General features: G+C 34.7%; 7 protein-coding genes and 1 long non-coding RNA gene across 15 annotated transcripts; 7 read left to right on the plus strand and 1 right to left on the minus strand.

Annotated features, from left to right (window-relative positions):
* Window positions 1-18,875: 18,875 nt before the first annotated feature.
* Window positions 18,876-28,645, plus strand: LOC121261580 (ABC transporter C family member 14). The gene is made up of 12 exons (XM_041164013.1): window positions 18,876-19,041; window positions 19,955-22,132; window positions 22,440-22,760; window positions 23,113-23,199; window positions 23,327-23,941; window positions 24,048-24,212; window positions 24,582-24,876; window positions 25,415-25,629; window positions 26,270-26,575; window positions 26,898-26,961; window positions 27,050-27,289; window positions 28,247-28,645. The coding sequence occupies exons 2-12, from the start codon at window positions 20,030-20,032 to the stop codon at window positions 28,345-28,347; spliced, it is 4,512 nt and encodes a 1,503-aa protein (XP_041019947.1). The 5' UTR covers window positions 18,876-19,041; window positions 19,955-20,029; the 3' UTR covers window positions 28,348-28,645.
* A 372-nt stretch (window positions 28,646-29,017) lies between these two features.
* Window positions 29,018-32,454, plus strand: LOC121261582 (nucleolar protein 16-like). Of its 2 annotated transcripts, XM_041164016.1 has the most exons (4): window positions 29,018-29,136; window positions 29,786-30,150; window positions 31,828-31,949; window positions 32,141-32,454. In XM_041164016.1, the coding sequence occupies exons 2-4, from the start codon at window positions 29,814-29,816 to the stop codon at window positions 32,255-32,257; spliced, it is 576 nt and encodes a 191-aa protein (XP_041019950.1). In that variant the 5' UTR covers window positions 29,018-29,136; window positions 29,786-29,813; the 3' UTR covers window positions 32,258-32,454. The 2 variants fall into 2 exon arrangements, with proteins under 2 accessions (XP_041019950.1, XP_041019951.1); XM_041164017.1 differs by lacking the exon at window positions 29,018-29,136 and having other exon boundaries at window positions 29,770-30,150.
* A 480-nt stretch (window positions 32,455-32,934) lies between these two features.
* On the minus strand, window positions 32,935-36,296 carry LOC121261581 (probable E3 ubiquitin-protein ligase BAH1-like 1). 2 transcript variants are annotated; one of them, XM_041164015.1, is made up of 6 exons: window positions 35,900-36,296; window positions 34,597-34,793; window positions 34,239-34,493; window positions 33,613-33,750; window positions 33,286-33,344; window positions 32,935-33,184 (listed from the first exon to the last, which is right to left on the minus strand). In XM_041164015.1, the coding sequence occupies exons 1-6, from the start codon at window positions 36,069-36,071 to the stop codon at window positions 33,079-33,081; spliced, it is 927 nt and encodes a 308-aa protein (XP_041019949.1). In that variant the 5' UTR covers window positions 36,072-36,296; the 3' UTR covers window positions 32,935-33,078. The 2 variants fall into 2 exon arrangements, with proteins under 2 accessions (XP_041019949.1, XP_041019948.1); XM_041164014.1 differs by having other exon boundaries at window positions 34,597-34,841; window positions 35,900-36,295.
* A 10,987-nt stretch (window positions 36,297-47,283) lies between these two features.
* LOC121259861 (universal stress protein PHOS34-like) lies at window positions 47,284-61,583 on the plus strand. 3 transcript variants are annotated; one of them, XR_005939646.1, is made up of 6 exons: window positions 47,284-47,418; window positions 47,520-47,758; window positions 47,891-47,985; window positions 49,759-49,880; window positions 50,142-50,314; window positions 61,471-61,583. XR_005939646.1 is itself a non-coding variant. In XM_041161657.1 (4 exons), the coding sequence occupies exons 1-4, from the start codon at window positions 47,578-47,580 to the stop codon at window positions 50,227-50,229; spliced, it is 486 nt and encodes a 161-aa protein (XP_041017591.1). In that variant the 5' UTR covers window positions 47,425-47,577; the 3' UTR covers window positions 50,230-50,444. The 3 variants fall into 3 exon arrangements, 1 of the variants encoding a protein (XP_041017591.1); XR_005939645.1 differs by lacking the exon at window positions 47,284-47,418 and having other exon boundaries at window positions 47,425-47,758; XM_041161657.1 differs by lacking the exons at window positions 47,284-47,418; window positions 61,471-61,583 and having other exon boundaries at window positions 47,425-47,758; window positions 50,142-50,444.
* On the plus strand, window positions 59,346-61,583 carry LOC121259862 (universal stress protein PHOS34-like). The gene is made up of 5 exons (XM_041161658.1): window positions 59,346-59,507; window positions 59,608-59,846; window positions 59,977-60,071; window positions 60,872-60,993; window positions 61,289-61,583. Exons 2-5 carry the CDS (start codon window positions 59,666-59,668, stop codon window positions 61,374-61,376), a joined length of 486 nt encoding a protein of 161 aa, XP_041017592.1. The 5' UTR covers window positions 59,346-59,507; window positions 59,608-59,665; the 3' UTR covers window positions 61,377-61,583.
* A 13,536-nt stretch (window positions 61,584-75,119) lies between these two features.
* LOC121259860 (universal stress protein PHOS34-like) lies at window positions 75,120-77,170 on the plus strand. Of its 3 annotated transcripts, none has more exons than XM_041161653.1 (5): window positions 75,120-75,272; window positions 75,374-75,618; window positions 75,745-75,845; window positions 76,642-76,763; window positions 76,991-77,170. In XM_041161653.1, exons 2-5 carry the CDS (start codon window positions 75,438-75,440, stop codon window positions 77,076-77,078), a joined length of 492 nt encoding a protein of 163 aa, XP_041017587.1. In that variant the 5' UTR covers window positions 75,120-75,272; window positions 75,374-75,437; the 3' UTR covers window positions 77,079-77,170. The 3 variants fall into 3 exon arrangements, with proteins under 3 accessions (XP_041017587.1, XP_041017589.1, XP_041017588.1); XM_041161655.1 differs by having other exon boundaries at window positions 75,751-75,845; XM_041161654.1 differs by having other exon boundaries at window positions 75,170-75,267.
* Window positions 77,171-87,600: 10,430 nt separating this feature from the next.
* On the plus strand, window positions 87,601-91,020 carry LOC121260787 (APO protein 3, mitochondrial-like). 2 transcript variants are annotated; one of them, XM_041162805.1, is made up of 5 exons: window positions 87,601-87,842; window positions 88,561-88,960; window positions 89,658-90,088; window positions 90,389-90,847; window positions 90,946-91,020. In XM_041162805.1, the coding sequence occupies exons 2-4, from the start codon at window positions 88,587-88,589 to the stop codon at window positions 90,796-90,798; spliced, it is 1,215 nt and encodes a 404-aa protein (XP_041018739.1). In that variant the 5' UTR covers window positions 87,601-87,842; window positions 88,561-88,586; the 3' UTR covers window positions 90,799-90,847; window positions 90,946-91,020. The 2 variants fall into 2 exon arrangements, with proteins under 2 accessions (XP_041018739.1, XP_041018738.1); XM_041162804.1 differs by having other exon boundaries at window positions 90,389-91,020.
* Window positions 91,021-92,662: 1,642 nt separating this feature from the next.
* Window positions 92,663-92,866, plus strand: LOC121260607. Its single transcript, XR_005939752.1, has 2 exons — window positions 92,663-92,701; window positions 92,769-92,866. It is a non-coding gene; the product is annotated as an uncharacterized LOC121260607 (long non-coding RNA).
* The last annotated feature ends 11,915 nt before the right edge of the window (window positions 92,867-104,781 follow it).

Genomic DNA, 104,781 nt, shown 5'->3' on the forward strand with positions numbered 1-104,781 from the left:
ACTAAAAATATGATATTTGAAATTTAAAATAAAACTAACAAAATGAGCGTTATAAGTAAAATTATAAGTATATATAGCGCTATTTTTAAAAAATAAATAAATTTAAAACCCATATGAAAAAAATCTATATTTTATTCGTAGGCTCCACTTTTTCAGTGAAAGTACACCTGATTTTCTCATCTTATGACTGTATATAATACTATTCTTAGTATTCATATTATTGAAATTACTATCGTTGCCCATATCTTGAAAACCTTTAAATTAAGAGGAGTGATATTTCCATTTTTAAGTGATCAAAACATGATTACTATCTTTATTTTTGTTATGTGATCTTGATTAGATGAAGTTTGCCTTTTCCTTCGCTATATATGCACATCTAGGCCAACTGCATTGTTTTCTACTTGGAAATGATTTTGCAGTTATCATAGGCCATGATTCTGAAGTTATGTTATTACTTTTGAACAATTTGGATAATTAGTATTAGGAAAATGATTTACGCAACATTTTTTACAATTCTTTACATAACTATATTTTAAATGAGGGATATTTTTATAAAATATCTTGTAAAAGTAACATTATTTTACTAAAATACCCTCATGTTATAATATTATTGTGCAATGTGTTATACAATGTGCTGTGTGTATATCATTACTCATTTAACTCATCTTAAATCAATCATTGATGAAATTCACCACTTTTTCAATTTCCTATTAGAAAGTTAAATTTATCTTAACATACTTCATACACTTTAACCTAAAAAGTTAAATCCATCTTAATATAAAAAAGTTAAATTCATCCCAATATGACCCATAAAATACTACTATTTACAAATCAACTCAACTCATCTCAATATCCAAACATAGCCAGCCCTATTTGGATAGCGAGAGTATTTCATCTCATCTTATCTCATCATTACAATTTTTTCAAATTCTCACATAAAATATAATAAATAACTTAATTTTTTCAAACCTCAAAACAATAATAATATTAAAAAATAATATTTTAACAATATTTTATTCAACTTTCATTTAAAACCATCTCATCTCATCTCACTATCTAAACTGCACCTAATTTCCATCCACACGAGTATAATAAATGTTGCTCATTAATAATAATTATAAATTATTTTTTATTTTTAATTTGTTGACTTCGTTTGTCTCATTCAACCCAGCATATAAAGAAGCACAGTGTAAGCATTAAACCCCCATCATGGGCCAGCAAAACGAAAATCCAAACTTGGGCTGGGCTTAAAATGGCCGTGACGATGGCCTATTCCCGTGGCAAAGTTACTATTCCAAAATCCAGTTGTTTCGGTGACTGTGAGTGCTTAAAATAGGCAAAAGAATTTTCGAATCTCTTTCAAAACTTTGCATGAAAATGGACCATTTGGTTTTGGGAACTAACAAAGCTCATCATCTCCTTTCCGATTAATGTTTTCATTACCCCGATATGATTATATCAAGAACAAAAATGATAAAGATCCAACTATTACACAAATTTTACACAACTACTTCTTAAAATCTGATTTTTTTTTTTTTTAATATTTCTTTGATTTCTATTTTGATTTTGATGTGTTTGAATTAAAAAATAATAATAATATTACAAAGTTGTGAAATAGTTGTGAATTAGTAGGATGCTTGTAATGTTCACGGCAATATTTTATAAAAAAAAAAATTATTCTCATCAATTACTATTCACTATCTCATACCCCACACCCTATAAAAAAAAGTAAGTATGAGTATGGGAGTAAAGAGTGGTTGACCAGTATAATACTTCTTTCATAAATGGTTTATGCCCCTGCCCCTTTTTTCTTCTTCCTAACAGTCAATAAGTTAATAATTTCATATTTTGTTGAGTTTCTAAATTTCTCATCATAATTTTATACATTTGTACTTTTTTTTAAAAACATGATTATATAATTCTTCAATTTCTATGAAATATTTTTTAATGTTTATTTTGAATTTTTATTATTCTAATAACTTTTTTAAAAAATAATTTTATAATTCTTTATCGTTTTATTTTTTCCAAAATTATAGATTATTTTATTTTATTTTTTAAATTTCTTAATATTTTTTGCTAACATAGGATACTATTTGATGCACATCATATTTATAATTATTTATAATGCGCCAAAACTAACTATTGATATGGTTGAAAAAAGCTTCTAGCTTTGAGGCGAAATCCAAAAAATCCTATTTTCTCGTCTCATCAACTAACCCCCCCCCCCAAAAAAAACCCAAACTAGCGGAGTCTCCCTTCCTCCCTTCTTCTCTCTAATTTTTCTCTTAGTTTTTTTATTTTGTTAATTTTTTCGTTCATAATAAAGCGAAATGCAATTCTGTTATTCTTTGAAATCAAGCGACCACCACGCGCCCCACCACAAGATTCTCGAGGCGCCGATCCTTCAGACAGACGAAGAATTTTGTTGAACAGAACGGCACGTGAACCACACGCGTGGCCCAAAGTGTGCACGTGACATCCACGCGCCACTGCGAGGGAAGCTCTATTGCGGCCATGCGCGATTTTTCTGAGACTAGGACCATCGATTTTTTCAGACTTAACACTTCTATTGTTATTTCCTCTAATGTTGAAAATGCAAATCTAAAACTTTCCAAGCCATAATTCACTATTTTCTTATGTATCTTTTAGTTTTCTGTTATTTTATTTGTTTTAGGTTAAAAAAATACATAGTCTCTTGAATTTTTATCTATAGAGTATGTCATCTACTCTGTCTGACAGAGTGTGAGGTTGTTTAAATCTGTCTTAGGATAGAATGTAGGGTTTGTTAAATCTGTTTTAGGACAGAGTGTTGTATCTCAGATGGTTTGTCTATAGAGAGTTACAACAATGAACTAGACCATGTCAATCACAAAGAAATTTGTTTATTGGGAAGCCTTAAAAGTAGTAATTAGATTGTATTTTGTATATTTCAAGCCAAACGTGTAATGTCTAATTATGAATGAATAGAGTTGGTTGTATCAAAAATATATATATATATATCTATACCATATATAAGTGAGGATAGTCGTAAACAGTAGTTTTTGTCATCCTCCATGTTGCAATCTATATTTTGTGTGTTTTCTCTTTTTTGTCCTTTTATTTTATTGTTTTGTATCCGTTTAACTGGGGTATTTTAGTCATTTGATTTTCCATTTCCGAGATATATGTATTAGTTTTAACTCTCTCTCTCTCTCTGTGCCTTTTTTCCTTTCTGAAAAGTTCTCTCTTTTCGGTGCTGTTGGTTTGGGAATTTTACAATAGTTTGTTGGGTTTTTTTTTTTTTCGGATGCCATTCGTTTGGAGATTTTATATGGGTTTGCATGCTAAGGTACCGTTCGTTTGCGAATAAATAAATTTTTCTCTCCACATTTGCATGTTGTGGGTTTGCATGTTGTGGATTTTTTGCGAAAAAATTAACTTTTTTCTTCATATTTGCATGTTATGGATTTTTATGAAAAAAATATATTTTTTCTTGGGTTTGTTAGGCCTTTTTTTGGTATTGTTTGCTGTTTATTTTTTTGTGTTTTCCGTTTCATTGATGGTTTTTTCTCTGGCTTCTCTCTCTGGTTTTTTTTTTTTTTTTTTTTGCATTTTTTTCCCTCTTCGGTACTATTGATTTGGAGATTTTAAAATGGCTTGTTGGGTTTTTTTTTTGGTACCGTTCGTTTGGAGATTTTATATGGGTTTGCATGTTAGGCTATCGTTTGTTTACGAAGAAATAAACTTTTCTTTCCACATTTGCATATTGTGGGTTTTTGGTTTTTATTTTTATTTTTTGTGAAAAATTAACTTTTTTCTTCAGATTTGCATGCTGTGGGTTTGCATATTGTGGGTTTTTGTGAAAAAATATATTTTTTTCGTGGGTTTGTTAGGTTTTTTTTTTTTTTGCTGTTTATTTTTTCATGTTTTTCGTTTTATTAATGGTTTTTTTTCTCATTTCGTTTTCAATGTAAATGCATGTTGTGTGTCGGAGGTTTTTTTGGTTGTGTAGTTAGATGGAAGTCATTTTATGTTTGGTTATTTACTTTCCTTTTGTATGTTATTTGCTTGCATGTTGTGGTTTTTCTGACTTTTTCTGCACTACATGTAAATTTCTTGAGTTGTTGATTTCTTAAATTTTGATTCATTATGTTAGAACGCAAGATTTTTTTAGGTTTGACCTATTTAGTTTGAGGATTATATTTGTAGATTTTTTCATTTCTGTATAAATCTTTAGTAATTTATTATTATAATTTTATATTTTATTCTAGAAATATGCAGTTATTGATCTATCAAGATTTCTTCTTATTGATTTATTGTGCATTTTTTTGGGTACTGTTAGTTTGGTGATTTCACATGGATTTGTTGGATTTTATATTTATTACATGTAATAAATATATTTGTTGGATTTATATACATGTAATAAATCCATGTATATTTAGTACATGGATTTTATATTTCATTTGTTTGTTTGTGGAAGAAATACATGAGTTTTTTTCTTTTGCTATGTTGTGAAATATATGGTTTTGTTTCAAGTTTTAAAACTGATTTTTTTTTTTTTTATATGTAATCTATATATTGAACGAATATATATATTTTGTTTTAAAACTGATTTTTTTATATGTAATATATATATTGAACAAATGCAGAATATATATATTTTGTTTATTTTTGTTTTATTAAATTTTTGTCATTTTCATTTGATATTATGATGACTAACTGGTTTTGGACTTTTGGCTAACTGGTTTTGGCCTTTGATTTCAGGTTGGTATCCCCTCTTATAACCTTTTGTAATTTGTTTGCATTCTTTTATTATTTTTAATTGTGAATATATCTATTGTGTAACATTAACTTTTTATTTATTTTTTATAGAAGGTTTCTAACAATAGCATTCACATTAAAGTTTTACTTTAAGGTTTGTCTTTTTCAACTATTTCATTGTAACATGTGATTATTAATTTATCTATATCTATACTTCTATATACTTATTATATAAAATAAGCGTGGATAGCCGTGAACAGTAGTTTTTGTCATCCTCAGTGTTGAAGTCTATTTTTTGTGTGTTTTCTCCTTTTTGCCATTCTATTTTAACGTGTGCAAAGCATAGCTTGCAAAAATTGTGAATGTTTATGCAGTTCCTTTTTTTCTTTTTAAAAAATTCAATTTTTATTTTTATTTTTTTGACATGTATAAGCAAGAGTTTTATATTTTTTATATGATTTGCTGCTTAATGCTTGCTCTGGCCTTAACTTAAATTTTTTCTGCTTTTCATTCTCCTTGGGTTGCTTGTCTTATCCTAATTAATACTAAACTGGTATTATGTGGTGTGGTTGTTATAGTCAGCCAGCATTAAATGAGTTCTTGAAGCCTGCCCAAGGAGAGAGGTACTACAGCCCAAGTAGTCGTGGCAGCCTCATTTTGGGAGAATATTGCAACATAAACTTTCCAAAAAGATCGGATGATTGAGCTTGGTGCAAATATAGATCAACTCAAGCAATGGTATAAAAAATTCAATATCCTCTTAATAAATCCTGCAGAAAAGTACAGAACATGCATAATTATGTATTAAACTATGGTTCATATGTGATGTGTACTACTTTATTTTGAAAACTTATATCAAACATAGTTGACATTAGGCATGCATTGTACTTTATTTTGTAAACTTGTATCAAACTTTGTTTTTGTTTCTATGTATTAAATTATTTATTAATCAAATTTTCTTGTAAAAACCATACCATTCTTGTAAAAAAAAAGTTTCACCCAACTAGGCAAATGTCTTTTGGTGTGTATACTAATTTATATATATCTCTCTACGGGATAAACATCATTTGTACGTTTCATTACTACTAACGCGCGCGCGTGTGTATGTATATATATATATATATATATATATATATATATATATCCTCAATGGCGTGGCACATTCTTTTAAAAAGACTGATTTGAAACGTCACTGCTACTGCAAAAATTATTGAAAACTTTTAAACCCACATCTATCAATTTATAAAATGTCAAAATCACGGCCTTAATCAGTTATTAGCTCTAAGTAGGATGATTTTTTTTTTCTTTTTTGTTTATTTGAAGGAAAGCCTACTTTCATAGCGTCAGAACTTAGTTTTAGGAAAACTCTACTCAACCTCCGGTTCCCTCACCGCACTCCACACTCTTGACATGGCGTACCCGGTTCGTCTCCCATATCATGATTCATCGCCCACACCCCTCCCGAGCTGCCTTCAGACTCTCTCCCTCTTCTCCCTCACCCCGATGCCCTTACCTAGCCTCGCCCTTCGTTGCAGCACCCCTCAACCAGATCCCAGACTCATCTCTCTCACTTCTCACCCCGACACCCTCACCCTTCACTTCTCTCACTCCATTCAGTCTCGAACCCTAGAAGAATTCATCCTCACGAAGACCCATCTCCCTCACCCCATCCAGTCCCAATCTCATCACATCGATTCCTCCCTTTAGTGGCCTTTTTCTCTGTCTCTCTCACCGAGTCCTCTCTCTATCTACCGAATCCTTTCTCTATCTCTCTCACCGAGCCCTATCTCGTGTAAGGATCCCGTGCTAACCCTCGACTCCTCGATCCCTGTCTCTCGGTCTCAAACTCCGTTGCAAACTCCAGACATTGTAGAGAAACCTAGATCTACTACCTCACATCACGGTAGCACAGGTTAGTCGTTTTTTCTTTTGAAATTACACTGATTTCGGTAAGGTTTTTTTTTTTTTGGTAGATTTTGTCTAAGTTTCTTGCACTTATATACAGTGAGCATTTTCCTTAGCTCTTTGAGTTACACTGATTTGTGCTCATATAAACTGTGTTAAGAAATTTTTTTATATGGTCATTCTCATGTAATAGCCCGCTGATTCAAAATTACAGTGATTTGAAATTACATTGATTTCATTGGGAGGGGAAGATTTCAATAAGAAATATTTTCATATTCAAACTATTAGTTTGGAACTGGTATTTGTTGAAGTTGAGTAACCTGGGAACTGTACTCTGCATGTGTGGTCAAATTATGATTTTTGTTCTGGTTCAGATTGGTTGAAGAGGCTGAAAAATTGTTGTCTTAGTTTCAGACCATACTGAATGTAAGAATTCAAATTGGTTTTTGGTAGATACTGTTAGGTGATGGATTTAGAGAACTGGTTGCTACCTAGCTGGTGGTCTAGCAGTAAGTTAAGAATTTAAAATTTCAGAGAGATTAATTTGATAGGAGAAAAATAGGGTAATATAGGTTTTTAGAGTTGATAAAGGTCTAACACAAAGATTAAGTAGAGAAGCGAAGAAAGTCAAAATGGGTTTCTATTCAATGGCTGCATGAAGAGATATGTGAACAGAGTGCCTAATATTGTTAGTTTTGTATGGGAGAATGGGTCGAGCTGAGTTAGGCTAGTGTGAATAGTGGCTGAAGTTTTGAGTGAGATCTGGATGAAAAGTAAAATCTTTTGGGTGAAATTAGTTGCTGTTGGGTATTAGGATTGCAATTTATGCTTGGTTTAATATTGTATGATCCTCTTTATTATAGTTATGATAGAAAGTCAAGTAAAGATACTGTGTTACTGGTTTAGAACTTCAAGAGCCATAATTGATAAGTTTTTAAAATGCATGAATTCAGTCTGAGAAAGATATTGTGTTGCTTGTTACTTGTTTAAAACTTCATGAATTCATTAGTACGAAGGCTAATGGAATCACCAAGTTGTTGGTGTGGTCTGAAAGCACCACTAAAGATCTCCCACACCGGAAAAAATTATGGAATGAAATTTTATGCCTTTCCGAAGTACAACACGGTAATTAATTTGGTAATTAATTTTTCATATTTTTGTATTGCTTTTGAATGCATGTACGAAATTGTTATATTTGAAACTTGATACCCTTGAATTCTACGCAGGGAGAAACAAAGTGTAAATTCTTCCATACGGTAGAGGAAAAAATCCTGATAAGAGAGAATGCAATTCGAAGGCAGATCATAGAGAATAAGGGTGCATCTATATTGTTATGTTTGTAATAGTTTTTGATTGGTTCGTATTGGATCGTATCTCTTGTAATAATTTTTGATTGGTTCGGACTATAAAATGTATGGGGATAGTTTTATGTGTAAATAGATTTTTCGGATCGTCCCTTGTAATAGTTTTTGGGACTATAGTTTCTGTTTGAACCGAATGTGGAAATTTGTACTCGAGTATGTTCCCGAGAATTGAATGAGAATTTTTCATATTCAATTTTATTGTTTATTTCTCCTAGGGTCAAGGGACATCTTTTATCTCCTCTTTATACCTGTATATGATCTAATTGTTGGTTACAATCAAAAAGAAAAAGGAAAAAACATTAACACCATTCAAGAATCCTTGGATGCAATTTCCACAACCAAACTTGGAAGAAGAAGAATCCCTTGAACAAAAAACATAGAATGTAAATGTCAATTACCAATGACACTAGCCCTGTGCTATAGCCATAAAAGGAAAAAAAAAAAAAAGAGCAGAATCCAAGTAGGCAATGTTCCCACTATTACTTGAATCGGAGAAAATTTACATCCCTCTATTCTTAAAAGCAAAATAATGATCAAAATCTATAAAGTAGTTTCAATGTATTACAAACAACAAAATACCTCCTCTAGATACAATAAAAGATTACATTTCCAAAACTATATCAAAAAAATAGATTATCAAAGCCACATTATCAAAACAGATCTAGTGACACTCATCAACTGGAAACTCAAATTTCTCAACCAACACCATGTGTGGAGAAGCACATCATGTCCCCAATACACATAATGCACGCTCATACATGCATTTTAAAATCTAGTATGCTTTCAGCATCAATCCTCTGCACTGGAAAGCAGGCATTTTCACTTCCAGTATCATTTTGCTTGTTGAACCTCTATTATTTATACCTGCACCACCAAATGAACCAAAAAAAAAAAAAAAAACTCATAATCCCCACAAGTCCCTTCGAATAATAATCTTTAAAGCTCAGATAAGCACTTTAATACCTACCCTTCAGGCGACAGCTAGTATCAAACATGTGGTAACCTGCTATGAGTAGTTGAATCACATACAGTTTTTCAAGTCCAACTTTTTCAAGACCATGGCTAAGCAGTTGAATCACATACAATTTTATTTTATTTCATAAATCAGTTTTAAAATGGATAAAGTTAAATAATTTTGTTGCTCAAATGATGTTCCTTTGGCCAATATAAATCTTCCCATATTTTTCCTTTTCCATGAAGCACACCTACCACTCACAGCTTGTGTCTGCCACTAAAACTATATCCAATTAGATTTCAATAGCATAACTAATGAGTTGAGCCAGATCCAATAAAAATAAAAATAAAACATCAGGCTTGATCCACATCAGAACTTTATACATATATGCCCGCCAATAAAAGCAGAGCAATTGATCAAGATTCAATTGTAAAACCGACTTTGAAATTATGAGCAATGTTCACACGGAGATCAACTTTGGTTATTGATTAATATAGACCATTAATGCAACAAGTCAAATGTAAATTGTAGCTACTTGAGTAGTTTACAAAATGTTGCAATCTTAAAGAGTAGTTTCAGCCATTGTTGTGCGAGGAACATGCTGGTGTGTTCAAGATTTACCAATTTTGGTCCCACCCACCACACACATTTTCAAGAACGTTGTTTTGCACCTCTGCTAAAGGTCAAGGTTTCGGCTACTTTTGTGGTTTTCTCTGATCAAACTGATTAAACCACTATCTAAACCAAGGACTATATATGCATCAAATGGCTTGAAATGTGGGAAAATATTTGGACACTGCAAAAGTTCTTTACTACTCACAGCTTAACGTTAGCAATAGCCCAAATTATGATAAAATGTTCAAGCAACCTATTAATCAACAAGCTTTCAAAATCAAAATAAGGGCAAGCAAGGATCTTGTAGCGCCGTAGAATCACAACAAAATTCTCATAAAAAGACTTACTAATAAACTAAACTAGAAATTGCATATGATATCGGTAATTGTGGTCAATAAACCCCCCCCCCACAAAACGACTGGTTCTGTTCCCTCTGTGTTTTCCCCTTCCTTCCAGTCTCAGCCAATAAATCTCGCTCATTTCAAAGGAACAACTAGCTAGTTAGGGTTGTCAGGTGTATTTTGGTGATCTATGGTCCTATGTAGTAGGGATGCGGTTTGTTAGATTTTTTTTTTTTTTTAATCAGTAATCAAGGTATTTTATTCATAGTAGGCAAAGCCTAAGTACATAGTGAGTATACACGAGAAGTTTGTTAAAAAATATCAAAGACTAATGGAGAATATGTATAATGAAGTGGATAAGTTTTTGGAAAGTGATACACCTACAACTCTTGTACAACTAATTTCCAACCTATTTTACAATCAACCAATGCAAGCATGCCACTTCATCAAAAATGAATTTTAATTTTACAAAAGTATCCTCTATTTAATATAGAGTTATAAAATAGTTGTAAGTTGACCATTTTCCTAAATTTTGATTCAATAATTTTTTCTTATACTGGTATTTTAAGATTCAGTTCTGCTTAAAAACAATTAAATTGCATCTGAGATCTTTCATTGATGCTTTATCACCTTAGAGAACTGGTTCCATCTTTTATTTTGTGTTTTCCTCTTGCATAGTTTTCGTGTACAGTGGATGCATCTTTGCATTTATTAATAAACTCTCTATTACTTATCAAAAAAATTATATTCATTGTTTATTACAATTATATGTAGGGAAGCTAACAATAGTATGAAGAATGACATGCATAATAAAACCTTCAACTAAATTTGATACGTCTAACTTGACTAACACATCACATACAATAAAAGGCTACTTATCAAGTAGGAAGCTTTTTAAATTACATTGGCCAATAGATGCTTAAATTTCTATTAGGTTATCTGGGACCAAAAAAGAGGTCAAAAGTTTGAAGAAAAAATGTGAAGGAAGCGATGAAACAAAACAAAACTCAGAAGCCTATTCGTGTATGACCACCATGCTAAAGAAAATGTGAATGTTATCCAGATGTTGATCTTACCTATAAATAAGGCCTTCCTTGTAAAGCCTAACAGAAGCCTCAATCACAGCCTTTGATCTTTTCTCATCTATTGTAAAGCACTGAAAAGTAAGAAAAAGTAGTAGATCACAAACTGAGATCAAACAAACATCAAATCGGCTCATTTCAAATGTTATCAACAACCCAAAAATCAGTGGCAAACATACAACATCAACAACACAAAAACCCCACAAAACAGAGATCAAACAAAGATAAAATTGGCTCATTTCAGATGTTATCACAACCAAAAAATCAGTGGCATACATACAACATCAACAACCTAAAAATCTCACAAAACACAGATCAAACAACCAAAAGAGAAAAATAAAAACTATTTTCTTTAATTTCTTATCCTTCTAAGACGACATACGGTGGCTCTCGGCAGCTACAAGACCAAAGGTGGATTGAAGCCGTGCGTAAATGATGAAACTGGAGAAGCCATACGGAAATGATGAATCCAGGAGAGATTATTTGTTATACGGTACTAGAGTTGATGACTCAACACAATTTCGGAGTGATACAGGGTGGGTAGAGGGTGAGGCCAACGAAAGGACACGAGTTGTGGGAGTGGAGGAGAGAATGCGGGGGAAATCCTTCTAAAGAAGTGAAGAAGAATACGAAGAACACAAACGCGGGGAGAGGGGGAAATTGAAATGCCCTTATAGATGAAACGCACGTTTTCTTTTTTAAAAATAAAAAATAAAAATCCACGTCGGCTTAGAGTGTTGAGGTTGGGTGACAGTTGTTGGTGTTGTAGTATAACTCTAGTTTTAACTCTACATGCACGTGCTTGGAATTCTGATCTTCTACTTTCTTAACTATAAAATATTTGGCAGTTTGTGACAGTTGACAGCGGATAGCATGATAGGTACGTGTGTGATTCCAACATATCAAAACCATCGGGTGGAGGGTCTGCATTATTATCGGAGTTGGTGCCTGCGTTTGTTTTGCCTTTGGATGGGAATTCAACAACCTGTTTCCAACTTTGACCTACCACGCTTCAATCACTAGCCATGTCCATAATTATGTCGCTATTTTTGGGCATCATCTGATGTCACCAATGACGAATTGAGATATTTTCTTTCAATCCTACTTGGAATAATGAGATAAATGTTTATTTTTATAAATAAATTTTATAATAACAGTTATTTTAGAACAAAATTAAATATATTATATAAATTATAGTTTGATATACTTGATTTTCACTCTTTCATTCCATTTGAGATTGTACATTTTTATCGAGAGATGTTTGGCTGATCATGCTCGATTGGTTTGATTATATAAAATTAAATTATCTCATCTCATCTTATATAATTATTATAATTTTTTTCTAATTTTTATATAATATATAATAATTAATTTAACATTTTCAAATCTAAAAATAAAAATAATATTATAAAAATATTTTATTTAATTTTCAATAAAATATTTTATCTTATCTCATCTGAACTACAACGTAATTAAACGAGATGTTAGTCTTACTTTTTCTCAAATGATCTGTGTGGAAGGGAACGTATAGTCTCAGCCTGCAAATAATATTTTCCTTAAAAGTTCTTTATTTATATAAAATATCCATTCATCGAAAGGAAAGAACACATCCCATTATAAGCAAAGTATTCTAAATTCAAGAGGTTCGGATCCATAGATCAGGACTATTAACTTAGAAGGAATGTCCAAGAAAATCAGCTAGTAGGCCTTAAGAAAATTGAAAATATAAATAATATCACATTTATAGCATTATTTTTAGAAAAACAAAAATGGTAAGTGTATAGGGTTCACAGCTAGAAATTAGAATATGATTTTTTTTTATGAGTAATTATATTCTCACAATACATTTTATAATATATTTTACAACATATATTATAAAATAAAGATATTTTTACAAATTAATATTAATTTTATAAGATATTTTATAAAAATATTTTTTATTTAAAATATTATTATATAAAATATTGTGTAAAGTGTTCTTTATCATTTTTCTTCCTTGATTTGGAAAACCACTGGACACATTTGGTACGTAGAGGAAACGTGTGAGCATTCAAAAAATGATAGTGGAAACGTGTGAGGCCGGCTGGAAAGGTTCAGACTCCAGCACTTGTCACTGTCATCACGACATTGACACACTAATTGATAGAATAAATGATATCGACAGTCTGGGCAATTTTTGCGTACTTTTTAAAAAAAAATATATATATATAATTTATATAAATAATAATAATTTGCTTTTATAGTGAATCTCTTTGTTTTTTAATACACGAAATTTATACACTTTTATGATTATATTTAGTATTAGTTAATTGGCCGTACACATTTAAATAATGAAGGTAATTTACATTCCTCATATAATAGAATATAATAAATCTTATTTCTGCTAAATGAGTTAAAATGTAATATAAATTGAGACGGACAAAAAAGATGAAGGAGAATAACATAGGCTTTGAATGAGAGAGAACGAAATAAAATATATATGATAATTATTATGAAAATTAAATATTTTGATTTGATAATTATGAAAATTAAATTAAGATGACAATTAAATTAAATTATTAATTTTATATGATCTTTGTCGTCATATTCCATAATAAATAAATCTAAATTGAATCTGAATTAAAAGATGTTCCATTCAAATTTCAAGAACCCTCTCTCTCACTCTAAAAAAAAAAAAAAAAACCTCAAGATTTGAATTTCATTATCGAATGAGAACTTCTTCCCCCTCTCTCTTTCCCTATTTTCTCATTTCTCATTTATTCTCTTACTGCCACTAATAGATATTTCAGATTTGACTTTTGTGGTTGAAAATAGATAAACTTGTTACATTCACGCGACGTCAAAATCTACTAGAGTCGTTTCAAACTGTAATCCATCATTTTTAGTTATTGTTTTCCTTATTGTATAGTAAAAAAAAAAAAAAAAGTTTGTCTCTTGAACGGTTTGTCCTTAGAGGTTGAGTCTTCTATTTTTATAAAGGATGAGGTTGAGTCTCTAATTAGATAAAGTGTTATCTTTTAGATATTTGTTTGTAGAAAGTATCAGCAATAATAAAGTCTAAACCAGTTCAATAGTGTACTGGTAGATTTCTAAATGGTTGATATGAAGATATCCCTGCATGTATTTAGTCATAGATATAAATTTATCTTAATGAATGAATGAATGACGGCATTTTTCTTAAAAACAAAAATTTGAATTAACCATTACAGTTGTAACTAAACTTAAAAAATGAGATGCAACACCTCCTTATTGGGAAGAGATGTAGAACGTGTAAAAGTAAGTAAATTCATCTTCAAAACTATAGAGAGGATTATCTTCCCCTCAAGTTACAATTTCAACACCAACTTCCAACTTCCAAATTGAGTGAGCTGTTTAATTTCTTCAAATTGAAAACACAGAGACATAAAACATAAAGAAACATTATATATACACGCACCCCTGAAAACAAAGTGAGGGTGGACAATAGGAATTGTTCACTACTGTTTATAAAAAAAAAGGGTAAATAATGAGTCGGCACTCGGTAATAATGTTTTCTAATATTACTCAAATATAAATATTTTTTAATTTTAAATATTTAATTTTTTATCTAATAATTATTTAATTATTACAACTTTTTAAATTTTCAAATAAAACGTTAAAAACAAGATAATGTTTTCTCTATCATTTTCCAAAATTTAATAAAATATTTTAATTTAAATTATTTCACTATTATTCATAAAATTATCATAAACGTTATTTCATCTCGGCATCTACTAGATCACTATGCACCATACTCGCAATCGCATGAATAATTTTTTTTTTAACATAAAACAATTATAAAAGAAATAAATTTGAAAAAAAAAAAAAAAACCGCTCGTAAATTCGTAATGGGTGGCCCCTTGATAGGCGCTAGATACCAACTCTATAGTCTCTATTGGGAGATTGATCGAGGTGGCCCTCACGGATCTTGGGTGGCCCCCTAGTGGCTTATAATTATTCATTTTTTAGGTTTTTTTTTTTGTTTTATTTTCTAGAGTCTTTTAATTTTTTTTTCCTTACTATTTTTGCAAACTTTCATATTTTAAATGTTTTTTTTATTAAATTAGTTTATGAATTTTAATTTTACTTTTTTTTTGAAGTTTTTATTTCTTTTTTTTATCTTAGTTTATTTTCAGAATTTATATATTTATTTTATTATATAGTATTTATAGTATTTTATACTGAGTATGCAATTTTAAACCTTTCATAATATTAATTATATATTTATTACATGTGTCATTCTATAATTAGTCACTACATGACATACATTTTATCACTTTAGTATTTTTTTTTTGTTATTGATTCAATAAAATTTCGATAAAAAAAAAATTGTTGGTATATTGAATTCGTTTACATTTTTTAAAAAATTTTACCGGCTATATTTAGTTGCAATTAGTTGTAAAATGAATAGATATTAGATAATATGGAAAGGTTGGTGGAAAAGTCTAATATTTTTTCATTATAAGCAATATTGTCTATATACTGTTTAACGGGATGTATTCTATAAAAATTTAAAGCAAGACAAATATAGTATATATGCTTTTTATTTAAAATAAATTATAAGAAAATTAGGTACCGCTACTTAGAACTAACAATTTAGCCGAATAATGAGGAATTTTAAAAAATAAATCATTTTCGCTTCTTGAATTTCTTAAATTAAAAATCAGGTATAAAAATTTATTGTATAATATTTGTTACAATATTTTATATAATTATATTTTAAATTGAGAACATTTGTATAAAATAATCTCATTGTTATAAATTATTTTATAAAAATATTCTGATTAAAGGATTATGAAAAAAGAAAATGCTTATCCTACAAGTTATTGAATTTTATTTTATTTTATAACTTAATAGAGGTTTGGATAGTGAATTGAGATGATATGAGTTGAGATGAAAGTTTAAAGTTGAATAAAATATTATTATAATATTGTTTTTATTTTAAGATTTGAAAAAATTGAATTGTTTATTATATATTGTTTGGAAATTTAAAAACTTATAATTATTAGATGAGACGAGTTGAAATGTTTTTAGTATCCAAACAATGCCTTAATGGTTAAGAAAATATATTTTAATAAATTTGTAATTTAGTTTTTTTTTCAAAATTATGAAAATAGTTTAAAAAATGTTAAAAAAAAAAAAACACATTTGACACCATCTTACGACAAATTACAATGCAGGTAATCTTTCTCGATGAACCTGAGCTTTTATTTTTAAAAATAGAAAGTTAATGGTACATTTTTTGATGAGAAAAAATATTTAGGTTGCGTTTAGATGTTGAGTTGAGTAGTAGATGAAGTATGTGAGACTCATCTAAACTGAATTTAAAGTGTGGTTAAATGTTTATATGAGTTTAATATTTTTTTTACGATAAATTTAAAAAAGTTACGAGTCTTACGTATAAAAATATTTTATATTAAAAAAAATTGTAGACCTCATGTATAAGAAAATTTTAAATTTAGATGAGTTTAGTAATTTAACCATTAAATATTTAAATGTTAAATTTAACTTAAAATTAAACTAAATTTAGTTAAATTTAAACCGATTTGTATTCGCAACCCATCTCAACTCATCTCATTACTATTTATTATTATTCATCAACTTTAACTCATAAATCTCATTACTATTTATAATCCATCTCAATCCATTTTAATTTATCTCAACTCCTCTTCAAATACAAACAACACTGAGAAATCATGATGCTCGGGTTTACTCTGACAGTTGGACTGTGACGGACTAATTGCGAAAGATTTCTTTGTCCATAATCATTAATGATCCCAATTATTTCAACACATACGAAACGGGTCACACGGGGATCAGGGGATCACCCACACCCAACCATCTACTCCTCTCCCTTTGTTAATACGCACTTTTCGCCCTTTTTTTTTTTTTTTAATAACAATAAGTCTGAAATTTATATTAAAAAATTATTCTATTAATAATAATATTCACATTTTTAAAAAAAAAAAATACACGAGAAATTATATATTTTAAAACTGTAAATATTATTATCCTTGCATAAATTCTATATTAACAAAGAAATCATTTTAAAGAGACGGATATGCCATCGAAAGACTACGTGGATCCTCTTGTATTAAGTGTCATTATTATATATTTTAAGAGTAATGGATATTATAAAATTGATCTATATATTTTATTTATCTCTTTTCGAATTGGATAAAAAGTTTAGATAAACAAACCGTAAAAAATCTTAGTTTCAATATATATTACATTTCCTATTTTAGATTACAAAAATGTTTTAAGATAGGAAAATGCTAGTATGCTCTCTAGTTTTATCTCTTCATTTTGACTGCTCATATATTTAAATTTATTTTCACTTAATAGTTAAATAAGTGACTCATATTGGTGTATATTTTTTATTTTTAAAAATATTTAAAGATGTTTAAAAAATGTGAAAAAAAAAACAAAAAATTATAAAATTTATACTAATGGACATGCCCAATAGTCAAAGTTGAGCGGCACACTAACATTGCCCTTTTAAGATAATATTTATTCTATTAACTAGTATATGAGAGTTCAAAACACAAATCCCTCTTAAAAGATTTTTTTAAGTTGACAATAGATTTTTTTTTTTTTTTTAAATCTAAATTTTAAATCTTGAATAACTTCAACATTAAAAGTCCAGACCTTTTCTTCTAGTTTCCTTTTTCAATATACTAATATGAAATCATCAAGGCTATATTTGGACACTTAGAACTTTTCATCTCAAAACTTTTCTTCTAGTCTCATTTTTTATCTCAAATTTTTTTCGTAATTTCCTACTCAAGCATTATTTAAATACAAAACACTTTTCAAAATTTGAAATATTCAAAATTTTCATCTGATAATTACTTAAATATCATTATAACTTTTTCAAACTTCTAAATAAAATACAAAAAATAATATAATCTTTTCAAATTTTAAAATAAAAATAAGATTCAAATAAGATTTTAATTTTATAATAATTTTATTCAACTCTTTCAACATAATCAAATATGAAATAAGGTCAAAAGAAACTTTTACTTTCCTATGGTTTATACTATTTTTATATGAAAAATGATAATCATCTTTATAATCATATTTTTAATGGGGGTATTTTTATAAAAAAAATAATATCGTTTTATATAGAAATATTTTAATCTAAAATATAATAATTATATAAAAAGTTATAACAAAAATTGTACGTTTACTCTTTTTATATACTTTTAATTATCAAATTAAGTCTGAATAATGATACCATCCAATGATTTAGTAGACATTGTTGAAATATAAGCACATTCATTGTTTTTTTTTTTTAACTTAGGCCTAATTTGGGTAGTGAAAATATTCAGAATATTTCATTATTATTTATTTTATTATTATTATTATTTAATTAATTAATATTATTATTCATTATTATTTAATATTCTATCATATTATTTTTATTATTTGTAAAATATTTAAACGTACCTCGCTATTCAAACTAAACTTAACATGCAGTGTTGGTACTATAGAAAAACAAGGGCCCACGGTTTTGCCATTTTATCAATCAATGCATGGTCGTCGTTCTTTGATGTGTAAAACGACAACTGTTTACTCCATAGAAAACAATTGCATAAAATAACAAAAGCGCAACAGTACAAATGACATATTGTGCAGTACCACGCGCTCTGGGTTTTACCTCTTCGGTTTGGTTGATTGGACCGCTCAGCTGTTGCCACGTCGTCACTAACTAGCTCCCAACCCTTCCCAATTCCCACCTGTCTTATTATTGAACAGTATATGCACGCGCTGCGGCGGCAATTGAGTGGTAACCAAGTGTAAATTGTAATGAACGGCTTGGCATACGTTTTATCTGGAAAAAAAAAAAAAAAAAAAAACCATTTCTCCACGACTCTTCCGCAGAGCTCGCTGATTCTGGTCCAGGACTTTTCGTCTGCTGCCTTATCATTTATATATAGCCTGCCGTAAACAGAGACCAGCGATATTCTCTGCATCCCAAGGCTTGCCAAGATTTGCAGGAGCTAGAGCTGAGTTCCAAGGTATTCATTTTTTGGTCATTTCTGGTGCAGTAGTAGTAAGGCAGATGAGTTACTGTAGCATTCTGTAAACGGTCCTCTCGGTTTTGCATGCTCGGTTTTATGACTGTTTTCGGCCTTTTTCTGTTTACTGTTACTCCATAGTTGCTCTTCGTATGGTATCTTTTGTTTGTCCTAATAACGCTTGTAGTGTGTTTGGTGAGAACGTGATATGATGGGTCTTATTAATTAACAGTGGATGATCTCGAAGAAATTAATTTGATTTGCGAAGATAACGTGTTTATGGCAACAGGCCCTTTTCTCTACTATTTATGATAGTGCTATTTAGATCCTACCATATTTTACCACATTTGTTTCCTTTTCCTTTTTTTTCTTAAACCTTTGCTTCTGCAATTGGTATGTTTTGGCAAGTGCCAGTTTTGAGCACCCTTTTGTTCAATGAAGTTCTTGATGGGAGGGATGCGCTTGTCACTCCTTCATTTCTCGTTTGTTGTTCGATGTAGTTCATTTGCCTAGAAATAGCGAAAAGAAAAGAACACCCATTTGGTCTGGAAAATTGTATGCGACTTGGTTCTAGTAGACGTTAAGGCAGTACCTCTGAACTCTCACAGCCTCAGAGGGTTAGACACCCGGTGAGAAGTTCCCAAAGAGTTGGTATGTTTTAGAACGTTACCCTAACTTCTATAGCTATGTTTTTTGGCCTCGTAGATTTCAAGTTTATAAGATTAAGCCAATGGAAAAAGATGAATTTAATAATTTTATTTATTTCTACCATGTCCGTTAATTTCACACTTGTAATCTTACATTGCATCTTTGCCATCTGGGGGGTGATTTTTGTTTTAGTTTCGAAAGATCATGTTACAAGGTTTTGTCAATGTTCTCTAGGATCCTGATCCATTTTCTCTGTTCTTTTCAGGTAGCGAGAGGAAGCAGATTGACGGAAATCCTACGTGGAAGAGTGATTCTGTACTCTGCACTTGAAGTTTGAAACATGTCTTCTGAGGCTTGGATCACTTCTATCTCATGCTCAAGCCCTGTGATGCAATCCTCTGAGGACGACTCTATTTCAATCACACTCCATTGGCTAAAATTCATTTTCCTTTCCCCATGTCCTCAAAGAACTCTATTATCTTCTGTTGACCTCGTCTTCTTGCTCACCCTCTTGGTATTTGGAGTTCAAAAGCTCTATTCAAAGTTCACCTCCAACAGCCAAACCAGCTCTGACCTCCACAAGCCCCTCGTTAGAAACAACAGAGCTGCTCTAAGGACTACACTGTGGTTTAAGCTGTGTCTGATTGCTAGCGTTCTGTTAGCATTTTCTTACACAGTTATAAGCATTTTAACATTTAGTAGCAGCACCCAATTTCCTTGGAAACTAATTGATGGACTATTTTGGCTAGTCCAAGCCATAACTCATGCAGTAATCACAATCTTAATCATCCATGAAAAAATATTTCAAGCTGTTACTCATCCTCTATCACTTCGATTTTATTGGGTTGCAAATTTCATTGTTGCTGCCTTGTTTATGGCCTCTGGGTTTATGCGTTTAGTCTTTGTAGGAGAGCCACAGGACATCGATTTGACATTGGATGATGTAGTTTCTATAGTTTCTTTTCCGTTGTCCATAGTTCTTCTTTTTGCTGCTATTATAGGATCTACTGGGGTGACAGTGACGAGAGAAATTGAAACAGTTATGGATGTAGAAACTAAATCCTATGAACCGCTTTTGAGCCAATCAAATGTGACTGGATTTGCCTCAGCTTCTATAGTTTCCAGGGCCTTTTGGCTTTGGATGAACCCCCTGCTGAGTAAAGGCTACAAATCTCCTCTCAAGATTGAAGAAATCCCATCCCTTTCACCTGAACATAGAGCTGAAAGATTGGCAGTGGTCTTTGAATCAAGTTGGCCTAAACCACATGAAAAATCAAATCACCCGGTCCGAACCACATTGCTCCGGTGCTTCTGGAAGGAAATTGCCTTCACTGCCTCCCTTGCAATTGTGCGGCTCTGTGTCATGTATGTAGGGCCCATTCTTATACAAAGTTTCGTGGATTTCACCTCTGGGAAGAGAAGCTCCCCTTACGAAGGATACTACCTTGTATTGATTCTCCTTGCTGCAAAATTTGTTGAAGTTCTCTCGACTCACCAATTTAACTTCAATTCTCAGAAGCTTGGAATGCTCATTCGATCCACTCTTATCACTTCTTTGTACAAAAAGGGTCTGAGGTTGACAGGTTCTGCTCGGCAGGCTCATGGAGTTGGACAAATAGTGAATTACATGGCTGTTGATGCTCAGCAGCTGTCTGATATGATGCTACAGCTGCATTCCATATGGTTAGTGCCTTTGCAAGTTGCTGTGGCCTTGGTACTCCTGTACAACTACCTTGGCGCTTCGGTAATTACAGCAGTTTTTGGAATTCTTGGTGTTATGGTATTTATTATATTCGGTACTCGGAGGAATAACCGGTTCCAATTCAATGTGATGAGAAATCGCGATTCCAGAATGAAGGCAACAAATGAGATGCTTAATTACATGCGAGTAATCAAGTTCCAGGCATGGGAGGAACACTTCAATAAGAGAATTCAAGCTTTCCGTGAATCGGAGTTTGGATGGCTTTCCAAGTTCATGTACTCGATCTCTGGAAATATTGTTGTAATGTGGAGCACCCCGTTATTGATATCGACCCTCACATTTGCTACTGCAATTTTCTTAGGAGTTACACTTGATGCAGGGACAGTGTTCACAACAACTACAATATTCAAAATCTTGCAGGAACCAATTAGGACATTCCCACAATCGATGATCTCTCTTTCACAAGCAATGATATCACTTGGGAGGTTGGATAAGTACATGATGAGTAGGGAATTGATGAACGATTCGGTGGAGAGAGAGGAGGGATGTGATGGTAGAATTGCTGTGGAAGTTAAGGATGGGGTGTTTAGCTGGGATGATGAAAATGGAGAGGAAGCCTTGAAAAATATAAATTTGGAGATCAATAAAGCGGAGGTTACAGCTATTGTCGGGACTGTGGGATCTGGGAAGTCTTCTCTCCTAGCGTCAATTCTTGGTGAGATGCACAAAATATCAGGAAAGGTATCGATTCTAATGGAGGGTGTATGAGATTTTTCTTTTTTCCTTTGTCATGAATTTAGGTGCTGTGCGCATGTTTCATTGAGAAAGCCTTTCTGCTATTATATCTGCCCGTCTATGTTATGTTTATGCATTGTATGCTGTAAACATGATTTGAATTCTATGTTGGTTGGGATTAATCCAGTTTTTACTTGTATGTAGATACTTACATGGTAGAAGCATAATCAAACACAGCTAGTGAAAACTTTAAATTGGTAAATTGTTCTGATTTGTGAATCTCTGACCGACCTCTATGTCTTTGGTTAAATAGGTCAGGGTTTGCGGAACAACTGCCTATGTAGCTCAAACTTCATGGATTCAAAATGCCACCATTCAAGAGAACATCCTATTCGGTTTGCCACTGGACACAGAGAGATACAGGGAAGTCATCAGGGTTTGTTGCTTGGAAAAAGACATGGAAATGATGGAGTATGGAGATCAGACTGAGATTGGAGAGCGTGGAATCAATTTAAGTGGTGGCCAAAAGCAGCGAATACAACTTGCTCGGGCAGTATATCAGGATTGTGATATCTATCTTCTTGATGATGTCTTTAGCGCTGTTGATGCACATACTGGAACAGAAATATTCAAGGTCACATTGAATTTTACTTTCTTTCTAGTTTGGAATTTCTGTGTAAACTTAATTATTCTCGTTTTATTCCACAAACAACTGGACACAATAGTTTGTCATTTGAAGCAAAGTTAATGCAGTATAACTTTTGAGGTAGTATTATATTATGATAGATCTATGTTTAGTGCATATACTGCTGCCGCACGTTACTTTCTATAAACCAGACTGCTTGTTTTAAATGGTGTTTTCTGTAACATGCTACTTCTACTTCAGAAGCTACTGACTTGACTTACATTTAGATGGCTCTTTTGATCTCCTTAAGACCATGGTATCAGAATGTTTCTGACTGTTTTGTATTCATGCCTTTTCAAAGGAATGTGTGAGAGGAGCTCTCAAAGGCAAGACTATTCTGCTTGTAACCCACCAAGTTGATTTCTTGCATAACGTGGATCTTATCTTAGTAAGTGCAATTTTTTATCTGTTAAGTGTAATTATGACTTATTTTTTGCTGGTTGTTCAATTATTACTCACACAGTAACACACATCTGTTAGTGAGTTTGTTTCTCACTTTTGCTTTCTGATATCAGGTTATGAGAGATGGCATGGTAGTCCAATCGGGAAAGTACAATGATTTACTAGATTCTGGCATGGATTTCACAGCGCTTGTTGCTGCCCATGACACGTCCATGGAACTTGTTGAGGTGGGCACCACAATGCCTGGTGAAAATTCCCCCAAATTACCAAAATCAACTCAAACCTCAGCCAATGGCGAAAGCAAGTCTGTTGATCAGCCAAACTCTGATAAGGGGACATCCAAGCTCATCAAAGAGGAGGAGAGAGAAACTGGCAAAGTGAGCTTGCATGTTTATAAACTTTACTGCACTGAGGCTTTTGGGTGGTGGGGTGTGGCTGCAGTGCTGGTGATGTCTCTACTTTGGCAAGTATCTCTGATGGCGGGTGATTATTGGTTGGCATTCGAAACTTCAGAAGAGCGTGCTATGTCATTCAACCCTTCTTTGTTCATTTCCGTCTATGCAATTATTGCGGTTGTCTCGTTTGTGTTGATACTGATAAGGGCCTTTTCTGTTACATTTGTGGGGCTTAAGACAGCCCAAATTTTCTTTGTGCAAATTCTGCACAGTCTCTTGCATGCTCCCATGTCATTTTTTGACACTACACCTTCGGGAAGAATTCTAAGTCGGGTAAGAATTCTGAATAAGATGGTTTTTTTAGCGTTTGAGGTTTCATTTTTCATGTGAAGTTGTGTAGATTGATGAAGTTTTAATTTCTTATTTTTCCTTCCTGCAGGCGTCAACTGATCAGACGAACATTGACCTCTTCCTCCCCTTTTTTATGAGCTTAACAGTTTCCATGTACATCACAGTGATCAGCATCTTCATCATCACGTGCCAGTATTCTTGGCCCACGGTATTCTTATTGATTCCGCTTGCATGGCTGAATGTCTGGTATCGGGTATGGGCCCTCCTTGTATTGTGTTATTACGATTTGTTGCTGTTGCTATTGTAATCTCACATTAAAGCGACAAATTATTAAACATGTCATATGCCTCCATAGGTGGTCACCTAATAGAATTCCATTAGCCAGAAGGTTTAATGAGTGGTGAACCAGAGCCCAGGACATACATACTATTATTCGTTCTGAACAACTTTGAACCTTGGCATATCGATGCTTAATAGGGTCCCTTTATTTATACAAAGAAAAAGCAACTATATATTTGGTTGTTTTACAGCTAAAGTTTCAATAATAATCGGAACCCAACTTGTTTGAAAGAAATGAGATCATGTAAAGTGATGTTGATGATTTCCCTATCTTGTGGTTCAGGGGTACTATCTTGCATCATCACGTGAATTAACCCGCCTTGACTCTATCACAAAAGCACCTGTTATCCATCATTTCTCAGAAAGTATCTCTGGTGTTGTAACCATCCGCTCATTCAGGAAGCAGGAGGAGTTTTGTGGGGAGAATGTCAAGCGTGTTAATGCCAACTTACGTATGGATTTCCATAACAATGGATCCAATGAGTGGCTGGGTTTCCGTTTAGAACTGCTTGGGAGCTTCATCCTCTGCATTTCTACTATGTTCATGATCCTGCTACCTAGCAGTGTCATAAGGCCAGGTATGAGCATTAGCAATAATTAATGGTAATTTGATTATATGAGATGCCAGACATTTATACAAAGGATCAATCGCAAATGATTTGTCACTGCCTCTTGTTGTTTTTTTGGTTTTTGTTTTTGGTGAATAAGAATTTCCATATTCAATATCAAATGTATCAGATAATCTATGGCTTCTTAACATCATTTTGGGCTTTCCTTATGGGTTTTGGTAAACTCGGCTTTACAAAAGATTTGTCACTGTCTTGTTATTGGTAAATGAGAATTCTTGAATTCAATATCTTGAAATCTCTCATATGATCTATGGACTCTTAATATTCTTTTGGGTTTTGTTTATGGGTTTTGCTAAAATCAAGATTCACGATATGTGTAGTGTTTTCAATGTATGAGCTCTTCCAGTATATGAATGATATTGCGGCGTACCATAAAATCTATTTTTTTTTCCTTTCTTTATTCTAAGACCATCAAATTTTACACATTTAATGTACTGACATGACATTACAGAAAAGTTGACTCATTCATTTCCTCTAAATTATGCAGAAAATGTTGGTTTATCTCTTTCTTATGGATTGTCCCTAAACGCCGTGTTGTTTTGGGCCATATATATGAGCTGCTTCGTGGAAAACAGAATGGTGTCTGTTGAGAGAATAAAGCAATTCACCAATATTCCATCAGAAGCATCATGGGAAATCAAAGACCGTCTTCCTCCTCCAAACTGGCCCACCCATGGAAATATTGACCTCAAAGACTTGCGGGTAAGTGGCCTTCAAATATTTCTGTTCTAGGGAAAATTATATTTTGCACCCTCAAACTACTACCATTTTTTCAATTTCCATCCTAAACTATCAGACTAGTATTTTGCACCCTAAACTACAAATTTAACAATTTTGACTGTTGATTAAAATCTGACCATTAAAATCAATGAAAATTTCCAAAATTTGATTTGGTAGTTTACCTTAAAAATTGCGAATTTTGGTGGTTTATGGTGCATCTTGCAAAAGCGGTGGTAGTTTAGGTGTGTAAAGGAGTGTAATTTTCCCTTAGGTTTTTATGTTTTGATAATTAAATTGAACTTCATGTGGTATTTGTTAGAGTTTCCCTCCTACGCTATTGTATTATCCCTTAGTTGATATTACTTTTGTCTTGCTCAGAAAAAAAAAAACAAATTGAACTTCATGTCTTCAAATTCCTAAATTATCAAAATCAGTATTCTGTGGTTAGAATTTGATGGAAAGATGGCCTGATGCTAACACGTAAATCAAAAGAAAGTATTTAACTAGATTTTTTTACCTCTGGTAAAATTTAGAGGAATCTTATGCTTTCAAACATAAAACAAGTTAATATTAGTTAATAATAACATCTATGCTAATAATACCCTGCATCTTTGGCATGCAGGTTAGATATCGTCCAAACACTCCTCTAGTTCTGAAAGGGATTACTCTAAGCATTCGTGGGGGAGAAAAGATTGGGGTCGTTGGTCGAACAGGAAGTGGGAAGTCAACTTTGATCCAGGTTTTCTTTAGGCTGGTTGAACCTTCGGGAGGGAAAATCGTTATAGATGGCCTTGACATTTGCATGCTTGGGCTTCATGATCTTAGGTCTCGGTTTGGTATCATTCCTCAAGAACCTGTTCTTTTTGAAGGGACAGTGAGAAGCAACATGGATCCAATTGGACAGTATTCAGATGACAAGATATGGAAGGTAAACTTACCTCTGTTATTTTCAGATTATTGTCAAGAGTTTTATGCTGGCAGGAGAGATGCTTATCCTAACAAACATTTGTTTTTAAATTAGTTAAAATACCACTTCTGTATCAATTATTGCTCTAATGGGCCTGATTATGTTTTTGGACCCATGTAGCAGTTCCTTTTTTTTTTTCACATGTGATTTTTCATTAACATTGATGGAGTAATATATTTAGCACACTATAGCATTTCTGGCATGGCATACTTTTAAGAACCATATGTACAAAAGTTTGCATATATCATCTGTTTGCAGAGCTGAGGGCTTATTACTTTTGCAGAGCCTGGAGCGTTGCCAACTTAAAGATGCGGTGGTTGCAAAACCTGATAAGCTCGATTCTTTAGGTAAGTGACTTGCCATTTTTTGCAGTATGCTCTTCCAAAAGAAGTATCAATCCGCAACTGACCATTTCCATAATATTGGACTCCTTAGTGGCTGATGATGGGGACAATTGGAGTGTGGGACAAAGACAGCTTCTTTGTTTGGGCAGGGTTATGCTTAAGCATAGCAAAGTCTTGTTCATGGATGAAGCCACTGCTTCTGTTGATTCCCAGACTGATGCTGTAATTCAGAAGATCATCCGGGAGGACTTTGCATCCTGTACAATTATCAGCATTGCTCACCGAATACCCACAGTCATGGACTGTGATAGGGTTTTAGTAATAGATGCAGGTCTGTGTTTCTCTCTTTTCTTTGTTTCCATGAAATGATTATGCATTTGCATAGGTTAGAGGTTATTGTGATCTACATTTTCCTTTCAATGTATCAGAGTCTACATCTTTATAGCTAGGTCATGAAAAAATTTCTGGGCAAAAGAAATATTATTATTCCAAAAGGAAGTTTCATTTTAGTGGCAGCATCAACTCACTTAGCATATGACCAGTTTAGCGAAATTTACATCCAGAATGGTCCAGATCTCACATTATGGTATACACCCGGTGGTGCTAGAGGATTGATGACTTGTTTTCGAAATAAGATGGGAGGAAAAATAAAAGTGGATGGCTACTTTGAGGACTTCCAAATTTTCATACATGATGAAAATCATAATTGATAAATTTTGCTTGACAGTTTTTATTCAACATGCATTGGGCTCTTACATAGAGAAACCCTTTTACAATAGACAGCTTGATATGGTTCAAATCTCTTTATGAAAATTATTTTCTTTCAACCGCACAAGAATGTGGAAATAATACAATGAATTGCTTACATGAAGCTAATTGAAATATGCTACCAATAATAATTGATTTTGTACCTTATTTGGATTCATAACACACTATAGGTTTGTTGGAACAGGAAGATTGATATATGTTGGAAACAAATGTTCTTCCAATGTAAATAAAGTCATTCTTTCTCTCTGCCACTGTGATTTTGAATGCTGAATACCAAGAATAGGCTGACTATGCACGTTTTATCAATACCCTTTATGCACATCCCTAGTGAACTAGCTCACCAACAAGAGCGGGCCCAAATCGTTTTCCTTGGAAACAAGAAAGTTTTTGTTCCTTCCATATGGCTTAAGCTGCATGTTGACTTCATAATTTATAGGATTTGCCTGATACTGCTTGGCATTGCTTACCAAATGAAGTTTGAAGCTTATGCTATGCCCCTTCTCTTTCTACTTCTTGACAGGATGGGCAAAGGAATTTGATAAACCATCTCGTCTGCTCGAAAGGCGATCACTCTTTGGGGCATTGGTTCAAGAGTATGCCAACCGCTCATCTGGGTTGTAAGACAACCCTAGTCAGTCTCCTTTCCTATCCAACTGCTGCTAGTCTTGGTGAAACCATCAGATCCCATGACAGAATTCCCTTACTAGGTAGCTGATTACTCTTTTCATTGTTTTTTTTTTTTTTTAATGCACAGGGTCTTTTGTATTAACGCCCCACTATTTGCAATCCCTCTAAATGCAATTGCAATTGAATTGTAGAAAGCATATGAAAGTTATAGGCAGCTCAATATTAGTGCTGTTATTCAAGGTAACAATCAAGTCGTTAAGATAAATTGACTGATGAAAAACTATTGATGCCCCATAGTTTTTGCTCCGTTTGACACAATTAATGCTGCATGGTTGATGCCTATGGGGACTCTTGCTTCCCAAACGAGATATGAACCATTTATGGACCAGTTTTACTTTACATATTAGATCTCTTATACATGTTGAGGGAGCTCTTCATGTGGGGTCTAGACTCTAGAGGCAAATGACATGAATCTCATTCTCATCTCCAAATTTTGCCAATTGAGGTTCAACCTCATAACCTCTATTAAGATTTCTTATAAAAAATATCCTTTACACCACCATTTGGATAATCACAAGGAATCAAGTATTGAAAAATAAAAATAATTAAAAAATAATTCTTTTGAAATATTGTAGATTAAAAAAAAGGCTTTGGAAGGTGATTGTTCGGCCTTCAAAGAATGGTCCGGCCACTCGAGAGGAGTGCTTGGAGTTAGGGATGGCCGGCGGGCCGGCGGCCACCACCCTTCATAGGGTGGATCTGCCATCAGCCTGTCCGAGAAAAGGTAGATTCATCCCATTTAAGAGGTGGGGATAACCACCACCCTTGGGATGTTTTTATTTCTTTATAATTTTTAAATAAATTATTGAAAATAATATAATGTCTTACAATATTTTAAAAAAAAGGAGATTTACTATGAATCAACCATTATTTATTCTCACACCTCAGACTTATAACTTTCATAGGGTGTGATGGTGTTTTTCATAGGGTATGAATGTGTTTTTTATAGGATGTAAGGTGTGGGGTGGTGAATAGTTGCTGATGAAAAGAATTTTTCTAATACACTGTATGTCATATTTGTTTTTTTATTTATTAAAGTAAATATTGAAATATTATTTTGATATGCAAAAACATTTATTTATCATGTAAGACACTATACTTGTTAAATGAAAAAAATAAATAAATAACATAATGATGATCTTGATGCGATAAAAATAAATAAATGAAAATAAGATTAGATACAGCCAAATAAAAAATAATTAAGGTAACATTATCTATGGAGAGACCCCCCACTACAACATTTTATTTTTATTTTTATTCCATAAAAAGAACTGCTTGATCTAAACTTGCACATAAATATTAAACGCAACGTTTCGGACTTGTTTTCTTACCATAAGTTCTTCAGCCCTTAAACCCTACTCTTCTCCTGTCCAGAGAAACCACAGAGGCCGAGAGAGAGGATGGGGGGGTCACGTAGAAAGTACAAGAAGTTGAAGCCGAAGGTGCGGGTGGGACTACCGAAAAGAAAACCTAACGTATTCAAGCCGGCATTCTCTCTTCCTCCGAAGCTCAGCTCCTTGCTTCCGCAAGACCTCAAGTGGGACGACAAGGCCAGCGTCATCCATAACTACAAGTCTTTCGGCGTCCTTTCCAACCCTAACATGCTTGGCGTCCGATCCCGCACCTCTCACATCATCGAAAGCGACTCTCTCCAGGTCCCTCAGACGTCCGATGGACCTGAAACTGCCTCCTCGGAGCTCGATCCGATCGATTCCGGTAGCGACCTCGAGGAGGACGGTCTGTTCTTTATCCCTTTTGATTTTCATTTTTTTTCCTACGGCGATGATTTCTGGCTTCTGTTTGAATCTGTGATAAATTTCCAAATTTGAGGGATTGTTTATTGTTTATTTAATTTTCTAACTGTGCTGATCATTATGCTTCATTTCCCTTTACTGGGAAGTCTGACCAGTGAAAGACACTAATTGAAGATATATAGCCTTTCAATTGGACTGGACTGTACTAAAAATGTCTTATTTTCTTTTCTAGGTCTATCGATCTCTCGGCAGACTGTTAGTTTAATTTTCGTGTAGGATGTTGGATTCTGGGTTCTGAATGATATATACTGGGTGCTATATTTTACATTTTTTCCTGTATAAATTTTCTGTTTAAATACTAAATTTGTCCTGATTCAGAACAGGAAATCTTGTATTAATTGCCTTCTGACTTGCCTTTTGTCATGCAATATAACCTTTTCTTTTATATGGAGCTTTTTTTTGTAAGAATACAGACCTTTCTTTCTTTCTTTTTTTTTATAAGAAATATAGACCTTTTTAGAAATAAAAAAGTTCAGTATGATGGGAAAATGGTCATATATGACCTGTGAATTTGAGAGTATGAGTTGCAAAGGCCAATGTTTCTTTAAAGAAATACTACATACTACACCTATGCTAATGCGTTGACATGACAATGTCCATCAACCCTTATATTTTACTTTTAGGAAAACAATAGTTTGTCCAAGGGTCAATGGACTGTACCACTTTAATACAGTAGAGCGAAGTATATAGTATAACTCATTTGCTTGATCGCATTTGCCATATTGGAGGAATGCTACTTTCATTGTGTTCCTCCCAGACCTACATAAGGCTCTGTCCCTATTTAACATTTCCTTGCAAATTTGTTATTGTTACAAGACGTAGGACTTTTTAATCATGTCGTTCCTACCATGCATACATGTTGGGGCAAGTAAAAAAAATCCCTTCTTATGAATCAAGGTATCTTAAAATTCGAGATGTTAGTATAAAATAGCAAAGAATATGGATCCAGGCATCCATAAATCCCAGAAGCTAACATCCTTCCAAAAAAGTGATAAAACCTTAGGATATACCCATAAAATGTCTAAAATTTAACAGCCTAACAAGAAACTGATAAATCCCTACGATCATTAAATATAAGACACGCAAGTTTTAGCTTTTAAAGAAACTGTTTGAATTCAGCATCCACTCTCCATCTAGTTGATGGGAAAGAATATAAAGAATCGCACTTGTTAGAAGCCTAAATGGTCTAGATGAAGGAAAACTTCCCTTGTATCTGCCTAAAGTGAATGCAATCCTCAAACAATTGTGCAAGTGAAGTCTTAATACCAAAAAGCTTAACACTAGACCCATTATATTAGTCTCTTCTAGAGATCAGTTTGTAGTTGGGCTATGCCTATTTTCCTATTTTCTAATGAATAAAACTTCTTGATTACCTATAAAAAAAGGAAGGTCCGTTGGTCAAAGAGATCCATCAATTTGATCTTTCAGGAAGTTTTCAGTTTAGATTGTTAGCTATATTTATATTGTACATGTAAATGCACAGCTCTTTTCATGGAAGTTCTGTTATAGATGTTCAAGTTTGTCCGTACTGAAAGGACATGATCCATTTGAGCAGTCTTTGATAATGGCTGATTCCATGACTTCTCTTTTGGCCACAAAGATTTGAAAACAGCACTGGGAAAGCAGCGAAGAGATGGGGAATCCGCACCTCCACAACCATTGACATCAATGCAGCGTCTTCATATAGGTCGGCTGATTGAGAAATATGGAGACGATTACGAGGTAGAATAAAAGTTTAGATTTCTTTTTATAAGGGGGGTTTGGGGTTATGGGGACTTGAGCAGTGGATATACCTCTTGAGAAAGGATGGCTAATGCTGTTACCTTGCAAGACCATTGGCAAATTTTTTTTTTTTTTTTTTGTCTCAAGTTCGTGAAATTAGTACTTAATCGTTTTTTTTTAATGTGCTGTAGAGGATGTTCATGGATACAAAGCTAAATGCCATGCAGCATTCAGTTGCAACTCTGGAGAAACTTTGCAAAAGGTATCACATGCATAAAGATAGGAATCCATTGATAGTTTCTAGTTGAGAATGGCTTTGTTTGGTGCCGGGATGCCTTTTGATCCCTTGGAACTACAGTACTTTGTTTGGAATCTCAATTTGTTGTATGCTGATTTATGCAAGTCTATTGTTACTTAAAAATTAAAGGAACTTAGCTCAAGGGTAGATGATTATCAGTCTCTCTGTTCGCACCCTGTGTGTGGATGATGATGGGCCTTTCGAATCCATCCTCCGGTGGCCTGTCTTACCTACACGGAAGTCCGGGGGGGGGGGGGGGGGGGGGTGGTTTGGAATTCTCAGGGTCTCCTCTATTTTGTAATGCAAACATGAGTGGCTTGATAAGACTAGGAGCTGGTAATATTGATCCAAAACTTGCAAAGAAAGTTGCACTTTTGACTTGGAAGAAGAAAGAAGTGAACCTTTTGTGCTACTTTCGGATAAAAAGGGCCAAAAGTAATATATACTGAGCTTGGGCTTGATGACGAAGAAGTAAATTAAGGACCACTGGTTTAATTCCTTTTTATCATTCCATCTAAAATCTTCTGTCGCTCTGTAATCCACCGTATCAATGAATCATCGTCACTGTTTGCTTTGGCGTGATATGTTTTCTCGAAAATAATTTCCAACTGTCATTCTTTCAACGTTCATTGACATGGCATCAAATGATTGTAACAAGTAAAACATAGCAACCATCCATACAAACAGTTGCAATCAATCAAATCACTGTTATATATACTGAGTTGAAACAAACGGACTATACAAAAAGAAAAAGAAAGAAGAAAATAAACACAAACAGGATGCATCGTTGATGCTGATTCTATATCTAGCACTAGGAATGAAATTGCCTAATTAAACCCCCATAAACGCCCGACATTGGTTCTCCCAGTGCTCTTTCGACTGCCGAAGCCTCTCTATTCTTTCTGTCTGAAGCCGCTCCTCCCAGTATTCCCTGCAGCTGTTCAATATATGCGTGTTCAGTTTTTCATTTATTCTTTCTATTAATTCTGATTCAAATGTCTTCTTAAACATAAGGTTTAACTTCCAAATGGCCTATACCTTCTGCTCAATAGAATATTAAGCTCGTCCAGGTGTACAGCACCTTCATAAACTCTGGCCTGCAAATCAACAGAAAGGAATTACCATGTATTGCCAAAAGGTGAAGAGTTTATATTTTTATAGCACTTGAGGCAGAGAAGCCAAAAAGATGAAGATTGTGTAAATTCTATATGTTCAGTTCTGTTTTATTTTTTATTTTTTATTTTTTCTCCTGGTGAAACGAAAGAACTACTCAATACATATCTGCATCTTGTCACCCTGCGACGACATTATCATCAACAGAGAGAGCTGTCCCACAATCTAAGAGATTGAAATATGGTAACTTACCTCTCGGCAAAGAGGGCATTTGGCTTTAGACTCTGCTGCCTTCAGTCCATCCACAATAGTCACTCCTGCGGCCGAGCAAGCACACATGTAGCAGAATATATGGCCACATGTGAGGGAAACCGCATCAAAGACTGTATCCTGTTACCAAAGAAGAAAAAAAAAATTTAACAATCGAATAACGGTCAATGGAGGTGAACTCAATGAAGTACCATCAAGACAGAGTCAATAATTGCGCTTATTATTTAGATTGGCAAACAGATAATATCTATGGTCCTAGAATCTGAAGTGCTCTATGTTTTATACTGATAAAATATGATTCTTGAATACTATTGGAGAGAGCAGATCCAGACTATGGAAGCCTGACTTCTAAAAACTGACCATATGCAAGGTCTAGAGTGAAATTAGAAACTAGATTGTGGTCAAGCAATTTTATGATTCTTTTTTGTCATTTCTAGACCAATCTCAATAGATCTTTTAGTTCTGCAAGTGGATGTTTTATGTTATTAGATGTCCTATTTGCACACGAACATGTACCATGCACATCCACAAAGCCCAGAGATTCCATCAATGTCCTTAATGTAGTTTAGTTTGCACAAGACCTCAGCAAAATGAAAGCTGGAACTTACCAAGCATATAGAACAAGTCAAATCAATATCAACTTTGACTGAATCAAAGAGCTCACAAGTAAGTGATGGTTTGCCATCATTAAATGTGAGGTTGCAGCCCTCAAACAATGTTGGTGCCTTCCTAGATTTGATCTTGCTTTCCCTTAGATTGATGTGGAAAGCCATGAGCTCACAGAGCCAGGGACTCTGAAGAATTTCAATATGCATGCTTTGTGCTTGTGACTTGAAGGCCTGACCTTGCTTAGAGTAATGAATCTGAGGTCAAGATGAAAAAAATTCAAGCAAATTCATAAAAGGAAAACCAAATATTATCAAATCGTGTGGTTAACACTCATTTCAAAAAGTGGGATAGATATACTTTATCATATTTCTTCAGAATTTTTCTTATTGCAATGGCATTGATCAGTGCATAAGTAACAAGGTCCTTTCCTTCTTGGATTAAGGTGCCATGATTCTTTTGTAGCTTGCCTTTGAACCAAATAATGTACTTCCGAAAGCCAGAAGCAAGATGCAGCTCAAGCAATTTCTGTGCACGCTCATTGAAGCAACCTACTACTGCAGACATTTCCTTGAGAAGAGAAGGAAAGAACGTTCCATCGCACACTACACACATCGGATAGAACAATCTAAACGCTTAAAGTTCTTCTCCAGTATATTGTATTTTTTATCTCGAAATCTAGATCAGTGGTAATCTACCAAAATGATACAAAAACAGAAGCTATTGGCATCATATCATGGCACTAGGCTCAATCCTCAGTAAAAGAAAAAAAAAATTAACCAAGTCTCATTTCAAATGCAATGAGAATGAACATGATAATTGCAGAATTATAACATACAAAGTACCACTGCTTTCATTACGACGAAAAACTCCCCCCCCTACAGACGAAGGTAAAAGAACAGAAGGTAATATGTCAAAATTAGATTACGGCCGTTTGGATACAGAAATGATTTCATTTCATCTCATCTCATCGTTACAATTTTTTTAAATTTCCACATAAAATATAATAAGCAATTCAATTTTTTCAAATCATAAAACAATAATAATATTAAAAAATAATATTCTAACAATATTTTATTCAACTTTCATCTAAATCTATCTCATTTCACCTCCCTATCCAAACGGGGACTACGTTAGAGTCTGCAGGTATCGTCTCGATGTCTACTGCAATCGATTATTGTTCTGATAACTCGGCTCCAAAATATCTATTACCTTCAAAATAGCTTTGAAATGGAAAAATAAAGCTACTTTTCATGATTGAGTTTGGTAGTATGAGTTATAAAGGATCTATAAAAAAAGAGCATCGAGACAGAGAAAGAGATCGTGAAGAAAACGTTGAAGATGCATCAAATAGAACCAAGGAATCATTCAATCATACATCATTTGGGTTTGATCTAAAAAAAAAAAAAAGCAGGAAAAAAAGTGTTACTGGAATTATTTCAGACAAAACATTTGCAACAGATAACATTGGTAAAATTCCTTCAATAAGGAAAAAATAAAAAAATAAAAGAGAGAGCGAGTAAAAATTACTTGATCTGAGCACATAACAAAATCCAACAGATTTACCAGAAAGCCAATCTAGATTAGGGAACTGCGCAAGAACCCAAACAAACTAGAAAATATGAGAAAAATATTTAAAACTGTTGGTTGTTTTTCAAATTACCCGGGCAATGGTCAGGACATGTTTGGCTGTCATGGACCCCGTCAATGCCATTGCCAGACTGAAGATCGCTCCGGCAATTCTTCAACATCTTCTTTAGCTTCTTGAAGCCAAGCCCAGGCAGTTTTTTATCCTGGCCTTGCATGTACTCCTGGTATTTTTTACAAAACTTCATCTTTCACCAAACACTGTAATTCGTTCTCTTGCTTTCTTCAAGATCAATGTTTCACATAGTTCAAAAAACGAAAAACAAAAGGTGGTAAATCAAGATTGAGCTTGGTAAGATGAACATAACCCAACTAAGTCTGAAAGTGAATCCTTCAGTTTTTGTCTGACGCTCTCTGCCCCTTCAGGTGGTTCGCTCTCTCTCTCTGTGGGATGATACGCAACGGTTTGAGTCTGGGCCAAGTGACAAAGCATTTAAAGGCCAAGGAATAAATCACAGAGAAAAAGTCAATTTACGGAAGTTTCTCGTTTTAACTTAACCCACATTTTACCGTGAGTTGTTATAGGAAAATGATTTGGGTAGGAGGGGATGCAAATTTATAAATAAAAAAAAGGTCTTTTATTTTTATTTATTTATTATATATCTTATTTTTTTCCAAGAGTTTGTCCGTAACTTACGTTCAAAAAAGACATCGTATCTACTAATACTCTAGTTGTAAAGATATTTTTTATGAGACTATAGTACTTGTATGATATATGGGTAATGCTATTGAGACCGATAATGAATCGATAAAGTTTGACTGATAAATGTAAATACATTTTTTTTCCTTTTATTTCAATCATTTTTTATATATATTTAAATATTTTTAAAAAATAAAAAATATCAATTTACTAATAGTCACTTCTTTAATATTTAAGTGAGAAAAATTAAAAAATTAAAAAATTCAATCGATCACTTTTAACGGTAACTTTTATCTGTTCAATTATCATTTTCCATGATAGATATATATTATATATATATATATATATATCATAAAATATCATAATTCTTATACCATATCATCTTGTGATAGGATGTATTTATCACTCTATTCATAATATTTAATAACTTTTTATAATTAAAAATGTAATGTTGTTTTTTGGGCACGAGGTGAAAGATGTGCTAATATACGTTAAAGGAAATTATATATGGACAGACATTCATTGCAAAAATAGACTGAAAGTTTCTGATCATTTAAACTGTACAAGGTTCTAAAACTATATATCCTACCAAGACTTTCAATGGCAAATCTTGATATTTTCATGTTTCAAGAAGTTCGAATTTTGATTAAAACTATAGCATTTTTCGTTTGAGAATTGACTATCTATAAATTTTGTGACTAAATTTTATAAACTAAAGTGAGTAAGAAAGACGCATAAGCAAGTCCTAAAATATTTATAGTTGTCTGAATGATTTTTGAAACAAAATATTATCTGCTAGTCTCGGAGCATGGGACGTGTTACTTCTATTAAAATTACTTGCATAAATATTAATTTTAAATAACATAATATGATAAGTTTACTACGTGTCTATGCTCTAAGACTATTTAATAATTTGTTAAAAATTCAACTATTGATCTAAAAGTCCTAGGACTGTTGGATACTAATTTGGTTAAACATTTAACACTCAATATCAAAACATTTCACCATGCTTCTGAATTCAACGATCACGGCCGCCCACTTTATTAATGCTAATCCAGTGATAGCTCTTTTCCTTTCGGCTGCTTCACTTATCTATCAATATTCAATGACTTAACATCATGCTCATGCATAGTATCAATGTATTTTAATCTAGCTTATAAGTCGCTCTCTCCATGACTTGAATTCATGATGTGGTTCCTGCTCTGATACCAATTGTTAAAGATCCAACTATAGATCCAAAAACTCTAAGACTGTTGGATACTAATTTGATTAAGTCTTTAACCCTCAAGATCATAACATAATTTATATATTTTAGATAATATAGTAAGTACTCAATAAATTTTATAAAATTCATATAATATGTCTATTTTTTAATTTTAACATTTTATTTTCTCAGTGCAAAATTTCCTATTTGTTACATATAAATAAGCAATGATAAGGTTTCTTAAAAATAACATACATGCATATACCCAATATAGATCTTTAGGAGAACGATTTCTATACAACTTTTTATATATAGAAAAATGCTTGATATACACATAAATACTACAATACACACTAATGTGTCGGTCATTTTTGTTCTGAGTTGAATTTATTAATTAGTTTTTTGCTAAGTCAAGCTTAATATTATCATTACCAAATCTACGAGGTTCCGTTTGGATTTAAAAAGTGTTTTATCTCATCTCATCTTATCATTATAATTTTCTCAAATTTTCATACAAAATATAATAACTAATTCAACTTTTTCAAATTTCAAAATAATAATAATATTAAAAAATAATATTCTAACAATATTTTTTTTAACTTCCATCCAAAACTATGTCATCTCTGAATACAAACCAACGTCTTGCCTTTTTATTAGTGTAGATGTAGTAGTTTATGAGTAATGCTACAAACTACACTACCATTTTACTTTCATCACATTATATACAATGTGACATTTTTATTTTTTATAAAAAAAGATTTAAAGGTTAATGGACATTGTCTACTCGTTATTGTGTGATAAATGTGAGATAGAAATGTGGTATGTAGAATTTTTCGTAATTTGTATATTAAAGATTAATGGGATTCATACTATTCATTTTACAACTTTTTAAATAACTAAACAATGCGATAGAGTTAATAAAAAAAAATGGTGAAAATAAGTTGTGTATTTTAATTAATAGAGAAAAGCTATCAACCGGATGGGTTTGAAACCTATGTTCACACTAACTACTAACAAAACGTCAAGTAGACATTTTAAGATGAGAAACTCTACACCTGCATACACTCGACACCCTCTCCTTCTTTCTCTCCTTCTCCTTCCCCCATCTGCGTTCGTCATGCCAGCCCTCTACTTTCTCTCCCTCTCCCCGACGGAAGTCCCACTCCCCACGACATCGATGGAAGCCTTGATGCGGACGAGTGTGAAGACATCCGGCCTCAAGCTTTTCTCAAATGAAATGTATTAGTTAACCAAAAGTAAAGACAAAGTATGAAGAAATACGTTGGCTATAATGTACAACAGTTACTGGTTCTCTCCCTAGCTATCATTACTATATGTGTTTTTTTTTTTTTTGCCATCGAGTATGAATACATCCGGTCTCAAGCTTTTCTCAAAATGAAAATGTATTAGTTAACCAAAAGTAAAGACAAATCATGAAGAAATACGTTGGCTACAATGTACAACAGTTACTGGTTCTCTTCCAGCTATCATTAGTACATTTTTTTTTTAATTCATTCACTCTAAACCCATTTAAGTTGCTGCCTGCATATAGGTTATGAATCTGAAAAGGGTTGAAAAAGATATAAGAAAAATACTTTGATCCTGAAAATTGGTCTCGAATTTGTGTCCCGAATGATTTTTTATTTAGTGATTAAGAAAGTATTTTTTAGTGATATTGTAAATTTTTTATTTTTTTAAAAATATTTATGATAATTAAAAAAATACATTAAAAAAAAAAATACACTGTTCAAAATCCTTATTCGGACCCATTTTGATGACTAGCAATCCTCAAGATATAAAGGGCGCAGGTACTCTCCCTAGCTATCATTAGTACATGTTTTCACAGGATGGAAGAGATAAAAGCAAATGTACGCTCACGAGGAAAGTCATCCCCACGGTTCCGTGCCACGTGAGTATGACGGCGATGTCCAAACAGCATTTTCTAGGTGCTTCTCTTATGGCTCACTGCTAATCAACGAGATAAGCTTAAAACTTTAAAAGCATTGCATCATCCTCGTCTTTGCATTCTCACGCGCGGATTTATCTGTTCATTGGACACTTCAACGACCTGTGTAATAAACAGTAAGACGGAGTTCAGATTGGAAGATAAAATAAGATGAAATAATTTTAAATAAAAATTAAAATTTAAATAAAATATTATTAAAATATTTTTTTAATATTAATATTATTTTGTTATTTAAAAAAATTAAATTATTTATTATATTTTGTATAAAAATTAAAAAAAATTATAATGATAAAATGAGATGAAATTAAATATTTTTTTATATCCAAACCTATATATCTGAACTCATTCAATGTTATAATGGAAATGCTTGTTATCCAGAGGATGCGTTCCGAGGATGGGTCATTGGGTATAATGTACAGCAGTTATTGCTATAGGATCAGTGTCGATAGAGTAAGCCGATCAATGTTAACATTGAATTTAAAAGTATGATGGGATGTTTTGATCATTTAACTAAATTAATATTAAAAAATTCTAAAACCTTTAATTCTTAACGGCTGGGTTCTAACAGTCAAATATGAGCATTTTTTTTTTCTTTGATGTGAATTCGTCCGTTTTCCTAGCATTTTACGTTTGGAAACTATGAAGACCTATATAGCCGTTTGGTTTCAATGTTATCCAAAATGAAAACCTGTATTTAAAACGAGAGAAGTGTGGATCAACGACGCAAAATGGGATACATTGCCACGCGTTAAGTAGGAAATTCATTTTGGTCGGTTGGTGAGACTTTTCTTTGTAATTTACTTGTCTGGTGGGTCACAGCAAACTAGCAAAGCGTAGACGGTTACGATACGCAAGAAGCCATTATGACTATGAGCCTCTAGTGAGTCAGATACCACCTGGATGCACGTAGAGCTGTCGTCTGCATTCTCATTGGTCTCCCTCAATTAGATTTTTAACCATTTGGTTAAAATAATTAAATAAAAAGCAATGCACCTCAGTGTCCTCAAATTACGATCATCATCTATTATCTATTTGGAGATTAATAATGAAAAATCCTTTTATTATTTTATTATTATTTAATCTTAAAAAGAAAAAAAAATTAGTTTAAATTTTTATGACAAGTTGTGATTTTATATAATATTATAGTAGAGGTTCTGGTTTAAATTATGACTTTATAACACTCTACCGTTGCTCATTTATTGACGAAGAGTTTGGCATATAAATGAATAGAGTGTTAAAATAAATATAAATGATTAAATCTATTTTTTCTCGTTAACTTAGCAGCGACTCCATTGAGACGGTCTCCAACTATTGAACTTCTAATGGCTAATTCATCGAAACAAAGTTGCCCAAAATGTTTTTCATATTGGTAGCAAGCAACCCAAAAAAGGAGTACAGATATAGTAGGATGGAAAACTCTACTTGAAGGCTGTTATGCGCACCAACCGCGCACGAAAGATGACATGGAATGCAGCTGGATTAAGGAAATGGTGTGTGTTAAAGAGGCAGGAGATGAAATTCTATGGAAAGACTGTACTTGAACTTGAAGGCAGTTTCGCGCATCAACCTTTCAAGCTCGAAGTCCCTGGGTTATTTCGCTCCTCTTCACTGAGAATATCTGTCGACCCCATCATCAAGATGCCGGTGGACAGATCAAGAGGTGAGGTTGGTTCAAAAAGTCTCGGGCGTCTGTTCCACACGGCCTCGGACTCCGTCTACAACACTTGACAGTGCAGGATCATGTACTACTGGTTCAAGAAATTTAAGGACAGTCCCCACTCTGAGATGGGTGGGTATACAAGGATCTTGCACTCTGGAAAACCCGACAAGTATATGGACGAGATCCCCACCTTTGTTGCCCAGCCTCTTCCCTATTCCTTCCTTTTCATCAATTTATATGTACTATGTTTTACCATAAAAAATAAATACAAGACATGGTTACAAAGAGCACAAGTCTTCTATAAATGAAAAAATAATTATAGATGAACGATTTACTATTAAATTTTCCGTATAAACATGATTGTGTGTAATTTTTTTCTTACTCCAAATATCAGAGGTGCTTAATCACTTTTTTTTCTCATATGAGATATTAACTCGTAATATGTAGCTTTCAAATTGTCAGGCTTATGAGTATCTAGTTCAAATTTGTTAGTTCTTCGGCCAATCTCTTACTTACTGTTTGATTTGATAATGAATAATAGTTCTTTATAGAGTCTCGATTAAAGGTTAGAAGAAGAGATTTGAAGTAGAATTTGAGAGAGATGAAGGGATCTAAAAATTGAGTGGCCTGCGTTGGTACACAAAACTGCCTGTGACTAGAAGAATTGCAGTAGGATAGTACTTAAAATCCACGATTGATATGATAATGTCCAACATAAAATCGAATTTTTTTTTTTATTTTTTTATTTTTGTTTCCTTATTGTGCTATTCGCCAACCCCACCTGGATTTTCTGTTTTCCTAACTACAGTACTCATGTTGAAAGGAGACAGAAATGCATGCAATATTTTTGCTTTTGCACCCTAGCCGAGAGAGAGAGCGAGAGAAATCAAGTCAACATGATGCACTTTTGAAATGAAGGATAAGTGGATGGTACTGGTGGCCGGTGAATATGCATCGCCATCGGTCATGGGCTGCATGCATGATCGATATTGGTTTCTGCAATTAATTACTTGGTGTTTTTTCCAATGGAATATATGATTCATGTGAAGGCAGGTGAATAGTGGAAGCTGTCACAAGTCACGTACTCTCATATATATATATATATATAAATTTTTTTTTAATATTTTATTTTTTAATGAAGATCATCATATATATTAATTTCCAAAGATGTGTGTGGTTACTACTCTACCAGGATAGCTTGGCTTCAAAATCTCATTATCAATGAGACACCAGAAAATAAAAATTAAAGGCCGCCATGCATGCATGGTTGCTATATAAAAATATATATATATATATATATATATATATATATTCCAAATGTATGATTGGTCGTTGCAGTCAATATATAAATTCCTTCAACTTGGATCAATGAGATCAGACCATAGAACAAAAGTAAGATTCTATTTATAACTATTTAAAAAGCATAAAAAGGGTATCATTATTAATAGAGAGTGGTAAGACCACTAAGCTTTGTCGTGCTACCACCCACTCAAGTACATTATTACTCCATAAATTCAAAACTACTATTGGAATATTAAATTTTCTTGGTGTTTTGATCTATTTTTTGTTCAGTTCTCAAATTTTAATTGAATAAAAAAATATTTCTGTAGCTTTTTTTTTCTTTTAAAAGCATTCGAAAAAATTTAAAAAAAAAAAGGAAAAAAAAAAGATATTCGGTCATTTTTCATGTGCCATGATCCAAATCTAAAAGCAATTAATATATAGCTGGAAACTAGTGCTACCTTTAATTATTGCTCTCAGATTATGGATTAATGGCACCCCATACTCATACATATATACCAACTCTCAGTTTTTTGACTGTTTTGAGAGGCTGAGAAGCAGAAGCCAGATTCGATTTTTGTACATCAAATTTTATTGCAATATCTGATGACCTTCCACTTGCATTAATCAGTGGCCCATTTGAATTTGACTGAAACCATGCACCCAAATTCCAATAGGGTGAGGCAATCCACTTAAAAGCAACCTCCAATAGCTCTTGCACTTGTAGTAACTGGGCTTTCCCCTGTATATCCATTGTTAATTTATGATTTGCCTTGAAATAAAGGTCTATTATAAGACTAATTTACTGTGCAAGTACTGTATTGTTTGATCGAGAAATGATATCTGTAGTCATAAAGTATGCAAGTATCGCATATTTCTTTAAAAAAAAAAAGAGTAAATGTGAGATTTACATGAAAAAATTTAATTTTTTAGTAGTAAATCCAATTCATTTTCAAAAAAGAGTACGCGACGCTTACACAATCTATGACTATATCTAACATTAGTTTAAAATTAATCTAGATTTTGGCCACTTTCAACATACCCATTTCTTTCTTCAAAAAAAAAAAAAAAAAAAAAACCCCATTTCCATCAAAATATTTTGTATTATTTACTCATTCGCAGCACAAGACAAATACCAATTCAATAGCATTAATTGCTTTAAGAGCATAAATTAACAACCCATTTCCCACTTTGGCCATCATTAGTCTCTAGTGCTCGCATCTCCGATGGCTCTTGTAGTTGTAATTGGCTTTATTCCTTTATTGCCATTATTACTATATTATTTGCCTAAAAAACCCAATTAATTTACTGCACGGGCTCATCAGGATTGCTTCGGCATAAAATGTAAAATTTTGAAATGTTACAGCAAAGAGATTTCATAAAAATAAATATACAAATTGACATAATTTCATATATATGTTACGTTAGGTATATTTTACAATAAAAATAATTTTACAATCTAACGTATCATATCAAGTCACATCAATTTGTGAGTTGACTTTTATCATTCAATTTTTATTATACGAGTTCACTCATAAGCAATTCAATTCTGCAATTTAAATCATCTTATTATTTTGAATCACACTTATAATTAATGTTATACATTTTAAATAATTTCATGTGTTAACTACTTAAATCTCGCTTAAACTATTTCATGTATGTTTGATTAAGGATGAAAAAACTCATTTGCAGCAAAATATGGTTGTTTTGAAACATACCCATACTTCAATGTTTAGACATGAGAGTACGAATACCAACCCATTTCCCACTTTGGCCATCATTACGTCCAAACTTTTGCTATAAAAAAGGTCTTCTCTGTCTACACCCATTGTTTTGTTGCACTTTTTCTTTCTTAATGGATGAATGGTAGTAGTAATCAATGATTCCACGCATTGTATATTAACAATGGCGTTGAAAAGGCATCATTGCTGCCGGAACTAAAGCATAGGTGGACGACGTACGAGCTGATGCCATTAGGCGTAGCCGCATAAGATAACGTTTTCTTATCTTATTTAAGAGAAAGTGAAAAGTGTTTAAATATAAGATAATAACGAAAATGATTTGTACGATTTTAGAGTACGTAAATCTTGCATATTTTTCTTAAATATATAAATTTAGGCATTAATTCATGTAATTTTTTTTTTTATAATAAATTCTATTTGTACATCTGTAAACTATATCTAACATTGGTCATGATAATCATGGGCAGAGAAAGAGAAATTATGATCCGATAAGAAGCTTGAAGATGACATTGTAGAATAATGAAAAATAAATAGAAGTGGAATTTGGCAAGATGATACTCTTCTGAGAGTATTTATCTCACAAGTTAGTGATGAACAAAGAGAATTGAGTATATTCATTTGTACACCAATGATCTCTATTTATAGGTCATTATGCACTGGTTAGCAAAGGGCACAACTATTAGTAATCCAAATGTCACAACCTTAAGAAGTAACACAACTTTTTGACTAAATCAAAAGGTTGTGCCTCTTGATATTTCCTTAAACATCACCACCCCTCATGAGAACCATCATCATGTTAGAGAGCGTTATTCTAAGGGGTACACCGTTTGATGATCACACCTTTTAGAATAACATGCTTGGTATGATGTGACCATCAAGTGATTGATGACACATCCTCCATAAAAATCTTTTTTAGCAAGAAAAATAATAAGATTAAATAAAAAAGTAATACAAACAAACACTCCAAAGAGGTAATAGTAATCCTCCATATAAATCTTTTTTTGACACATCCACCATTTGTTTCAAAACAAGAACTATGAAAAAAATGGCCTATCTCATATTTTTGGACAATGAGCGAATAAGATGAAACCATTCAGGTGATTTTTAGTGCAATTCAGTGTAAGATTATTATTGAACATCAGAATGAGAAAGATGATGTTAAACATCAAATTCAGGTTGTCGGGAAGAGGAGTATAAAAATTCTGAAAAATCAAGACGCAGAAAGGCCATTGTATTTATGGTATAAGGAGTTGAGGGTGCATGTTCCATACCAGTCAAATGGATGTCTGATTAGGGTTACCAGTGGAGCAGGATATTGGCAATTTCTTCAAGGGAGACAGCAGACTCATCTCACTGAGTTACATTATCAATGTTATAAATATTTATTCGACTTTTTTATTTTTTATTTTTTAAATTATAGCAACCTAGCATTACTCTTAAACCTATGCATCAAACTTGGATCTATCTCGGATGCCCATGACGTGTTGAGGGAATTGATGTGGGTGACGTTTGATGTGCTAAATAATTAGTGGATGTTTATCGATCCTAGCTTTCACCCCATAAAGGACCTCTATGTTGGCGGTTTTTGGTGTTTTTGTCAACATATTCGGGTCTTGTAGCCCATGGATCCAACAAACACCCAATGGACCAAAAAGAAATGGGACGAAATGCCTTCCCAAATCCTAACTACTTGTTTCAGAAGTCTGTCTACATGGTCCATCCTCTTGCAGCAGATGGCATGAGAGTCGAAAACGCTCAAAATCTGTTTGTTTGCCAGGAAAAAATGAGTGTTAGAAAGAGAAAAAGAAGAGGGGGAATATAGAGTTGGAGTAATGCTAGAGAGAAGTCATTGTAGCAGTGCACACTTTGCACTCAATGCATGACTGCTTCTAGTTGATTGTTCCCAATACTCACTTGGGAAGATGCGTGGTCTAAATGATGCCACATCATATATGCAAAATGGATGCTCCCAATAGTGACTTCTATCTATATTTATTCTATAGAGTTGAACACAGAGAAGCAGCTGAAATATGAGTTGAAATACTATGCTTCCCACATTCCTTTTAGTGGCACTAAGACGTGGTTTGGATAATGAAAGCCCTTATCTCTTCTTAATATCCAAACATCATAATTACAAATAATTTTTAATTTTCATCTAATCATTACCTAATCATTATAACTTTTCCAAACTTCTAAACAAAATATAAAAAAAAAAAATCAATTTTTTAAAGTCCTAAAATAAAAATTATATTAAAAAATTATATTATAACAATATTTAACTTTATAATATTTTTATTTAACTTTTTTTATATATTCTTTTTCAAAATCCCATAAAACATTTTAACTCAAATAATTGTTTACTCATCTCATCTCAAATATCTCACTATTATTTACAGAGTATCTCAACTCAACTTACTATTCAAACCAGTTTATTATCAAAATGAGGTGTTGGGCTTACTGACTATGTTTGGATGTTGAAGTGAGTTGAGTTGAGATGATAAAATATTATTAAAATATTATTTTTTAATATTATTATTACTTTGAGATTTGAAAAAGTTAAATTGTTTATTATATTTTATGTTGGAATTTGATAAAAGACTCTGCTCTTTTATCTACTGAATAAAATAAATTATAATGACAAGTTAAAATGAATTGAGAAGAGTTGAGATCTAAACTAAACTAGGTTTATCAATCTGAGAGAATATGAACTGATGAATGCGCCCTAGGACCTCGGTATTTGCAGCTGGTTGTGGAGAGTATATGCCAATAAGCTCCACGACCAGAACATTAAACAACACAAAATTATCAAAAACAAAAGTTAATATTGTCGTATTAAGCCGAAGTTATTTTCTTTTTAATTATTAAATTTTTTCTGTCATTGTGGTATTAATAATTAAGAAAAGGATGTGACTCGAAGCTGAGTTGGCAGAAAGCTTTTGGAACACACTCGAATAATCAATCGGAAATGAAGCTGAGGTGGTGGTAGAAAGCTCTTCGAACGCACGCGAATCATCGAACCAAGTATTTTAATACGCTAATATGGTAACGCCCACAGCTTTTAATGCTCCCGTAAATGCAATCATCTTCCTCCACGTCTCTTCTATAAAATCAAATCAAAGCTGACCATTTTCGTCGACTCGCAGTTCTTCAATAACGACAACGACAACAAAAACAAGCTCGATCAGTGACCGATTCCCTGCAATGGCGAGCGCCGAGAAGCAACCGATGGTGGTCGGGATCGACGAAAGCGAGCAAAGTTCGTACGCTCTGGAGTGGACTCTGGATCACTTCTTCGTCCCCTGTTCAGCCAACCCTCCTTTCAAGCTCATCCTCGTCCACGCCAAACCCAGTCCTTCTTCTGCCGTCGGCTTTGCCGGTCCTGGTAAGCACTCTCACCCACCACGAATCTTTTTGCGTGTTTACGAATTACTTCGTTACGTGTTCCTAGTTGGGATTTTACATATGTGATTTATTGACTGAGAGGCGAATTTCTTATTATTCCGGGAAATTGTAGGAGCGGCCGAGGTTTTGCCCTTTGTGGAGGCCGATTTGAAGAAGACCGCTGCCCGGGTCGTTGAAAAGGCCAAGGAACTCTGCAGCAGTAAATCGGTAATCTGTTTTCTTCTTTCGCTAGGATATGCTGATCTGTTATTTGCGTTTCAATTCAATGTTGAACAACATTGATTAGTGATTATCCAACTAGGTATTACATATATATATCTGGTGGAGTAGGGATAGAGAGTGGGGACCTAGACGCCTTGTGTTTGTGTGCATGCTGATGCACAATCATGTGAACTGATGGGAGTGTCACCAGTATTAGGTTCCAATTAACCAACCAAAGAGTTTTATATTTGAATACACATTGGGAACCCACAAAAATTGAGGGAAATAACTCATAAAATGGTTGAATTGAGACTGGATGTGGTGGCTACAGGTTGGGATTGATTGGATGCTTTTGAGTGACTATAAAGCATTTTTTAGACATCAAGATAGAGGATTTCGGTGATTGTTCACTCTCTAACTGGATACTGTAAGATTCTTTGCATGTTAGGAATATCAATATGTTTATATTTTAGATTGGAATTGATCAAACGCTAATGATTAAGCTAAATTCCTCATCCTTTGAGGCTTTGAAGATGTGCTTCCACATTGTGAGCTATAGTGCACAAGTCGTGGAATCCCTTAAAAGGTTTGGGGCAGGCGTGCACATTTTAGCTTGTAAATTTCTCTATAGACCTTAGTTTGGTTAGGAAAGTCAATAATCTACTCTCAAAACAATTAGGAGACAAATTGTTAAAGAAAAATTCTTGGGAGCAGCCACTATTTGGCGGCAGCTACTATACACCATAACAAAATTACCAATTTATCCCTACAACAAAACTCACGCGTCCCTTAGATTCTTCTCATTTGAATCTCATCCCCCGCTTTCCTTCCCAACAGATTTCCTCTCCCCCATCCCTAGCATTCCTTCTGTCCTCCCAGCCTCACCCCCTCGTCTCGCCTATCCTCTCCCCCACCTCCACTTTTCTGCACTCTGATCTGGGTGTAGTGGTGGTGTCGAGGTTGCACACGGCAGAGACACGGTGGCTTGTTGAGGAGCTTGGGCCATGGGTCTCAATCAAGAGAAATGGAGAAGGGGAGCTAAGGGAGGCATGGCTGAGCATGGAGGGTTGAGGGAGGTGTGGTAGAGTTGGTGGCTGGAGGCCAAATGGGTGGAGAAACCCATGGGAGAGTGAGGGTGTGTGAGGGGTAGATTGGGGCTATGGGTGGCTGGGGTAGGTCGATGCTGGCCAGTGGAGGCTTGAGGTGGCGGTTGGAAGCCGTGGGTGGAGGCGTACGGCGGGCTAAACCCGTATCTGGGTGAAACCCATTTTGGGAAAGAGAGGGAAAGGGATGCCGTGCTATAGAAGCTCGGCCGTGGCTAGGGGGAGGTGCTCGACGGTGGGGTTGGAGGCTGATGACGGCAGCAGTAGCAGCGGCAAACCGTGTAGGAGAACCCATTTCGAGTTGAGAGAGGGGGCTGCGTGTGTGGGCTTCTGTGGAGGTTTGAAGGTGGCTGACGTGAGGGGGAGCCGATGGTGGTGGCCGATGACATTGCAAGTGGCACACGGCAGGGCTGGGTGAGGCGATGAGCTGAGAGAGGGAATCAGGTAGGGGGGAGGGGAATCCATTTCTGAAACGCGATTTTGTTTTTTAAAAAAAAGACACGTAACGTGTGCTATGGATCAGTTGTGAACAATGGCTGATTCGTAGAAAAACTCATTCTTAAATGAGCTTACAATTAGGAAACCTAACCTTCTTCAAGACCGAAGCAAAGGTACTTCTGATGAATTAAAGATGCCAAAGCATCTTCTTTTAGCATCTTAGCTGGGTTGTATGTAGGTGCACGATGTGATGGTGGAGGTGGTGGAAGGAGATGCTAGAAATGTTCTTTGTGAGGCTGTGGAGAAACACCATGCATCCATTTTGGTTGTTGGCAGTCATGGCTATGGAGCTATTAAAAGGTACCGATCTCAACCCTTTTCTCTCACTCATGCTTTCATGGTTTCCTTTATTATTTTCCTTGGCATGTTTTCATACTCTCCAATCGCTAAATTATAAGGAAGTTAACAAGTGAACTCTCTGTAGACTGTAACAAGCAAGAACTCATCATAAGTTTACCATCTATGATTCACTGTTTATTCCTTGGAGACTTGCACCGATGGAAATAATATGTTTTGGTCTTTCGCACAAATGTTAACAATCCATTTTGTTTTCTTATGCAGGGCTGTTTTAGGCAGTGTCAGTGACTATTGTTCTCATCATGCTCACTGTACTGTGATGATTGTGAAGAAGCCCAAAATCAAACACTGAGCTTAAGTGCTAATGCACGTACAGAAATTAAATCATCCGAGTAGTTGTCTATGTAATAAATTTGATCATTGCACATAATGTCGTCGTCACTCTTCCCTTTTTTTTTTTTTTTTTTTTGTTTAGTTATGTCCTGCGTTCTCCACATCTGATGTCAAATATGGCATGTAAACTCAACTTTGAATAACAAGTTTATATATGCATGCAGTGTTGCATTTGCTGTCGTCTGATTTTTATCAATTTCGTCCCAGTTGATGTGAATGGGGGAAGTTGGGAATTCCGAATTCCGAAATCCGAATACCCACATATATTCTTGAAATTTTGATCGAGTTCGTCGTTAATGTCCTCAGCCTGCTTTTTGCCAATTTGCTTTTGGAAAGCTAGCATCCGATACTTGCAATCTCAATAGATTAGCCAAACGCTAAAAAAATAAAAGTTGACAGCTATTGAGATAAAATTCTGGCCACATTCGATGAGGTAAAGCATTTGAATTTTTGTCTACAGTATATCTAAAACAAAAGTTAAATTTGATGTATACTATAGATAAACTAAATATTTTTTTATTATTACTTTTGGCACATTCTCTCTCTTCTCTTGACGATTCCTATTCCAAATATAATTCCGTTAATTTCTCTCTAAAAAAACCAGAAACTCTATTCCTTCTGCACACGACCTTTGTTCGACCAAGAAGCCCCACCACCGCACCACCAACCCAAGTCTCATCGGCAACAACGGCACCGCACCATCACACTCCAACTCCAAGGACAGTAAATCGCCAAGTTGACTCAGAACCTGGTAAACCCCTCTTTCTCTCGCATACTCCTTGATCCTTCTGCCCCTGCTTTCGATTCCTTTTCTTCTGATCTCCTACGTCTTTTGGTCCAGTGGGTTTGTGGAAGCCTTGGCATTCGGATACCTAACCTTGCAGCTTGGGTTCAAGCCGTTTCTCAAGAAAGCTCAAGAAACCCTCAAAAAATTTGACCCCCCTTCTCCTCCCTCCCAATAAATTACCACCATCTTAAATATATATATATATATATATATATATATATATATATATATATATTTGGGTTCTTTCTTCCTTTTTCTGTGTTGTACATAGCTAAGGTCTTTTCGGAATAAGAGAAAACTAGAGAGAAAGCAATAAACCAAAAACTTGAGGGGATTCTGAGTGTAAGAGAGGCTTTCAAGGATAGGGCTGTAAATGAACCGGTTTGTTCGATAGCCTACTCGGTTAAATTCGAATTGAACTCGACTCGTAAAAAAAAAAAAAGCTCGTTCGTGAAAACAAATACCCGCTCAATTTTTAAATGACACGACTCGGTTAAGACTCATTAAGGCCTACTCGTTTATGCTCGAGTCGACTCGTTAACTCGATTCGATTAAAACTCATTCGTATATTGATAAATATATACATACATCTATGTATATATACATATATATATATATATGTATTAGCTAATAATATAAGCATACCACTTTTATAATTGAAATATATAATATGTAATGTAATTACTTATGTCTATATAATGAATATACTTCATATGTATATTTTACAATTTGTATAATAATTAGTCGATAAAATTTAATAACTTCAAATACTAGTATGTGGGAACTATATATAAAATAGATATATGCTATCATATTAAGTGTATGTATTAATAATATATGTAGGCATATAATATATTGTTATTTTGGATAAATATCAATGAGTTAGATATTAATTATTTATAAATTTTTTAAAATTTTATAATTCAATAGAGGTTCTACTTGTTAGTTGTATAAATTCAATATTAGATATTTTATTTTCTTTATTTATTAATTATTAAATCTTATTCAAAAAATTAAAAAATAAACAATTCGTTTGTGGGATGAGTTCGAGCTCGAGTTGAGAATTTAGCTTATCGAGTCAAACTTGAACAAAGAATAAAAAAAATCTCGAGCTCGAACTGAAGTATTTTGAGTCAAACCGAACTTGGCAAGCCAAAGACCGACTCAACTCAGCTTGATTACAACCCTATTCAAGGTATAAGGGAAACAATCACAAAGTCTTTGAAGTTTCACGCAGATCAAAGTTTCCTATACATTTTCCTGGAAATTTCCACTTTCTTTTTTTCCCCTTTCTCTCTCGCTTTCTTGCCAGCCAAATGGTAAAGTTCTCTAACTCCCTGTTCGAGTATTTCATTTGAGCTGTTGCGCTGGAGCTGTGTCATTTGTAAATTGCTTGAGATTTTGGTGTTTTTTCATCCTAATTCCGTGGTTGAAATGTGATTTTTTCTCTAGCTTTAATTTTGTTGTTGAACTTTAATGTCAGCTTTCGATGAGGAGTTTTTTAACTGAGGGCATACAAGCGCGTGCACACAAATGTGTGCTTTTGAAAAGATCGACAGTGGCATTTGCATGACTAATTGACTAATTTTTTGATATGGTTACACATAATTTTCTTCTCCTCTGGCGTATGTTCTTTCTCTGTCTCTTCAAATGAATAATGTGTGGACCATGAAATGGAAACTTGTATCAATAAATGATCATTTGAAATATCGTTTTACATACTGAATTGTGGTTGATTCTTTTAAGAGATGGCTAGATCCGCCGTGTTACTCTCATTGCCACCATCACAAGGCCTTCACGAGCCATTCTAAGACCACACTTAGCTATCCAAATGCCCAAACAGTCACTGTACATGGGATAGCCGCCACGTATGACCCTTCCAGCATCATCGACTGTGATGATCGGCGAGCAACGCATGGGTTATCCCGTCGATGGTATAACCCTCTATCCCTCGATTATTTATGTTAGATGTTGATTAGTTGATTAGGTTGTGGACAGTGCTGTTAGTATTGTGGAGTTTGTTGTATTGTGATATATCGTGTAGTGAAGTGTTAGGCATCCTGTGTAGCGAAGTGTTGGACATTCTGTGTAGTGAAGTGTTGGGCTTATCTGTGTAGTGCGCTGTGGAGTGTGGAGCGTAGTTGGGAATTGTGCTGTGCAGTGTTGTGGACTATGCGGTGTAGTGTGGTTGTGGAGTATGTGCTGTATTGGTGACGTGATATGTGGAGTGGGAACAATACATGATGAGTATACTCTGTATGTGTGTGTGTGGCGTAGTGTAGAATAAGGAGAGTATATACTCTCCTGGCGTGTACTCTGTGTGGAATGGGAAGAGTACACGTAGAGTGTACTCTGTGTGGCGTAGTGTGAATGGAGTACACGTGAAGTGTACTCCATGTGGTGGAGTGATGCACCATATGACAAGTATGTCATAATAGCGATGGGTCGTAGTGTGTATGAAGAGAGTACACGTGAAGTATACTCCATGTGGTGGAGTGATGCACCGTATGGCTGATATGTCATAGTGGTGATGTGGCATCATGTGTATGAAGAAAGTATACGTGAAGTGTACTCCATGTGGTGGAGTGACGCACAATATGACGGGTATGCCATAATGGTGATGTGGCGTAACGTGTGTGAAGAGAGTACACGTAGAGTGTACTCTATGTGGTGGAGTGATACACCCTATGGCGGGTATGCCATAGTGGTGATGTGGCATAGTGTATGAAGAGAGTACATGTGAAGTGTACTCTATGTGGTGGAGTGATACATCATATGACGGGTATGCCATAATGGTGATGTGGCGTAATGTGTGTGAATAGAGTACACGTGAAGTGTACTCCATATGGTGGAGTGATGCACCATATGGCGGGTATGCCATAATGGTGATATGGCGTAGAGTGTATGAAGGGAGTACACACGGAGTGTACTCCATGTGGTAGAGTGATGCACCGTATGGCGGGTATGCCATATTAATGATAGGTTGTAGCGTGTGAAAAGGGAGTATACGCGGAGTGTACTCTATATAGTGGAGCAATGCACCATATGGCAAGTACGCCATAGTGGTGATATGGCGTAGTATGTGTGAAGGGAGTAAATGTGGAATGTACTCCATGAGGCAGCAACACTTCGTATGGCATGTCGCAGGAATAAGGATGGTTGTGTGATTAATGGGCGTGATTAAATAGTGTCGGGAATTGTGGAACAATATCCTGAAGTAGTTATGGTGCAGCTTGTAGTCTAAAGTGACAAGTGTCACCGTGATAGACTTATGGCTAGAAGTATGCGTGAAGTAGCAGAATAAGTGTAAGAGCACGTAGCGAAAGCATGACTGGGCAACGTCACGAAGTGACGTGGTTACTGACAGTCGTGCTTATGATGGGTGAGTTAGTGTAGAAATTGTATAGCAGGAACGTGACGAGATGTCACGATGTGATAGGAGTACGTGAGGAACCATACTCGTGATGAGCTAAGGGTTGATGTAAGAATGACGTAGCGGGATGTCAGGCGACGTGACAAGGTCATGGTATAGCTCGGATGTAGTCTCAAGCTGTGTGACGTGACATAAGGCGTAATAGTGAATGGGGTCTTGTCATGTTAAGTGTTGGGATGAACTGTCATAAGGGACGGGTAGCATGAAAAGTCATGCTAGCCTGGTTGAGAGAAGGTTGGTATCGGAGTATGACCCTTATCCCTGCGAGCAGGTGATCAATGTGTCATATGTAGATCTTAGGTAATAAAGGGGTAAGGTACATGTGTAATCTGGTTAGACACATGTGCCAGACGGATTCACCATATATAATAGGTAATTTGTCCTGAACACAGTTACACAGTGCTTAAGCCTCAGGGTTGGCTTAGAGCCGTGTAGCTTGTATGGTTGGGAATGAGGATTTAGTATGGGCTAAGGTGCATGAAGATAGTGATGGGTGTATTGTTAGGAGTGAGATGAGTGATTCTATCGTTCGAAATCATGCGTCGAATGTGGTTAGTAAGAAGAGTAAGACTAAGGTCTTAGTGTCTTAATCCTAAGGTGAATTATGGGTTCATTTTAGTGGATGAGCACTCGAGGCAAGACCTTGAGTTGGAAGATGTGGTGATTGTAGAGGTCCCTGAAGGGTTTAAAATAGTTAAGGGCTCATAAGAGCATGAGATAGAAGGAGATTGTTCTAAGTAAAGCGTAGTTCTATTTCTACCTTAAGTTGTTTATGCATTAGATAGAGAATGACGTTAAGGTTATGTGTATGCATGTAGGTTGCCATCTGACAGGCACATGAATGGACTGCATGATATGCAAGTAGTATAGAGTCCAGGTAAGTGTTACGTTCATACTTTTCTAGAGTCTTTCTAAAATATATAAAGAAACGAAAAGAAACGCTTTTCCTCACAATGCCTTACGAAAAGACACGAATGACATTTTTCGAAAGAAAATGCTAATTGTTCAATGGTATAAGTATGTACGGCCCTCATTGGCAGCCCATTTTTACGCAACGAAAGTATTAATTGTACGCATGTGAATGGATGACTATACAATGTATCTATTGTATGTATTTTCTAAGAAAATGCACGAACTGCACAGAAGGCATGAAGACAGACGCTTTTATGGATCTTACGAACCAACGCTTTTATGCGTGCCATGAGGTGATGCTCGTGGATGCCGTGAAAGATGACGTTTAAGGTGACGCTTATAGATGCCATGAAAGCCGATGTCTAAGCTCATGTATGTTTTAAAATGAAGTTTTCCACGAACGAACTGTTAACGATGTTTTCTTATGAAAAGAAATGTTTTCTCACGAAAAGAAATGTTTTTCTCATGAAAAGAAATGTTTTTCTCATGAAATGACTGTTAAATGAAAGAAAAAATTGAATGAAAGCTCCAGCTCTTTAGAGCTGGCATGAATGAATGAAAAGTCATGAATGAATGAAAGCATGAAATGTATGAAGACACGTAACGGCCACATGAATGAATGAAAAGGGTACCAATGAATGAGCAGATTGCAATGCCGGGTAAGTAGTACTGGTAGTGCACCTAGTGCTGCCCCCTATGAAAGGGATTCCCAACTCGTGGCCACGGGCGGAGTTCGGGTCCAAAGGAAGACCGCTAACCCCAACACAAGGGGCGTAACAGTGTGTATTGGCCTATGAAAGTGATAAGAAAAAATATATGAACGCATGAATGCATGTACGCACGTAACGCACGAACGCACGAACTTTTAAGAAATGAAGGCACTGACGGGGAAAACATTTTAAGAAGAGAAAGCCCATTTTCAAAGGAAAACCCCGTCCAGTGATGTTTTCGAATGAATGCACGTATGTATGAATGTATCGCATTCTTGCAGAAATGAAGGCACTGACGGGGAACATGTTTTACGAAAGGAAAGTCCATTTTCAAAAGAAAACCCCGTCCAGTGAAGTTTTCAACGAATGCACGTATGCACACACGCATGTACGTATAGTATGTATGAATGATGAATGCATGAATGAAAACCTATGTTATTATATTTTAACCGTATGAAGTAATGCTTACGAGTCATCGACTCATTTTAGTTTTTATGCATGTCCCTCCCCCTTACAGGAACCGAATGATCAGGACGGACATGGCCCATGAGGAAGAGCACGGAAGTCTAGGCACAAGTTTTAATGGCACGAGAGACCCTTTTTTTGTAAGATTAATGTTTTTCGCTGTAAACCTCTTTTATTCTAAAAGCACATTTTATGATATAAACGTAGAGTCTTGCACCCTGGGTATGTAAGTAAAAAGTTTTAAATCGGACGGTAATTCCCGTTGTCCTTTATAAAAATATTTTACAAAATGCCCCACCACAAGGACGGGCGTTACACATATCTGCAGAAAAATCGTCAACACTGGGCATTGAAGCCGAATAAGGAAACTCAAAGGGCGGCGTGCTCATGGATTCAGTACCCTTGGTGGGCAAGTCAAAATCAAAGGTTGTCACCGAATAAGCAAGGGCTTGGCCCATGAGCCTAATAAGGTCATCGAGACCTGGCAATACAGGTGGGGAGACCTTGACTAGAGAAGCCTCTGGCGTCTTCTCCCTAGGGGAAGCATCAGGAGCCCCCTCACCAACAACAAGGTTGGAATCAAAAGGTACTCATCATTCCAACTCCACTTCTGCCCTTGCAGTGGATCCAACAACCTCGTCCCCGACGATGCCACTATGAGGGCACTTGGGCAAAGAGCCATCATATTGAGGAGCACGCCTCTTCCTCCCTGGCTGGGGAGCACGTCTCTTCGCTGGAGGCACCACGACCTTAAGTTTACGTCCCCTGACTTGAGAAAGGAAGAAGAGGTACGAAAAGAGGGAGTATGGACAGAAGGAAGTGAATCAAGAAAGAGAAAGATCATAAACAGTAATCATGAGGGTTCTTGGGAATCCGAAAGGTTGGCTGCGTCGGCAGTTACCATTTCTTTCGAATAAAGGACATTGAAAGCGCGCGAACGTTTATGGCTGACGTGGGCCACATTTTAAGGAATGTGTATAAACTTAAACCCACACATTATCTATCATGGGCCTTTGGTGGGGTAGGAAAAGTTTAAATTTGGCTAACCGCCTATCTATTGTAAGTTAGCGGGGTAAGGTTATCACATGGGGGTAGAAGGCGCGAAACTAATTAATCTCCTATGTGCTGGCACAAAGAAAATTAGCGGGATAATTGAAGGGAATATTTGGGTCCTCTTGCTTCCGAGCCCACGGCTGGAAGGCAGACCCAACCTACAACTTTAACCTACAAGACTTATAGCCCAAGAGCCCACGCGAGCATGATATCAATAAGAGAACAACAATACTCACAATGAGGTAACGACCATGGATGAAGATAGTTATCCTGTGATCGATAACTCCTATAGATCAGAGTTGTTTTCCACTCTCTCTTCCTTAAGGGATAATTAGAGATAAACGTACAAGACTGATGGTTTTTGACCCCCTTGACATGTCCCTGCGCCTTTATAAATGGTTCATGAAGGTAACAAATGTTTCCTTGGACTTCTTGAGATATTTTACATTGAGACTACTTCTCTAACTTAAGCATCAGAGTTTATCTTGGGTACCCAATGCCGCCAAGTTATTCATTGCATGTAATTCGAGTGGTTGGTGCTAAGAAACACATCCTCTTGTAGCAGATGACATGAGATTCGAAAACGCTCAAATCTGTTTGTTTGCCATAAAAAATGAGTTTTAGAAAAAGAAAAAGAAGAGGGGGAGATAAAGTTGAACACAAAGAAGCAACTGAAATATGAGTTGAAGTACTAAGTTTCCCACATCCTTTTAGTGGCACTAAGGCCTGGTTTGGATAATGAAGGTCCTCCATCTCATCACATCCTATTTCATCTCAATATCCAAATACTACAAATATAAACATTTTTAAATTTTTAACTTTTTCATCTAATTATTACCTAATTATTACAACTTTCTCAAACTTCCAAATAAAACATAAAAAATAATTCAATTTCTTCAAGTCCTAAAATGAAAATTATATTCTAATAATATTTTAACTTTATAATATTTTTATTCAACTTTTTTATCTCTTCTTTTTCAGAATTCAATAAAATATTTTAATTTAAACAATTGCTAACTTATCTCATCTTAACTCAAATATATTACTATTATTTACAGATTATCTCAACTCAACTCACTGTTCAAACCAGCTTGTTATCAAAATTGAACGGACGAATGAGCTCTAGGCCATCGGTATTTGCAGCTGGTCATTTAGGCCTCACTTGTTTTCAATGTTTATTTCCACTCATCTTATCTTATCATTATAATTTTTTTAAATTCTCATACAAAATAAAATAAATAATTCAATATTTTTAAATCTTAAAATAAAAATAATATTAAAAAAATATATTCTAATAATATTTTATTTAATATTTTAATTTTAATCTCAATTCATTTAATCTGATCTTATTTTATCTGTAAAAACAGACGAGAATATATTCCAATGAGCTCCACGGAACATCCAACAACACAAAATTATCAAAAGAGCTGCACAACTGGCCGCTTGCACTTACCGTTGCAAGTGTAAAAATAGTGTTTTTTTTTTTTTTTTAATTCACATTTCTTATCATTTTTAAATATTTAAAAAAATAAAAAATAAATCTATACATAAAAAATTACTTCCTTTATCATGAAGTACAAATAAAAAATAAAATTCTCAAATAGAGCAGTAACTATTGGGCGGATATTAGTTTTTTTTCTTATAAAAAATAAAAGTTAATATTGTCGTACTGGCCGAAGTTATTTTCTTTTTAATTATTATATTTTTTCGGTCATCGTGGTATTAATAATTAAGAAAGGATGCTGATTCGAAGCTGAGTTGCAGAAAGCTTTTGGAACGCACTCGAATAATCAATCGGAAACGAAGCTGACGTGGTGGTAGAAAGCTCTTCGAACGCACGCGAATCATCGAATCAAGTATTTTAATACGCGAATCTGGTAACGCCCACAGCTTTTAATGCTCCCGTAAATGCAATCATCTGCCTCCGCGTCTCTTCTGTAAGTCAAATCAAAGCTGACCATTTTCGTCGACTCGCAGTTCTTCAATAACGACAACGACAACAAAAACAAGCTCGATCAGTGACCGATTCCCTGCAATGGCGAGCGCCGAGAAGCAACCGATGGTGGTCGGGATCGACGACAGCGAGCACAGTTCGTACGCTCTGGAGTGGACTCTGGATCACTTCTTCGTCCCCTGTTCCGCCAACCCTCCTTTCAAGCTCATCCTCGTCCACGCCAAACCCCCTCCTTCTTCTGTCGTCAGCTTCGCCGGTCCTGGTACGGACTCTCACCCACCACGAATCTTTTTGCGTTTACGAATTACCTCGTTACGTGTTCCTAGTTGGGATTTTACATATGTGATTTATTGACTGAGAGGCGGAGTTCTTATTATTTCGGGAAATTGTAGCAGCGGCCGAGGTTTTGCCCATAGTGGAGGCCGATTTGAAGAAGATCGCTGCCCGGGTCGTTGAAAAGGCCAAGGAACTCTGCAGCAGTAAATCGGTAATCTGTTTCCTTCTTTCGCTAGGATATCCTAATCTGTTATTTGCGTTTGAATTCAATGTTGAACAACATTGATTAGTGATTATCCAACTAGGTATTACATATATATATCTGGTGGAGTAGGGATAGAGAGTGGGGACCTAGACGCCTTGTGTTTGTGTGCATGCTGATGCACAATCATGTGAACTGATGGGAGTTTCACCAGTATTAGGTTCCAATTAACCAACCAAAGAGTTTTATATTTGAATACGCATTGGGAACCCACAAAAATTGAGGGAAATAACTCATAAAATGGTTGAATTGAGACTGGACGTGGTGGCTACAGATTGGGGTTGATTAGATGCTTTTGAGTGACTATAAAGCATTTTTTAGACATCAAGATAGAGGATTTCGGTGATTGTTCACTCTCTAACTGGATACTGTAGGATTCTTTGCATGTTAGGAAGATCAATAAGTTTATATTTTAGACTGGAATTGATCAAACACTAATGATTAAGCTAAATTCCTCATTCTTTGAGGCTTTGAAGATGTGCTTCCACATTGTGAGCTTTAGTGCACAAGTCGTGGAATCCCTTAAAAGGTTTGGGGCAGGCGTGCACATTTTAGCTTGTAAATTTCTCTATAGACTTAGCTTGGTTAGGAAAGTCAATAATCTAATCTCAAAACAATTAGGAGACTAATTCTTAAATGAGCTTACAATTAGGAAACCTAACCTTCTTCAAGACCGAAGCAAAGGTACTTCTGATGAATTAAAGATGCCAAAGCATCTTCTTTTAACATCTCAGCTGGGTTGTATGTAGGTGCATGACGTGATAGTGGAGGTGGTGGAAGGCGATGCTAGAAATGTTCTTTGTGAGGCTGTGGAGAAACACCATGCATCCATTTTGGTTGTTGGCAGTCATGGTTATGGAGCTATTAAAAGGTACTGATCTCAACCCTTTTCTCTCACTCATGCTTTCATGGTTTCCTTTATTATTTTCCTTGGCATGTTTTCATACTTTCCAATCGCTAAATTATAAGGAAGTTAACAAGTGAACTCTCTGTAGACTGTAACAAGCAAGAACTCATCCTAAGTTTACCATCTGTGATTCACTGTTTATTCCTTGGAGACTTGCACCGATGGAAATAATATGTTTTGGTCTTTTGTGCACCGATGGAAATAATATGTTTTGGTCTTTTGTGCAAATGTTAACAATCCATTTTGTTTTCTTATGCAGGGCTGTTTTAGGCAGTGTTAGTGACTACTGTTCTCATCATGCTCACTGTACTGTGATGATTGTGAAGAAGCCCAAAATCAAACACTGAGCTTACATTACCTATTTCACGTGCTAATGCACTTACAGAACTTAAATCAGCCGAGTAGTTGTCTTTGTAATAAAATTTGATCATTGCACATAATGTCGTCGTCAGTCTTTTTTTTTTTTTTCCCTGCGTTCTCCACAGCTGATCTCAAATATGGCATGTAAACTCAACTTTGAATAACAAGTTTATACATGCATGCATTGTTGCATTGCTATCGTCTGACTTTTATCAATTTAGTTCCATTTGATGTGAATGGGGGAAGTTGGGAATTCCGAATATTCGTATTTATTCTCGAAATTTTGATCGAGTTCGTCATTGTCCTCAGCCTGCTTTTGCCAATTTGCTTTTGGAAAGCTAGCATCCAATGCTTATTAGGTGCTAAACGGCATCCTTCCTCGGCCACCAAAGTAAAAGTGGGTCATAAAAAAAAACTTCTATAATAATAAAGCAGAAAAAAGCATTAAAATGTGCCGAGAAGAACACAATTGTCAATTACCCCAACTGATCGACAGTAATATTTTAGACACTCTCTAGCGAACTCTCTAAAATCAAAGCAATTTTTGCCGTTGCCTTAACTGTAATAACTGTCCCTCGCAAAGTGTCCAGTTTTGCCGCACTTGTAACAACTCCTATGAACACCATACCCACTGCGATAACCACGCCACTGCCTCCTCGCCCGCCGGATCTCCTACTACAGTACCCATCACCCTCATCATACCATCCACCTCCCCCACCGTACCCCGTCTCTTTGTCAAGGTTCTTGACTTAACAAGTAAATATTAGGCACTTCGACTTGCAATGTGCTTTATTCGATACTTCCTTAATTTAAAAAATTGTACTTAAATATAACTGAAAATTACTAAAAGACTCGATAACATGCCTAAATATTAGCAACACAACTAGACTCATTACCCTATTGACCCAAACATGGCCCACGAAACTAAAGACCCATTCATAAAAGTAAATACATAACTGCTGCAAGACTCTTAAAAACATATGATCCTTTTAGAACAAAAACACATCATATCAAGCCATGGCCACACAATCACTTGGATGGCTCAGATGAAGGCACGCGTGGGGGTAACATGATAGGCCCCCCTCTTCGAGGACCTTATGGATAAGGTTCCCAAATTGATCTCAAAATGCTCTAATTTCTTCCCTGTCGCTTGGGCCTTCGACTGAGGATCTTCTTTGGTTTCAGATGCAAGGATCCATCCATGTTGACAAGAAGAAGCTTCGGTGGAGGCATAGATGTTGAACCAAGGCATTTCTTTAGACAAGAAACATGAAAGATCAAATGGATTTGAGACTCCAATGGCAGCTTCAAGTGATAGGCAATCATCTCGAACCTTTCTTCGATCTGAAAGGGCCCATAAAATCGTTGGGCAAGCTGCAGCTAACAGTTATCAGTAGGGTTTGAGCCTTACGTAAACCCAATCTCCTTCCTCAAACTTTCATTACGTACGATTGAGGTCTGCAAACTTCTTCATGCACTCTTGTGCCTCTCGTAGGTTATCCTCCAAGATTTGGAGAATGGCATCTTATTCCTTCAAGAAGTCTTCCATTGCTTGAACTCGTGCTGTGCCTGGAGCATATTGGAGAAGACAAGGAGGAGGATAGCCGTACGTGGCCTCAAATAGCATAGTTTTGGTGGTTGCATGCTCACTAGTGTTGTACCAGTACTTGGCCAATTAGAGCCATTAAATATGGGTTATTCTCCCTTGAATCGTCGCAAGTATCCCTCCAAAGTTTGGTTTACTATCTCTGTTTGGTTGTCAGATTGAGGGTGGTAGGTGATGCTGAGGTTGAGTTGGGTTTTTTGTAGTCGAAAAAATTTAGACCAAAAGTTGCCCACTATAGATGTAGGAATTCCATGAAGTTTGAAGATGAGATCTAGGAATAGGTTGGCTATGGTGTTAGCTGTGAGATATGTCTGAGTAAAATGAAGTGGACATATTTTATGAGACGATCAACAATCACCATAATAGCATCCTTGTTGTGGGACTTGGGAAGCCCATCGATGAATTTCATACTGATATTAGTCCAAGGCCATTCTAGTATGGGTAGGGGTTTGTGTAGTCCTATGGGATGGATCCTTGACATATTGTCTCATTGTAGCTTTCAAACCAGGCAACTAAATTTTTTTGCAAATTATTGCTAGTGTTTTATGATGCTTTGAATGGCCTGCTAATGGATTGTTATTAGGGTTGTAAGTGAACTAGTTTGTTCGATAGACTACGTGATACTCACTCGGTTAAACTTGAATCGAACTCGATTCGTGAAAAAAGAAAAGCTCACTCGTGAAAGCATATAACCATACCCAATTAAACTAGTCTCGACTCGGATAAGGCTCGTTTTTGCTTACTTGCTTATGTTTGACTGGACTCGTTTGCTTGACTCGATTAAAGCTTGTTTATACATAGATGTGTGTGTGTATACATACATATATATATATACGTATACATATCTATATATAAGCATAACAACTTTTATAATTAAAGATATAGTATGTAATTATTTAATTACTTATGCCTAGTTACTTATATATTGAATATACTATATATATTATTTAGCTAAGCATTGAAGTCATTAAATTATAATTTTTATAATAGTTAATCGATACAACTTAATAATTTCATATATGAGATGTTACTATATATTATTATGTGATGTGTATAATACAAGACACATACCATGCCGCTAGTGTGTGTGTTTATATATATATATATATATATATATATATATGTAAAACATAATTTATGTGGAAGTATAATATATGGTTATTATGTATAAATATCAAATAGTTATACATAAGTAAGTTCAATAAAATAAAAGTTAGGCAGAGTCACAAAAGTTAGAGATGCAAATTTAAGTTTCTATTGATTCTCGCAAAGTAACGAGATGTCTACTTAATCTTAACTCTCTTCACCCAAAAGGCAAAATTGGTGCTTAAAATCACATTGATAAAAGAAAAAAAAAATTATATACACAATTTCTATTAATTTTTGTGCCAGAAGGCAAAAGCCATTCATGCTTCCAAGGCAATTTCTATTTATTTATTTTTTCCAATCTTCGATTCCACTGTTCCAGTTTTTCATCTAGAGCGCCAAACACAACTTTTGCTTTCGGTGAAAATGATTTTTTTTTCCTATTTTACATATGAAATCAAATATCATTTTAAGTTTGTAATTATCTCTTGGGTTTCATTTCAACCGTCTCCTTCTCTTGGCTGCACACAAGTTTGGATTCTTTGTGATTCCGTCTTATCCCACCGTCTCCTTCCGTCTTATCCCAGCAATTTGTGCTATTGTTTGAAATTTTATAAATTTTTAATCAACTTTAATACATAGATAATATATATGCGGAGGAGTTGGCTTGATGATTGGTTTGCCTTTTTGCAATTCTTATACTATCATTCATGGCACGTGATAATTAATCATGTTGTTTTAACTGTTTAATTTTTCTATCTTTGTATAAATAATTTTGTATATAATTTTCTTTTTTGTTTAGTTAGTAAAATCTCTTATGAAATCTAAATATCTCATTAGACCAAAGAAAACATTTATTTAGTTTTATAAATTGTATGAAAGATAATAACGTTTTGGTGTACTTTACACATACATGCGCTTAGTGTCGCTGGATTCATGTGCTTAGTGTTGCTGGATCCCGCCCCACCATCTTGCTCTCATTGGGATTTTTTAAGTTCTGCATTCTCTTTGTAGAGTATCTCCACTTTGCCAGTTAGTTTCGTCACCCACTCCTTTATGGTTTTCAACCTTGCCTCCATGGCGTCTCCCATATTTCTCCTTAGTTGGTCAGAACGGGTTGTCGCAGGGATGAGAATAACATGCGAGATCTATTACGATCCGACAGACGATGCTACTGTTAACGTCGTGTTTTGCACACCTTTGGGTCTAGCTCTGACAACTCAGGTCTTCAAAGATGAGCCCTGCTCAAGGTAGAAAATACTATAGCTCTGAGAGGGCAGCCTTGAGGCCGGGTAACCTGTGATGTTTAAGTTAGTAATTTTCTTGGAGTGCAGTAAATAAGTAAGAAAGTATAGGAACCAGAGAGATATTCTCGTACCTGGGATCTGCTATTTATACTATCAGTCTGTGGAGCAAACAATGTTTGCTTCCATGACATCTGTGTTTCCCGTACTGTTCTTGGTGTCAGAGCTTTTAAGTGTGGTGTGGCTTTTGCGACGGCATCATTAATGTGACGTGGCTCTGTTACGATTGTCATTAATGTGGCATGTTGTCCGGGCGGCGTAGCCATTAATACAACGTGGTTATCCGACTTCCTTCAATCAGTCTATCTCCCTTCTCATCCGTTTATTCCCTTTTTGTCAGTAGATCAAGGGCTCCCCGTATATTACGCCTACTATGTGGGTGGACACTCGAGGACTTGACACTACTCGAAGGGGTCTCAGGTCGACGAGTCTCATCCTCTACAGCACCATCCCTCTTACAAATCATGTACAACGGAGCCTCCTAGTGGGCCGAGTTAATAGCTTTCTCCTTCGGGCTGGGCTTCATTGGGCCTCTTGGGCTTTGAGGGTGAAGTCCTCTTATAGTTACTCTGGTAATTCTCACTGGACAAGTATGGTGGGAAATTATCATGATTTGATTCTGCTTTCTTACCAAGGCTGGGAACCTTACTTAGGTTTTCTGAGGTTTGGGAGACTTTTGCAAATTGGCATTTCTGACGGCGTTCTTATTTGCCATGATGGGCTCACATTTTCATAACATCTTTTTGACCTCATTAATGAAAGTTGGCTGTTTACGTCACTTCGTAAACCGCATTCCCCGAATCCGAAATGTAGAGTATCCTCGGCATCATTTTTTCTCTAGAGCCTTTTTTCTCTCTGCCCAGTACCATCAGCATCCTTCTCTACCCAGCTTCGCCTAGAGGGGGGTTTGAGCTTCAACTCCTCATCTTGTCTGGCCAACGCCGGAGTTATCTATAATATTTTTTTCCCATTTATTTTGGTGTTTTCCGTCCATACACCAAGAAGCCCCGATCAACTGCCTACTGGCCTCCTACGACCAACACGTGCCACTCCAGCAGACTCTCCAGCTGCTGATCTATCGGATGATTGAAGAAAAGTTCTCAAAAGAGCGGTGTGTGAGCCTCACACTCTGCCACGTCAGTGAGCGACTGCTGGTGCCACGTGTGGCACCATTGAGATTAATGGCTTCGGATCTCTCAGATCCCACCGCTTCAGCTACTGCCTTAATTCCAGATGGATATGGATTCTCTAATCACTCAAATAGAAGCTCTATCATGGAATGATCTTAACCTTCAATCTGCTCTAGAGACAACAAAAGCTACTTCAGATAAAATCCTGATAGGAAGCTTAGTAGCAGATAAACCAAATAAACCCTTGAACAAATATGCAATACATTCTAGTATTAAAGCCTCTTGGAACTTCATCCAAGACTTTCTCATTGAAGACATGGATATAAACAAGTTTATATTCACCTTTAGATCCCTCAAGATAAGTTCAGAGTTCTTAATCAAGCCCCTTGAAATTTTAAAGGGCATATGTTTATTCTGAAACCTTGGTCCCGGGTGCAACTCTGCATGACATTAGTTTAAATCATGCAACTTTCAATGTGCAAGTCTATGGTCTACCCCTAGATTATATAACTCTTAACAATGCAATAGAAATTGGGAAAACACTTGGTACTTTGATTAAGGTGGAAGAAGACCCTCTCTATGGTTTAGCTTTCAGAAAATTCATAAAGATCAAAGTTGAGCTAGACATTACAAAACCTCTTCAGCAAGGATTCATGATGCCAAGTCTCGGGTTTCAAAAAATATGGGTAGCTATCAAGTATGAAAAATTATCAGACTTTTATTATGCATGTGGAAGACTTGGTCATTCCCAAATTTTCTATGGTTATCTAAGCTCACCCCCAACAAGGCTAAAATATGGCTCATGGATCATAGCAGAATACAACAACAATCTTGATAACACTCGTGCATTTCGCCCAACAGATAGTGGGTAGTATGAAGAAACAAAACACAGAAAATCTTACTCCTTCAGAATCACCCATTGACAATTACAACAAAGGAAAACAAGTAAGCTTTGTGAGCAAACAACATGAAATCAACCACATCGCTCTGAGAGGCCAACATAGTCTTACCAGTGGTCATTTTGAGAAATTATTTGCCAACAAATAGGAATTGCTACACTTTCTTCCATCTCCATCGAGCTCGTAGAAGCTAGGCAAAAATTCCATGCAAACAACTCCAGCAAATTCTCAGGAGCTGTTCAGCTACAGTGATTCAAACTCATTAATTTTTTCACTAAGAAGAGTTAATGTCTCCACTATTGAGCCAACCACTGAATCCTGCAATCTCAATCCAAACTGCAGCCAAATCTCCCTTTTGTCTTCACTTCCAAAGGCATAGGCAGCAGAAGGAATTAATCCACAGATGCAAGATTCTCAAAATATCATCTTAGCCATCGAGTCAACAAGAAAGCAACCACCATGGAAGTCTCAATGGAGACAAGTCTACTTGGCAATGCAAGGCTATAAACCTTAGCAGAATACATACGGGATTGGGCTTGGGCTTCATCAGACCCATCTCGTTTAACTCTCTGTATCTCAAATGGAGACGACCATTATTCATGGACCCTCAGGATATCTAATCTAAAAGGCCTGTTATCATAACACCATCTCAGCCTCAACATATTCTTTTTGGTAATAAGGCTGAACAGCTCAATAAGTCCTCAGCAAAGTACAACCCGTTAAAGGCCCAGGAATATTGCCCCTCAGCATCTCACGATCTAGGTGACTCCACCATGCTTCTAACTTCAAGCCCAACACCTACAAGTGTTATGAACTTGCCTCAACCTCAGATGAATATTCAACTGATTGAAGATTTAAGCCCTCGATGTGAAATATGTCCCATGTAGGTTGAAATGGAAATAGAAATATCAACTGATCTCATAAAAGCATCACAGTATAATGATAGTGAAATTAGTCCCAGAGATCCCTACTGCACACATTACACAAGATCATCAATCAACTCAAGCAATCTGCCATTTTAAGGCAACATAATGTTGAGCTTGCAGAAGCTCCAAAAAGAAAATCTCAACAATTCATTAAAATGTTGAAAAAATATCCAAAATGAGTGTATTGCTCCAGAGTTACAATCAAAGGAATCTTCAATGGCTCTAGGCTTCTACCTCTCCTGTAAATGCATTATGGCTCTTTGGGTAAGGAGAAAAAATTAAAAGGGAAAGCAAAATACAATCCCTACAGTAGGCCACTCCCACACTCCCAAGACAAATCCAAATAAGCTAGCGAGACAAGTTTAAAAATGCCTCCACAAGCCAAGTAAAGACAATAGCATGAAATTGTATGGGATTGGTTCGTCCCAAAGCAATAAGAAACTTAAGGGCTAATATTAGGAAATATAAGCCGGATGTAGTTTTTTTGTCAGAAACCTTGGTGACAGATGATCGCACCATATCTATTGTTGATAGTATAGGTTTCCATCATTTTGTTCATTTTCTAGTTGTTTGTAAAAAAAAGGTCTTTTGCTTTTATGGAGACCGGATGTAGAAATAGAACCTGTAAATATAAATATCAATACAATCTTAGTTTTAATCTACTCTGATCCTCTACATCAACCATGGTTACTTACTTCTGTATATGCACTAGCCTAATGGAACAACAAAGCTAACTTTTGGAGTTACTTAGATTCATTATATCAAGCTTTTCTGGGGCTTTGGGTATGTATGGGAGACCTCAACAACCTCATTGATCAATTTAAAAAATATGGAGGGAGGCCTATCTCTTACAATCCAAATAAGGGTCTCAAAGCTCTTATGTGTAGAAATGGCCTAATCGACATTGGTTATATGGGCCTAAAATTCACATGCACTAATAACAGATAAGGTCAAGCACTCATCAGAGAAAGATTAGACCGAATTATTGCAAACCAAGAATGAAGACTACCTTTTTCAGATGCTACATTACAACACCTAGCATCGACAGCATCAGATCATCATCCAATCTTGTTGTATATCATGGTTAATATTCGTCAAGCCCCATCTTTCAAGTTTGAAGAATTATGGACTCATGAGCCCTTAAGCCACCAAATAATAAGTAAAGCATGAAGTAAACCTCATCTAGGCAATCCATCCTACATTCTATGCAAGAAAATCAAGTCAACCAAAGAAGCACTCAAAGTTTGGAAAAAAAATCATTTTGGGCAAAACAACCACAACATACTTTAGATTGAAAGCGAACTTCTTCATGTACAAGGCAACCTTATGACTCATTCTAATCAAGAAAATGAAAGATTCTTGCAGCACAGACTTTACAAGCAAAGAGAATATGAAGAAATATTATGGAGACCAAAATCCAGACTCACTTGGCTTACTTCAACGGATCTCAACAGCAAATTTTATCACTTGACAACAACCGTACGAAAAATAATGAATGCTATTGAATCAATCAAATTGGGGCTAGGTAATTGGTCAATGGACTCTTTTGTTATAGAATCTACTTTTATTAATCATTTCAGAACTATATATTCCTTTTCAAATCCACTTATTCTGGATCATCTGGATAATCTATTTGATAAACAAATTTTGGACATAGAGAATGCATCTTTAATTGTCATACCAAAAGAAAAGAAAATATTAGAAGCTCTAAAATAGATTCCCAGCAATAAAGCTCCAGGCCCAAATGGAATGACAACCCTTTTCTACAAGCAGTACTGGAGCATTGTTAAAAAAGAAGTCATATTGACAATGTAGAATTTCTTTAGCAGTGGGCGACTTTTAAAGCATATTAATCATACCAACATTGCTCTTATCCCAAATACTTCAAGTCCAAATAGTCTCAGCCAATATCACCTTCAGTCTCACAAATGTTAGCTACAAGATTATAACCAAAATTATGGACAACCGTCTTAAAAGCTTACTCTCAAAAATCATCTCTCCACTCCAGACAACCTTCGTCCCAGCAGAAATATTAAGGAAAATACTATCATAACCCATGAGCTTTTTCACCATCTTAAAAGGAAAACAAGAAAAAAAAGGTTTGATAGAAATTAAGCTAGACATGGAAAATGCTTTTGATTAGGTGGAATGAGAGTTTCATTTTGTAGTGATGAAAAATATGGGTTTCATTAAAAATGGATTAATTTGATAAATGAGTGCATAACAACAGTGTCATTCTCAATTCTTATCCATCGTTCACAAAGATGCTTCTTCAAATCTCAGAGACGAATCAGGCAAGGTGACCCAATATCACATTTTCTATTTATATTGATCACAGAAGCTCTATCTAGAATCTTATTAAAGGCTGAAGCTCAATAAAAATTGGAATGGGTTCAAATTAGTAGAAATAGTCCAACAGTGTCATACTTATTATTTGCAGATGATACAATTATCTTTGTAAAGGCTACGAAAAGAAACGCTCAAAACATTTCATAGTGTCTAGCAAAATATCAAAGTTGGTCAAGACAAAAGATAAATCTGAGTAAATTTTCCATATTTATTACCAGGAATACAGGCCAAGCAACAAAAACATCTATTTTCCAATGGCTGCCTTACAAAGAGCATCAGTTATAATGAAATATCTGAGCTTACCTACAGTGAAATGTTGAGCAAAGTGGAAAAAAAATTGGAAGGTTGGAAGTCAAAGCTACTACCCCAGGCAGGCATAACCATGTTAATCAGATCAGTAGTAAGTACGATACCAACATATCATATGAGCTCATTCCAGCTACCAAAATCAATATGCAAAACACTTTATACAGCTTTCAAAAATTTCTGGTGGGGATTCGCAAAAGACAAAATTCATAATTTGACACTCAAGTCCCAAAAATCTATATGTCAACTAAAAAAAGTAGGTGATCGGCCTTGTTATCAGATTGATGGAAAAGATGAATCAAGTAATCCTAGCAAAAATAGGATGGGAATTAAGTGGTCCTAATAATGGTTTGTGGCACTCAATCCTAATTGCCAAATATAAAGAACACAACATTCTGGGAGGCATCACAGAAGACAACTGATTCTTGCATGTGGAAGGAAATACTCAAAACAAAAGACTTGCTCAACAAAGGTTGCTGCTACCAAATTTACAGTGGAGAATCAGTAAATATCTGGTCAGCTCCTTGGATTCCTTCATTGATTAATTTCAAACTACATCCAATCCAAGGTATGGCCCTAGATCATCCAATTCTTACAACTTCGAATCTCATAAAAAATAATCCTCGGATTTGAGATGTTTAAAAAATACAAAATCTCTTTGATTAAGAAAGTATATCAGAAATACAAAAAATTCCACTCTCAGCAAGAGCATATGAGCAGGATAAAGTTGTTTGGGCACTAAACCACAATGAAAAATACTCAGTCAAAACAGCTTAATAGGCAACAATACCAACCCAAGCATCACCTAACAAGATTTCTCAATGTCACTTTTCAAGCCAATGTGGAGTCTCAAAATCCATGATTATCATAAATTACTGATTCGGAAACTACTTTGGAATATTCTTTCTACTAAATCACGGCTTGGTGAAATCATTTCCTAACAAGAATCTGAAGAATGTCCACTCTGCAACCAGGAGAAAGAAACTCTGATGCATCTCTTTGTAGAATGTCCTATCAACATAATTCTGTGGAAACAGAGTAGTTGGCCCATAAACTTTGAAAGTTTGCCAATTGATTCGATATCATATTGAATTAGAATGATCATTCATTCGAAAAAAGAATTGAGACTTCGAAATGAGGAAAAACATCACTTCCAACTATTTGCAGCTATAATGCTAGATTTTATTGGGAGAAAGATAAATGACATAGATCGCATCATACTTCTTTATCATCGAAGAGGGAAATATCCAGCTTAAACACATCTATGAAGACTATAAAGAAGCTTAGAAGGAAAAACTAAGTCAACACAATAACAAAAAAGAAGAATGCAATCCTCCTCCTCCAAACTATCAAAACTTCTCCTTTGATATAGTAGTACATGATCAATTCTCAGTAGTTTCAGCAATACGAAGAAACTACAATGGAGACATTCTAGAAATAATAATGGAAAAGGTACAAACCACTATTCCTTTAGTTGCAGAAGCAAAAGCAGCATTGCTAGCATCCAACATGGCTTCCACTAAAATGGCCTAGGTTGTCGGGAAGAGAGCACAAAAATTCTGGAAAATCAGGACGCAGAAAGGCCATTGTATTTGTGGTATAAGGAGTTGGATGGAGCAAGTCATTACTTTATCTTGTTTGGATTTAAAGTTGAGATGATATGGTTTTAAATGAAAGATAAAAATTGAAATAAAAATTATTAGAATATTATTTTTTAATATTATTCTTGTTTTAAAATTTGAAAAAGTTATAATGATGAGATGAAACACTTTCTGAATCCAAATGGGCCTAAACCTAAGCATCAAACTTGGATCTATCTCGGATACCTATGACATGTTGAGGGAATTGATGTGGGTAACGTAGCATTGGCAATGACTTATGCATCTTCATATTCATCTATATATTTACATAATATCTCTCTAAATTAGTCTACATTGGATTATACATTTCCAAAATTTTACATAGTTATGAATAATGAAATTTGAAGAAATACTATTCACTCTCCAAATATTATTTTACTATTTTCTCTCTCTCCAACCCATTTTAATAGCAGCTCTTAAAGCATGAAATTTGTATTAAGTTGATGATACAAAATATTTTTAGCACATGTTAATAGTTATTGATAAAATTGCTCATTTTAATATATGAAATTGGTAATATTTGGATATATGGAATTGGTGTTTTTGAGCATAGGTTAAATAATAGAATTAACGGTGGGTGCTAATTGAAAAATATATAAAAATAGTAATTTTAGGAAAAAAAATAAAAAAATAAAAAATATTTTATTATTATTTGGTTCAAAGATGCATAATACAATATGTGAGTTTTTTTTTTTATATGCAAAATTAATTTTCAAAAGATATGATTTTGAAGATGCATATAGAGAAACCAATGCTAGTGCTCTATATGCATTTTTAAAATCACATCTTTTGAAGAATGATTTTGCATATCAAGAAAAACTCTCATATTGGATTATGCATCTTTGAACCAAATAATAATAAAATATTATTATTACTACTTTTTTTTCTTAAAATTATTATTTTTATATATTTTACAATTAGCACCATGTGCTCAAAAATACTAATTCCATATATCTAAATATTACCAATTTCATATATTACTAATTTTATCAATAAATATTAATATGTACTAAAAAACTATTAATATGTACTAAAAAACACTTTGTATCATCAACTTAATACAAATTTTATATATCAAAATAATCTTAATACAAATTCCATAAAGTTGATTTTAATGGGTATGAGAGAGAAAAATAGTAAAATAATGTTTGGAGAGTGAATAGTATTTTTTTAAATTTGAAGAAATACTATTCATAAGTATGTAAAATTTTAAAGATGCATAATTCAATATAGACCAATTTAGAGATATTATAAAAATATAAAGATAAATATAAAGATGCATAAATCATTACCAATACTTAGGTAATTAATGGATGTTTATCCATCCAGCTTTTACCCATAAAGGGCCTCTATCCCAGCTTTCACCCCATAAGGGCCTCTATGTTGGGGTTTTTGGTGTTTTTGTCAACATATTTGGGCCTTGTAGCCCATGGATCCAATATACACCCAATGGACTAAAAAGAAATGGGACGAAATGCCTTCCCAAGTCCCAACTACTTGTTTCAGAAGTATCAGTGTCTACATGGTCCATCCTCTTGCAGCAGATGGCAATGGCATGAGATTCGAAAACGCTCAAATCTGCTTGTTTGCCAAGGAAAAAAATGAGTGTTAGAAAAAGAAAAGGAAGAGGGGGAGATAGAGTTGAACACAAAGAAGCAGCTGAACTATGAGTTGAAGTACTATGTTTCCTGCACTCCCTTAAGTGAAACCGCTTGTCTGGAAAGTAAGATGAGATACGAATTTTGTAAATAGTAATAAGATAGTTAATAAATAATAGTGAAATAATTTAAGTTGAATATTTTTTTTAGATTTTAGAAAATGAGAGAGAGAAAATTAAATAAAAAATATTATAAAATTAAAATATTATAATAATATAGTTTTATAATATTATTTTTATTTGGAGATTTGAAAAAGTTGAAATTATTTTTTATTTGAAAGTTTGAAAAAATTGTAATGATTAGTTTGAAAAAATTATAATGATTAGTTATGAAAATTTTGTGTCTCATCTAAGGTTCCAAACCTACTCGAAGTCCTGATTTGGATAATGAAAGCCCTCAATCTCATCTCAATATCCAAACACCACAAATACAAACAATTTTTAATATTTTCATTTAATTATTACTTAATCATTATAACTTTTTTAAATTTTTTAAAAATATATAAAAAATAATTCAACTTTTTATAATATTTTTATTCAACTCTTTTAAAAATTTTATAAAACATTTTAATCAAACAATTGCTGATCCATCTCATCTTAACTAATATTTTACTATTATCCATATATCATCTTTTAACTCATCTCAATATTGAGGTGTTGGGCTTACTTTTAGGTTTGTTCATCTGAGAGGAAATGAACTGACGAATGAGCTCTAGGCCATCTGTATTTGCAGATGGTTATGGAGAGTATATGCCAATGAGCTCCACGATAAGAACATTGAACAACACAAAATTATCAAAAACAAAAGTTAATATTGTCGTATTAATAATTAAGAAAGGATGCTGATTCGAAGCTGAGTTGGAAGAAAGCTTTTGGCATGCACTCGAATAATCAATCGGAAACGAAGATAAGGTGATAGGAAGCTCTTCGAACGCACGCGAATCATCGAACCAAGTATTTTAATACGCGAATCTGATCTGGTAACGCCCACAGTTTTTACTGCTCCTGTAAAGGCAATCATCTTCCTCCACTTCTCTTCTATAAAATAAAATCAAAGCTGACCATTTTCGTCGACTCGAAGTTCTTCAATAACGACAACGACAACGACACCAAAAACAAGCTCGATCAGTGACCGATTCCCTGCAATGGCATGCGCCGAGAAGCAACCGATGGTGGTCGGGATCGACGACAGCGAGCACAGTTCGTACGCTCTGGAGTGGACTCTGGATCACTTCTTCGTCCCCTGTTCCGCCAACCCTCCTTTCAAGCTCATCCTCGTCCATGCCAAACCCACTCCTTCTTCTGCCGTCGGCTTCGTCGGTCCTGGTACGCACTCTCACCCACCGTGAATCTTTTTACGTGTTTACGAATTACCTCGTTTCGTGTTCCTAGTTGGGATTTTACATATGTGATTTATTGACTGAGAGGCGGATTTCTTATTATTCCCGGAAATTGTAGGAGCGGCGGAGGTTTTGCCCCTTGTGGAGGCCGATTTGAAGAAGATCGCTGCCCGGGTCGTTGAAAAGGCCAAGGAACTCTGCACCAGTAAATCGGTAATCTGTTTTCTTCTTTCGCTAGGATATTCTAATCTGTTAGCGTTTCAATTCAATGTTGAACAATATTGATTAGTGATTATCCAACTAGGTATTACATATATATCTGGTGGAGTAGGGATAGAGAGTGGAGACCCAGACGCCTTGTGTTTGTGTGCATGCTGATGCACAATCATGTGAACTGATGGGAGTTTCACCAGTATTAGGTTCCAATTAACCAACTAAAGAGTTTTCTATTTGAATACACATTGGGAGCCCACAAAAATTGAGGGAAATAACTCATAAAATGGTTGAATTGAGACTGGATGTGGTGGCTACAGATTGGGATTGATTGAATGCTTTTGAGTGACTATAAAGCATTTTTTAGACATCAAGATAGAGGATTTCGGTGATTGTTCACTCTCTAACTGGATACTGTAAGAGTCTTTGCATGTTAGGAAGATCAATATGTTTATATTTTAGACTGGAATTGATCAAACACTAATGACTAAGCTAAATTCCTCATTCTTTGAGGCTTTAAAGGTGTGCTTCCACATTGTGAGCTTTAGTGCACAAGTCGTGGAATCCCTTAAAAGGTTTGGGGCAGGCGTGCACATTTTAGCTTGTAAATTTCTCTAAAGACCTTAGCTTGGTTAGGAAAGTCAATAATCTATTCTCAAAACTATTAGGAGAATAATTCTTAAATGAGCTTACAATTAGGAAATCTAACCTTCTTCAAGACCAAAGCATAGGTACTTCTGATGAATTAAAGATGCCAAAGCATCTTCTTTTAACATCTCAGCTGGGTTGTATGTAGGTGCATGACGTGATAGTGGAGGTGGTGGAAGGAGATGCTAGAAATGTTCTTTGTGAGGCTGTGGAGAAACACCATGCATCCATTTTGGTTGTTGGCAGTCATGGCTATGGAGCTATTAAAAGGTACTGATCTCAACCCTTTTCTCTCACTCATGCTTTCATGGTTTCCTTTATTATTTTCCTTGGCATGTTTTCGTACTTTCCAATCGCTAAATTATAAGGAAGTTAAGAACTCATCATAAGTTTACCATCTGTGATTCACTGTTTATTCCTAAGAGACTTGCACCGGTGGAAATAATATGTTGGTCTTTCGTGCAAATGTTAACAATCCATTTTGTTTTCTTATGCAGGGCTGTTTTAGGCAGTGTCAGTGACTATTGTTCTCATCACGCTCACTGTACTGTGATGATTGTGAAGAAGCCCAAAATCAAACACTGAACTTACATTACCTATTTCACGTGCTAATGCACGTACAGAAATTAAATCAGCCGAGTAGTTGTCTTTGTAATAAATTTGATCATTGCACATAATATCGTCGTCAGTCTTAAACTCAACTTTGAATAACAAGTTTATATATGCATGCAGTGTTGCATTGCTGTCGTCTGATTTTTATCAATTTCGTGTTAAATATTTTAATATGAATATTAATAATTGGATCTTTGAGTTTCTATGATCCACAATAATAAAATAATAATAATTAAATACATACATTTCTCCATCTGTTTGATGAAGAAATTAATCTGATTATGAGAGGAGGATCACCCTAACAACTTAGCCTCCTAAGTGCCTCCCGATGGCTAGAGGCACTCTGATGTTGTAGGTGAGAATCCTTTAATCCCTCAGTGCTATTTATAGACTTCTGACAATCAAGAAATTTAATACTTTGTGTTTGACTGCGATTAGAAATATATAGTTAATCTTATCTCTTAGGAATTTTTTTATCCCATTATAACTCATCTATTAACTGATAAGTTTTGAACTATTCCAAACTCTATCAAGATGGGTGTATGGGACATTGAGTTTAAATAAAACTCTTACATTTCGTCCCATTTGATGTGAACGGGGGAAGTTGGGAATTCCGAATACTCGCATATATTCTCGAAATTTTGATCGAGTTCGTCATTGTCCTCAGCCTGCTTTTCATCCAATTTACTTTTGGAAAGCTAGCATCCAATGCTTATTAGGTGCTAAACGAAATCCTTCCACGGCCACCAAAGCAAAAGTGGGTCATAAAAAAAACTTATATAATAGTAAAGCAGAAAAAAGCATTAAAATGTGTCGAGAAGAACACGATTGTCAATTACCCCAACTGATCGACGATAATAGTTTGGATACTCCCTAACGAACTCCCCAAAATTGTAGTAATTCCTGCCGCCGCCTTAACCGTTATAACTGTCCCTCGTAAAGTGTCCGGTTTTGCCACACTTGTAATAACTCCCATGAACACCGTACCCACCGTCATAACCACGCCACTGCCTCTTCTCCCATCAGATCTCCCATTACAGTACCCACCACCCTCACCATACCCTCCACCGTACCCTGCCTCTTTGTCAAGGTTCTTGACTAAAACAAGTAAATTCTAGGCACTTCGAGCAGCCAAATCTTCTAAACTTGCAATGTGCTTAAATTCGATACTTCCTTAATTTAAAAAATGGTACTTAAATATAACTAAAAATTACTAAAAGACTCAATAACATGCCTAAATATTAGCAACACAACTAGACTCATTACCCTATTGACCCAAACATGGCCCACGAAACTAAAGACCCGTTCATAAAAGTAAATACATAAATGCTACAAGACTCTTTGAAAACATGTGGTCCTTTTAGAATAAAAACACCTCATATCAAGCCACGGCCACACAATCACTTGGATGGCTCAGATGAAGGCACATGTGGGGGTAACATGATAGGCCCCCCCTCTTCAAGGACCTCATGGACAAGGTTCCCAAATTGATCTCTAAATGCCCTAATTTCGTCCCTGTCGCTAGAGCCTTCGACTGAGGATCTTCTTTGGTTTCAGATGCAAGGATCCATCCATGTTGACAGGAAGAAGCTTCGGTTGAGGCATAGATGTTGAACCAAGGCATTTCTTTAGACAAGAAATGTGAAAGATCATATAGATTTGAGACTCCAATGGCAGCTTCAAGTGATAGGCAATCATCTCGAACCTTTCTTCAATCTGAAAAGACCCATAAAATCATTGGGCAAGCTGTAGCTGACAGCTACCAGTAGGGTTTGAACCTTAGGTAAACCCAATCTCCTTCCTCAAACTTTCATTACGTATGATTGAGATCTGCAAACTTCTTCATGCACTCTTGTGCCTCTCGCAAGTTGTCCTTCAAGATCTGGAGAATGGCATCTCGTTCCTTCAAAGAGTCTTCCATTGCTTGAATTCGTATTGTGCCTGGAGCATATTGGAGAAGGCGAGGAGGAGGATAGCTATGCATGGCCTCAAATGGCATAGTTTTGGTGGTTGCATACTCACTAGTGTTGTACCAATACTCGGCCAATGAGAGTCATTGAATATGGGTTATTCTCCCCTGAATCGTCGCAAGTTCCCTTCCAAGTTTTGGTTTACTATCTCTGTTTGGCTGTCAGATTGAGAGTGGTAGGCGATGCCGAGGTTTAGTTGGGTTTGTTGTAGTCGAAAAAGTTCAGACCAAAAGTTGGAGATAAAAATAGGGTCTTGATTACTCACTATAGATGTAGGAATTCCATGAACTTTGAAGATGTGGTCTAGGAATATGTTGGCTATGGTGTTAGCTGTGAGACATGTCTGAGTAAAATGAAGTAGGCATATTTTGTTAGACGATCAACAATCACCATAATAACATCCATGGCATGAGACTGGGAAGCCTATCGATGAAATCCATAGTGATATTAGTCCAAGGCCATTCTAGTATGGGCAAGGATTTGAGTAGTCCTATGGGATGGATGTGCTCAACCTTGTTCTTTTGGAAAACTCACATTCCCTGACATATTGTCTCACTGTAGCTTTCAAACGAGGCCACTAAAAGTTTTGCAAACTCTTGCTAGTGTTTTATGATGCCCCAAATGGCCTACTAATGGATTGTTATATTCGGGTTATAAATGAACTAGTTTGATAGACCACCCTGCATATGCGGGGGCGGTGTTTCCACCCCCGCACCCCACGTCGATGTCGAGGGGCAGGGGTGAACATCTCATCCACCCCGCCCCCCGTCCACTTCAGTCTCATTCGACTTAAAAATTATTTATGGGCCCCCAAACTCAAACTATTATATAATTTAAATTGGAAATTAAAATTAAAATATATGACAATAATTTGAGAACTGATAACATAAAAAGTAGTTATCAATTTTTAAATTTGTTAGACTTGTTCACAATATTGTAATGGATTGACCTTCTAGGCCAACCTTTATATATGAGGTCAAGGCAATACAAGAGTCTTATTTGAGCAATGTGGGACTCATTATTGAATCTCACATTGCTCAAGTAAGACTCTTGTATTGCATTGACCTCCTATATAAAGGTTGGCCTAAGTGGCCAATGCAATATGTGTACAATCTTATGGACAAGTTTAACATTCTTATAAACAAGTCTAACAAATTGTAATATGTATTTATATATATACAATTTGTAAAATATAAATATATATTTATATATATATATATGTATATAAATAATAAATATATAAGTGGGGGCGGAGTGGGGGAAGTGCCGGGGCCCGCTGGGGTCAGTATGCAGGTAGTATATAAAAAACATGTACTTAATTCTTTTAAAGGAAATAAAAAAAATAGATTAAATTTTATACAATAAGTGCTATTATTTTTACAATGTGTGCATTTTATCGACTTTTATGCCATTCTTAATTAAAAACAAATGAGCTTTTGTACTTATAAATATTATGTTTGCATTATTATGCTTTAGAATAAATTATATTGCTATGGAGAATCTAAAACAATATATAGAAAATAAAAATGAGTTAGTTGATATTAAATTGCTTGAGAGCCCTACATTCTCTGCCGACGAAGATGGTGAGCCCAAAAATGTTGAGGATGCTATCTCTACAGTGGCCGCAACTAGTATGACTTCCAAGAATCTCCTTGAACATGCATATGAAAAGAAGACAAGGAAGAAGATTTCGATTTTGGAAAAACTTCTCAATAATAGAGTTACCTAATGATGAGAAGAAGTCACAGCGTAAGTGGTGTAAGACATTATTCACCGTATCATGGTCAAATTCTACCAATACTATGGGTAGGCATAGGGAGATGCGTCTTGCACGTAATGTATTTAACAAGGAGCAAAAAATTTTGAGTATTGACTCTAAAGGGAATGATAATACTGTCACTATTAGAAACTTTACGTACGATCATAAGAAAGTACATGAACTTATTTCTTATATGATTTTTTTTATCATGAGTGTCCTTTTAATGTAGTGGAGAACGTACTATTCAACAAATTTATAAGGGTAAATACAACTCATTGACAAAAAATATCTCGTGCAACTGCTAAAAATGATTGTATAGACACATATTATATTGAGAAGAGAAAGTTGAAAACATTATTAAGTGGTGTTAATGAGGTTAATATCATTATTGATATGTGGACTTCTAGCCAAAATGTTTCATATATGATAATGACTTGTCACTTTGTGCATCTAAATTGGCTTATTAAAAAACGAGTTTTGAAATTTTGTAATATGCCGCCTCCGCATGGTAGTTTTATTATTGCTAATAATTTGCAAATGTATTTTGTTGATTGGGGTATTGAAAAGAAATTATTTACAATGATATTCGATTATGCCGAAGTTAATGATGTTGTCATTGTCATTCTCAAAGATGGTTTTTGGTTGGAAAGCCCTAATCTATTGGAGGTAAATTATTTCATGTGTGATGTTGTGCATATATAACAAATTTTTTGTGAAAGATGGGTTTGGCCTAATTGGAAACATTATTGATTGTGTCAGAGAATGAATCAAGTATTTTGTAGCATTTGATGGAAGATTGAGACAATTTAATGAAATTACAAAATAATTGCAAATACCTTCTAAAAATTGATTTTAGATGTTCTCACTCGATGGAATTACACTTACTTAATGTTGGTGACAGCTATGGAATTGAAGGAAACATTCCCTAAGTTTTAAAACAAGGATGAAAATATTCAATGGGGGCCTACTACTAAAGATTGGGTGAAAGTTAAAGATGTATGTGATATTCTAGACGTTTTCAATGAAGTGACCAACATTGTATCTGGAAGCATCTATCCAACTTCTATTTTGTCTCTTCCTAAGGTATGGAAGATGAAAGAAGTACGACTACGAAGAGTGTTGATAGAAATGAATATATTCAAGCCATGGTAAAAAAGATGAATGGGAAACTTGAGAAATATTGGGATGAATGTAATTTGTTAAAAGCAATAGCTGCGGTATTGGATCCAAGATACAAAATGACGTTGATAAAGTTTTGTCTTCTATTATTTCATCCTAAGTTTAAAGCCTCTTAGAATATGGAGGTTGTTTTTAAAGTTATGCATTATTTATATAATGAGTATGTCTAAATTCATAATTCAATAATTATGGGCCAAATTGCGTAAAAAAATATTAATGCAGGTTTTTCGAGCAACTCCACTAATGTTGTTGTACGAACTATGCCAAGTGGGCAGTCAATGTTTCAATCTTTTATTGGAAGTGTTGATAATTTTCAACCTATTAAGACAGACTAGGATGTATATTTGGAAAAGAGTGTTTACATATGTGAGGACGGTTTAGATGCAAAGTTTGATGCTTTAGAGTGGTGAAAATTCAATAATCTCAAATACAAGATCTTGTTTAAGATGTCACGGGACATATTAGCAGTTCCTATAAGTACAGTTGTTTCAGAGTTCCCATTTAGTGTTGGTGGTAGATTTATCGATCCATATCGGGAATCATTGTCAACTGAAACGGTTCAAATGCCACTATGTGGGGGCAGATTGAGTTAGAGCACGCCATGAAGTTAAGAAAGAACTAAAAATAAGTATCACTTTCATGAACGTTTTCATTATTTTATAAAATATAAAGACATGTGATTATTATTTTTTCTATTTGTAGGAAGAGTTGGAATTGGCAAAAATTGTATTGACATAATTTAAGCCTATGGATGCCATGCAATGATATACTTTTTTAGAACTACACATAATTCAAACTTGAGTATACAAGGGTGTAAAAATAATTTATAAATATTTTTAGAGTATATATGCAAGGTTGTTTTCAATTATAAACTGATATCTTAAAACATGATATTATGAACGGAGGTTTCTCAAAATTATGAACATGATTGAAACATGATATTATGAATTGAGGTTTATCAAATTTGTTTTTTTTTTTTTGGTTATTTGTCGAACCTCCCTGACATATTTACCAAGGTTAAATAATTTTGAGTAAAGAATGCAAAGAAGTAAAAACATCTGACAAATTGTTTTAGTCTATGTATTTAGAATTCTTTTAGATTTCAAATTTTGATGTAGTTTGGAGTTTCTTTGCATGTATTTTGTTTATTTGAAATAATTTTCAGATTTTGTCATCTTACATGTAATTTTTTTTCTCTAATATTTTATTTATTAAGTTATATTAATTAAAAAAAATAGAAAATACACAACTCAAGTTGAGCTGACTCAGCTCGAACTCGTTTATGGGTTGAGCTCGAGCTTGAACAGAAAAATGATAAAAAACTCAAACTCGAGCTTGAGTTTTTTAGCCAAGCCTAGCTTAGTAATTCAAAAAACCGGCTTAACTCAACTTGATTACAGCCTTAATTGTCATGCATTTGTTGTAGGGCCAGCTGATATAGATCACGACAATTCCCCAAATGCGTTCTTCCCTTGTAGAAGACAACCCCTTGCCATAAGTTGTGCTTGTTATTTGCGAGAGTGCCTCCTTGCAATTGCTACCTTAGTGCCCGAAGTTGTGTATCCTCTAGATAAGCATTACAGACTCTAGTTAGCCAAGGGGTTTCCATTTCTGTGAGAGTAACTACATGAACTAACTGATTTGGGATTTCCATCCTTAACAGGGCATCTGTAGCTTTAATCTTATGTCCTGCCTTGTATTCCATTGTAAACTCATAACCAATAAGTTTAGAGATCCACTTCTGCTGAGCTAGTGTACCAACCATTTGTTCCACCAAATATTTAAGGGTTTGCTAGTTTGTACGAATTTTGAATTTTTGGCCTAGTAGATAAGCATGCCACGTTTTCATTGTCAATGCCACTTCTTCAATTTCATCGCAACTTTTCACTGCTATCACTAGGGAAAGATACTCCTTCTCATATGTGGAGAGAATGAGGTTTTTGTCCTGAAGCCCTTGGCTAAGATAAGTCAAGGGTCAACATTCTTGCATGAGCACAACCCTAATACCTTCCCCGAGGCATCACATTCAATGACAAAGATATTTCTGAAATCAGTTAGGCCTAGGACATGTGGATTATTGAGGGTTTGCTTAAGGTGAATGAAAGTCGTGGTAGCCTTGACATCCCAATGAAAAGATTCATTCCTTAATAGGTTGGTTAATGGTGTAAAAATGGTGTCATTGCCTTTGATGAACATGTGGCAGTACCCAGTGAGGCGTAAGAAGCCTCTAAGGGCTCATATAGAAATGGGAATGGGCCATTGTAGCATACAAGTATTATTAGAAGGGTCAACCTTTACTTGTACTAAAATAATATGCCCTAAATATTCAACTTCAGAACATCCAAAATGGCATTTTGACAGCTTTGCATAGAGTTGGTGGTGTTGGAGTAACCCGAGTACTACATTAAGATGTGAGATATGATCATCCATGCATTTTCTATATACAAGAATATAATCAAATAACACTAGTACAAACTTATGTAAATATGGACGGCAGATGTCATTCATTAAGCCTAGGAAATTAGAGGGGGCATTGGTGAGCCGGTGAGCCCAAAGGGTATAACCAAAAATTCATAATGGTCTTGGTGAGTCTGAAAGGCAATTTTAGGGATGTCCCCAAGAAACACGTGAATTTGGTGGTACCCCGAATGTAGGTTTAATTTAGAAAACATTATAGTGGTTTAATTTAGAAAACATTACAGCTCCACATAGTTCATCTAAGAGCTCATTTGACAATAATCTGGTTAAGTGCTTGACAATCCACGTACATCCACCAGCTTCCTCCTGCCTTTCAAACTAAGAGTACTTGTGAGGAGTAAGGGCTTTGACTAGGGCAAATAATTCCACTGCTTGGCATTTCTTTGACTAGTTTATCAATTTCACCCTTTTGGTAATATAGGTAGCGGTAGGGTCGAGTACTCACTAGGGAAGCACCTTCTACCAAAGAGACCTTATGGTCTTGGCTGCGATGTGGGGGTAATCCCTTTGGTTCTTGGAAGACTTTGCTAAATTTGCTGAAGAGGTGTTGAAGTTGCTTTGGTACCATGATGGGCTTAGCATCAGCTAAGGCCTCCATTAGATGTACCACTAACCCTTTAGTGTGAGAGCTCTATTTTGCATAAAACTCATCAAAACCCTCCAAAATGGAGATGGACTAAGCCCAAACAATTGAATGGGTTGGCCCTTCCAATTGAATTGCAGAGTCAGTTTAGAGAAATTCCGCAATATAGGTCCAAGAGTGCATAGCCAATTAACACCTAGAACCAGATCACAACCAACTAAGTTTAGTACATAAAGGTTGTAGAAAAATGGTAACCATGTAAGTTGAATAGAGTTGTCACACAACAAATCGAAAAAGGCAGGCAATCTCCATTCGCCACCATAACTGTCATGCTACACCCCTCATGCATGGGCAGTTGTGCTGCCTTGCTACACATGGATCTACAAAACTATGTGTGTTGCATATGTCAATTAACACAGTCACCTATTAAGCACCAAGAAAGCCTAATAACCACATGGTTTTGGGTGCTAGGGTATCCAAAATTGCATGCAAGAAAATTTCTACCACACCCCCCACTTGTAGAAGCATCCTCACTGGTCTCCACTACTGGGGTAATTGAGTTTGCTTCACTAGGTTCACCACTATCATCCTCTTTTAGTCCTTCCAACAAGAACACCTTAGGAGTCCTACATTTGTGGCTTAGCACCCACTTATCATCACAGTAGTAACAAAGGTCACAATCTCTATGCTCTTTCATTTGGGCCAAGGTGATGTGTTGGATAGGCAAGTTGGGCTTGGGTCAAGGTGGAGGGAATGATCGGTTAATCGGATTGGGTTGTGAAGGTGGCCTAATGAGTCTTTGTGGGTTAGTGGGGTTAGGGGCTGGTAACCTAGGAAAATTATTTCCAAGGTTTGGGTTTAGGCTTATAGTAAAGGAGGTGAAAGGTGCCGGAGGGGTGGACATGTCTCCATACTTCTAATAGAGTCAGGCTAGCCCAAATGCAGTGGGTAGGTTGTTGGGCCTAAACATGGTGACTATAATTCGGATATCATCCCGCAGGCCACTAAAAATGCTACTGACCCAAAAATCTTTAGGAATGTTGAAAATTCGGTTAGAGAGTAGTTCAAATTGTGTCTAGTAATCCTCCACCATAGAGACCTGCCTGAGTTTTTTGAATTCCGCCATTGGGTCATGAAAAGGGGTAGGAGCAAAATAGACTCGTAAGGCATGTACAAACTTGGCCCAGGAATGGACTAGGTGGATTCAAGCAACCATTGGTAGCAAGTCAGGGCTTTTCCTTCCATGTGGAAGGAGGCCAAATGAATTTTTTATGGGTCAGGGGTGTGGTAATAGGCAAAGAACTGTTGAGCTTCAAAAATCCAACCAGTGGGGTCAGTTCCATCAAACTTTGGGAAATGCAAATGCATAGTGCGACTATGGATTCCATTTGGGGTATCAAAAAGAAGGTTGTGATGGATAAGGCCAATTGTGGTAAGGTTTGGTTCGTGGTGGTGTTGGAACTTGGAAGTTGTTGCTTCCAGGGTCAGTGTTGTGGGTGAGCAAGAGTCTAGGACAAGGTGGTATAACTTACGCCCAAGTTTGGGTGAGCAAGAGTCTAGGACAAGGTGGTATAGCTTACGCCCAAGTTTGCAACCTATTGGATCAACTCTTCCAACAAGTTCTGTTTGTCTCTCCTGGGCTCCAGTCTATTGTGTTTGTGTATCTCTCAAGCTTGCATTTTCAGTCTTAAGTTGAGCAATGGCTTTTAAAAATTGGGAAAATCGAGTACCTTTTGCCATGAGAGTCAACCTGGCTCTAGATACCACTATCAAGGTTCTTAACTAAAACAAGTAAATATTAAGCACTTTGAGGGGCAAAATCCTCCAAACTTGCCATGAGCTTAAATTAGATATTTTATTAATTCAGAAAATGATACTTAAATACTACAACTCCATAATGTGCCTAAACAACACGACTAGACTCGTTACGATCCAAACAATGGTCCACGAAAACTAAAGACCCATTCATAAAAATAAAAACATAACTGCTACAAGACTCTTAGAAAACACGTAATCCTTCTGAAATAAAAATTAGGGCTGCAAGACTATTAGTCCAGACCAAAAAAATCGATCGGACTGCACCGAACCGATAGTTTTATTGGTCGGTCTTGAAATGTGGTTTTTTTGGACCGGACCAAACTGAGCAGACTGAATGTGTATATATATATTTTTAATATTTTTTTATATATAATATGTTATTTTATATAGTAGTTGTATAAATTAATTATATAATTTTCGTTCAAAAAATCACTATTGATCATATATACTATAAAATTATAATATACTATAAAATTATCTAATATTCATTAACCATATATAAAATGTTAAATGGATCACTTAATTTTAATTTTTTATTAATTTAATTAATTCTTTGTATTATTTTTTCTGTAAAAATAAAATGTTCATAGATCGAATTAAACTGATAACTAATGATCCAGCAAATATGATGAACCGATATTTCGGTCCACCACTCGTAAATTAAAAACACCTGGTGTCAAGCCACGGCCACACGATTACTTGGACGGCTCAGATAAAGGCACGCATGGGGGTAACATGACACTCTTCCGCCACTTCCACTTCTCCCGCCGCTCCGGCTGCTCTGTACGGGACCCCGAACTCCTGGTCATTGAAGCACTTCACCGTCCCGCTCAGCCTCTCACCCCTCTTCTTCGCCGCCGGGCCCTCCACCAAACAAACCCAAAAGAATCACTCACACCAAAACCAAACCCTATAAAACTTCAAGGGTGTGTCCAGGCACATCAATTCAGGTTTGTCTCTCCATTGTTTCAAAACATTGACTGTCATTTATTCCATCTGTGTTTGGTTGGTGCATCAAGATTTCATTTTGCAAAAAGATAAAGAAAAAGCAACGTAGTAGTGATCTGTGTGGAGTGGGGCGTGCCAACAGATTCATTTGGAGCATTTTCAATCTTATAATTTATAATCCTGTAGTTTGAAACGTGAAAAATGGTGGAAGATTGAGGGAATTTATAATCCTTTCGTGGGAATATAGCTGAAAAAGCGTAAACAGTTTGATTTCATTTTCTGAGAATGTCTGCAGATGTACACTGCAGATAACCTGTTTGCTTAAACGCTGCAGTTGCTGTGCTGCATTATTGTCTCTTCCAGATCCACATACCAGAATACCTAGTCGTTCCAAGATGTTAAACTGACTTGCCAAATAGTGATTCGATAACATCAACTTCAATGTAACTAATGCAAATATCTGAATTTATAAGTCAGTTTTTATTAATCTGAATGGTTTGAGAATGATGTTTATTTTGATATCTTATATAGAGAAATGCTGATTTTGTCATCTCCAATCACACCAACTGATAGTAATTTACGTGACTTTCATCTTAGTTGTTGACTTCTAAATCCATTTAAAACGTGACAGCTTAGTCATATGATTGAAGATGACAAAAATTAGGATGAAGAGTAGGATTAGTCCATTATAAATGTAATCTTTTTAATTTATTCTTTCAGATATGGGTCAATTATCATGAGCCGAAATGTTGCCTATGCGAGTTAGAAATGCGGTAAACTTGCTTAACATATTTACGGAAATATCTACTGAAAGCTTTATTGATGTTGGCAAGCATTTCCCTGCTTTTTATACGACTGGTTCAACTTGCTCGGAGCTGCCAATAAAACGTAAGAAGTCTGAGAGGAAGCCATTGGTGACGAGTGTTAATGACCTCAAGCGTGAAGCTAGGTTGAGGAGGAAAGAGAGGCAGAAGGTGCAAGAGGTTATTCTACAACCTCCCAAAAATGGGCTTTTGGTCAAGGGATTAGTTCCAGTTGCTCGTCAAGTGTATAGTGCCAGAGCCAAGCTTCATGTTTGTGTCTCAAGGGTTGTCAAGAACATTGCTATATATACTTGCAGGTAAGGTAGATTTTTCTAAGTTTTGATTTAAGACACCAGTTGTATAAGATGTGTGGCTTTTAATTAGATGGGACTACTGCAAAATATGCTTGAAGTGAAAGTTAAGGGAAACGAGACTAGAGGATTTGAGTAATGGTGTTCTTTGAGGGTTTTTAGTTCAAGAAGTCAAAAAATGGCCTTTCTTAAACGATTCATGAAATAAAGCATCGTTAATGCAACATTTTTTATTTTCAGTCCATTGGCACGGAACAATTACTATGCTATAATTTTGTATATGTAATGTTGGGTTACCGATGAAAAAGGATATGTAATGTTGGGCTATCTTGATATAACCTTTTGAAACCAGAGATGACAATATTTTAAAATCACAATTCTGAGAAACAATGGGCAATGTGTTAACATTGCTCCCACATTTCTGATTCTGTTTTGTCCTTAATTTGTTTTGGAAGTGGAGTAATTAGATCATTATCTATGGGGTAATTACTTGTTAAAAAAGATTATTTTGTTTTGTATGCAAATCTGGATATGCTTTGTCCTTCATTGTTTAAATTAGGAGTGGAGTAATAAGATCAATACCTGTGGGTAGATATAATAAATCCCTCATTATTAGCTGATTTTCATTGTTTCACTCACTTTTTTTTTTTTTTTTTCAAAAAGAAAAAAATAATCTTGTGAAATGGCCGTTTGTTGTATGCAGCTTGTGTGGAGAAGTTCATGTTGGTCATCCACCACACAGAATTAGGACATGCAATGTCGCAGGGAGCCCAACAAACAAAGAGCACACATGGGAAAAGGGGGGCATTGGGCATGTTTTGCCCGTGGTAGAATCATTTCATCTATATGACCGGATTGGTAGAGCTGTTTCACATAATGAGCGTCTTGAAGTGGACCGCATTCCTGCACTTCTAGAACTGTGTGTTCAAGCAGGTGTTGACATTCCTGAGTACCCTACTAGGAGAAGGGCATGCCCTATTTACAGTCTTGCTGGTAGAGTGATAGATTTTGAGCGGAGGTTTCCCAAAGAGGATTCACCTGGCAAAGATATTAACACATATGGGTTTTGGGATAAGAAAAGGAACTTGAATAACGATGACAAATTTATGGACTTGCATTCTGATGACATACAAGGTTTATTATCTTCTTAACTACTCTTTCCTAGTAGAAATTTACAATTCATTTTATCACAATAGAACTCACAAAAATGGGGCAGTGTCTATGTACTATTGATATGGCGACTTTGTTGTCTTGTGCTATTATTCCAGTTTTCAATTTGTTTCACTTAATAGTTCTGGAATATTTTTAATCAAATCAGTCTCCATGGCCTCATTAATATTTACTCAAGTATACGTTAATCGACATAAAAAAGCTTATAGGTTGTTAACCATTGTTTTGTACAAGCATCTTATGTGCTAGCAAATCTATGCACAGCTATATCTGTTCAGGGCATGGAAGAATGGGAAAAAATGCGATCAGGAGCATCGAAACTTATGGAGAAGTATGCTGTCCAGACTTGTGGATATTGTTCAGAGGTGCAAGTGGGGCCTAAAGGTCATAGGGTAAGGAATTGCCAAGCTTTTAAACACCAGATGAGGGATGGGCAACATGCATGGCAAGAGGCAACAGTTGATGATTTAATTCCTCCAGTGTATGTGTGGCACGTTCGAGATGGGCAGCGTGGTGAGTTGCTTGTTAATGGTTTGAAGAGGTACTATGGGATGTTGCCTGCAGTGGTTGAACTTTTTGCTCAAGCTGGGGCATATGTGGGTGATCATTATGCAGGTGTCATGAGAGAAGATGTTGCAGTTCCTGATTTGGATGAAGAAAAGTTGGTTGTGTAAGGTCGAATATCATCCGGTTCAGATGCTACCTACTCATTTGAAAAAGAAGGTACTCTGTCAGATGTACATGTCCTGTCCATGACATGTCCAAAGACTTGCAGGGCTTGTACGGTGTCCCTATTCACTAGTTTTGTACGTATTTTATAGGATGCATGGGAGTGAGCAATATCTCTCTTGGGAAAAAATTGATGCAGGCTTTTATATATATTCAGTTTGTTTCTATTTTTCCATCTTTTCCCTTCTGCTATATATTATTGGCATACAAGCTTAATGAGTAGTTTTTTTTTCATTTTTTTTTTTTTTTTTTATCTGTTTGGAGTAAGCAGGATTTCACCTCTTAACGCAAATCTCTTGGTCCATAAGGAGAATGGGTCAAAGATTCACGTCACTGTTATTCACCAGCACTTACAAGTCATCCTTGGCTATGGAAGGGGTTACCAGTTTTGTTAGTAGAGGGCTGAACGGGGGATGTCAATCTTGCTCCTAAGAGTAGGGCAAGCTCCGAGGAAAGCTCGAAGATGGCAAAGATGGTGGGGACTGTTTCTTCCGATGCAATCACTGCAAGTGGGCTGGAGAGTGTCATGGAAGGGCCTGGTGATGGCGCTCCTCGCCCTTCAATGATAGAAGAACTACTTATCTTCTCTTAGATAGCAATTGATCGGTTTGCATCTATGGTCAATCAATAGGTCTGTGGATCTATTATTCTATACGATAAATCGCCATCTCGTAGCACCACCACGATACCGATTCTCGTTATTTTTTCGAGCCCCTCATGCCTAGCTGTCGGGGTCCTCTGAGGATTACAACGTCGGTTGCAGGATCCTTGGACCATAAATATACAAGAGAAATGCTAATATGTCACTTGAATTTATCCCCTCATTTTGACTGTTCATATATTTTTTTTAAAATTTTTTTTTTACTTAATGATTAAAAAAGTGACTTTTAATGTATTGATATAATTTTTTTATTTTTTAAAAATATTTAAATATGTTAAAAAAATATGAAATAAATACATAAATAAGTAAAAAGATAAATTTATGCTAGGCCCAAGCTCTGCGTGCCACCTAGCACTACTCAATATACAAAGGACATAAATAACGAGACCCTGTGAATATTCCGAATTAATTATTAACTTTTAAAACATGAAACTACATCATTAATGAACTAACTCATCATTAATATTCTATGAAAATTAAATATTATATTTCATCATGTTCAACCTAAAAGGATAATGTCTCCAATTAAGCTTATTTAAACCAAAGTATTAAGCAAAAATTAAATTTTTAGTTAAATTTCTATTTTTGTTTAAAATATGTAATATTTTAATTTGGTTTCTATCAATTTATGTCCTTCTATCTTTAACCCATTTCAAAAAAAAATTGTGAGATTTCTGATCATTAACATAAAGCTGAAGGAGCATAAATGTTGACATTGACACCCTTTTAGATTTTTTTTATTTATTTACTATCTAATACTTCAAAGTATGCCAACTTAATTATATAAAATATTTTTCATTTAATTAATTTTGCTATTATTGTCAGGTTTATATTATCTTACAGCCAAATATTTGTAGTCTGATTGATATAACTCTCAGCCTCTAAAATAGAGGTCTGGAGTTTGAAACCCCCATCTCCAACTCCAAATATATAATATATATATATATATATATATCTTCTATATATATAAGTGGCTATTTAACGGAGCCTAACGGAAATTCTTGTTTTCCGTTAGTGCTCTGTTAAATCATCGTTGGTGCTCAGCTGATTCCACTGATTCAACTTGCAGAGCAACACCTGACAGCTGATTCAACCTGCAGAGCAACAGCTGATTCCTGTTTATGCATTTGAAAGAGACTTGTCATTAACAGTGCAGAAAAAGTACACAGGAAAACATAAAAAAAGTTGTTCAACCCAAATAAAAAGCATACAATGAAAATACATGAAAGTGCTGCACTGCATAACTGAAAGCAGGAAAATAATAAACTCAAAATAATCTAATACTCAATGGATAATGTGGAAAACTGCAAAACTGAGCTTTCACATCTTTGAAGTCTGTTTGTTGGCAGTGTGGCACGCCAATAAACAAATGAGTAGAATTTGTATGAAGAGCAAAAGCAGAATTTGTTTAGTCTGCATAATATGAAATTTTTTCCTAGCTAACATGAGTATATGAGTAGTTTGTAAATCACTTTCACCACTTTCATATGTCACAGTAGTTTCAAGATAATCAACATATTTTAAACTACTAAGCTTATCTAAAGCAAATAACCAACAGGAAAACATAAAAAAAGTTGTTCAACCAAGATAATCAACATATTTTAAACTACTAAGCTTATCTAAATCCAATAACCAACAGGAAAACATAAAAAAAGTTGTTCAACCCAAATAAAAAGCATGCAATGAAAATACATGAAAGTGCTGGACTGCATAACTGAAAACAGAAAAATAATAAACTCAAAATAATCTAATACTCAATGGATAATGTGAAAAATTGCAAAACTGAGCTGCAGAGCAATAGCTGACAGCTGATTCCACTGATTCAACCTGCATAGCAACAGCTGATTCCTATTTATGCATTTGAAAGGGACTTGTCATTAACAGTGCAGAAAAAGTACACAGGAAAACATAAAAAAAAGTTGTTCAACCCAAATAAAAAGCATGCAACGAAAATACATGAAAGTGCTGCACTGCATAACTGAAAGCAGAAAAATAATAAACTCAAAATAATCTAATACTCAATGGATAATGTGAAAATTTGCAAAACTAAGCTTTCACATCTTTGAAGTCTGTTTGTTGGCAGTGTGGCACGCCAATAAACAAATGAGTAGAATTTGTATGAGGAGCAAAAGCAGAATTTGTTTAATCTGCATAATATGAAATTTTTTCCTAGTTAACATGAGTATATGAGTAGTTTCTATGTCACAGTAAAAATAATTTATTTGAAACTAAGCTTAACTAAATCAAATAACCATCATAAACAATGCTTCCTAAAAAATAATTTATTTGAAGTCAGTTTATTGGCACCTCAAATACACTACTGATATGGAATCTTTTTTCTAGCTAATATGAGTATATGAGTAGTTTCTTTGCATGATCATGATCATGAGTATGTACATATACTATGATTGAGGTCGTGTCCTCATGATCATGTTTTACCTTTGATAAAAATGCATGGAACCCAACTGCACTGCAGTTTATGCATTTGAAATGGACTTGTCAAATTTGCTACTTTTCTGTCATCCAATTTGCTGGTGCCTGTTTACTGAGAAAGCAGGTTCAACTTGCAGATCAGAAAAAGTAGACAGGAAAACATAAAAATGTTGTGCTGACATATCTGCCAAATTATAAAGGATAAAAATAATAAACCCAAATAAAAAACATACAACGAAAAAACATGAAAATAGTCAACTGGTATAACTGTCAAAACCTAAAGGAGAACTGCAAAATTGACTAAAGGATATGAAAAACATGAAAGTGGTGGACTGACATTACTGTGAAAACATAAAGGTGAAAAATAATAAACTTAAAATAACCTAATACTCAGTGGATAAGAAAACAAAAGCTGCCAAAGAAAACAAAATAACCTAATACTCTGGATTAAAAGATAAGAAAAAGTAGGCATACAACAAAGAAGCTGCCAAACAAAAGCTGCCAAAAAACAACACTGCCAACAGGAAAAAAATTGCACGTTGTGATTTTTTGCTGTTATCAGGCAGCCATACTTTCTTCAAAAAAAAATAAATTCATGTCAGAAAGATTTTTAAGGAGAAAGATAAAATAAAAATGTACACAAAAACTGTACTCTTGCTGAAAACAAAAGAACATATCCATGCATATTTGATAGTTTTTTCCATATATGGTTTGAGAGTTTTTTTTTCTTGTGTCTGGCTTGGTTGGTTTTGCAGCTTTTACTTGGTCTTGGAGTGGTCGTATGGGAGGAGGCGAGACATTGCAGTTTATATATAAACATAATGTCTTTTAAGAGGCCAAACTTAACCAAACCCAACCACATATATGCAGCCTCACTTCCAACTAACCAAATTATGATCTTTGCTCCTCATACAACTTCACTTCCAACTAAACAAATTCTGATCTTTACTAAGGATCAAGCAAATTGTCATAGGTGAATAAGGATCAAGCAGATTCTGGTCTTCTCTTCTCTTTTATTTTTTCCTTTTACTGTTTTTTTATGTTTACTGCTGGTTTTTACTGGTGATGATTTGTTTTCAGCTGATTTCCCAGTTCTGTGAGGTGTTCTTGGATGAGGATCAACTGGACATTTCTAGCTCTTCTCTTAGTAAGTGTATGGTATTATTTATTTCTTTCTATATATTTGGGATACGTCTTTTTGTAATTTTAAAAAATATTTATTACTTATGAATTTTTTGTTTTTAATATTGGCACGGAGATTGTGAGATGCCAGTACTGCAAAGGTGAGTTTGCGACTTCTCATAAGGCCTTTTCTTTTTGTACTTAATTCATTTGTCATGCAGTTTATAAACAATTTATTTAAATATATTAGTTTTTTTTTCATTTTATTTTTTGGTAGTTGCTGCTTATATATTTTTGAATTTGTAGTTGTCTCTCCTCAGTATCATGAATTCCTATACACTTCACTTAGCAACCTAGATTGTTTACTGAACTTTATCATAAGATCTTTTCTTTTTGTAGTTAATTCATTTGTCATGCAGTTTATAAACAATTTGTTTAAATATTAGTTTTTTTTTTTCATTTTTTTTTTTGGTAGTTGCTGCTTATATATTTTTGAATTTGTAGTTGTCTCTCCTCAGCATCATGAATTCCTATACACTTCACTTAGCAACCTAGATTGTTTACCGAACTTTATTATATTTGTACAACTACCAAATTGTTGCCAAGTTTTGAAAAAAATTACAAAGTGCACTTTTTAAATGTTAGGGTATTACACAAATTCGTGCTGCTTTTGCTGTATTTGTATGTTCATGGATATTCTTCTATTAATGGCTATATATACAGATTTCACCAGTTAACAACATATAAATAATTACAAAACCCTAATAACACAAACACAATAACAAAAATCTTAAATTAAAAATCCTAATAAAACAATTACATAATATCATCAACCAGATTTAGATTTTGAAGTATTTTAAAAACACAAAAAAAAAAAGAAAAACTTACCATGGGAATCGAAGACAAAGGGTAGGTGAGGCCGACGGTCCGCGCGAGGGTGGGTGAGTTCCGGGAGATGGATATGGCAGCGCAACCCTAATAAAACAATTAAGATTTTTTCATCAACCAGATTTAGATTTTGAAGTATTTTAAAAAAAAAAAAAAACTTACCATGAATCGAAGACAAAGGGTGAGGTGAGGCCGATGGTCCACGCGAGGGTGGGTGAATAGCGGCGCAAGGTTCAACAACAACAACAACAACAACAAGGAGAAGAAAGAAGAAAGAAGAAGAAGAAAAGATGGGAGCGAGTGGAAGAAGAAGAAGAAGAAGAAGAAGAAAGAAAGAAGAAGAAGAAGAAGAAGAAAGAAGAAATGGCAGAAGGGAGGGGAGGATTTGTGCGGCGCCGTTTCCGAAGGGTTTCGGCAACATGAAGAAGAAGAAGAAAGAAGAAGAAGAAGAACAAAGAAGAAGAAGAAGAAATGGGAGGGCTCGGGCTCGTGCGGCGCATTACAGATCGAAAGAGAGAAATATGAAACCGTAGGGTTTCATTTGATCTGCGCAAAAACGACGCCGTTTCAGAAGGGATGGGCTCCCCTTTCTCGCATACTGGCTGGGCTTAAAATCATACCCACAAAGCCCAATTCAAATAGATCATTATATAAAACCACTATAAGGCTGGGCTCCCATTTCACTCATACGGGCTGGGCATAAAATCATACCCACAAAGCCCAATTCAAATAGATAATTATAAAACCACTATAAAAAGCCCAAACTCAAAGAAAAAAAACAATACCAACAATAATAATAATTCAATCAAAATAAAAGCCAATAATATATAAAAGACTATCACAAATTATATTTATAATTGTAAAGTAAACAAACACTTCGCAATTTTTAAAAAAATAATAAATAATTACAAGATTTATATAAAAAACATTAAGTTTTTAATAACAGATCTTACTCTTATATAAAATAATTACATTACATTTAGACACTCATAACGGTATATAACATTACTTTTACTTAATTCAATTTGGTCTTTCATATTTTGTTTTTGATAAATTATATATGAGTATCAAATAGATAAATTTGTCTAAATTTTTATAAAAAAATATATATATTTTAAAAAAATTATATTTTTAATATGGTTCACTTTTTTTTTATAAATGACTTAGGTGTAACTTATCTATTTAGAGCCAAGATTATTATCCTTTAATTTTTCGTCAACCTAAAAAAGAGGCAAAGAATACATATATTTATTAGTTGAAAGTGAGCTTTATTGGACCTACTCAAAGAAAAAAAACAATACCAAGAATAATAATATTTAAATCAAAATAAAAGGCAATAATATATAAAAGACTATCACAAATTATATTTATAATTGTAAAGTAAACAAACACTTCGCAATTTTTAAAAAAATAATAAATAATTACAAGATTTATATAAAAAAAATTAAATTTTTAATAACAAATCTTACTCTTTTATAAGATAATTGCATTACGTTTAGACACTCATAACAGTATATAATATTACTTTTATTTAATTCGATTTGGTCTTTCATGTTTTGTTTTTGATAAATTATATATGAGTATCAAATAGATAAATTTGTCTAAATTTTTATAAAAAATATATATTTTAAAAAAATTATATTTTTAATATGGTTCACTTTTTTTTATAAATGACTTAGGTGTAACTTATCTATTTGGAGCCAAGATTATTATCCTTTAATTTTTCCTCAACCTAAAAAAGAAGCAATAATATATAATAATTATTCATAATAATAAATAAAATGAAATTACAGAGGCAATAATAATATAAAATATTATTTAAAAATTGAAGTTTATCTAATATATATATTATTATAATACAGAAGGCCAAATTCCAAGAAAACACCTTAATACAAAATACACAATAAATAATTATTTATTACTCTATTTAAATGTTATTCTTGTTATTTAAAATGTTATTCATGTTATTTTACGTTTTAAATAAAATACTAGAAACAAATTTTAAAAACGGTTTAAATATTTTTTCATCGTTCCAAAATATTTGCAAAAGACATATTTGAATGATCTTTTTGTGCTTTTATGTGTGTGTATGTATACAATACAATCAAAACTTACACTATCATTTGTGTTTAAGCAGGAATTATCCTCCTTATCAAGAGATCTAAATATATGAAAGATTCAACTATTCGTTACAAGACCTGTAAGTGTCTTTTTATATAATATATATTCATTTCTTTGTTGGACCCTGCTTGCAATTTTTAGTCGATAGTTACTTTGTTGGACCCTGCTTGCAATTTTTAGTCGATAGTTACTAATAGAAATTTAATTGTTTATAGCATTTAAAATGCACTATGGATGTATGTATTTCGCATTAAGTAGTTATTAATTATTCATTTAGTTTTGATTGTGTGGAACAGCATCCAACGTTTCGAAGAATTGTTGACTTCATTAACATAATGAGAAGTGGTAAGATTGTGTTAGTGAGTTATGTAGTATTTATTTTTAAATAATAATATTAATTTCATAAAAGTTAAGCTTAAAAAGTATTTTTTGAAGATCATGGAAAACAACCAGCAAAGAAAATCCCGTATAAAGATTTACCAGAAGAGAAAAATGAAGAAGTCCGTAGAAAACAGAGAGAAAGATATGCTAAAAAAAAGTGTCTAGAAGCAATTCTATTCAGTTAAAAGAGTCAGCTTTATTTAGGGATGATCAAGTGACTACGTCAATTGATGGACCTTCAAATGATGATGTCCAACATATAAACATCATTCAGGACTTCAATGTTCTACAAAAAGTGTCAAAGAGACAACGAATTTTTCGTGTTGATCCTGACATCGAAGAATTGGCTTTATCTCATAAAGTATGCATTCCTCCTGGTGTTAATGTCTGTGTGGTTGATTCAGAGGCGACTTCATCATTAAACAATATGACGAATCGTTCTGATTGTCCGAGTGATTCTATGGATTTCTTGACACGTAAATCAGGAAACACATACATAGATGAAACAACCATCTCTAATCAACTTTTGATTCAACAGGTTTTCCTAAAATTATTTTTTTATTTTCCTTAAATTGAGCAGTCTTATATTCTTTTTCATTGAAATCTGAAAACATCCTATTCAAATAGGCTCCATGTGTTGTTCGGGAAGAGTCAACTTTTGAAACAAGTATACCGCCACCATGTAGGGGTAAGAAACAAGTATAATTATACTATTCATTCTTCTGATTCTATTATCAACTCTTGCCACTCTCCCAATAGTGTCTTTAGTTAGATCATTCAAAGAATTCAATGGGTTTACACCTATTGTCTTGTGTTTATTTTTTAACTCAATAGGTGGAAGGCATCGCCGCTCTGTTGGATTTAGACAATTATTACAAGTCGTGCCATCTAAAGCATATTCTTTGCCATATGTGCTTTGTTGCAGACATTGTAAAGCAAAACGTTTCTATCATGAAACAAAAGGATTTTGTTGTGCTGATGGGACAATTTCTTTGGTCACAAATGATGTCCCTGATCAGCTTTATGATCTTTTTACCTCCGACACAGATGAAGCCGTGCATTTTAAGACTTATGTTCGTACTTATAATAACAAGTTTGCGTTTACATCTTTTGGAGTTAAATTCGATAGAGATCTTTGCAGACGGAATAGAGGGATTTATACATTCCGAACTCAGGGACAGATCTATCACTATATCAATGATTTAGTTCATTTAAACGGTCGTCCTTCTTATCTCTAATTGTATTTCTATGATACTGAGCATGAATTAGAAAATCGCATTTCTGATTCAGACAGAATGAATCCATCAATTATATCTCAACTCATCGATATTCTTCGCATCAATCCATACTCTGTGTTCTTTCTGTCTCTTGGTGATTTGCCAAATTTGGAAAATCAAGTAATTCATATAAAATCAGATACTGGCCTAGATCAGCGTGTATTCAATGCCTCGACATCTTCACAAGTTGCAGCAATATGGGTTGAAAATGAAGATGCAGATCAGTTGGGAGGACGGGACATTTGTGTCTTCAGTCATTCTGGTGGAAATCATATAGTTCAGTATTATTTTGGCTGTTATGATCCACTTCAGTATCCACTGTTATTTCCTTTTGGGGATACTGGTTGGCATCAAGGCATTCGTAGGGTGAATAGAGGAAGTGTATTAATACGTGATGAAACAGCTCAATCAATAGATCCTCACCAATCAATGTCAGCAGAAGAGCTACTTACAAAAGAACAACGATGTGAGAGTATAATCTTAATATTCTTATTTTGTACTTAGTTTGTAGACGTCTAATTTTGTAATATTTCATTCTTCTTCAACTTTTGTAGCATTAAACAGAAAAATGAAGGATTCCATTGTTTCGTGTCGTGAATATTATTGCTACAAATTGTAAATCAGAGAAAATATCATATCAATTTTGTTGCTGTCTGGTCGTCTATTGCAACAATATGTTGTTGATATGTATGTTAAGATTGAGACGTCAAGATTAGATTATTTTCGTGCCAAACAACAACATATTCGATCTGAGTTATATCAAGGTATTGTTGATACCATTACGCTTGGAGAAACTAATGCTTCTAATGTTGGAAAACGAATCATTCTGCCTTCGTCATTTATTGGAGGTCCAAGAGACATGCGAAAAAGATATATGGAAGCAATGACTTTAGTTCAACGTTATAGGAAACCAGACATTTTTTTAACAATGACATGCAATCCAAACTGGTAAGAAATTTCAAATGAATTACGCCCCCATGAGGAGAGTCAAAATCGGCCTGATTTGGTTGCTCGGGTCTTTCGTGCAAAATTAGAAGAATTAAAGGATCGATTATTCAAACGGCAGATATTTGGAAAAGTCTCAGCATATGTTTATGTTATTGAGTACCAAAAAAGAGGGCTTCCACATGCTCATTTTTTAATTATATTACAGAGGGATTGGAAACTCTATGCGCCTGAATCTTTTGATGAGATTGTATCGGCAAAAATACCTGATAAAAATATGAATTTGCACTTACATAATACTGTTGTCAAGCATATGATACATGGACCATGTGGGGTGCTGAATCCAACAAATGTTTGCATGAAGAAAAATGGTTATTGCAAAAATCAGTATCCAAAAAATTTTGCATCGCGTACGACTGTTGGAAATGACTGTTTCCCAATATATAGGCGTTCTGACAATGGAATAACTGTCAATATGAGAGGTCATAATTTGGATAATCGTTGGGTCGTTCCATATAATCCATATTTGCTTGCAACATTTGACTGTCACATTAACGTCAAAATTTGTTCCACAGTAAAAGCAGTCAAATATCTATATAAGTATATTTACAAAGGGCATGATCGTGTTGCTTTTAATTTGGTTTCTGAACAAAACCATCAACAAATTGATGAAATTCAACAATTTCAATCGGCCCGATGGATTGCTCCGCCTGAAACTATGTGGAGAATATATGGCTTCATTGTTAATGAAATGTCTCCAGCAGTGTATAGCTTACATTTACATCTTGGGGATCAACACCAAGTAACTTTTCGAGCAAATGAAGACTTAATCAATGTTCTCAACTCTGATCGGTCTGCAAAATCGATGTTAACAGAATTCTTTGCATTAAACCGAGTGGATGAGAATGCGAAGACGTTGTTGTACAAAGAATTTTCAGAATTCTATGTTTGGAACCAACAATACAAAGAGTGGACTTGTCGAAAAAATAAAACTGTTATAGGTCGAATTGTTACAGCAAATCCATTTGAAGGTGAGAGGTATTATCTACGGATATTGCTAAATCATGTAAGAGGACCTTTATCATTTCAAGATCTTAGGACAGTTGGTGTTGTGGCTCCAACATTTCGTGAGGCTACAACTATGCGTGGTTTGCTACAGAGAGACAGCGGTTTAGAAGATTGTTTACATGAAGCATCTGTATATCAAATGCCATCCAGTATGAGATGGTTTTTTACAAGTATATTAGTTTATTGTAATCTAGCCAATCCGAGAGAACTTTGGGAACGTTTTGAACAAGATATGTCAGTTGATTTTAGGTCAACTGAAGATTCTATGTTCAATGTAAGAATGCAAGTTTTGCGCTCAATCTCTTTTACACTTGAATCAATGGGAAAAGACATTAATTCGTTCCATCTTCTTGATGACAATATTTGTTTCGATGAAGACCAATTCGAATCTAGAGAAAATGATGATGAATTGGCTGTTGAAATTCCAGAAGAAGATATTGCTACATTAGAAATCCTTAATAGTGAACAACAACATGTTTATAATGAAGTTTTGGGAAAGGTTTTTTCAAATAGAGCTGTCACATTCTTTATTGATGGCCCTGGTGGGACAGGGAAGACATTCCTGTACAAGGCACTTCTAGCAGCAGTAAGATCAAGAAAATTAGTTGCTCTTGCAACTGCTTCATCTAGTGTTGCTTCATCTATCCTTCCTGGAGGTCGAACAGCACACTCACGCTTTAAGATTCCATTAGATACTGATGAACATAGCATGTGTTGTGTAAGTAAACAAAGTGCCCTTGCAAAGCTATTGCGTATAGCAAAGTTAATTATATGGGATGAGGCCCTAATGTCAAGAAAACAACACATCGAAGCATTAGATAAAATGTTACGAGACATTAATGATTCAGAGTTAACATTCGGTGGAAAAGTTATCGTTTTTTATAGAGATTTTGGCCAAGTTTTACCTGTGGTTCGTAAAGGAACAAGACAAGAGCAAATAGATGTCAGTTTGGTTTCTTCCTATTTGTGGCCTACATTCATCAAGTTTCATTTAACTGAAAATATGCGAGCGAGATTGGATCCAATTTTTTCAGAATATGTGTTAGAATTAGGCAACGGAATGCCACCAATCACAGTTAATGAAACTATAAAAGTTCCTGATGGCATGCTTATTTCGTATGAAGATGACTGCACTTCTTTGAATCATTTAATAGATGCTGTTTTCCATGATATTCATGAATATTCAATAAATATTTCAGCTATGATGAATCGGGCCATATTAACACCAAAGAACAGTTATGTTGATGAAATAAATGCATCACTAATTCATAGGTTTCCTGGTGAGCTTAGACGATATTATAGCTTTGATGAAGCAATAGATGCATCTAAACAGTCAATCATTGAGAATTTCTTGAATACTCTAACTCCAAATGGACTTCCTCCTCATGAATTATTACTGAAGATAAACTATCACATCATGCTGCTTAGAAACATTAATCCTTCAGAAGGACTTTGCAACGGAACACGCCTAATTTGTCGGGCTTTTGATCGAAATGTCATTGATGCAGAAATCGCAGTTGGACAGCATAGCGGAAAAAGAGTCTTTATTCTAAGGATCCCATTCTTACCAAATGTTGATAAAAATAGTGGTTTTCCATTCAAACGAACCCAGTTCCCTATCAGATTAAGTTTTGCAATGACTATAAATAAGTCACAAGGGCAAACGTTGGATTTTGTTGGGATATATTTACCTCAACCTGTTTTCTCACATGGTCAATTATATGTGGCTTTATCAAGGGCTAAGACTGCATCTACAGTAAGGGTTTTAATACGGCCAGTATCGACTGAACGATCAGAAAAGAACTACACAAAAAATATTTTGTATACGGAATTATTAAGATTAGCATGTTCAGATTAATATTATATAGGTAATTATTCAATTGTATAATTTGAGTTTAACTACTTAAACCAAACTACACATTTAATAGAATTCTCTTTTCTTTATGTTTAATATTGTATTCTTGAAATATTTATTGTATTCTTTAATTTTCTTTGTAATTTTCTTTTTAAATATAGTATTGAGTTTATTACACTTACATGTTTAATATATTTGTATATGAACAGCTTTAAAGATGAGGACGATTTATACATCGATAAAAGATATCACTCCAAATACAAGAAATTGGAAAATAAAAATGATTGTGACAGACAAGTCACCCAAGCGAACATGGCAACGCTCACCAGTAAAGTATCAAAACCTAACATTGATTGATCCAGAGGTATAGATAAATGTTGATGGTGTTCCTTTCATTTAATTATTTTCTTGTAACACATTTAAAAAAATATTATTTTTTTTAAAACACAAAAACAATTTAAAATTAAACAAAATTATTATGCTCAATTATTCATAACAATTTTTTGTTCGTTTCAATTTCTTATATTGTGCATGGAAATCGAGTGCAAGCGACAATGTTTGATAAAGATATTGATTCACGGGATGATACTTTACATATTTTCCAGTCATATTACATCAGTAATGCATACGTGAAGCCACTGGATCCAAAGTATAGAATTGAAAAATATGAATACCAATGGATCCTAAATTCTAGAACAATAATTGAGGAAGTTCCGAAGGATGAAGAACAATTGGAGCCACCAAAGTACCAACTCATTCCGTTCAACAAATTAGATGCTTACAAAAACTCAATTGCAGAAATAGGTAATTGACTCTTTATTTTAGAATATTTAATTATCAATTTATTAAAAATTTAAATCTCATCTCTCAGATATTCTGGCTGTTGCAATCCACATCAAGCCATGTAGAGAGATAACTTCAGCGCATGGACCGACAACTATTCAGGAAATTTATGTCATTGATCAAAGGTAAAAATATTTTTTTGGTCGGTCACTATATATAGGTAATTATGTTTCATCATTTATTTCTTACATATTCTGTTAATTCTTTTTTTATTCTAATTTTGTAGCTTAAACCCCATATGTTTCACTATGTGGGGTCAATTTGTGCAAGATGAATGCAAAAAAATATCAGAAATGATAAAGACAAAGCCAATTATACTTGAAATAGGAATAAG

This window comes from Juglans microcarpa x Juglans regia, chromosome 4D (genome assembly GCF_004785595.1).
Source record: "Juglans microcarpa x Juglans regia isolate MS1-56 chromosome 4D, Jm3101_v1.0, whole genome shotgun sequence".
In the NCBI taxonomy this organism is placed as follows: Eukaryota; Viridiplantae; Streptophyta; class Magnoliopsida; order Fagales; family Juglandaceae; genus Juglans; species Juglans microcarpa x Juglans regia.

Bases quoted from the DNA above. Each gene is read 5' to 3' on its own strand.
- LOC121261581 (XM_041164014.1), bottom strand. From the start codon at position 36,071: ATGAAGTTTTGTAAAAAATACCAGGAGTACATGCAAGGCCAGGATAAA. The intron at 33,345-33,612 runs GTAAGTTACCAT...GTTGATTTGCAG, and splicing joins AATGCCCTCTTTGCCGAGAG to GCCAGAGTTTATGAAGGTGC. The intron at 33,185-33,285 runs GTATAGGCCATT...TATATTGAACAG, and splicing joins AATATTCTATTGAGCAGAAG to CTGCAGGGAATACTGGGAGG.
- LOC121261582 (XM_041164016.1), top strand. From the start codon at position 29,814: ATGGGGGGGTCACGTAGAAAGTACAAGAAGTTGAAGCCGAAGGTGCGG. The intron at 30,151-31,827 runs GTCTGTTCTTTA...TTGGCCACAAAG, and splicing joins TAGCGACCTCGAGGAGGACG to ATTTGAAAACAGCACTGGGA. The intron at 31,950-32,140 runs GTAGAATAAAAG...AATGTGCTGTAG, and splicing joins AATATGGAGACGATTACGAG to AGGATGTTCATGGATACAAA.
- LOC121259862 (XM_041161658.1), top strand. From the start codon at position 59,666: ATGGCGAGCGCCGAGAAGCAACCGATGGTGGTCGGGATCGACGACAGC. The intron at 60,072-60,871 runs GTAATCTGTTTC...GGTTGTATGTAG, and splicing joins AACTCTGCAGCAGTAAATCG to GTGCATGACGTGATAGTGGA. The intron at 60,994-61,288 runs GTACTGATCTCA...TTTCTTATGCAG, and splicing joins GGTTATGGAGCTATTAAAAG to GGCTGTTTTAGGCAGTGTTA.
- LOC121260787 (XM_041162804.1), top strand. From the start codon at position 88,587: ATGTTGCCTATGCGAGTTAGAAATGCGGTAAACTTGCTTAACATATTT. The intron at 88,961-89,657 runs GTAAGGTAGATT...TGTTGTATGCAG, and splicing joins ATTGCTATATATACTTGCAG to CTTGTGTGGAGAAGTTCATG. The intron at 90,089-90,388 runs GTTTATTATCTT...ATCTATGCACAG, and splicing joins GCATTCTGATGACATACAAG to CTATATCTGTTCAGGGCATG.
- LOC121261580 (XM_041164013.1), top strand. From the start codon at position 20,030: ATGTCTTCTGAGGCTTGGATCACTTCTATCTCATGCTCAAGCCCTGTG. The intron at 22,761-23,112 runs GTCACATTGAAT...GCCTTTTCAAAG, and splicing joins CTGGAACAGAAATATTCAAG to GAATGTGTGAGAGGAGCTCT. The intron at 27,290-28,246 runs GTCTGTGTTTCT...ACTTCTTGACAG, and splicing joins GGTTTTAGTAATAGATGCAG to GATGGGCAAAGGAATTTGAT.
- LOC121259860 (XM_041161653.1), top strand. From the start codon at position 75,438: ATGGCATGCGCCGAGAAGCAACCGATGGTGGTCGGGATCGACGACAGC. The intron at 75,619-75,744 runs GTACGCACTCTC...TATTCCCGGAAA, and splicing joins CGTCGGCTTCGTCGGTCCTG to TTGTAGGAGCGGCGGAGGTT. The intron at 75,846-76,641 runs GTAATCTGTTTT...GGTTGTATGTAG, and splicing joins AACTCTGCACCAGTAAATCG to GTGCATGACGTGATAGTGGA.
- LOC121259861 (XM_041161657.1), top strand. From the start codon at position 47,578: ATGGCGAGCGCCGAGAAGCAACCGATGGTGGTCGGGATCGACGAAAGC. The intron at 47,759-47,890 runs GTAAGCACTCTC...GGGAAATTGTAG, and splicing joins CGTCGGCTTTGCCGGTCCTG to GAGCGGCCGAGGTTTTGCCC. The intron at 47,986-49,758 runs GTAATCTGTTTT...GGTTGTATGTAG, and splicing joins AACTCTGCAGCAGTAAATCG to GTGCACGATGTGATGGTGGA.